The sequence below is a fragment of the Lampris incognitus genome, chromosome 5, assembly GCF_029633865.1.
Source record: "Lampris incognitus isolate fLamInc1 chromosome 5, fLamInc1.hap2, whole genome shotgun sequence".
In the NCBI taxonomy this organism is placed as follows: domain Eukaryota; kingdom Metazoa; phylum Chordata; class Actinopteri; order Lampriformes; family Lampridae; genus Lampris; species Lampris incognitus.
This window is the reverse complement of record NC_079215.1, coordinates 10927925-11051813: the sequence shown is the minus strand read 5'-3', so window position 1 is coordinate 11051813 and position 123889 is coordinate 10927925. Positions and strand designations below refer to the sequence as shown.

General features: G+C 45.5%; 5 protein-coding genes and 1 long non-coding RNA gene across 9 annotated transcripts; 3 read left to right on the top strand and 3 right to left on the bottom strand.

The window, feature by feature from the left end:
* Window positions 1-24522: 24522 nt before the first annotated feature.
* si:dkey-30k22.5 (lecithin retinol acyltransferase family protein) lies at window positions 24523-26602 on the bottom strand. 4 transcript variants are annotated; one of them, XM_056280734.1, is made up of 3 exons: window positions 26113-26602; window positions 25890-25931; window positions 24523-24714 (listed from the first exon to the last, which is right to left on the bottom strand). In XM_056280734.1, exons 1-3 carry the CDS (start codon window positions 26599-26601, stop codon window positions 24628-24630), a joined length of 618 nt encoding a protein of 205 aa, XP_056136709.1. In that variant the 5' UTR covers window position 26602; the 3' UTR covers window positions 24523-24627. The 4 variants fall into 4 exon arrangements, with proteins under 4 accessions (XP_056136709.1, XP_056136711.1, XP_056136707.1 ...); XM_056280733.1 differs by lacking the exon at window positions 24523-24714 and adding an exon at window positions 25165-25790; XM_056280736.1 differs by lacking the exon at window positions 25890-25931.
* Window positions 26603-30368: 3766 nt separating this feature from the next.
* lrata (lecithin retinol acyltransferase a) lies at window positions 30369-32357 on the bottom strand. Its single transcript, XM_056280956.1, has 2 exons — window positions 31824-32357; window positions 30369-30668 (listed from the first exon to the last, which is right to left on the bottom strand). The coding sequence occupies exons 1-2, from the start codon at window positions 32355-32357 to the stop codon at window positions 30516-30518; spliced, it is 687 nt and encodes a 228-aa protein (XP_056136931.1). The 3' UTR covers window positions 30369-30515.
* A 9405-nt stretch (window positions 32358-41762) lies between these two features.
* fgg (fibrinogen gamma chain) lies at window positions 41763-46332 on the top strand. Its single transcript, XM_056280465.1, has 9 exons — window positions 41763-41877; window positions 41969-42016; window positions 42271-42457; window positions 42632-42716; window positions 42907-43037; window positions 44278-44411; window positions 44740-44924; window positions 45504-45781; window positions 45888-46332. Exons 1-9 carry the CDS (start codon window positions 41815-41817, stop codon window positions 46064-46066), a joined length of 1290 nt encoding a protein of 429 aa, XP_056136440.1. The 5' UTR covers window positions 41763-41814; the 3' UTR covers window positions 46067-46332.
* A 1780-nt stretch (window positions 46333-48112) lies between these two features.
* On the top strand, window positions 48113-63407 carry plrg1 (pleiotropic regulator 1). The gene is made up of 15 exons (XM_056280085.1): window positions 48113-48246; window positions 48538-48644; window positions 48791-48927; window positions 50112-50165; window positions 50270-50363; window positions 51964-52054; window positions 52141-52239; window positions 52394-52486; window positions 57952-58101; window positions 58496-58597; window positions 61198-61300; window positions 61443-61551; window positions 61735-61874; window positions 62052-62245; window positions 62446-63407. Exons 1-15 carry the CDS (start codon window positions 48238-48240, stop codon window positions 62503-62505), a joined length of 1542 nt encoding a protein of 513 aa, XP_056136060.1. The 5' UTR covers window positions 48113-48237; the 3' UTR covers window positions 62506-63407.
* LOC130112635 (uncharacterized) lies at window positions 63141-65847 on the bottom strand. Its single transcript, XR_008810247.1, has 3 exons — window positions 65825-65847; window positions 63496-63704; window positions 63141-63267 (listed from the first exon to the last, which is right to left on the bottom strand). It is a non-coding gene; the product is annotated as an uncharacterized LOC130112635 (long non-coding RNA).
* Window positions 65848-67295: 1448 nt separating this feature from the next.
* On the top strand, window positions 67296-101374 carry dchs2 (dachsous cadherin-related 2). The gene is made up of 20 exons (XM_056279749.1): window positions 67296-69032; window positions 74288-74479; window positions 74708-74939; window positions 76239-76475; window positions 77540-78574; window positions 78687-78874; window positions 79983-80099; window positions 80198-80350; window positions 80587-81436; window positions 82495-82734; window positions 86957-87091; window positions 91232-91441; window positions 92706-93566; window positions 93657-93770; window positions 94439-94650; window positions 94892-95043; window positions 95669-95799; window positions 96339-96619; window positions 96830-96971; window positions 98635-101374. Exons 1-20 carry the CDS (start codon window positions 67296-67298, stop codon window positions 101226-101228), a joined length of 9813 nt encoding a protein of 3270 aa, XP_056135724.1. The 3' UTR covers window positions 101229-101374.
* Window positions 101375-123889: the final 22515 nt, after the last annotated feature.

Below are 123889 nucleotides of genomic sequence, written 5' to 3'. Positions count from 1 at the left end.
GAATCTGTATCTGCTGTCCATTTATCACTTATGCATACCTAAATATCTACCTTATGGCATGTACATTGAGTGTGTGAAGGTTGGCTGACACCAAATTTATCATTTGGAGCTGCAAGGACATTAGTGTTTCACACAACACAGACCCTTTGTGTTGACTCTAGTTAATCAATGCCATTCTTTCTTCTTCTTCTTCTTCTTCTTCTTCTTTTTGTTGTTGAATTTATCCCCGGGGCAATAGGTTTTACCACGTTTGGGAAATACTAATTTGTCTTCATCTCAAAAAAATGGAAAAAATAATTGCACTTTCCTTAATTCCCACAAATGCCCCTTATTTATTCTCGGAACAGGCGGGGACGGTAATGACACATCCTCTCGGCGAGGGGAGGAATCAGTCTGCGACGCCTTCGGAGGCGATAAGAATGATTAGAAACATCAGATGTCGGGTATTTTCTTCCCGTGCTTTGCAGGTTTAAAGGATTTGTCAGGTCTATTTACCGCGTTGTGTTATCTTCGCCCGCTGGGACTTGGGTCCCCCCCCATTAATCAAAACGAGATTTACATGGGCTGGCTGCACAACTTCGGTCCTCGGAGGAGGACCGGGATAAGTTTGCATTCAAGTGATGGCAACGATTTTTCATCGCTTTTGATTTCCGCTGGGTTTCCAGAGAGCGTGCAATCGGTTTATCCTCGTATTGTCTTGCACGCTCCTCACAGCAAATGCTAATGGTCTGAGCAATTTGGTCAGACGTTTTTTTTCTTTCTTCTGTGTCTCAAAATCCATCATAATTACAGCCATTTGCTCTCATGGTGCATTTACCCTTTCGTCTATAATGAAGCCGCGGTGGGCTGCAGCTGCTGTGTCTCTGCTCTAAACTTCTCAGGCAGCCGGCGACACACACCCGTCCCGGTTCACCAGGCCTTACTGGGAGGGTTGCAATCTGTAAAACGTGGCTTTAGTGGCTTTAGACGTTCGGCCTCCCCGTGTTTGGTGGAAAACAGGCGGCTGTTTAGCAGACAGCTCGCATCCCGGATGATGGACTTCCATCAATTGGCTGTTTTATTTAAAGATAAAAGCGTGACAGCTCCATTTAAATGGTCCATCAGGACCATTAGAATAGATAGGACCGGTCTATCTGTGAACCGCATAACGTTGAACCAGTCCATCTGGACACAGCATTTACTGGGAGGAACCTTTCATCGCTCATCTAAGTGACTCCCTCGGCCTCGACCGACTGCAGTTCCCCCCACCCTTACTGCAGTCATTTGAGACCGAAGAGCTCACTTAGATGAGGGATGAAACGTTTCTCTCTCGATCAGCGGTGTGTCCAGATGGACCGGTTCGGCTTTCCGGGATTTCCTTACCGGCGTTACTGAGCACGCCTGAAGACGTACGCGTGAGCTAATTTGGTAGGCTGCTCCGTTCCGTAGAGTTTGAGCGGCGAGGCCGCTTAAATTATGAATGGGCGTTGCGTTATTATCCGACGCTTCTATTCGCCGGTCTTTTCTGTGGGCGAGAACAATGGAAGCAACCGTTTTCAGGCCAGAAACACATCACCTCAACAGCCCACTGACAAACCCATTCAGGCGTGTCAGCGCGACAGTTTTTCCCTCTATTTCCAGTGATTCTAGTGCCCACCCAATACTGTGACGCCACCAGAACTCTGAGACTGTTTTATTTGTTCAATAAGTTCACACTTCCGAAGAATTTGACGATGACAAGTCTGCTTCAGGCGATCAGAATTAACCTCCCCATGGCGAGTTTGGTATAGGTGCAGAGAAACAATGGGCAGCCCGCTTTCTTTGGGAATTGCTGCGTCTCGCCTTATTACAGCCTGCGTAGTCTGACCGTGGATGGGGCGTGTGGTGAAAATGCTAATACTGAAGGTGCACCGCAGTCAATTACTGGGAAAATGATAACGCGGGTTGTGAGTATACCCACGGGTATTTATACGAACAAAGGGCACATTTTCTGATCCATGAATAGAGCTCGGTTGAAAGAAGACGTCCAAGGCTGGGCACGAATGTCAAAAAACTGTGGAAAACAGTTTTCAGTGACTATTCAAGCATATATGTGTGTGTGTGTGTGTGTGTGTGTGTGTGTGTGTGTGTGTGTGTGTGTATGTATATATATAATATGTATGTATGCATGCATGCATGCATGTATGTGTGTGTGTGTGTGTGTGTGTGTGTGTGTGTGTAATATGCATGCATGTATGTATGTATGTATGTATGTATGTATGTGTGTGTGTATGTGTGCATATGTATGTATATGTGTATGCATGTGTGTATGTATATGTATGTGTATGTATGTATATGTATATGTATATGTGTGTGTGTGTGTGTGTGTATGTATGTATGTATGTATGTATAGTATATATATAGTATATGTATATATAGTCTCAGTTGGTGAGAGATGGGCGGCACAGTGGTTAGCACGGTCACCTCACAGCAAGAAGGTCCTGGGTTTCAGCCCCAGGGTAGTCCAACCTTGTGGGTCGTCCCGGGTCGTCTTCTGTGTGGAGTTTATATGTTCTCCCCGTGTCTGAGTGGGTTTCCTCCGGGTGCTCCGGTTTCCTCCCACGGTCCAAAGTCATGCAGTTCAGGTGAATCGGCCATACTAAATTGTCCCCTAGTGTGTGTGTGTGTGTGAGAGAGAGAGTGTCGGCCCTGTGTGATGGCCTGGCGGCCTGTCCAGGGTGTCTCCCCGCCTACCGCCCAATGACTGCCGGGATAGGCTCCAGCATCCCCGTGACCCTGACGGCAGGATAAGCGGCTTGGATAGTGGATGGATAGATGGCGAGAGATGTCTCGTCAAAAATAGGAAACCCCTGCGATTTAACTGAACCGTGATGAACTTAACCAAGAAGGACTGAGAACTTAAAAGATGTAGGTCAAAGCAGAAGATATGAGGTACAGATGGACGACAAATGAAAGGAAAAGCCAACGTAAAGTGTCTTAGTAAGGTGTTGGTCCACTGCGAGCCTCCAGAACACCTTCGGTGCTCCTTGTCATAGAGTCTCCAAGTCTCTGAATTCTACTGGAGGGGTGGAAAATCATTCTTCTAAAAGATAGTCCCTCATTTGGTGTTTTGATGATGGGGATGGAGAGCGCTGTCTAACACGTTGCTCCAAAATCTCCCATCGTAGGTGTTCGACCGGGTTGAGATCTGGTGACTGCGAAGGCCGTAGACTACGATTTACATCATGTTCACCCTCATCAAACCATTCAGTGACCCCCCGTGTCCTGTGGATGGGGGCACTGTCATCCTGGAGGAGACCACTCCCATCAGGATAGAGGTGTTTCATCATAAAATAAAGGTGATCACTCAGTATAACTTTGTACTGATTTGCAGTGACAAGGACAAGTGGACACAAACCATGCCAGGAAAATGTCCCCCACAGTATATAGAGCCCCCCGGACCCCCTCGCTGTAGGGGTCAAGTATCAGGTTTTTCCTTTATCTTCCTGTATCTTCGCCACCAAGTTGAGCAGCTTGAAGCCGGCCCAAGATCTAATCCTAATTAGATCATGTTGATGCCCTCAGTTCCGACCTGTCTAAAGCTGCATTTACACAGAAAAAGGTAACTCAATTTGTAAAGCTCTATGCATTCCAGCTTTGTTAATTTCATTACAGGTTAGACGTAGAAGAACAATGACGCCATCTGCATATATAGATCTGAAAAATCAGATTTTGCAAAGAAAATCCAACCTGAATGCTGAAGGCGTATCCATTTCAGATGGACCAGCACACGGTTATTCTTCCGTTTCAGCAGGAACTGTACACCTGGGGTTTGCTTAATGGCACTTGTGTGTGCTTCAGTCCAGGATGTCGGTCACTTGCGAATCAATACCTTGTGCCTCCCTGCAGGATTAGTGCCTCTGCGTGTTGACAAGCTATGCCCCTTTATTAACACTGGATGGTACCTGTAGGACTCCATAAAGGTCAAGGAAGGACATCAATCTTAAAGATTTCATAAGAATCCAAATGAGATTTAACAAGGATTTTGGGGCATTTTTGGGGTAAATAATTTTCTGATTGAGAAAATGTTGACTTTAGCCCGATTTACCTGAGCCTAAGGCAAGACGTGTTCAATGGGTCTGTATCTTTATTACGCTGTGATAAGTTGTGAGCATGTGTCGTCTGGCCACCAGACCACTGCTAGTTACATATAGGTACTTACTGATTTCTGTATTTCTTTTTGCAATCAAACTGTTGGAGAATCACCTTTAATTACTATATGTGGCTATGCCTAACTTTTAGCAGATTGGGCTTGAAATGGCCAACTGAGTATATTTTTGAAATATCTTACAATCTAATGGCCATATCAGAGGTTGTGTTCTAGCTTTGTTGTTGATTCATTCAAAATCAGTCAGGTTTTTGTTCATTATTTTTCCTCACCAGGGGTTTTTTACATGTGTCCATCGCTTGAGCTACAGATGGCTTGTTAGCGTCGTTAGCCTTCTTTGTTCAGGTGAGGTGACACGGCACATCCCAGTCAGTGTTCATTCTGTATTGGCCGCGTGATTTAATTGTAAAGAGATCAAAAGAGCGAGTAAGAAAGAGTAAAAAAAGAAGAAGAGTCATTTGAATATAGAGGGCAGAACAAAGTAATCTTGACCCGAGAGTATTTATGCACTGCTATATTGGAGAGACAGTTAGGCAATATGTGAAAGACATACATCAGTCAACCAAAACATTAAAATCATCTGCTTAACATCATGTAGGTACTCCTCATGCCGCCAAAACAGCTCTGACCCGTCGAGGCATGGACTCCACAAGACCCCTGAAGGTGTCTTCTCATATCTGGCACCAAGACGCTACCAGCAGATCCTTTAAGTCCTGTAAGTTGCAAGGTGGGGCCTCCATAGGGTTGAAATCTGGGGACTTTGGAGGCCAAGACAACACTTTGAACTCTGCCATGTTCCTAAAGCCGTTCCTGAGCTATTTTTGCAGTGTGGGGCAGGGCGCATTCTCCTGCTGAAAGAGGCCACGGCCATCAGGGAATACCATTGCCATGAAGGGGTGTACCTGGTCTGCAATGGTATGGTACATGTCAAAGTAACATCCACATGAATGCCAGGACCCAGGGTTTCCCAGCAGAACATTGCTCAGAGCTTCACACTGCCTTCACCGGCTTGTCTTCTTCACATAGTGCATCCTGGTGCCATCTCTTCCCCGGGTAAACAATGCACCAGCACCTGGCCATCCACATGATGTAAAAGAAAACGTGATCGATCAGACCAGGCCATCTTCTTCCATTGCTCCGTAGTTCATTTCTGACGCTCACATGCCCATTGTAGGTGCTTTCGATGGTGGACAGGGGTCGTCATGGGCACTCTGACCGGTCTGTGGCCAGGCAGCCCCATACACAGCAAGCTGTGACGCACCGTGTGTTCTGACACCTGTCTATCATAGCCAGCATGAACCTTTTCAGCAATTTGAGCTACAGTAGCTCTCCTGTGGGATCGGACCAGACGGGCTAGCCTTCGCTCCCCACTCGCATCAATGAGCCTTGGGCGCCCATGACCCTGTCGCCGGTTCACCAGTTGTTCTTCCTTTGATCACTTTTGGTAGGTACCGACCACTGCATACCGGGAACACCCCGCAAGACCTGCCGTTTTGGGGATGTTCTGACCCAGTTGTCTAGCCATCACAATTTGGCCCTTGTTAAAGTCACTCAGATCTTTATGCTTGCCCATTTTTCCTGCTTCCAACACAACAACTGCAGGAACTGACTGTTCACTTGCTGCCTAATATATCCCACCGCTTGACATCTGCCATTGTAACGAGATAATCAATGTTATTCACTGATCTTTCAGTAGTTTTATTGTTTTGGCTGATCCGTGTATAAAACAGCTTATCGTCCAGCCTAATAGATATTTTTGGTATTTGGCAGCATAATAACCTGTTTTATAACGGTCATATCAGAATCAGAATCAGAATTAACTTTATTGGCTAAGTGTGCCCGTGCACACGAGGAATTTGACTCCGGTTCACAGCAGCTTCTAGCACTTGCATACATCACGCACACAAAAAAGAAAACAAAGCAAAAAGAAAAAAACAGTAGAAATAAATGGAACAACAAACAGGACATTGGAGGCAAGCGTGTAAGCACTATACCGTTACTACACAGAGTTTTGCAATGGTTCACTAATCAACAACCTATGCCCATATATCATTCCAAACATTTTATTTAAAAACACCTCTCATGACACTCAAGGTCACCTTACATCGCCTATAGTGGGGCAGCTTAGCATAAAAATTGTGCATTTTGTGATAAAGGCGTCAAACTTGGTACACATGTAGCTTGATATATTCAGAAGAAATCTGGATATGGAGCCACTGAAACTTAACCCCGTAGTGGCCGTGGCAGGCATGGACGTTATTAGATCGCTTTTAGCGGGGCTGTGGCCTCCCTAAATTTCATATCAGCCACTATGACAAGACATAGGAGAATATTACCTTTCCAGAGTTACCAATATTGTTGTTCTGGTCCAAACAGAACCAGAGATATGCCATTTTACATACCGGATGGCACCAATGCATGGTGAAAAGGCTAAGTTGATAAGCAGTTACTTTTGCCTGCCATGGCCACTATGGGGTTAAGTTACAGTGGCTCCATATCCAACTTTCTTCTAAATATATTAAGCTACGTGTGCACCATGTTTGACGCTTTTATCACAAAATATACAATCCTTATGGATATTGGAGCTAAGCTGCCTCACCACTACAATAAAACAAAGCAGTAAAAAACATTAGTACAGTCAACAATAAACCACACAATAAGCAATAGAGCATACATCAGCAGGAGTTTAAAAAGAGATGAAGCTGATGCTGTTAAAGTGAGTCAGCTAATTTAAAAAGTTGGGTTTTAAGAGCAGTTTTGGATTCTGCCATGGAGCCCAGTAAGCGGATGTGACGGGGGGGGGAGTGGAGTTGCAGAGTTTGGGTGCAGCGTAGGAGAAAGCCCCGGCACCCGTTGTGCTGAGCTTGATGGCTGGTAGTGCCAGTAGACCTGCTGATGAAGACTGCAGGGAGCGAGATGGGGTGTGAGTCTGAAGGAGGTCTGTGAGATAAGCAGGGGATAGATCACGAAGAGCTTTGAATGTTAATAGCGATATTTTTAAACTAATCCGCTGTGACACAGGAAGCCGGTGTAATTGAATCAGCAGGGGAGAGACATGGTCGGTGGATTTTGAACGTGTAATAATCCATGCTGCACAATTCTGGATGAGTTGAAGTCGGCCGAGTAAGTTTTGTTGGGGACGCCTGCCAGGATCTCATTGTGTGATGTGACCAAAGCGTTGACTAAGTCTTTTGCGGGGGGGTTGTGTTCAAACAGGGTGTGGCCTGGAGGTGTTTTGCAGATGGGAAAAGGTAACCGATTGTTTCTACGACTGGAAAAGGAAAGGGTACTATCTAGGATAACGCCAAGGCTCTTGGCCTGAGCGGAGACAGGCATGGTGGCTGCAGCAATGGGGAGTGAGCAACTATTGGCTTTTGAGGGTGTAGATTTAGTGCCAATGGGGAGTAGCTCAGTTTTACTACCGTTGAATTTCAGATAATTGTAAGTCATCAATATCTGTATATCATGGAGACAAGCAGTGAGGGTGCTGGAGGGGAGAGTGGACGTGGGCTTAGTGGACACATAAAGCTGTGTATCATCAGCATAGCAGTGGAAATCAATATGATAGTGCTGGAAGATATTGCCAAGAGGGAGGAGGTAGTAAATAATAAACAGGAGTGGCCGTGTGGAACTCCATGAGGAACTGTCAAACTTTCGGACCGTAATTCTGAATTTATACAACATTTTTCCCCGTCTGTAAGGTAGAACGCAAACCCCTGATACACAGTGCCCCCAACTCCAATGCTAGCCAGACGATCCATGAAGAGCTGATGGGATATACTAGTATCAAAGGCTGCGGTGAGGTCAAGGAGGCTGAGGATGGAGAGTAGACCGGAGTCATCTGCACGAAGGAGGCCATTAGTGATCTTAACCAGGGCTGCTTCTGCGCTATGTTTGGGGCAAAAGCCAGATTGTAATTGTTCAAAGAGATTATTGTTATCGAGGTAGATCTGGAGTTGAGTTGCAACTACCCTCTCAAGGATTTTGGAGATGAATGGTAAATTGGAAACAGGTCTGTAGTTGTTTTGGTCCGTAGAGTCTAAAATGATTTTTTTTTTCAGAGTTGGTCTAATTATGGCAACCTTCAGCGAGGAGGGAACTGTACCAGTGGACAGAGAGGAGTTGACGATGGAGGTTATCAGGGAGATGACAGAGGGCAGGCATGTTTTAACTAGGGTTTTGGGAATTGGGTCCAGGTGACATACTATGGAGGTGCTAGACTTAGTAATAAGTTCAGAAATGGGATTTTCAGTTGGAAGACTGAAGTCACATGGGACAGTGGATGGGGACAGTTTCATGGCACTTGCTGATGGTAAGTCCATCTATATGATGTTAGCAGAGGCTAGCTGCTCGGGAATGGTACTAATTTTGGAGTTGAAATTTTCAAAAAAGCAAAGTATTGTTCATTAGAAAGGTTACTGTACATATTGGTTTCAGGTGGATTTAGTAACCATTTCACTGTGGAGAAGAGGGTTCCAGTTGTCTCGTCAGCTGTGCTGATGATATTTGCATAATTGGATGTTTTAGCTGTTGAAAGAGCATTTTTGTAATGGAGCATATGATCTGAATTCATTTGTTTGTGGACATTGCCCATACACATGCTTATTAAGAAACTGAAACCTAAACTGGGTTTTTTCTTTTGAAATAAGGCTTGCCTCTCCACTGAAGCTAGAAATTGTTCAAGCCACATTCTTATCTGTTTTACGTTATCTACTACTACTACTTTTGGCCGTACCCGTTAGGGGTCGCCACAGCGGATCATCTCTTTCCATCTCTTCCTGTCCTCTGCATCTTCCTCTGTCACACCAGCAACCTGCATGTCCTCCCTCACCACATCCATAAACCTTCTCTTTGGCCTTCCTCTTCCCTGGCAGCTCCATATTCAGCATCCTTCTCCCAATATCCGCACATGTCCAAGCCATCTCAATTTTGCCTCTCTTGCTTTGTCTCCAAACCGTCCAACCTGAGCGGTCCCTCTAATACAATCGTTCCTAATCCTGTCCTTCTTCATCACTCCCAGTGAAAATCTTAGCATCTTCAACTCTGCCACCTCCAGCTCAGCCTCCTGTCTTTTCATCAGTGCCACTGTCTCCAAACCATACAACATAGCTGCTCTCACAGCCATCTTGTAAACCTTCCCTTTAACTCTTGCTGGTACCCTTCTGTTGCAAATCACTCCTGATACTCTTCTCCACCCACTCCAACCCTGCCTGCACTCTCTTCTTCACCTCTCTCCTGCACTCCTCATTACTTTGTACAGTTGATCCCAAGTATTTAAAGTCTTTTATCTGTTAAACTACCCCAACCCTAACCCTAACCGCTGTAGTTTTTGTGTTTTCAAATATACACTACCGTTCAAAAGTTTGGGATCACCCAAACAATTTTGTGTTTTCCATGAAAAGTCACACTTATTCACCACCATATGTTGTGAAATGAATAGAAAATAGAGTCAAGACATTGACAAGGTTAGAAATAATGATTTGTATTTGAAATAAGATTTTTTTTACATCAAACTTTGCTTTCGTCAAAGAATCCTCCATTTGCAGCAATTACAGCATTGCAGACCTTTGGCATTCTAGCTGTTAATTTGTTGAAGTAATCTGGAGAAATTGCACCCCACGCTTCCAGAAGCAGCTCCCACAAGTTGGATTGGTTGGATGGGCACTTCTTTGAGCAGATTGAGTTTCTGGAGCATCACATTTGTGGGGTCAATTAAACGCTCAAAATGGCCAGAAAAAGAGAACTTTCATCTGAAACTCGACAGTCTATTCTTGTTCTTAGAAATGAAGGCTATTCCATGCGAGAAATTGCTAAGAAATTGAAGATTTCCTACACCGGTGTGTACTACTCCCTTCAGAGGACAGCACAAACAGGCTCTAACCAGAGTAGAAAAAGAAGTGGGAGGCCGCGTTGCACAACTGAGCAAGAAGATAAGTACATTAGAGTCTCTAGTTTGAGAAACAGACGCCTCACAGGTCCCCAACTGGCATCTTCATTAAATAGTACCTGTTAGAGCCTGTTTGTGCTGTCCTCTGAAGGGAGTAGTACACACCGGTGTAGGAAATCTTCAATTTCTTAGCAATTTCTCGCATGGAATAGCCTTCATTTCTAAGAACAAGAATAGACTGTCGAGTTTCAGATGAAAGTTCTCTTTTTCTGGCCATTTTCAGCGTTTAATTGACCCCACAAATGTGATGCTCCAGAAACTCAATCTGCTCAAAGAAGTGCCCATCCAACCAATCCAACTTGTGGGAGCTGCTTCTGGAAGCGTGGGGTGCAATTTCTCCAGATTACCTCAACAAATTAACAGCTAGAATGCCAAAGGTCTGCAATGCTGTAATTGCTGCAAATGGAGGATTCTTTGACGAAAGCAAAGTTTGATGTAAAAAAAATCTTATTTCAAATACAAATCATTATTTCTAACCTTGTCAATGTCTTGACTCTATTTTCTATTCATTTCACAACATATGGTGGTGAATAAGTGTGACTTTTCATGGAAAACACGAAATTGTTTGGGTGATCCCAAACTTTTGAACGGTAGTGTATGTAAGTGACCGGCATTCTCCCGGGAGGCCAGACCAGCCAGAGTCAGCGTCTTGATAATGTGACTCGCGCAAGAAAAACTTGGTCAGTTCCCCAAATGTGTATGGTTAATAAATTAAATAAATGCCTGCACTATCAAGAGCCAAATTCAGTTTCCCCTCCTTTCCTTCAAACATAGACAAAACTGCCATAGGAATGCATTGGATACAACTTAGTGGTGTCGGACAAGAAACTTTCAGGGACATCGTGTCCCCCAGCATAATTTCATAGATTAAATTTCGTGACTATGACATGAAATCTTGTGATACCTGGTTGATACATATGGGCGGCACGGTGGTGCAGTGGTTGGCACTGTTGCCTCACAGCAAGAAGGTTGTGGGTTCGAGCCCCGGGGTATTCCAACCGTGGGGGTTGTCCCGGGTCGTCCTCTGTGTGGAGTTTGCATGGTCTCCCCGTGTCTGCGTGGGTTTCCTCCGAGGGCTCCGGTTTCCTCCCACAGTCCAAAGACATGTAGGTCAGGTGATTCGGCCATACTAAATTGCCCCTATGAATGTGTGTGTTTGTGTGTGTGTCGGCCCTGTGTGATGGACTGGCGGCCTGTCCAGGGTGTCTCCCCGCCTGTGGCCCAATGACTGCTGGGATAGGCTCCAGGGACCCTGAGAGCAGGATAAGTGGTTTGGATAATGGATGGATGGGTGGATAAAATAAACACTCAATGGTAGGGAAAGTGCTCAACAAATAAGGAGCAAAATAATGATTGCTTATGGCATGAAACAGGCTTGCACTGTCTCATGAAGAATTTACTTGACTCACTGGATTATATATATATATATATATATGTCTTTATAACTTTGTTAAAGGAAACACTCAACGGTAGAGGAAGTGCTCAACAAATAAGGAGCAAAAGGATCCTTGTACTTGACTAACTGGATTATACACACACACACACACACACACACACACACACACACACACACACATATACATAAATACACACACACACACACACACACACACATATATATATGTGTGTGTGTGTGTGTGTGTGTGTGTGTGTGTGTGTGTGTGTGTGTGTGTGTGTGTGTGGACTGGCGGCCTGTCTAGTGTGTCTCCCCGCCTGCCGCCCAATTATCCTTACTCAGGATCGTGGGACGCTGGAGCCCATCCCAGTGAGCCCATCCCAGAGGTCACTGGGATGGGCCAGTCCATCACAGGGTTTATTGAAGAATAGCCACTAAGCTTTATAATGCTATCGCTACAACAATTAAAAACCACTCATCCGAAAAAAGAAAAAAACCACACACACACACACACACATCCACCGGAATTGTGACTCACTAAAATCACACATCAGACTAGACCTTTAAGTACAGAGGGCGGAACCAATATTTCGGCTCATTCCGCCTGTGACCGTCACAGGGAGAACACCCCTCGCTCTCGTTTTTTGGTGAGTTAAGCTAACGTCATTGCTAACTGTTAGCTTTATTTTCGGATGGATAATTAATTTAATTTGGTCAAAAACCCTATTTTAATTACGTATTTCCTCAGTTCACATTATCTTTATTTACACCCGACTGGTTAACAATCATAAAACGTTTCAATTTTCCCGAACTTTAGCGGGGACCGGCCGTTCGTGAAAAGTCTAACCGGCCGCGGAGACGTTCGGCCGACCTCACTTCACCGGAAATTCCGCGGCCAACCCGGAAGTCAATAACGAAATATGGAAACCAGCTCCAGGCCCTATGACTGACACTACGGTCACTCACGAAATGTAAGACTCTCCTGTGTTTTTAGATTGCATTAATTGGATCATTGTTTGTAATTAAGCCCAAAAGTCGCGACGTTTTGGTATTTAAATACCCTCTCTAGGCGAGGGCTTAATATCAAAGTTAAGGTTGACAGTTCAGGTCCTAGGATAAAAAAAAGTGTTATATGAAAGTATTATTCTGACAAATAAATCAAATTGTAAAGTCCACTTTTTTAATTATCATAATGTTGGCTATTGGAGATGAAATTATGCCCAGCAATTTAGCTTATTGTGTCCAATCAATATAGATATGATTCTTAGCCAATTTGAGCTAATGGCTAGTTGGGCCATTGCTGTCTATTAATTTTCCATTTTCTTTGAATTGGGGTTATATAAAGTCCAATTAATTTGCTTATGGCATGAAACAGGCTTGTACTGTCTCATAAAGAATTTACTTGAATCACTGGATATATATATATATAAAACGCTTGCTTGCTGGTTGTCCAACGTATCTGATGAGGATCAGCTTCTCCTATTTGTGAGTCCTTTGGTAGCTGAATAGTCCGATCCTGGATGCAAAGTTGTGGTTGCAGACCGGGCATGTAAAAGTGGTGCTGAGGGGGGCAGGGGTAGCTTTGCGAGCATGCCTCTTCGCACGCCTTGCTACATAGTGCTGTGTGTGCTGGTTTTCCATATACCTCACTCCCTGTGAGACGTGAGAGTGCCAGATAGTGCAGCAGGAGGTAAGTTCCTCCAAAGAAGAGCAGTTGATCTGGCATCTTTTCAGCGTGGTCTTCATTTGGTCTTTGAACCGCTCCTTCAGCCCGCCAGCAGTGCGTTGACCAAGGTGTAGTTGGCCGTAGAGGACTTTACGTGGGAGTCGTTGGCTGGGCATGTGAATGACAGAATGACATGCTCAAGCCACCTGAGTTGATGGTGGTTTAGGGTAGACTCCAAGCACACACACGCACGCATCTTTTACATTGTTGACGAGACTGGACTCTGTTCACCACTCCACACTGTTTTACTACAAATGCCAAAGCACCCACTCACCATGCATTTTATATCAGATGGTGGGCTGGTCCCCTCTTCATGTGCATAAATGGTATCATTTCCCAGTGTTTGTCTGCAGACCCCTTTTTGGTAGGCTCCCCCAGTATCTTTTGTGGACCGCTTTCCTTTAAAGATCATGAGACGTGCCCTTCCAGGTGGCTCCAGCTGATAGTACGGAGAGTGCTCACTGAGTCAGGAAAGTCAGCCATCCTGTGTTGTGCGTCTCCGGCATGGAATGCCCTGCAGGGCATACTCCTCCTTGTTCCATTTGTTTCATTTGGGGAATTTGAGGGGCTCACTAAGAGCACCCTTTATGGGGAGTGTAGGTGTTTCTTGTGGATCAGATGTTGATGCTGTTCTGTTGTGTGTATTGTGTTGTGCTTTGTGCCATTTCCATTGTATGTTACATTGTTTTCACTGATTGCCACTCCCTTCTTGACCAGGTCCCCCTCGGAAAAGAGACCTTGCGTCTTGTGTCTTTCCTGGTTAAATAAAATCTAAATAAAATTGACAAATTCATACACATCCTCGTTTCCACCTCAAGTACTCATTCATTTACTCATTTACATTCACACATTCAACAAAGCTTTTGATCAAAGAGACTTACAACAGAGACGGCAGTTAGCAGGTCTATATGTATTTGTGTTACCAACAAGGCATCATAGAGCAATAAATGGTGATCCTATCAGAGCCAGGAATGCACATCATGTCAAGTGCATTTACTATAAGTGCACCATAGATCAGGGGTTCTCAAACTTTTTGGGGAGAAAGTTTTCCAAGGAGCCCCTCATAATCGTAACACTGATTAAGCATATGCTTATTTGTACTCTTAGATGCCATTGGGACTATTTGCGCTCTGAAACTTTTCAAGCCTAAATACTTCAGACCTTGGGAACGGTTCGTTGCGCCCTGAGTGAAGTAAGCGACTCGTGACGTCATGTGTCACAATTGTATCAGCGTTTCTATTGGCCCAAAGCTGACGTGGGTGGGAGTAACAGACACAATATATTTGTTCTACCGGCGCAAATGGTCCCCATCTGTTGATTTGCACTTTTTCATGATACAGCACAATTTTAGCAAATTATTTCGCGGACCCGCTGGCCATGGCTCATGGACCCCTCACTTTGAGAGTCCCTGCCATAGATCATCTTTTACTCATCTTTGCATTTATTGTTCTAAACGCCACATTTGGTCAGTGGAGTTTTTAATGGTTTTTTCCTTTTCATCTAGCCAGCAGTAGGTGTATATAGTGCCACGCACTCAGGGGCGCAAGGGGGGTGGGGTGCGCAGAGGGTGCAATGCACACAGGCGCCGCATCAGTGGGGGCGGGCCAAAAGACCGTACGGCAAAAAAATTATGTATATATATAAAATTAAAAATATAACATGTAACTATATATTCTAATCCAAAATTCTCATCTAAGTAATAATATTTATAAATATTAAACTTTAAAAAAAACAAATAGGCCTATAACCAGAAATTGTTTACTGTACACTGTACTTTTGGCTTCCCCGCTGATGTGGCGCATGTGTGCCTTGCACCCTCTGCACACATCCCCACCCACCCACCCACCCACCCACCCCCCACATTGCGCCCTTGCCACGCACTGATACTGATACGGAAGTTGATGATGTGGAGGTGGAGTAACTCAGGAAAGACAGTACATGAAGTGAATCCTGAAATAGATGCCCTATTTATTGGAACGGTGAACATTAATCAGCTAGACAAATCATGGTACACTGAGGTAAATGTAGACAATATGTCTGACAAGTTCAAGTTGGACACGGGAGCAGAGGCCAATGACCTGCCACTGAGAAAGGAAGGCTAGGTGTGAACGGAGAGCACACCTACTACTACAGCCCACAAGAACAGTGCTGGTGGCATATGGAGGGATGAGACTGAGGCCAGAAGGGAAACTCACTCTCAAGTGCTCCAACACCCAAGGCTCAAGCAACTCTGCCATCTTAAGTATCCAGGCACTCCTCCATAACCATCCTAGGGAGTGAGGTGTGTGAAGATACGCATCTAGTAAAAAGGGGTCATGAAACGTCCAACAACAAAAGAGCAGATGATCGCTCAGCACCCAACTGTCTTTGAAGGTCTGGGGTAGTTCTCTGGAGAGTATCACATCCAGACGGACCCTCAAGACTACACCAGTCATACATGGCTGCAGAAAAATATCACTGGTGGTAATGGACAGACTCAAAGCCACTCTGGATGATTTGTTACAAGCAGATGTGATTGTACAGGTAACTGAACCAACACCACAGGCCTTGTAGTCACTGAAAAGACACACAAAAAGTAGTTACCAGTTTGCTTGGACCCCAGTGATTTGAACAAAGCAATACTAAGACAGCATTACTAAATTCCTACAACTGATGAAGTTTTGAGCAAACTTGCTGGTAAGGAAAAGTTCACAGTACTCGACGAAAAGGATGGCTACTGGCAAGTAAAGCTAGACAAGGAGTCATCAGTACTGTGCACATTTAACACACCATGGGGGAGATATCGGTTCAAACGCCTACCATTTGGAATAAAGTCTTCAAGCAACGCAAATGTGAAACATTCTGAGACATCCAAGGAGTTCATATTAGGGGTCGACCGATATGGTTTTTTTTTTCAGGGCCGATACCAATTATCGGTACGTTATTATGACCGATAGCCAATATTTGGGGCCAATATTCGGTTGCAGTAAATGTAAAAATTTTGAGCCAAAATTTACAGCAACACAAACCCCAACACAAGGCTGCCTTTAAAGGAACATATGTTTGATTGAATTTTGTGTAAAACAGACAATATTTGAAAAAAAATAAAGTGCATGATGTTCAAGGCACTAGATAACAATCTGAGTGGAATTCTTCTTTAATTAAAAATAACTGACTTCCAAAACATACAAATTGAATGAATTAAACTGCATGGAGAGCAGGAAGTAAACTTTGGTCAAACTGAATAGTTATAATTAAGATAACGCCACATAAATTGGTTAAAGTGCTCCGAGCAGGCTTTGACTGAACTGAATGGAAAAATGTACACTATTGTCATTATGTTCCCATTCTCTTATCTTTAAAGTGATAGTTCGGGTTTTTTTGAAGTGGGGTTGTATGAGGTACTTATTGATAGCTAGCGTATTACCTGCAGTATGGGAGTCTGTGTGCTCCCAGTTTGGGGGTACCAGGAGTAGCCGGCACGGAAGTTGAGGAATGGGACACGGACAAAATGCATTTTAGCCTCTTAAGAAAAGGCTCACCTAAAAAAGTAAACATCCTTTTAAGTGTACGCTATGTTTTGAATATTTTCACTGCTTTATCTTGCCGTCAGGCGGCCTTTTCATTCTCTCAACCGCCGAATGTCCGTATTCCTTTGCGTAAGTGCGCCTATGCAGTGCACATTATTACGCCGCAGAACAGCAGAATCAGATGGACGTCCTGCGGTTGAGAGAATGTAGTTCCACATGAAAGGGCCGTCTGACACGTTCATGCACAACACTGACAATAACACTGTGTTATTGTCGGTGTTCTCTGTTGTCGCCTTCATGTCGGACGTTATGCTCTTTGGTGTGTGTGTGTTGGAGGGGGAGAAAGAACGTTATGGAGATTAAAATGGAACTATTTCATGTGCACGTTCATTATTTTGAATTTTACATGAAGTTCAAGTTCTTTTTTTTTTTTTTAATGAGCTGTTCTGAGCTTTGAGAGCCTCCTCCTACCCATCCATCCCCAGCCTGCAACCATTGCCACTAGTGCATAAGTAACAATGACTCCCTAATAGGATTTCGGCGTTACCACCCGACCTCATCGTCTGGGATTAACGATGTTGTATATGACATCAAAAAACCCAGCCACTGAGGATGCACAAGCCAGTGCATCCTTAGTGCCGGTCCCAAGCCCGGACAAATGGGGAGGGTTGCGTCAGGAAGGGCATCCGGCGTAAAATCTTTGCCAAATCAAATATGCGGATCATAAATAAGACTTACATACCGGATCGGTCGAGGCCCGGGTTACCAACGACCGGTACTGTTAACCAGCAGGGTGTTGGTGGAAATTATACTACTGTTGGGCGAAGGAGAAGGAGAGGGGGAAAGCATGTCCAGAGGCAGCTAGAGAGGAGGAAGGGTAGGACTGTGGAGGTGAGAGTTGGAACTTTGAATGTTGGCACTATGACTGGTAAAGGGAGAGAGCTGGCTGACATGATGGAAAGAAGAAAGGTAGGCATACTGTGTGTGCAAGAGACCAGGTGGAAGGGGAGTAAGGCCAGGAGTATCGGAGGTGGGTTCAAGCTCTTCTACCATGGTGTGAATGGGAGGAGAAATGGGGTAGGGGTAATTCTGAAGGAAGAGTATGTCAAGAGCGTGCTGGAGGTGAAGAGAGTGTCAGACAGAGTGATGAGTATGAAGCTGGAAATTGAAGGTTTATTGCTGAATGTTATCAGCGCATATGCCCCACAAGTTGGGTGTGAGATGGATGAAAAAGAAGAATTCTGGAGTGAGTTGGACGACGTGGTGGAGAGGGTACCCAAGGAGGAGAGAGTGGTGATTGGAGCGGACTTCAATGGACATGTTGGTGAAGGGAACAGAGGTGATGAGGAGGTGATGGGAAGGTATGGAGTCAAGAAGAGAAATGTGGAAGGACAGATGGTGGTCGATTTTCCGAAAAGGATGGAAATGGCTGTGGTGAATACATATTTCAAGAAGAGGGAGGAACACAGGGTGACGTACAAGAGTGGAGGAAAGTGCACACAGGTGGACTATATCTTATGTAGAAGGCGCCATCTAAAAGGGATTGGAGACTGCTAGGTGGTGACAGGGGAGAACATAGCTAGGCAGCATCGGGTGGTGGTCTGTAGGATGACTTTGGAGACCAAGAAGAGGAAGCGAGTGAAGATCAAATGGTGGAAGTTGAAGAAGGAAGATTGTTGTGTGGAGTTCAGGCAGGAGTTAAGACAGCCACTGGATGGTAGTGAAGAGTTGCCAGATGGCTGGACAACCACTGCAGAAATAGTGAGGGAGACAGCTAGGAAGGTACTTGGTGTGTCATCAGGACAGAGGAAGGAAGACAAGGAGACTTGGTGGTGGAATGAGGAAGTACAGCAAATTATACAGAGGAAAAGGTTGGCAAAGAAGAAGTGGGATAGTAAGAGAGATGAAGAAAGTAGACAGGAGTACAAGGAGATGCAGCGTAAAGCAAAGAGAGAGGTGGCAAAGGCAAAGGAAAAGGCGTATGGTGAGTTGTATGACAGGTTAGACACTAAGGAAGGAGAAAAGGACTTGTACCGATTGGCTAGACAGAGGGACCAAGCTGCAAAGGATGTGCAGCAAGTTAGGGCGATCAAGGATAGAGATGGAAATGTGCTGACAAGCGAGGAGAGTGTGCTGAGAAGGTGGAAGGAGTACTTTGAGGGGCTGATGAACGAAGAAAATGAGAGAGAGAGAAGGGTGGATGATGTAGGGATAGTGAATCAGGAAGTGCGGTGGATTAGCAAGGATGAAGTGAGGGCAGCTATGAAGAGGATGAAGAGTGGAAAGGCAGTTGGTCCTGATGACATACCTGTGGAGGCATGGAGATGTTTAGGAGAGATGGCAGTGGAGTTTTTAACTAGATTGTTTAACACAATCTTGGAAAGTGAAAGGATGCCTGAGGAGTGGAGAAGAAGCATACTGGTACCGATTTTCAAGAATAAGGGCGATGTGCAGAACTGTAACAACTACAGAGGTATAAAGTTGATCAGCCACAGCATGAAGATTTGGGAAAGAGCAATAGAAGCTAGGTTAAGAGGAGAGGTGATGATCAGCGAGCAGCAGTATGGTTTCATGCCACCAAAGAGCACCACAGATGCGATGTTTGCTTTGAGAATGTTGATTGAGAAGTATAGAGAAGGCCAGAAAGAGTTGCTTTGTGTCTTTGTAGATTTAAAGAAAGCTTATGACAGAGTGCCGAGAGAGGAGGTGTGGTATTGTATGAGGAAGTCAGGAGTTGCAGAGAAGTATGTAGGAGTGGTGCAGGATATGTATGAGGGAAGTGTGACAATGGTGAGGTGTGCGGTTGGAATGACAGATGGGTTCAAGGTGGAGGTGGGATTACATCAAGGATCGGCTCTGAGCCCTTTTTTGTTTGCAATGGTGATGGACAGGTTGACGGACAAGATCAGGCAGGAGTTTCCATGGACGATGATGTTTGCGGATGACATTGTGATCTGTAGCGAGAGTAGGGTGCAGGTTGAGGAGAGCCTGGAGAGGTGGAGGTATGCACTGGAGAGAAGAGGAATGAAGGTCCGTAGGAGCAAGACAGAATACTTATGCGTGAATGAGAGGGAGGACAGTGGAATGGTGAGGATGCAAGGAGTAGAGGTGACGAAGGCATTTGAGTTTAAATACTTGGGGTCAACTGTCCAAAGTAACGGGGAGTGTAGTAGAGAGGTGAAGAAGAGAGTCCAGGCAGGGTGGAGTGGGTGGAGAAGAGTGTCAGGAGTGATTTGCGACAGAAGGGTACCAGCAAGAGTTAAAGGGAAGGTTTATAAGATGGTTGTGAGACCAGCTATGTTATATGGTTTGGAGACAGTGGCACTGACGAAAAGACAGGAGGCGGAGCTGGAGGTGGCAGAGTTGAAGATGGTAAGATTTTCACTGGGAGTAGCGAAGAAGGACAGGATTAGGAACGATTATATTAGAGGGACCGCTCAGGTTGGACGGTTTGGAGACAAAGCAGGAGAGGCAAGATTGAGATGGCTTGGACATGTGTGGAGGAGAGATGCTGGGTATATTGGGAGAAGGATGCTGAATATAGAGTTGCCAGGGAAGAGGAGAAGAGGAAGGACAAAGAGGAGGTTTATGGATGTGGTGAGGGAGGACATGTAGGTGGCTGGTGTGACAGAGGAAGACGCAGAAGACAGGAAGAGGCGGAAACGGATGATCCGCTGTGGCGCCCCCTAACGGGAGCAGCCGAAAGTAGTAGTAGTAGTAGTAGTAGTAGTAGTAGTATATGACATCAAAACATTTCGCACATGATACCACCTTTAATGACCACCGCTCTTTTAGCAACGTGTTACCACGTGACCTTGTCATCTGGGATTAATGATGTTGTATATGACATCAAAAGGGTTTTCAAGATTCTTTATTTGTTCCGTCTCATTATACAAGTACAAGAGAGTAAAATTCTTGTGTTTCGGCTCCTCAACACTGCAGCAGCAATAGCATTAAAATAACAAACAAACAAAAATCAGAACAAAAAAAGCAGTAGTAATAATAAATAGTGTGTGGTGTATGTAAGGTGCTGTGTGTGTGTGTGTGTGTGTGTGTGTGTGTAGGCCCAGCCTTAATAAATGTGCATGTGTGTGTAGTTGTTTACATATTTGTGTATGCCAAACTACGTCGGTGTGTGTGTGTGTGTGTGTGTGTGTGTGTGTGTGTGTGTGTGTGTGTGTGTGTGTGTGTGTGTGTGTGTGTGTGTGTGTGTGTGTGTGTGTGTAAAGTGGTGATCCGCTGAAGACCATAGTTCAGTACCAGTCAGTCCGGCACCAGGCTTAGTGTCTTTAATGTTCTTTGTTCAAAAGCCTGGTTGCTTGGTGGAAGAAGCTGTTCTGGAGCCTACTGGTCCGGGCTTTGAGGCTGCGGTACCGCTTGCCTGATGGTAGCAGGTGGAACAGTCCATAGTTGGGGTAGCTGGGGTCTTGATAACCCTAGGGGCTTTGCTGACACAACGTCCGTTGTGTATGTCCTGGATGGAGGGAAACTCACATCCACTGATGTCCTGGGCCGTCCGCACAACCCTCTGCAATGTTTTGCGGTTGTGGGCAGTACAGTTCCCATGCCAGGCGGTGATGCATCCAGTCAGGATGCTTTCGGTTGTGCCTCTGTAGAAGGCCCGTAGAATCCTGTTGTATATGATACCACGTTTAACAGCCGCCGCTCTTTTAGCAAGTTCATGCGCAACACTGACAATAACACTCTGTATGTAGCTAAAATATCACACATTAGCTTTTTTCTTTTAGCCTCGTTACATTTGAGGGTTAAGCACAGCAGGGGAAATTGTGTTCTCTGTTTGAATTGACAACCTGCTGTCGAGTTCATGTCGGGCTGACATTATGCTCTTTGGTGTGTGTGGGAGAGGGAGAAAGATGGAGAAATTAATGTTACGGAGTGAGGTTTGTAGCTAACGTTATGGCGTGCTTTTCTTACCGACCAAGTGGGTTTTATGGCATCTGGCATGCTCCTCTTACCTTAGAAAAGTGGTCTGACTCCTCGATGCTTCTCTTGTTGGAGTGAGTGTTGTGCTGTGCTTCGGGAGAGTGAAGGCTGTGTCAGAAGTGCACATGTTGTGCAGCGGGCTATTTTTTTAATCAGCTGGCCGATAGAAATATGCCGATAACAATAATGTGAAAAATTACGAATATCTAAGCCAATAATCGGCCATACCGATAATCGGTTGATGCCTAGTTCACAACATAGCTGATAACATGATCATCGCTGCAACCACAGAGAAAGAACATGATGGATGGATGGATTGCATTTATATATCGCTTTTCTAGCTGCAACAGCCACTCAAAACATGATGAGATAATACAGAAGGCGATGGCCAGAGTGAAAGAGGCCAATGTGAAATTCAACAAAGAGGAAATACAGTATAAGATAAGCAGTGTAAACTACATGGGCCACATTGTCACTGCAGAGGGTGTTAAGGCAGATGAGACAAAAGTTAAGGCCATTGCTGAGATGCCGCCACCTATTTGACAAAGCAGGACTACAGTGAATGCTTGGCATGATAAAATACCTAGTGCAGTATATCCCTGGCAAGGCCACCATAACAGCGCCACTAAGACAGCTGCTACAGAAGGACAATGTGTGGTAGTGGCAACATGAACAAACTGAAACATGCCCTCACAAATGCTCCTGTGCTCAGGTTCTTCGAGCCAGAGAAACAGCTCATAATACAGGCTGGCGCGTCTAAAGACGGCCTGGGGATGTATCTCTTTCAAGAGGGCCACCCAATAGCCTATGCATCAAGGGCACTGACAGAGACCGAAAAGAACTATGCACATATTGAGAAGGAACTCTTACCTATTGTCTTCTCTGCCAAAAAATTCCACCAGTATGTGTATGGGGTGAGGGTGAATGTTTAGTCAGACCACAGACCATTGGAAAACATCATGAGTAAGCCACTTGGAACAGCTCCTTCCAGGCTGCAGAGAATGCTGCTTCAGCTGCAGCGATATGACTTAAACGTCACCTACACATCGGGTAAAGATCTGCGGATCGCAGACACACTCTCACGAGCTGTCATACAAGAACAGCACATGGCAGCAGATGACATCATGGATGAGAAAGTTGTCTATGCTTTGGAGCCCGCAGATGTCTTGAGTACAGAGACTCTAGAGCAGCTCAAGGTTGAAACAAAGAAAGATGAAACACTGCAGCTGTTGCAAGTCATACATACAGATGGTTGGCCCCGACACAGGTAGCAGGCAGACTCAAGACTGACCCTATACTGGCCTATCAGACACACCGTGGCTGTGAGAGAAGGAATAATGTTCGCTGGAGACAGGATAATCCTCCCCAAGCACAGTGAGAACAGAAATGCTACAAAAGCTACATATAGCTCATCAATGGATGCAGCGGACTAAAGCACAGGCCAGAAAGCACTGGTACTAGCCAGGAATTACAAGAGACATAGAACAAATGTTTGAGACTTGACATGCCAGCAGTTCCAGCCCAGAAACAAGAAAGAGCCACTGATCTCACACGACATCCCTGAGCTTCCTTGGCTCAAAGTTGGGGCTGACATCTTTGAAATAGAAGGCCAGTCATTTCTTTTGATAGTAGACTACCTCTCAAAATACCCAGAGGTACTGAACATTAAGGACAAGACGTCACACACTGTGATCAGCCAGATGAAATCGGTCTTCTCTAGAATAGGAATACCGAAAGAGGTTATGTGTGACCATGGTCCATTTGCAAGTCAGGAAATGAGAAACTTTGCAACGTCATGGGGCATAAAAGTCATTCACTCCAGTCCGGGTTATGCACAGTCAAAAGGACTAGCTGAGAGAACGGTGAAAGCCGTGAAACTTGTGCTGAAGAAAGCGCAAAAAACAGACCCCCATCTCTCACTTCTCACCCTGAGGAACACACCTGTAACAGGCATGGAGTACTCCCCAGCACAAATGCTCATGGGCAGAGTCCTCAGAAGCACTCTACTGAGCTCCAGCACAGTTCTCCGTCCAACAGTGCCCAAAGATGTACACTCTCCAAAATCTACAGAAAAGACAGCAGCAGTGCTACAACAGAGGAGTAAAGCGGCTTCCAGAACTGCACCCAGGTAGTACGGTTCACATGGAGACAGCACAAGGTTGACGTCCAGCCGTGGTCTCTGCACAGAGAGGTGAACCATGGTCCTATGACATAGTGACATCTTCAGGACAGCACTACAGACACCATCTGAAACTATAACAGTGGGATAAACTTTCTGGCAACAATCTTACTCATAATTTACAAGTAGTTGATAGAGCCCAAGGTTAGAATTAAGTCTAAATTCATCTGTTCAGTTTGACTTTGATCGCACACCCGGTGAGGACAAGTTCACTTTCTCTTTCAGTCAACATTACGTCTCCGCCATTTACTATGCACCGTCATTCATTTCTTTCTCATCTTTCTAATCCATCTTGTTTAAGGAGCCTTTTTGTTTGCCGTGTTTGAATTCTCTGTGGAAACAGTACATTAAGACTGAACAACATTGCCTGCTGTCCCAGTGCGAGTCTCTATTTAGTAACAATGACATTTGACTGCATTCTTTAAGGCTGAATACAAGTTAATGAGCGGAAATGAAATTTTAAATACTATTCTAATTGAGGGTTTTACTGTCCTTTCCCAGGCCTAATATATTTTCCCATGTGCTGTCGCTCTAAATATTGCAAATGTTTGTGGGGGGGGGGGGGGGTTCAACATGTAAGACCATCTGCTAAGTGTAGTAATGTGTAGTAACCATCTACTAAGTGTAGCAATGCAGCACATTGGAGGTGGTGCTCACAGTATGTACAGGTTTAAAAAAAAAAGACAAAAAGGCAGATGGAAACGCCTCTTTAATTGAGAATCGAAAATTCATTGCAAGCGACGGCCATTATTCCCAAAAAAGTTCCATCAGGAATTGCAAAAGATGACTCCCATTGCGCCTTATCCAGGACGACGTCGTGTGTGATGTGCTTCTGAGCCAATCACACTGCCGTGTTGAATTTTAATCACAGCCCATGATCCCATTGCCTGTGTATGGAGATTAATTTTGAATATTTGGCCTGCACAAGTAGAACGTAAATATTTGAGCCACAAAACCATCAAGAGTAAAACAAACTCTGTATTTGCAAACACGTGGGATTGATATAATATTGAATGCAAGGATTAACATGCAACTGTTGCGAAACATTCAGCCATATTTTAAATATAAAAAAAAACTTGTAATGTAATGTTACATCATTCATTTTCCCTAAGCCATTACAGCAATAAACCACTGAGATCCAAGTAGTCTTCTAGCTATCTTCCCAGAGGGCATCAGGAAGCCATCCAGATGGTGAAGGAGATGAGCATGGTGGGTATGGTGGTCAGTGGCGTAACAGAGTCTAGGAATAGCATGACTGTTATACCACACAAGGCGGTGAGGAATGCACTCATCCTGCTGCAGACTATCTTTCTTACTGTTGTACAGAACTGTAAGAGGGCGAAAGTTAGACAAAATAAAAGTACATTAGTAAGGTCCGAGGTAACCTTATTTTAAAAAAAAAACAAACTGCAGGGCAACTGAGAATTGGTCACCAACAAAAATGAACACTAGATGGCGCTGCATGCCACATGGGCTGAAGCATCAAAACCTCGGCCTGCTGGACCCAAGACTCTCCTGCTGACAAAACTTGCTGCATACAAACCAGACTTTCTAATCAGCAGATCCACAAATCCGCTGGTCTGCCACCAATGTGATTTAAAAAAAAAATGCATTTCTCAGTTATTCCTTATTCCAAGACGGGTTTTCAACAAAACGTTCAGCGTAAGCCACGTTCCTTCGTAAGAACATTAACCTTAAATCCACTCTGCACGTGAGGTTAATGCTACTGCCATACATTATTGTCCAATAAGCGGTTGTTGTTTTTTTCTCTCCAAGAAAATCTTTGAGGGCATTACTCATACTGCATGTGCAAGGAGCCTCTTGTCACAATGCGGTCCCTTGCATGTGACCTTTGTAACAGGGTGGTCTCCAGGATTCAGCAGCAGAAAAATGCGCCGTTTCTCTCTTTCTTCCCATACTGACGGTGGTGTTTGTCCATATTCGTTAGGTTCAGCTGGTCAGACTATGTACAAGGAATGAGGCAGCGTTCAGATCACCGAGTCTACTCTTGATTAACCCTTAATGGAAAAAAAAGTGAATTCTGTTTCAGTTTGTAACTTACCAACAATGAAAAGACAGCCCGATGCCTATTCATTGTGTAGTGCTGTGTGCAAAGGCATAACAACAAATTTTGCTTTATGACATTTTTTTCAAACTGTGACATGTCTACAATTGACAAAGCATTCCTCCCAGATTAATGTGCCCTGAAACAATTGCTTTGATTAACTAGAAAAATAACATTTTCACATATCCATAGACCCCTCTGTGGTGTCCTGTAACTTTACCTGGTACGTCTGGTAGCTGATGGCCATGCCGTATCGACAATGCATCACATAGTGTTCACAGTTGTGCCACAGTAAACTGTAGGCGATGGAGCCTAAAAGTTTCTCGGCCCTCCGGGCGACCTCATCTCCATGCAAGGCAGGCTGGCTGCACACCTGGTCCATGTGGTTGACTATGATCTCTGAGCCGTAAGCGAAATCTGCCACGGAGTCCACTCTGATGCTGCCCGCCTTGGCAATAACCCCAAGTAGGAGTCGACTGTTGGTCACCATTCTGGCAATAGCTGATTTGTTTTTGGAAACCACTGGCAGGATATCTGGGATGAAATGAGCAACTCGGTTGTCGCCCAAATAGATACCAAAGTGGGTGAATAATGTCCTGGGGACTTCTAACAGGTCACCCCGCTGGTAAAGGGCTGGGTCATATTTGGAGTCCTCCTCTTTGACTTTGGAAGCTACAACGAAAATATTTAACAGCGGGAAGGGAAACATGATGGCTATCTGGTTGAAACTGTTGGACTTGGACATTTGGGAATTTTATTTGCTCAGGTATAAGGAGGAGCTAATACGATTTGTGGGATCAAGTATTGGTCAATGCTTCAGACTGATTTTGACATGAATAAAGGCGCTTTGACCGATCACATGGACGTTTGGTTGACTCGATTTCAAAACTCAGCCCTCATTTCTACTGTATTAAGGTCGGGATTGTAATTAAGAAGCCTGGACAGGCAACTCTGTGGAATTAATCCTCATTTAAAGGGTCATTCATGTTTTGTTGTAGCCAAGTAAACAGCCACTGTGGTCTGATGATATTAGCGCCACCATAATGACAAGGAATTTTGTCATTATTACTCAGCACTTTGCCTGAGAAAATCCATCCATCCATTATCCAAGCCGCTTATCCCAAGTGGGGTCGCGGGATGCCGGGGCCAATCCCAGCAGTCACTGGGCAGCAGGCAGGGAGACAACCTGGACAGGCCGCCAGTCCATCACAGGGCTGACACATTTAGTATGGCCGAGTCACCTGACCCACATGTCTTTGGACTGTGGAAGGAAACCGGAGGAAACCCACGCAGACACGGGGAGAACATGCAAACTCCACACGGAGGACAACCCGGGATGCCTGAGTAAATTATTTTTAATTTGTTGAACTCAAGTTTCATAGTAACTAAATACACTGCTCAAAAAAATAAAGGGAACACATAAGCAATGCAATGTAGCTCCAAGTCAGTCACACTTTTGAGATATCAACCTGTCCAGTTAGGAAGCAACACTGATTTGTGAATCAATTTCACCTTTTGGTAAATTGTCTAATTTCCACCTGGTGGAAATTAGACAATTTGCAAGACAACCCCTACAACAGGAATGGATTTGCAGGTGGTAGCCACAGACCATTTGCCTGTCCTCATCTTTTCTGGCCGATCTTTGGTTAGTTTTTCATTTTGCTAGTGCCCGCACCACTAGAGGTGGCATGAGGCGGTATCTGCAACCTACAGAAGTTGCTCAGGTAGTGCAGCTCATCCAGGATGGCATATCAATGCGTGCTGTGGCAAGAAGATTTGATGTGTCTCCCAGCACAGTGTCCAGAGCATGGAGGAGGTACCAGGAGACAGGCCAGTACACCAGGAGACGTGGAGGGGGCCGCAGGAGGACAACAAACCCGCAGCAGGACCGCTATCTGGTCCTTTGTGCAAGGAGGAACAGGAGGAGCACTGCCGGAGCCCTACAAAACGACCTTCAACAGGCCACTAATGTGCAGGTTTCTGCTCAAACAGTGAGAAACAGAATGCATGAGGATGGTATGAGGGCCCGACGTCCACAATTGGGGCCTGTGCTCACAGCCCAACACCGTGCAGCCCGATTGACCTTTGCCAGAGAACATCTTGGTTGGCAGATTCGCCATTGGCGCCCTGTGCTCTTCACAGATGAGAGCAGGTTCACACTGAACACATGTGACAGACGCGAGAGAGTCTGGAGACGCTGTGGAGAACGTTCTGCTGCCTGCAACATCCTCCCGCATGACCGGTTTGGCGGTGGGTCAGTGATGGTCTGGGGAGGCATATCCTTGGAGGGCCGCACAGACCTCTACGTGCTAGCCAGAGGTACCATGACTGCCATTAGGTACCGGGATGAGATCCTCAGACCCATTGTCAGACCATATGCTGGTGCAGTGGGCCCTGGGTTCCTGCTCATGCATGACAATGCTCGTCCTCATGTGGCCAGAGTGTGTCAGCAGTTCCTGTATGTCGAGGGCATTGATGCTATGGACTGGCCTGCACGTTCCCCAGACCTGAATCCAACCGAGCACCTCTGGGACATCATGTCTCGTACCATCCGCCAACGCGATGTCGCACCACAGACTGTCCAGGAGTTGACCGATGCCCTGATCCAGGTCTGGGAGGAGATCCCTCAGGAGACCATCCGTCGTCTCATCAGGAGCATGCCCAGACGTTGTAGGGAGTGCATACAGGCACGTGGAGGCCACACACACTACTGAGCCTCATTTTGAATCGTCTTGAGGAATTTCCACAGAAGTTGGATCAGCCTATGTTCTCATTTTCCACTTTGATTTTGAGTATGATTCTGAATCCAGACCTTAATGGGCTAATGATTTTGATTTCCATTGATCATTCTTAGGTTATTTTGCTCTAAACACATTCCTCTGTCTAATAAATAAAGATTTTCAGCTGAAATATTTCATTCATCGAGGTCTATATTGTGTTTTTAGGTGTTCCCTTTATTTTTTTGAGCAGTATACATAATGTCATCATATGTTGTATCTCAGTGTGAGCTAGTTTATTAAGCAGGTTCCCAAGACATGTGGAAGGAAATATGAATTAGGTTTTGGAGTCAACACACATAAGGGACACAAATAAAAATATTTCTTTTAATAAAAATTTGCATATACTTACAACATTGCCTAGACAACACAATAGAATGACATGTTTCATGATTGTAAAGCTCATTGTATTAAGTAAAGTACTCTAATAAACAGCTCCAAACTTAAATAACACTGCAAGTTAATGGTTTCAATAATGTCAATGTACATTATAAACTTCATGGGTAACTAACTCGTAAAGGAAAATGATCAAATTCATACATTAATGAACAAAATGGTCGACTACTAGCCCTCTAAAGTTTATGAGAGGAAAATGCTCGGCCATTACACAACAGTTAGATCCGGTCGAACGATTTATTCACGTCTGATTGGACGAGGAATTCCATGAGCGAGGATATCCTGGCGCGACCTCACTCGGGACTCTTCACCGCTAGCAATCACTCCGCGTTTGCGATACTTCAACCGTCGACTTCTACCACATCGACGTTCCGAGACGGAGCAAAACGACCGGTGGCTGTTTTTGTTTTTGTTTCTTAACATGGCGTTACACAGTTTGTGAGTCTGATGATGAGGAGAGGGCGAAAACGAGGGACAGCGGTCACATTTAAACGGCTGCACCGCCCAGGCGAATGTACAAACAAAGTAGCCTCTCTCACTCACCATAGCTAAAGAGTAGCCGTTGCTTGGCAACACTGAACGCCGTCCGCTCCGGTCGGAACTTTTTTTTGGGGGGGGGGTGAATTACACAATCCAAATAAACGAGATAAAAATCACATAATGGTGTCTTCAAACTCAATTAGTTGGTAGTAGGTAGTAGAACTGTTGTAGAAAAGCAATATGACACACGAAGTGAGAGTGAGGTATGTAGAACCTGATAATGTAATAACCCTGATAATGTAACAAATCCCCCGATAATGTAATAACCATGATAATGTAATAAAAAATGCACTTGAGGCCATTGAAAATGCAATAAAACCCGATAATGTAATACATCCCCCGATAATGTAATAAGCATGATAATGTCATAAAAATGCACTTGAGGCCATTGAAAATGCAATACAACCTGATAATGTAATAACTTCCCGATAATGTAATAAACTTTTTACCGATAATGTAATAAAGTATTGCATTAACAGGAGGTTATTACATGATCAGGTTAGCCTCCATTTTGCAGGTCCTGATAATGTAATAATTCCCCAATATTGTAATAATTTCACAGCAGACCACCTATTAATGGGTTCAAGTGGTGATACTGTGTTGGCAACTCTAGCTCCAGAGCTCTAGCGCCACCAACAGGTCAAAGTTGGACATGCATGAATGTTTATTAACTTTTGACCTGTTTATCCGTTTTTCACAGCCACTGTATCACTGAAATGCACCTTATTACATTATCAGGAAGTTATTACGTTATCAGGTTTTATTGCATTTTCAATGGACTCAAGTACAGATTTTTATGACATTATCGGGGATATTAAATTATTGGGAATTTATTACATTATCCGGTTCTACAGTCTCTTTGCCCAGTGAAAGTTCAGTTCATAATGTGAGACACTCTGGCGGGCGTCCTTTAGCCAGCCATCCACAGAGTGAAGGGGATGAGGATTGTGGGTAATGTAGTCAAGGGCACCATGCCAAACCAACTGATGGAGACGACGCCGAGAAGAACGGCGGCGATGATGCTTCGCTGGTCTCGGATGAGAGATTTCAAACCGTCGCAAAACTGCCAAGAAAAAGAGACACGATCAATACTTAACTAAAAAAGATTCTGCAAACAAATAATCAACATTAAATCTCTGATGTAAAGTAAGCAAAAGGCTCCATTTGATTAAAACAGCAGCAAATGTTGGCAAGTTTCGCAGTAGTAATAACAATATAGTAATAATACAAAGTCGTTTCGATTATTCATATCCACTCATATATTTTCGGAATGTGTGTGTGTGTGTGTGTGGCGTTAGTGTGTGTGTGTGTTAGTGTAGATAGCGGGACCGAAAACTAAAGCACTTATGATCCTAATTCTTTTTGGAGGTGGTAGGTATTGTCTCAGAGAGTAAGGGGAAAAATCCCAGGAAATTAAACTTACGCATAATTATGTATAAATATGCAAAATATGCATTTTTCTAAAAATGGCTAAAAAACCACGGTTCTCGGCATTTCAGGTGATTCTGAGCATCTTTGATTTTTTTTCACCTATATAAAAAAAAATTTCTGGGACTTAGAAATGTTTTGGCATTATGCAAAATAAATGCATTTTTGCAAAAATGCACTTGTGATCCTAATTTTTTTTTGGAGGTGGTAGGTATTGTTCCAGAGAGGACCAGAAAAATAGCAGAAAATTAAAATAATTATGCATAATTATGCACAATTATGCAAAATATGCATTTTCTAAAAATGGCTAAAAACCACTTTTCTCGGCATTTCAGATGATTCTGAGCATTCGGGGGGGAGGCAGTTGGAGTGGGGGGTGGGGGGTTTAGGGGGCAGGGGGAAGGCGGTTAGCTGGCAGGATGAAGAGGAGGGAGATTTAGACGGGCGGATAACCAAACCGCTACATTGTAGCGGGGGGTTCTTCTAGTGGAATACATCATTTTAATGCGTTTAATGTGACTATTGAGATTCGGATTGCGCGTTCGGTAAGACGTGTAGGCAAACGGCGACGTGAGGTTTATTAAACCATATCAGATCTATAAATGAATCTGATAGCCAATCTGAGCATGGTATTTATGTGACGCGTTTATGCCAATGAGGTATGCAATATGCAAAGCTGACATTTGCAGAGCTCAGAGACACAGCACGAGGGTGACATTAGAGTTCATAAAGCGGTTATTAAAACTCTTCCGTACCCTATAAGAGGTGCATCCCCCCGGCTGTACACTACCTGTTCTGTTTGTTGACTCGCCGCAGACCCGTATCTGCAGTGTGTCACAAAGTGCTCACAGTTGTTCCACAGCAAGCTGTAGGGGATTGCTCCGATGAGTTTTTCAGCCCTCTTGGCCACATCCTCATTGGGCAACGCCTGCCTCTGGACCAGCTCGTCCATGCGGTTCGCCGTGATGCTGGAGCCGTACGCGAAGTCCTCCACCGTGTCGACGCGCACGGTCGCGCGCCGGTAGATGCAGCCCAGGATGAGTCTTTTATTGGTGATGGCGGCGTCGATCAGCTCTCGGTTACTGGTGAGCACGGGCAGGATGTCTGGGATGAGATGAGCAACTCGGTCGTCGCCCAGGTAAACCCCAAAGTGGGTGAAGAGGGTTCTCGGCACCTCCAGCAGGTCTCCTCTCCTGAAGGAGGAGGCGGGGAGGCGCGTCTTCGGCTCGCCGCGCTGCTCGCCGGGCGACCACCGCGGCTCGAAAAGCTGCAGGTTGGAGAGAAGGGAGAGCTTCTCCACGAGGAAGGTCAGCAGGTGAAACATCGCGAGGCAGTTGTGGAAAAGCTGCACGGGGCCTTTATATAAATATATATATATCCCCAAGGGTTCGAGGTGGAGACGCAAACACGATGGGACGTTCAGAGGACACGATTGGCCGAGCGACTCACCGTCCCCCCCCCCTTGCTCGTTACTTGGTGCATGTATTTGGCAGATTCCAACTATAACCATAGTGTCCATATATATATATATATATATATATATATATATATATATATATATATATATATATATATATATATATATATATATGAAACCACAGCAGAAACTTTTCATTATAGAGGACGTAAAAATAAGTGTCAAAGGTGCATCTATGCGGGACTCGAACTTGATCCATCCATTGCAGAGATCCAGCTGTTGTTCCCAACACAATGAAATATAAGCCAAAAAAGTTGTTTGTTTGTTTTTTTTGGTTTAGTTTTCATATCAACCTGCTTGATTGATTCACGCTATAAACGGTTGTTGTTGTTTTATTGGTGAATTTGGACTTTTTAAATATCATTTTGTAAAAGTCATGCTAATCAGGCTATTAAGCTGATTAGACTCTGGACAATTAGCTACTCATAGAGGGGATTTAGTTTGTTTGGTTGGCTCACACTAGCCAGTCTGTCCTGCCCCATGTATCCAGGATCAGTGTGGCTTTAAAGGAGAATAATGTGAGATAGGGGATCCTCAGTTACAAGCACATCTTTTAACCTGAGAATACCATGAGAAACATTTAAGCCTCTCTGGTGTGACGTCTGCTTTTCTTTTCTTTTCTTTTTTTTGCTGGCCTACATTCTGTGCATTCCCAGCAGTGGGTCCAGAAGGTTTAGTGGTCACTGGTATTTAACGTGGTCCGGCTGCTTGACCTATAAACGAACATTTGAGTAAATGCACATGCACAGCTGCAGAACAAACTCTGCCCTACATCACTTGATTGGAGCATTTGCGGTTTGATAAAGTACATAACTATGTGTTCATGAAGGAACAAACGTTAAGTATAACTGGTATAACACTTAGAAACTGCAATGTTGCCACTTTTCTGTATAGCTCATAACGGTGAATGTATACATTATACATAATCTATATAGTCATCATAATCTATATAGTCATTACTGACTGAGTGTCACGTATAACACAATAATACATGTATAATACATGTATAACATGTATTGGGCACACTGATTTTATTATCAGTTAATATCAGCTATGATACATTTACTTAACATTTGTTTTGTGCTTACAGCATTTGTTGGTGTTGCTACTGAGTGTATGAACTGGGTAGCGACCGGCAGATGAAATATTACTTGGCGGTACCTGCTTGTAAAGTGCTTGGATTGGACTACAGTACTGGTCAGCAATGCTAACACTCAAACTGCTGTAACCGGTTATTTTCTTGCCCGGTGCGGGATTCGATACGGGGTGTACTGCACCACAAGGCGACGTCACTAACCGCTCGGCTCAAGGGTCAGACCCGTTAGCTAGGGGCTAACGTGTCTTATTAGTAGTTTACACTGCAAATCTTTAACTTAATGTTTGGGCAGGTCAATACACTAATTACTCCAAAAGATATAGTCAGAGTTATCTAAAAGCGTTTGTGTGTTAGCAAAGCTCACCGAAAATCTTCCAATCCCATAATGTCGGAAGAAATATGGCAGCCTGTCAGGTGGGTGACCTGTGACCATCGAACCTGTTCTCATTGGGGCCTCACAGGAGCAACTTCAAAGCATAAATAATACCAGTGCTTTGGAAACGTCGATGTAATACCCTACTTGAGTCGATAGGGGGCTACAACAAACTGTCGCCTTCCCTTGGAAACGTTTACTTCAGTGCGCTGGCGTACTTGCAGAACGTAAACTTGAATGGAGTATACTTGAGCTTTACTTGTAGTTTTAGACTTGTTTGACATTTTATAGTTTTTGCAAAACGATAACAATAAGGCTGGCATTGTCTTACACTTGGAAAATTAGCTTACCTCCAAATACAACTTGCTTGTGATTCTGTATGCCAGTAGTTTGCCGTTCTTTTTTGTGCATTCAGATAAATAACAAGGAGAATAAGTAAAATCTTAGCAGCCGAGAAAGAATAAAAAAAAAGGATTGTAAAGCCCCTTGAGGCAAATTTGTAATTTGTGATATTGTTTCCGCTATACTTCCGCTTCCGGTGTGGGAAGATGGCTGCGCGAATTCGCGTTTGCAGCGGCCTCACCCAGTACCGTCCATAAATGGGGCAGAGTCCGAGTGACGTCACAGCATCGCTGTCGCTATGGACGCGTCACAGGAAGTCAGACATGCGGAGCACGTTAGACCGTACAGCATGGCTGTGTTTACAACAGCAACTCACGAATATGCTGCCATATATGCGGTAATATTAAAATTACTCAAAAAACGAAGAAAATTACAACAAACTGCTTACTTCTGATGTAGTCTAGTGCATCCGATGTCTGACTTCCGTTTGCTGCGAAGCTTCCGCTTCCGCTCGGGAAGGGCTAAAAATAGCTCATGGACGCTGTTGTCATGGCAAAAACTTCATTTGAAAGCAAATTTGCACAGATTTTTATACATGTCGGGAGGGACTGACACGCGTTCCTTCCACTCGTATATGCATTAATTACAAAATGGCTCTGAAACTTTATTAGATATTGTAAAACATAAAAACGATTAGTTCAATTACCCCATTGTAAAATGTTTAACTGATCAACCCTGTTGGAAAACAGTTTGGCACCATGAAATACACTTTAGCACCTTAACAGTATTGGTGAAATACACGCAACTGTACTTGGAGTTTATATCGTCAAGTTCACATGTACTGATGCACCAGCTGCAAGTACACTCAGGTTTACTTTGAAGTAAACTTTTATAAGCTGCAGAACAGCTTTAGTATTCGTATAAGTCAAATAAAAGTACACTAACAGTGCACTTTTAGTTATAGTACTAGTAGTCAAGTGAACTTACAAGTGGGCTGATTTAGTCACAAAAACTGACATAATATTATGCTAGGGTATATTTTTAGCTAATCGAAGTTGCTATACTTTTTATGCTAAGATATTGTTTGAAAAATATACTTGAAATATACTATTTGGTAGCTATTTTAGTTAATTTACACCAATTGGTTAATATTATAGGCCTCCAGTGTATCTGAAACTGTACTTATTCTGTATACTGACCAGTACCAGTACCAAGTGGTCTGAAATATCTCAAAGAAATAAAAGTCTGAGACAACCCTCTTAAGGCAGAAATGACATTTGCCCTTAATATTAAAATACAATACTTTAATTTCCTACAACCTACATTTACCTTATCGAGCTTATTTGGGGACTTACCGGGCACAGAAAGGACACAGAGACACTATAAACATCATCACCAACATCAGACCACAAGTCCACAACCCAAGCAGTAAGACAGAGCAGACATGGGAAAGGGCTCCATGAAATGAGTATGAATACAAATAGTATCGTATGAAAGGTGGGTCACATATATTTATGGCACACGGCGGTAATAGTAAATACATAAACCCTGGCCTGTAGAGAATAAAGTAAACATGAGAGTGGTGCGAGCAGAGAAATCCAGATGACGGTGTTGATTTTTATGCGGAGGATTAAGGCATAAACCGTTTTCCAGTCTCACCTCTGATTCCCCTCCTGTTATAATTGTTCTGTGCAAAACAAAAGTGGAAAACGTTTAGAAACACAGAAACCGACTCACAATCTTTGGCCATTGTGTCTTTGAGGCCGATCAGCAAGACTCGCTCAGGTAGCGAGCTATAGACTGCATAATGGCACTGCCGATCGGTGCTGTGAATGGAAGACCAACACCCAAATAAAACACGGAGATGCTAACGTAAGTCACTTGATGTTTTATACCAAAGTCTACAGTGTTGTTGTGCGAATGAGATGTCCTCGTATTGATTATTTTCCCCCGTATCACACCATGTTCAGCTGAGTGGACTTACCGTCTCTGACCACGGTTTGAACCTTTAGGTGGTATTAAAACAAACCTTTGCCCTCTGCCTCGGTGAGATTTACACCGTGGTCAAATGGCCGTACGCTTACAATCACGACCACTTGGGGACCATTAAAGGGTTTCTCTAAACCTAACTGCTGGTGGGACCACCTTTGAACTATACTTCCTTTTTTTTCTCAGCCTGTAAACTTGAAGTGATCGCTGACGGACACATTTCTGAAAGGGGTGACTGCAAAAGCAGAAGGGTTGCACTGCAAGTGCTTTAAACATTTTCAGCGCGCGACACGTTAAATCGCCTCCACATTTTCCTGTATTCTTGACAAGAACAAGATCAGTCAGCTGATATCAAACTGCTGCCGACGCCCGAGCACGTCTGTCTACACCCTGAACAACCGGGACACGGTCTTGAGAGGAAACCTGCCTCTGTGTGTTCAGAGCACTTGAAAAGAGCGAGAAGCGTTTTCCATCTGGTGTGCGTTCGCAGAAAGGGGAGTTCACCAAGAGTTCACCACTGTTTAGGTTCACGGGCCCAGGAGTTCATTCGCTGGTCAACCAGGCCTTATAGCTGTCGTGTGCGTGCTCGTTTCCCCCATACTAAAACTAGGTCAGGGTAGTCAAGGTGAGATTTATCACCCAATGTGGAAAAACGGGGGCTCGTAAATGAAGCTTTATTTATCATCGGTGTAGTCTATCATGAGCGTTGTTATGCCGTGCAAGATCCACCGGCTAACGTTTAATGTCTTGGAGGGGCGGATCAAACGCGCCGCTGCTGTGGATCGTTTGGAAGGGGAAGTACAAGGTGGTATTTTGTCTGGAATTACTTCAAGGTGTTTGTCAGTCCTTACAGAGATTGTCTCATTCCTCTCCTCTGTATCACCGTAGCCCACATGTGGCGGGTACAGTTTGTGTTCTTGACACAAGCGCCTCTTCTCCAAACCACCGGACGGAAAAGTAACGTGTGCATTAAAGCTACTGATGTTTGAAATCAACAGCAGTTTGGAACACTTCCCTCTTTAAAGAGACACTATTATGTGTCGTTGTGCAGACAACGAAATTCGTTTTCTGCATTTAACTCGTCCTGTTGTATAGGAGCGGTGGGCAGCTGTGGTGCGGCGCCCGGGGACCAACTCCAGTTCTTCTTTCCATTGCCTTGGTCAGGGACACAGGCAGGAGGATTAACCCTAACTTGCATGTCTTTTTAATGGTGGGAGGAGGCAACCCACACAGACACGGGGAGAACATGCAAACTCCACACAGAAAGGACCCGGGACAGCCTGGGGTTCAAACCCAGCAAACCCTTCTTGCTGTGAGGCAACAGTGATAACCACTAGGTCACCGTGCCGCCCTCTTTGTATGGACGGTGAACTGAGCGAGCTGTTTTCTAACCAAGCGGCCCCGGAGGTAGTTGTCTGTGATGCCAGACAAAAAGTGCGACTGTTACACAGGGTGTCTTCGACCAACACAGCCACGCAAATCTAACGTGTTCACGTGGTAACAACACGAGCTAATCGTTAATTGCATTTTTGCCCCTTGTGAAAATAAGACATGCCCCAAAAAAAGCGTGGGATGTAGAAAACAGCATTCTATTTTGGACATCCCACGCTTTTCTGTTCTTTTTCCAGCAAGTTTATATCAGGAATCGGGAATCGGCAACACTTGAATTTGTCGTTTCATTTCAAGTACTTGTGTACGTGAAATGAAACGAAATATCGTTTACCCCAGCCCATAGCGGTACAACACAAAGACAAAAACACATCTGAAAACTACAAGAACACATATATCAAACTACAAAATAAAAAAGTTTACTCCGAGAGAACGAACACCAGGATGACTGTGGGAACTGCCGGTCTGCGTGGGCTAGCAGTTAGCTTAGCCTGCCCCACTTCTGCGTCCTGTCAGACCGCCCTCCGTGTTTCCTCCTCGGGCGCAGCTCCAGGCAGAGCCGTGGTCCCTCGGCCCGCAGGACGCAGCAGACCAAGCTCTCCCAGCCGATCCAGCGCCAGCTCTCCCAGCCATCAAACGAAGACGTGGACAGACATGCACAAAGACACTGCATGGACAGGACTGGATGAGGCCACTGCAAACATAAGTTCGCGCCGCCATCTTCCCCCACCGGTACAAGGTGAGGCCCAGTACCGGTGTGGGAAGCCAGTGGTACCAAAATACTGTCCAACTACCAATGGGACCAACTACCAACTTTTCCAACGGGAAAGTACTGTCCAACTACCTGTGCGGTAGACTGTGTATATACTTAAATGGCACAGAACACAGAGCAATAAATGGAGCAGTCAAGTTTTGCAATTGTCGACCTATATTCACATGTTGAATCCTTTGAAAATACAGACTTGGGGTTACTGTCTCGAGAAAAGCTTGGATGTGAAGTTTAGGCCTTTAGCTCAATTTGATGCACCGCTAATCTTGTCACCACTGCAACCCTGCTGGAGCAAAGTTTTCATTAGTTTGCACCTTTCCAAGGGTCTAAAGATAGAGGGCGTTGTCCGCTGTTGTTTCCTGTATCCACATAAAGCCCTGTGAGACTGTAGCTGGGATTTGGGACTACATACTAATTAACTTGACTTGCATTTTGTGTATTGTTTTGGGCCAAAAGCATAGATATTGAGACTTTATGGACAATGTCAGATGGGTTATAATAGAAGGGGACCTGTTTTTGATCTTAAAAAGGAAAACATTTCTTATTTATTATAGATTGTTTTTATGATGGCTGTATTGAACGCTTGCCTTGTGCAGGAAGTGATGTTGTTTTCTTGTCATCTGCCATGTTAGGGGTTTGTAGGGGAAGAGTGCAAGCATCTTTTCCCCTACCCATTTGCTTTACAATAGCACTATTGCTACTATGCTATTTCACTGATGTCAAACAAGAGACTAGTGTATTAATTTGTTGATTAGAGGTTTTGGCCCAAGTCCAGTTATGCATTAGAGTGTCTTAAGAATTAAGCCTGTGAAAAAGCTACTTGGCTCTTTTTTCCCCCCAGAGAAGTGCATGGACATAATTCCTTCACAAGCATAACGACACAATTAATAGGGTGAAATATGAAATCTTCAGGGGTCGGCTCTGAGCCCTTTCTTGTTTGCAATGGTGATGGACAGGTTTGGCGGATGAAATCAGGCAGGAGTCTCCATGGACTATGAAGTTTGTGGATGACATTGTGATCTGTAACGAGAGTGGGGAGCAGGTTGAGGAGAGCCTGGAGAGGTGGAGGTCTATACTGGAGAGAAGAGGAATGAAAGTCAGTAGGAGCAAGACAGGATACATATCCGTGAATGAGAGGGAGGACAGTGGAATGATGAGGATGCAAGGAGTGGAGGTGACGGAAGTTGGATGAGTTTAAATAGTTGGGGTCAACCGTCCAAAGTAACGCGGAGTGCAGAAGAGAGTGCAGGCAGGGTGGAGTGGGTGGAGAAGAGTGTCAAGAGTGATTTGTGACAGAAGGGTACCAGCAAGAGTTAAAGTGAAGGTTTACAAGATGGTTGAGAGACCAGCTATGTTGTATGGTTTGGAGACAGTGGCACTGATGAAAAGACAGGAGGTGGAGCTGGAGGTGGCAGAGTTGAAGATGTTAAGATTTTCATTGAGAGTGATGAAGAAGGACAGGATTAGGAACGAGTATATTAGACGGACCGCTCAGGTTGGACTGTTTGGAGACAAAGCAAGAGAGGCAAGATTGAGATGGTTTGGACATGGGTGGAGGAGAGATGCTGGGTATATTGGGAGAAGGATGCTGAATGTGGAGCTGCCAGGGAAGAGGGAAAGAGGAAGGCCAAAGAGGAGGTTTATGGATGTGGTGAGGGAGGACATGCAGCTGGCTGGTGCGACAGAGGAAGATGCAGAAGACAGGAAGAGATGGAAACGGATGATGCGCTGTGGCGCCCCCTAATGGGAGCAGCCGAAAGTAATAGTAGTAGTAGTAATAGTAGTTGTAGAAATATGATTTCTTGCATTTTTACTATAGGCAAACATTGCATCCATTATTCAGAAAATGATTTGGCAAACAGTCTTCAGAGCCAGTCTTATGGCCTCACACAATTGCAAGCAAGTAAAGCACAGGAAGGTTATAAGGTATTGTTCAGTATTTTGCATTGGCAGGTGGTTTGAAACTTTCATCTGGTGGTTTAGCCAGTTTGTGACCGATTATTAGGAGTTGTTGATGTGATTTCATGCCCACTAGTGGGTAAGCACGCAACTGCAGCTTAAAGTGCAGATGGAAACGTCAGCGCTCAAACAACGAGACTACAAGTGATGAAGCCAAACGTAAAGAAGCAAAATCTCATTTTAATCAAGACCGGATTTTGAACTATTGTAGCCAAAAATGTTTGCTTTAGACAAAATATTTCTCCAATGAGGATAGAAAGAAAGTCATGGAAAGTCATATGACCTATTTCTTGGTTTAATTTTCAGATGACAACTTTGTGACATTATATTTAACAGTGCCATGCTGGATTGAAAGGTGTCTGTTTACCTGGATTTAAAAACAACTGATGCAGTTTGATTGCAGCGTTCTTGATTAAATGGCGGCACGGTGGCCCAGTGGTTGGTGCTGTCATCTAACAGCAAGAAGGTCCCGGGTTCGAACCCCCGGGGTTGTCCAACCTTGGCAGGGGGGAGGTCATCCCAGGTCATCCTCTGTGTGGAGTTTGCATGTTCTTCCCGTGTCTGCGGTGGGTTTTCTCCGGGTGCTCCGGTTTCCCCCACCGTCGGGGTTAATACTCCTGTCTGTGCCCCTGACCAAGGGTCCCCGGGCACGGCATGAAGGCAGCAGCCCACTGCTCCTAGCTACACAGATCACAGCTAGGGTGGGTTAATTTGCAGTGACTGAATTTCCCAAGGGGATTAATGAAGGAAACTTAATTAATTCATTAAAAAATAATGAATTAAATGCTCAGTTTTCCCATATGTGGAAAAATATCATGTCCCATAATATTATGAACAAGTAAGTCATCTAAATAGAATCAAGCAAAAGGTATTTATTAGGTCTCACTGATGCATTTCACAACTCAACATGCTCGGTTGCACAATGCTGTGCCCTACATCGCCTGCAGAACAAAATTATCACAAACGTGTGTAACCGGGAAAGAAATGCTGTCATGCAATCGGTAAAGGGCAGGGATGCAATAAAAATTAGTCATTACTTGTATAGACTCTCCTGGCTGTTTTTGACCACCACCGATGGGAGCTGCAAACAAATCTGTTTCAACACATTGCAGCCCACCCAAACTTTGACTGAAAACCTTCAGATAACTCAAGGACATGGGCCAATAGCTGTTCTAGTCCAACTTAGAGAGTGACCAATGCAGCAGGCTAGCAGAGTCATGGGTTTTTGTGGACACTGAGTCATGTTGTGAGGGGGCTGTGTACATATGAACCACCACTCATCAAACACCAAACTAAGCACACTGTTCAGATAAATATTCAGCAAAGGCTAGCCACGCTCCATTCTCCCAAACCAACAAGACCAGGAAGGATTGCTGTCCGAAGAAACATGGGGCACAAATTTCAGTCTTCATTGGCGGGACTTCTTTTACTTTTCGCCTTCTCATCGGCAGTAAGTCATTGATGTTAACAAGTCGTCTCTCCTGTGCAAAAACAATATGCAAGCAAGAGGCTAACTGAAATTCTGTTTTTCTTCCCGGTAGCAAACCAGAGGCGATTTTTCCGAGTCATGTGTGACAAATGATGGCTTTGTGAGTATGCCACCGTACTAAACTATACTATGCTGAACTCACATCTTGCCTGAGCACTTTTGCTACATAAGCACTACAATATTTTTGACCAGGTGTCATGAATTCTTCAATACTGTGCAGATGGTGTACCTACATTTGGCAGAGCTTATTGAATGTTCTGATTGCTTTCAACAAATGCCACTTAATGTATTGCAATGTCTCCATACACACAATATGGTGCAAAGAAAAAAAAATTGCATTGTTTTGGTATCCAGGGAACGTACTGTCCAACTACCTGTGGGGTGGCTGATTATTGGCTGAAATACAGGCCAGTTGTGGACCAAGAGTTGAACTATATGGAGAGAGAACTGGATAAAATTGCTAATTTAACAGATGGAGCTCAAGGCGTCGTGGAGTACATGAAAGACTCTGTTGTATCAGCCCAAAAGGCTGGCCCCTCAGGTAAAGCAGTCCGCCTCTCCGTCTCAAGATAAATACTAGAAACTGCAGTGAACAGAATTAGAAAAAGAAAGAACTGGTTAACATTTCATCCTTCTTTAACTTTGATAATAAAAAAAACCAATGTGACAAACTGTACTGACCCCACCACTGACGCTGATTGTGAATGATGTGCAGACCAGAGCTACAAAAGGTCATCCAGTATAATGGAAGATATCCTTCGTTTTGAAAAGACTATCGTCATTCAGGAGCAGCAAATATAGTAAGTTAAAGAATATGGAGAGCAGACTGTGTCACAGTGTTTCATATTGCAGATCAAGCAGTTGTCACCTGAACATTGTGTGAAGTAGATCTCACAGAACGACGGAGTGATGCATTTGGATGTGAAATGTTTTTAGTGTGGGAACTGAGCTCACTGACATATTCACATTTTTTTTGCCACCTCCTACCAGTGAAATTCAGAGTATAATTACATCCAATGAGAGGAGAATGGTGGACCTCAAAGCCCTCGCCATTAAACTGGATCAGAAGTGCAACGAGCCATGCAAAGACACCGTTGTGATTCAGCCCACAACAGGAACAGGTAAAATCAATGATGACCCCGAGGGCGTTCCTATTTCACAAGCAGTTTCTCAACCCTGTTTCATCCGAGCCATATTTGTACTTGTTTGGCGTTTAGTTAGACGAATCAATATCACTCAGCGACAAAGAATGAGTAACATTTGCATATTCTTATCGGAGAACATGAAATAGCCATCTGCACATGCAAACTGTGAGGGGGGGGTGCGGCACATAGAATCCAATGACGATAAGAAAACAATAAAATTACACACACACACACACACACACACACACACACACACACACACACACACACACACACACACACACTGTTGAAATGTTGAGCAGAAGCGCCTCTTGTTTTAACAAGCTACATGGTGGTCAGACCTGATGAAGACCCTTCTGGTTGAAACTGATAAACAAGGGAGCTTTGATCCCAGTTTGCAGATGATATCATGGTTTCTACCAGTGTTGTAGTCGCGTCACTAAACCTCGAGTCCGAGTCGAGTCTCGGGTCCCCTGTGTTCGAGTCTGAGTCCGAGTCCCCAAATAAGAGTCCGAGTCGAGTCCGAGCCAAGTCCCCATTACCTGAGTCCGAGTCATCAAGGTTGAGTCCGAATCGAGTTCCAAGATGGGCTCCAGTGCTCCTCTTTGGCACTGTAAAAAAGCCATTGATCACCACAATGTGGTGATCAATGTTACAGTATTAATATAGCTATCAATATCTTATGCCAAATTATTAGGGCCCATTACAAAAAAAAACTGTCTTTATCAATTAACAAGTCCGAGTCCTCATCTCCAACTTCAGAGTCTGGATGCAGTCAATGCTCGAGTCCAAGTCGAGTCACGAGTCCGAGTCCTGGACTCGAGTACTACAACACTGGTTTCTACTGTTCTCATCGTTATCAATTTGGCCCTGATCTCAAACTAGGGATATGTTTACTTTCTCCACTTAAAAACAAAAAAGACAGTTGTTCTATAATGATATTGGATAAAGCAATAACATTCCAATTACCAATTTTTAAACATGTTTTATTTTGTCCTCCATGTTTTCTTGCTTACCATGCTTAGCCATCCAGTAGCAAAAAATGGCTCATGGTTTCCTATAGAGCTATCATAACATGCAGTGGACTGTAGGGTCCAACAGATAGTTTCGTTGGTCTGTGTCAGGAGATAACAGATGGCAACAGCAGATGCTGACAAAGGGACAGGCATTTTTGTTTATGTATCTATTTATTTTGCTTTCATATCTTTCCTCTCAGACTGCCAGGATATCGCCAGCAAGGGCGCTACCACCAGTGGCCTTTACTACGTCAAGCCAGCCAAGGCAACGGAGCCGTTCCTGGTCTACTGTGAGATCGATGACACTGGACGTGGCTTCACGGTGCTGCAAAGGGTACGCCGTCATTTTCCCTGGTGAAGGAAAACAACCGTGTGCGGTCTTCATTTCACATACTCGTTGCCCTTGATTTCACCCTCACAGCTTACTAGTTTGTGAAGGAAGAAATCGAAAGAGTAGAAAAAGGCCGCTTTTCCTACTCGTCCGGTGATGGTCCGTCATGCATGAGCATTGCTTGACAAGACTGCTTAATTAACTAGGACACTGACTGTCATTTTAGATAGGTATTGATTACTGTAATGCTGGATGTTTAGAATGGGGAGGCAAAGTAATGACTGCGTGTTGCGACGAACAGTAGAAAACGTACTCTCTGCTGCCTCCCTAGAGACGTGATGGGAGTGTGGACTTCAGGAAGGACTGGGTGCAGTACAAGGAAGGCTTCGGTTACCTCTCTCCTGATGACACCACTGAATTTTGGCTCGGCAATGAGAAGATGCATCTGCTGACAACCCAGTCCACCATCCCAACTGTGCTGAGGATCGAGCTCGTTGACTGGGATGGCAACAGGAAGTATGTAGAAACATTATGTTAACAGATAAGGGTGGGGCGTTTGGGTTGCGCAGCGGTCTATTCCGTTGCCTACCAACACGGGGATCGCCCGTTCGAATCCCCGTGTTACTTCCGGCTTGGCCGGGTGTCCCTACAGACACCGAGGTCGTGTCTGCGGGTGGGAAGCCGGATGTGTCGTGGTCGCTGAACTGGCACCTCATCTGGTCGGTCAGGGCGCCTGTTTGGGGGGGGGGGAATAGCGTGATCTTCCCACGTGCAACGTCCCCCTGGCGAAACTCCTCACTGTCAGGTGAAAGGAAGCGGCTGGCGACTCCACATGTATCGGAGGAGGCGTGTGGTAGTCTGCAGCCCTCCCCGGATTGGCAGAAGGGGGTGCAGCAGCGACCAGGAAGGCTCAGGAGAGTGAGGCAATTGGCCGGATACAACTGGGGAAAAAAAAAAAGAGGGGGAGGGGGACAAAAGATTACATAAGAGCAGGGCAAGGGACCCACAAACAAGGTAAACATAACTTGCCAGTGCAGAAATTAAACTAGCGCAGAAGAGTCATCGCTCCGTTCTTCTTTCCAACGCTCTCACCAGGCACGCCGACTATGCCATGTTCAGAGTGGCGCCGGAGGTCGACATGTACCGTCTGACCTATGCCTACTTCTATGGCGGTGACGCAGGAGACGCGTTTGATGGCTTTGACTTTGGAAACGACCCCAGCGACAAATTCCAGACATCCCACAATGGCGCGCAGTTCAGCACATTTGACAAAGACAATGACAAGTTTCATGGCAATTGCGCTCTTCAAGAGGGCTCTGGATGGTGGATGAACAGCTGCCACGCTGCCCATTTGAATGGCAAATACTACAGGGGTAAGACCAAATTGGTACACCTATTGGTACGACCCCTCAGTCGTACCGAACGCTCATTCACATGCGATTGGTTGTGAAAAAAACATTTTGTGCTCTCTCCATCTAGGCGGAAGGTACTCGGATAAGGACACGACCTTCGACAACGGCATCATTTGGGTCACGTGGCACGACCGCTGGTACTCGTTGAAAGAGACCACCATGAAAATCATTCCTATCAGCAGAATCGGGGGAGGTGGTGGACAGCAGATTGGCATCAAACAGTTCGGAGGACTGGGAGACTCTTAAAATGTAGAGAAGAAGAAGAATAAAAGCACCACTGTATGCAGTTCATTTGAATCTTAAAACTAGCTCACCGAATACTCCACTTAAAACTCTCCAGGTTTTAAGTGTCAGTCATCAACAAATTCCTCGACAAGGAATCTCAGTTTGAATTTGACTCATAGTTCTTACATGATGCTCTGGGACACTGAAAGGATTTCACTTGTTTTGTCATTTGTCTTGTCATTTGTCTCCAGTGTAGATTTGCCTGCAAAATAAATGTCTTTTCTTTATCCCCTGTGTTCTGTTATTGTTATTCTTGCTGTTTTCTTTTTATTTAGTAGGCCAGTCTTATCAGGAACCCAATTTGCCAAGAAGCGTTCCCCGCACAACAGATATCAGCTAATTGTATTTTCAGTCCCCAGCAGTTCAGTGCTAGTCAGCATCCCCTCTTACAAGCTGTGCCATGGAGAAGATCACAGCACTTAATTTATGTGAATTGTAGTATGTGGCTTTGAAGAAGTCTATTCAAAAACGTGCAGTTTATTCATTAACTCTGCTCTATTATGATAAATCCCGACACAGCAACCTTGTTCCCCACAAACACACATGTATGCATGTACACACACACACACACACACACACAATGATAAATGATGTTCATATTCAGTATTCAACTTTAATGATAGATTGAACAATCCTCTGAGTAATGGGTTATGTAATCATACAAGAGGCCTTTTAAAGAAATTAGATTAAAGACTTGAAAGGAGCATGGCACAAATCGATTTGCTTTACTGGCAACAAGGAACAGTTGATCAATTCAGCGCATACATTTTATGATTTAAGAATTTAGGGCAGTGATACTCAAAGTCTAAGAAATCCTCAAATCGAATCAAAAGTTTAGCGACAGGGTTTTCTATTAACAGCGGTTTTCAAACTATGGGTCGCAGCAGGGGGCAGGTGGGTTGCGCATTTCCACAATATCCACAACAAACCCATTTTGTTCACAGACAAAATTTGAGTGAAAAAAAAGAAAAGACTTATCTATTTACTTTTTGAGTCATTGCAAATTAATGCATCTGATTGTCATCTGATTGTCTTCCAAAATATTACCAATATAATGTTTAAAATATGATATATATCAAATATGGTGGGGTGAAAAATCTCCTGTTGTTGGACATAAAGTATCTATCTATCTATCTATCTATCTATCTATCTATCTATCTATCTATCTATCTATCTATCTATCTATCTATCTATCTATCTATTTTTTATCTGTTGTTTTACACTGTACTGAGAAACAGATAATGATTAAGATAAACTGACCTCAAGGGGTACCTATGGTTATGTAAATTTACTACCATGTGTCACTACATTTGTCAATGTGCCTCATTCCCTTAAACGCCCACTTATTGAGTTAATATTGCCCAACAATTCCCTCTGGCTCAACATAGAGGGGTAAGCTAAAAGGACTGACGGGGGTCCTACATAGGTATGTGATGTGCCAACTCCTTTCACTGAGCTTTGATTAGGCGTGTGGCTAAATTTAGAATCAAACTGCATGGGCCAAATATTTTTAAAGGGTTCTGATACAAACACTATGTTACACCCACTTAACAGACCTTCTAATTTAATTGCACGTGTTCTTCTCGTAATTAAACATCACATTGTCTTTCCACTCTTTATATTGGTCAGAATTTCCGAGTTTGAAGGTTGAGATAACCATTAATCAATGTACTTTTGAAAGGCAAACATGGTCTGTGTGCAATCCAAATAGACACTTTGACCAGGGCTCAGGTCAGATGAATAGATAAACGTTATCCCCCCGATTGTCTCGTTGTCGTCTTAAAAAATGCTGCTGGTGAAAATTCAAGATTTGTTAAACGTGAACAGGTTGAGCAGAACACGAGTACCTTATAAAGTGTGTTTTCACAAAGCTGCTTTCTGCAGTCCTGGGTCACTGCCACAAGGCGCCCCCAACAAAAAAGGAGGGGAACAGTTTCGCTTCGCTTTACGACCCGGGAGATAAATATATGACCCGGAACAAGAAACAGCATCCTACTTCCGGTGCGTGGACTTTTCAAGCGGCGATTGTATTTGTTGGGTTTCGCGTAACCAAATAGATATAGTAGTTTCAGTATTTTTTGCCCCCCCTTCCTCCCCAGTCTTAAATCGTTCGTCGTCTGTTTAACATCACGATGACGGAGGTGAGGAAAGATTGCATATCTATTTGTGGTCAGATATTTCTGTTTCCGCTAGGAGGACAGCGTTGTCTCTTCTTTTTTTTTTAAACATACGGTGGGCCTGTCTATTTGCTGGAAGGCGACTAGCCAAACCTCTCTATATCCCGAGATGTGTGTCTTAACTACGGATTGTGTCGTCCATTTCTTAAATAATGAGTGTAATTGGTTGCTTTTACCCTAAAGAGCTTTGCTGTCACCAAGCTAGAAAAAATATAACACGTTGTAAGCCATTATTGTCGTTTGTTTTTTTTTTAGGATGTGCAAAAGCACTCAGTCCACACTTTGGTCTTCAGATCTCTCAAAAGGACACACGATATGTTTGTGTCTGATCATGCCAAACAAGTTCCTCTGGATGAGCAAAGGTAACCCCCATAGGTCTGCTGTACTGTATACGTTTATTCTTTTTGTAAAAACCTATTTATCGAACCTCAGCTGCGTGTCTGTATTTGTTAGGGCTAACGTGCAAATGGCAATCAGATGTTTCCATAACGCCTTTGCTATTTTCCAGTCACAAAGTGAAGCTGTCTGTCAAGCTAAAAGCAGACTATGGTGCTGTGTTGCACATGCCAGTCCTTAAGGAAGGGAAGGACAGATCTTCACATATGCCTGGTGGCATGCAAGGCCATCAAATCTACACACAGTCAGGTAATAATGATAATGATGACGTATTTTAATGCAATGGTTGCTTGTTGCTATGGTTTCTAGAAGAACATTATTTTCATTGATTGACTATTGACTAGTTCTTTGTATTATCAGATACGCATTTGCAATGTATCAATACCTGCGCAGATGCTACAGTTATGTAAAATGTGTGTAGGATATACATAAAACTGATATATAAAATAGTACCTTTTCTTTGTGGTTTATATATTTTTTTCAATCTGTTACATATGTGTGTGTATTCATGTTTTTTTTTTATTTTTATTTTACTTAAGACAGTATTTTTCTTGCACTTTTAACTGTACCAACAATCTACTACTAATACTACTACTACGTTTCGGCTGCTCCCGCTAGGAGTCACCACAGTGGGTCATCCATTTCCATCTCTTCCTGTCCTCTGCATCTTTCTCTGTCACACCATCCACCTGCATGTCCTCGCTCAACCACATCCATAAACCTCCTCTTTTCCTCTTCCCTGGCAGCTCCATATTCAGCATCCTTCTCCCAATATACCCAGCATCTCTCCTCCACACATGTCCAAACCATCTCAATCTTGCCTCTCTTGCTTTGTCTCCAAACCATCCAACCTGAGCTGGCCCTCTTAATATACTCGTTCCTAATCCTGTCCTTCTTCGTCACTCCCAATGAAAATCTTAGCATCTTCAACTCTGCCACCTCCAGCTTTGCCTCCTGTCTTGTATTGTACCAACAATCCCATGTTAAATTGCTAGTGCACTTAATGCACATGGCAATTAAAGAATTTCTGGTTCTGATACCATTTAGGATATTTCCCACCAATAAACATGCATATATACCTTATATTGTTGTTTTCTATGCACACCACCTTTCTCAGAAAAGGTGCGCAAAAAATGAATGTAATCATATTGATGACTTATCTAGACTGATATGAAACATACTGCAGCCATCATCTTAATTTCAGTTAGGTGTCAGACCATGTCCTAAAAGTTTGTTAATTGATGCAAGCTCCAAAAAAAAGAAGGTAAATTAAGCATCTTCAATTTTATTATGCTTTACAAAGATTGGATTTCAGTTCTGATTTGTTCTGCAAGCTGGAATGCAAAAAAATGAAACCTTATTTCTCAATAATGATATTTGCCAGTAGCTCTAAAGCCGGTCCAATAGGAATGATTCTGTGTCTTGTGTTTTAGGAGATGATGCAGACTATCTAATTACTGGGACAAACGCTTACCCGTCTGGACCTGGTAATTATTATGCTGTTGTATTAAAGAATTGCACACCTATCTTACAAACATGTGATGGTTCGCTGGCTTTCATTGGTGTTTGTACAATTTGTTTCAATTCACAGGAATAGCTTTGACTGCAGACACAAAAATTCACAGAATGCCCACAGAGGGAGGAGTCCATTCTATGGCACTGGCGTTGCCACCCTCGCAAGCCAGGTACCTACCATTTTCCACAGTGTTGTTGTTAAGGGTACCATGTTTTATATTTTGGCTCCCCTGAAGCATAACATGACTAGTAAATATCTAAAAGGGTTGGTAAATGGTACCGATGGAAACAAAGTAAAAAATGTATGGCCTCCCCCACTGCCAAGATTTCTGAATAAAGGATAATTCTGGTTTTTACAACCTTGGTCTCAATTTTTATGGGTTTTGCCATTGTGCATATCAGTTATGCAATCATTTTACTCATCAGCATCATCATGGAGATAGCAGACATTGAACCACCGCTGGACACAGTTTTACACTGGTGTCTTACGGGACAGATAGCAGATGGAAACACTTAATTAGCTTAGTACATTTTTAAACATACCCAGAATTTGACCTCTGCCTAATATTTAGGAGCAGTGTGCAGCCATTTCTTTGGCACCCAGCAACCAGCTCCAGATCTAGAGCCAGTTCTGAGGTCATTTGCAGTGGCAGAAGTTTATCCCTAACATGCATGTCTTTTTGTGTCGGGGGGAAACTGGATCACCCAGAGAGAAAAAAAACCCCCACTTCAACACAGGGAGAACACACAAACTCCAAACAGAACAGCCCATGTGGCCCCTGTTGGTTTTGAACCCAGGACCTTCTTGCTGTAAGGCAACGGTACTAACCACTGAGCACCGTGCCATGGAATACAGTTGTCAGACATGTTTTAATGAGTCCAACTTAATCCAATTACTAAACCATGTATTTGGGAGTGTAAACAAAAATGAAAGCCAAAAGCGATTGCTTGAAATCTCCAATATTGTCAAAAATGGTCAATGATGACATTGCTGAGCTACTTCCTGGTTCAACTTGCAGGAATGACCACCTCATGTACTGTAGACAGTAGAACTCATTGACTAACTGCCCGGCCAGTTCAACTGGGAAATCATAGATCATGGGAAATCATCAGCATGCTCTATGTGAGACACTAGGGATTTTTGTTGTTGAAAAGACAAGTTTAAGGATCATTTTCCATGGTGCTCAAAGACACTGTTGTAAAGCTGTGTGCATCAGGGGTCCTGTGTCAAAGATCTTCACAATGAAGCTGGTGAGTGAAATGATATCATATCTTACATGCATGATGGCAAAAATATGAAAATAAACCCCTGATTGTAAATTGTGAGCTAGGGCGGCTGAGTTGTTTTTAATATTTGTCTTGATCCATGCTCAATAATCCAGGTAAGGAAATCCCGGAAAGTTGAAGTGGGAGCAATGTTTCATCACTCATCTATTAAGTGACTTTGTCAGTCTCTTCATTTGTTGCGAGACTGACGAAGTCACTTAGATGAGTTATGAAATGTGTCTTCCACTAAACGTTGTATCCAGATTAACTGATTCAACTTCCTGGGATGTTTTCGTTGTTTGATACTCGGTCACTGAAAGACTTGGCTTGCAGTCTTTGGAAAACTGTAGTGATTGCAGAAAACATCATCTACTGTTTTCAAAACTGGTAGACATAGCAAACATGCTGTTATTTGACTACCTCTCTATCTACATTTGTAACTAAGTGACTTTCAACCCTTAGTGATGATATAATTGGAGAGGTGTAACCAATGTTTACTTTTAGGCAGGAAACTAGTCGCACTGCAGCCAGTGTTGGTGACATCCTTAGACATGCGGGAGGAGCAGAGAGATCCCAACCCCCTTCAAGCACTGTGGTAGGACCTAACATCCCATTCAGTCTTGGTGAAGCATCTGAGAAAGATGTGCAGCATTCATGAGACATTCGTTATGTTTATTCTAGTCTATCATGGAAGGAGGTGGCACCAAAAATTCAGCACTCGTAAGGAAAGCGCCAACCATGCCCAAACCCCAGTGGCACCCACCATGGAAGCTGTTTCGGGTAATTAATTACCTTAGGTTTTTACCATTATGATATGTTGTTCCTTTCCCCTGCTTTTTGAGAAATAACTAGCACAGGGACACTACACCTCTGCATCTTCAACTCATCCCATGTGCAGTTTTTGATGGTAGCTTGTTTTTTGTTTTCCTGGTAGGTCATCAGTGGCCACCTTGGCTGGGTGAGGTCCATAGCTGTTGAACCTGGGAATCAGTGGTTTGTCACAGGGTCTGCTGACAGAACTATAAAAGTGAGTAAAGTCTTCGGTGTTATGATTATACTTGGTATCTGTTCTATTGATATTGCTTAGTCTTTGTTGACACCTAACATGTTTGGTGCGGTTTAAACGGACTCTGGTGCGTTTGCCCCTTTAGTCCGGTTTGTTTGGGCAGGTGTGAACAGTGTCATTCGAGCTCTGGTGTGGACCAAAAAAGAGAGACTGCTTGAAAAGATGCATTTCAGTCGCTTCCGGGTGAATTGAGGTGCTGTTGTGAACGCTACCAGTACCAAACTCAGGAAATTGTGAAAAATTAATAGCAGGATTTTCTGGACATTTCACCTCATCGTCTGTCCACGTATGCCCTCTCGTTTGCAATGTCTGTTCATTGTAATTCACTGTCTGGTGAAGGTACAAACTAGAGCCTTGCTTAGGACTGTTGTCTCAACTCCGCTCCCGTCTGCTCCCGCTGGATTTCTGACCATTACCGCCCGCTTCCGCGATGTGTGTCCACTTCCACCCGCACCTGCAAACATTTTGACAGTTCATGCCCACACAATAGAGTTCCATTGATTTTGTGTCTCCTTCCATCCCACATTATTTTATTGTGTAGCATTAATAAAGAGATGCATACCTATCAGTAATAACGTAGTGACATTACATTCTGGTGCATAATTACATTCATAGAAGTGCAATAATTACAGTTATTCTAGTGCAATAGATACACATATTCTACGGCAAAATTACATTTTATTTATTTTACTTATTATTTTAGAACATATGTTGTTGGCTGTGGTTGTTTTGCTGATATTTTTTTGTTTCCCTGTGTCTTTTTTTAACGCTCTGATCTGGAGTAGTGCTCCTAGTTTTTCAAATACAGTGGTTGGGTGAGGCAGATCATCTTATGTATCAAATTTGCCATATTTAGGTGCCACATTAAGAACATGTTGAACTATATCAACAAAACCTTTCCCCGGCGATAAAGTCATACAGCCGAATGTCTCCACAGCAAAGTGCGACACACTTCTCGATAGTATCTTGCGTAATATGTGCAGGAAGAAGGGCTTTATCTTTGAGGGAGAGCTTCTTTTGACTGGGGAAAACAGAGCAGGTATGTCGACTCATCCCAGAGGTGCCAGATTTTTGCCCGTTGCAGATCAATACTTTTTGCACATTTGACACGTAACATCCATCCATCCATTCTCTTAACCGCTTAGCCTGCGCTCAGGGTCACGGGGATGCTGGAGCCTATTCCAGCAGTCACTGGGTAGCAGGCAGGGAGACAAATATTTCCAAATGTCAGACTTGCCTCGCTTTGCTTTTTTATTGTAATGATGACCTGCTTAGATCTTCTTTTCAACTGTCTGCATCCATCTGGTTAGCGCTAGCTAAATCCCAGGACTCGCAGTTAATTTTTTTGGCCACCTGCTCCTACCTGCAGCAAAGTTAAAACCGCCTGCTCCTGGGGCGTCTGGGTAGCATAGCGGTCTATTCCGTTGCCTACCAACATGGGGATCAACGGTTGGAATCCCCACGTTACCTCCGGCTTGGTCCGGCGTCCCTACAGACACAACATGCCGTGTCTTTGGGTGGGAAGCGGGATGTGGGTATGTGTCGTGGTCGCTGCACTAGCACCTCCTCTGGTTGTTCGGGGGGGGGGCTGGGGGGAATAGCGTGATCCTCCCACGCGCTACGTCCTCCTGGTGAAAGTCTTCACTGTCAGGTGAAAAGAAGCGGCTGGTGACACCACATGTATCGGAGGAAGCATGTGATAGTCTGCAGCCCTCCCCGGATCGGCAGAGGGGGTGGAGCAGGGACCGGGGCGGCTCAGAAGAGTGGGGTAATTAGCCGGATACTATTGGGGAGAAAAAGAGAGAGGGGTGAAAAAACAACGCCTGCTTCTGTGAGATTTGCGTCGAGTCCCACGGGATCCCAATCCCAATGTAGTCCTCTAGTCCGAACGACCCAAACGTCATATGGTTTTACTTGGATTATCAATTACAATAATTCATAGTTTTATATAGCTATACAGTGCATCTGGAAAGTATTCACACCCCTTCACTTTCCCCACATTTTGTTATGTTACAGCCTTATTCCAAAATGGATTGAATTCCTTTTTTTTCTCAATCTACACACAATACCCCATAATGACAAAGTGAAAAAGGTTTTGTAGAATTTTTGCAAATTTATTAAAGATAAAAAACGGAAATATTGCACGTACATAAGTATTCACACCCTTTACTCAGTACTTGGTTGAGGCACCCTTGGCAGCGATTACAGCCTCAAGTCTTCTTGGGTATGAAGCTACAAGCTTGGCACACCTATATTTGGCGTATTTCTCCCATTCTTCTCTGCAGATCCTCTCGAGCTCTGTAAGGTTAGATGGGGAGCGTCGCTTCACAGCTATTTTCAGGTCTTTCCAGAGATTTCAATGGGGTTCAAGTCTGGGCTCTCGCTGGGCCACTCAAGTACATTCACAGACTTGTCCCGAAGCCACTCCTTCGTTGTCTTGGCTGTGTGCTTAGGGTCGTTGTCATGTTGAAAGGTAAACCTTCGCCCCAGTCTGAGGTCCTGGGCGCTCTGGAGCAGGTTTTCATCAAGGATCTGTCTGTACTTTGCTCCATTCATCTTTCCCTCAATCCTGACTAGTCTCCCAGTTCCTGCCGCTGAAAAACATCCTCGCAGCATGATGCTGCCACCACCATGCTTCACTGTAGGGATGGTATTAGCAAGGTGATGAGAGGTGCCTGGTTTCCTCCAGACGTGACGTTTGGCATTCAGGCCAAAGAGTTCAACCTTGGTTTCATCAGACCAGAGAATCTTGTTTCTCATGGTCTGAGAGTCCTTTAGGTGCTTTCTGGCAAACTCCAAGCGGGCTGTCATGGGCCTTTTACTGAGCAGAGGCTTCCGTCTGGCCACTCTACCATAAAGGCCTGATTGGTGGAGTGCTGCAGAGATGGTTGTCCTTCTGGAAGGTTCTCCCATCTCCACAGAGGAACGCTGGAGCTCTGTCAGAGTGACCATCGAGTTCTTGGTCACCTCCCTGACCAAGGCCCTTCTCCCCCAATTGCTCAGTTTGGCTGGGCGGCCAGCTCTAGGAAGAGTCCTGGTTGATCCAAACTTCTTCCATTTATGAATGATGGAGACCAGTGTGCTCTTCGGGACCTTCAAAGCTGTAGAAATGTTTTTGTACCCTTCCCCAGATCTCTGCCTCGATAAAATCCTGTCTCGGAGGTCCACAGACAATTCCTCTGACTTCATGGCTTGGTTTCTGCTCTGACATGCACTGTCAACAGTGGGACCTTATATAGACAGGTGTGTGCCTTTCCAAATCATGTCCAATCAATTCAATTTACTATGGGTGGACTCCAATCAAGATGTAGAAACATCTCAAGGATGATCAGTAGAAACAGGATGAACCTGAGCTCAATTTTGAGTGTCATGGCAAAGGGTGTGAATACTTATGTACATGCAATATTTCAGTTTTTTATTTTAAATAAATTTGCAAAAATTTCTACAAAAACTTTTTCACTTTGTCATTATGGGGTATTGTGTGTAGATTAATGAGAAAAAAAAGGAATTTGATCCATTTTGGAATAAGGCTGTAACATAACAAAATGTGGGGAAAGTGAAGGGGTGTGAATACTTTCCGGATGTACTGTAGAGCTGCGCTTAGTCCCTCATTGACATGTTTCGAGTCATTTTTTAACAGATGCAAACAGTCGCCTGAGATTTCGCAAGACATGTGGGATGTGGGACAGATTTATAATGTCCGCTCATTGCAGGCTACCAACACAAAAAGGTATTGAACTTTGATATAATGCATGTCAGACAAAGTATGACACATTTATGACCCTACAAGATATAACATGCTTGAAAAATGACTAGAAAATAAATTGCTGTAGGCATGACCACTGGTAAATAATGAGCGACGTGTACTTTGATTGGGGGGGGGGGGGGTTTGGCAGGAGTACATTAATTTTCGACCAGTCAAACTGCGACGTGGGAGAGCAAAGACATTTAAGCAGAAAACACCAGAGATTATTACCGTTGGATAATAATCAGAATTAACTGTTAAACGTTTAAATAGAGAAATGTGTACTTTTAAGTGGAGGACATCGTCTCGGTATGTGGGACGTCCAGGGGACAAAGGGTGAAAATGTTGTGCAGCACAACGTTAAGCGGAACACCTTGTCACTCTTTGCAGAGTTAAACAAAACACAAACAAGTCTGTCCTTTAGCTCCCGAGATATGCTGCAGAGCATGCTGTTACCAAAACCAACTAATGGAATGAGTCATTGGTTTGTCTGTTGACTTTTGGGTCATTTGCAAAAAAACAAAAAAAAATACAAAAGTGAACCCTCAACTGAGCAAACACAAAATTCATTCAAGTAATACAATCGGGTCACAGGTGTGAACACAGCCGTACACTCCTGACACGCCGCTGTTTATTTTATATGAAGTCTTCGATTTGGGATTAAACAAAATTTCGCAGCTGAAATGGAAACTGAGAGAATATTCCATGCAAAAGAATTGACATAAAGGCCTCTTGCTACATGAGGGGACTTGATGATATTGTCTTATTTATTCTAGCACCAACAGCTACTTGTTTGGGAAGGGCAAATCGGTTACTCCCATCACACCTCCCATCTATTGAAGCTGCGGTATTTTAGAAATTTGTAGGGTTTGTTTTTTAGATGTGAAGCATCTCCTAGTCTTGGAAAGAAACTCTCTCTGTGGGGCGGGGGTATGTCCTTATGACACAAAAAAAAGAAAACTGATGGGACTGTAGAGTTTAAATGTGTTCAGCATGGCTTGAAGATGAAAACAAAGAAACTGCAAAAATATTGTACAATTTCAGCTACACCATAAAAGTGAACAGCTCAGCGTTCAGTGCCCTGTCTGCGAGTCCCCGTCAGATGGTTTATGTCAAGCCTTACTGGAGGAATTACAAGTGGCATTGATGAGCCGTGCCCTTCGGTAGAAGTCATCAGAGTTGTTTCAGCTTTGTGAAGGGGTGGAGCGTTCACTGCACTAGGCTCTAAAAAGAGGACGGTTTGAGTGCTCAAAGCATGACCTTTCCCTAGAAAACAGTTGGATGGACACACAGCTCAGGTCTACCGAATGCAAATTCACCAAATCCGTGCTTGCTTGGAATCGATAACAGTGGCAATTTACATCTATGAATTGAATCCTTGTACTTTTTTGATTTTATCTCTCTTGTGTTAATTTCGTAATTTCTTTTTTCTTTTTTTTCTCTTTTTTGTAAATTGACTCCTCAAGTGATTGTCAAGCAGTATCCAAGTGATTAATAGTATTTTTTGCACTTAATGAGTAAGAGTTACGTGGCAATTACATCCATAAGGTACTTATGGCAATATGGAAGCATTTTTGTCATGGTGTCATTTACTCTGTTGCCAAGCTCAGGGAGCACTATGGTTTATCGCTGAATTTCTGGAAATGGGCATTAGGTAATTTGAAGGTTATTCTCTTGACAGATCTGGGATTTGGCTAGTGGTAAGCTGAAGCTCTCTCTGACCGGACACATCAGCACAGTTCGCGGTGTGGCTGTCAGTAACCGCAGCCCCTACCTATTTTCCTGTGGAGAAGATAAGCAAGTCAAGTGTTGGGATCTGGAGTACAACAAGGTTTGACATTGGATTTTGCACTTGGAGGCAGGGTGGCCCGGCCTTTACGTGGAGGGCTTGAATTTAAATCCCATTGTCCGCAAATATTTTCTGTTGTAAATCGTTTATGAGCAGGAAACCAAATCCTTACCAGCTCCATAGACACAATTCTCCCTAGAAGGTAGTGCAGGCAAAAAGATTTTCTGTGCAGGGGTAAATTAAATGTAACATTAGTGAAGGACACATATAGGAATTATTTAGGAGTGACTATACAAATTATATTTCTATTTTGAATTATTATTATAAGATGCACTGTAAATTTATTTTGTCTGAAATGGAATGCTGAAGCCATAAAACAAATTTTTCATTCAGTTACAGCCTGGCAATCCCTTGATAGTGTGTGTGTGTGTGTTAGGTCATCAGGCATTACCATGGACACCTGAGTGCCGTGTATGACTTGGACCTTCATCCAACGATTGACGTTCTGGTAACATGCAGCAGAGACGCCACAGCAAGGGTAAGCTTTTACACTGATATGCTAAAGAAACTTGGCCTCAGATCCTGTTCAAGTCTAAATACCTGTTTTGATCATCGCAGTGAGGTTTAAAGTCAACAACATACACTGGTGAAAGTTTACAAGGACATAGTGGATTACTTGGCAGAGAGACTGCCCCTGTTTTGGTCTCCCTGCCAAAAGCGGTGGTCTCTCTGCCAGCTGGAGGGTGAGGTTTGAGCTGTGTCTGCAAATATTCGCTGTGCCAAAGTGGCCTAGGGGAAAACAAAACAGCTCTAGTATCCTTTAAAGGGAAATTGTATTTTTTAAGCTAAGCCCAATTTTCCTATCATAAGGAGTCAAACCAAGCAATGATTGCAGACTCTTTTAAATATATTCAGGAGTGAGGTTGCTCATAAAGTAAAACAAGGTCTATCAGTGCTCTGACTGGCTGTACTGGGATTGTCTTAATAATGAAAAGTGTTTTCAGACACACACTGGCCTCGAGTTGTAAGCCAGTGTGACATCCCATGGGTGACGGTGAAAAACAGAAAAGTTAAAGGTTGATCACAGTATTTTTAAACCTGGGCCCTATTTTCCAACCATTTGGTGTCTTATGCCCCTTTTCTACTACATGGTACCGGCTCGACTCGACTCGCCCTTTTTTCATTTTCCATTACTGGAAAATACCGGCATTTTGCTGTTACCACTTTTCTGGTACCACCTTTGTTGAGGTTCCAAAACAACTGGAGCGGGTACCAAAATCAATGCAGACCTGTGGTTGGTCAGAGAAATGCATCATTTTGCATCACCAATGCGAGCATGGGATATCACCTGGCATTTTTAAATATCAAAGCGGAGTTATCTTAAAAGTACATTTTGAAATTGAAAACCAGGCGTTGCTATGACGACCAGCTACACTGAGGGGGTACTGTTACGGCAATGGAAAACAACACAGGAGCGAGTCGAGTCAAGTTGAACCGCTACCATGTAGTGGAAAAGGGGCATAAATGGCTAATAGGGACAGACATTTTTGGAATTGGTCCACTACTGAGTGAGAACGCTTCAGCCAGTGGCCACGAAACAGGCCGCAATGTAATCTGCCGGGGCAAGTGCGCCCGTCAAAGTACGTCCACTAAAAGTGCTTGTTCTTGCCACTGATAGGCTCAGATTGTTATTATAAGTGTCTGACAACTTTATGGAAAGGATAACTATAGAGGTAGACTTGTCGAACCCGTAACAGAAGTCTAGCTCAAGGAGAAGTCTCACTCTGAGTTCTCGTGGGAGGTGAGTTGTTGCAGGAAGACAACGGTGGAAACGTGAGTGAGAGTTGGAAAGAGGAGTGCCAGGAAGAGTTTGTTGTGTTGACATACAGAAAGCTTTGCTTAGCATTATCTAAGAGATAAAAATAATAACAACGGTTCGTTTTTTAGCATTTCTGAGTTGTGCCAACAAAATGTCGCCGCACCCTTTCTCGCAGCTTTCATTTCAGAGAAGAGAAGAAATCCTTTACCAAAGCACTTTCCCCTAAAGGAAAATGCTGCACCGAAAGTGAAGAGACCTGCTGCAGACAGTCATGGTAATGTTACTTGCTATGAATGATGTTTGATCAAGGCTATAATACCCACGTATAGGAGCGTTTTAATTAGGCAGAGAAGTGACGTCTTAAGATGAAAGCAGAGAGAGGAAATGAGAGCTCGGGCGTCCTTGATAACAACTCAGCTTTGCCGTTGCATCTGATAGGGATGTTGCCCCCAGTATAGTTGGCTTTGCATATCGTTTACGACTAATAGGCAGTTTACGTGGCGAGGAATCGAAGATTTAACCACCGTCAGTCAATCCAAGTCCCCATGCCAACTGTGCGGTGCACTTCAGTCAGTGAATGTGGACATGTGTATAGTGGAGAGAGCACTGTTCCCCAGTGTTGGTGATAGTGATGTCATTGTGCCCAAATGAGCAACACAAGAGCATACAGCCACTCAAGGACGGCAAGTGTCGGTTTCTAAAATGCACTTGAGTGAATGGTCAGCTCTGATAAGACTCAGCACGACTTCTTTTTTAGTAAACATCCAAAACCACGCCCTCGGAAGAAGCGAAACGTAAAGAAAAAGGTCTATCTCTGTTGGGATCCTTTCCATAATGTTGTCAGACACTTGTAATAACAATCTGAGCCCATCTGGCAAAAACAAGCACTTTTAATGGACGTACTTTAATTGGCACACTTGAACTGGCAAATTACATTGCAGCCTGTTTCGCGGCTGCTGGCTGAAGTGTTCTCGCTCAGTACTGGACCAATTCCAAAAATGTCTGTCTCTATTAGACATTTAGACACCGAATGATGGGAAAATAGGGCCTGGGTTGTAAAATACCCAAATTACTCTTTAAGCTTATACCAAAAAATGAAAAGGAGGAAATCTTGGCTCGGTGGGTTGGTTCATGGGAAGAGTAGTTTTTAACTAATTTTTGATAGACTATTTTTTATTGTTGCCTAATCGCATTTTTCTACAGCAAATAATTGCAAATGTTATTCCTGCCTTGTTTTTGAATATCGCTAAATCACAAAAGAGATGAGATCCTTGTTGACATTGAGTACTGCTATTTGAATTTCCTTCCTGCTCTTAAAGGTGTGGGATATCAGGACAAAAGCCAACGTGCACACACTGTCTGGCCACACCAACACTGTGGCCACAGTAAGATGCCAGGCTGCAGAGCCACAAATCATCACAGGTAAAATGTAAACTATCTGTGAGCATTCAGTACAAACCCTTTTTGTAATACACTCGCTGTTTTTATTATTCCATTATTATTATTGTTATTATTGTTATTATTATTATTAACTATGATGTCAAATTACGTTGTGACCTTTCAGGTAGCCACGACTCAACCATCAGGCTATGGGATTTGATTGCTGGGAAGACTAGAGCCACTCTAACCAACCATAAGAAATCTGTCCGTGCTGTAGTGTTGCACCCCAGACAGTAAGCAAACTCAGACTGTTTCTGTATGCCTTTGCTGATTGTAATAACAAATATAAGCAGTATTATTGCCGTAACATTAATTTAAAGTTAACAATTTTGATATTGTTTGCCATGCCATTTAACAGTACTAAAACACATTAACGGTTTGGATTGTGCTTAGCGGTTGTTTTCCGTCTTTTATAGATACACCTTCGCCTCGGGGTCTGCTGACAATATCAAGCAGTGGATGTTCCCAGATGGAAACTTCATCCAGAACCTGTCAGGACACAATGCTATCATCAACACTCTGGCTGTTAATTCTGATGGCGTGTTGGTGTCTGGAGGTATTGATAACCACTGTTACTGTTACACCCCCCCCCCCAATAAGTCCTTGCTGTCATATGTAGCACTCATGTTTCAAAAATTATGGTGGTTTTAGTATTGACTAACAGTTTTGGGGTTTTTTTCTGCTCCAATGAGCTGAGACCTAACTCATCTTCACCTTTATTTTCTCCCTGTAGCTGACAATGGAACTATTCACATGTGGGATTGGAGAACAGGCTACAACTTCCAACGGATCCACGCCGCTGTGCAGCCTGGATCCTTGGACAGTGAATCAGGGATCTTTGCCTGCATGTTTGACCACTCGGAAAGCAGACTGATTACAGCTGAAGCTGACAAGACCATCAAAGTATACAAGGAGGACGACACAGCAGTAAGTCACACAGTCGAAATAAAAATCACTTTTTATTTCGCTCAGCCTTTATTGTATCACTGCAAATTGATCAGTATGGACAAATTTAGGTAACACATAATAATAATATTATTATTCAGTAATCTACTTACATTATTGAATTATATGAATTTTCCAGCCAACAAATGGATCATTGCTGAGCTCTGCTTTCTTACTTTCAGACAGAAGAAAGCCATCCAGTCAACTGGAAACCAGAGATCCTCAAGAGGAAACGATTTTAAAAAACTTTTTTTTTTGTTTTGTTTTTTTTTGTTTTTTTACTATTGTCATAGAAACCATTTAAAAACATTTGTTCAACCAGGCCGTCTGTTGTATTCATAATTATTGCTTTCATTTGGATTATCTTAATGAGGAGACAAACTTAGATTAGCAAAAGCTATTTTGACAATTATTGCCACTTTTGAAAAAAAGAAAAGTCCCTCCAATGCTTCCCCTCAATCTAAAAACCATTTGCAGTCTTCAGTGTATGATGTTAGCCCAATAAAGCTGCCATTTTGGACTGCCAGGAACATGCCAGAATGTTTGTTCTTGATGATGACGGCTCTCTCGGGGCTCTGGTTCATCATGTCCACCAACAGCAGCCACTCCTCAGCCCCATGAGGAAGGGTTTTAGTGTACAAATATTCCCTGGTGGGGTCAAAGCCTGCGAAGGGACAAACATTAGGCCCTCTCGGGTTTAATGACATGCCTCCTTGAAAAGAATTGTACATAGTGCGGCTCAAACATTACCCATTTTTCTGACTTATAATCAGATGTTTATCGGTTCATTGATTAAAAATAAGACTCCCCAAGGCATTCCTGTATTTGACTTTGTGAAAATGAACGGCAATACATGTACTTACCTAGAAATCCATTGGTGACGACGTTCCGGTAATATTTACAGTTGTCACCCTTTATCTCTTCCCAGAAGCCAAGCTCTTCCGGTTTGTCGTGTAGCTCTACTGTGCTGCTGGTGTCACTACCTGGGTGAAATAGCTGCTCACCTGATAAATCACATCATAGTTTTAGCTAAGTATGTATAGTAAAAGTTGAGGAACTGCATCTTGCTTAAAACACGAATGTTAATGATCCCCTGGATTGTTCTGTATTGAGCCAAGTTGCCATGTAAAGGTTTTTAATATCATTACGCTATTATGAGTCTCTAGCTGTCATTTTGCTTGTGTGTATTCTTCGTGTCTATGACAAACCAAAAGATAATAGCCCGTTTGTACCTGACTCCTGCATGTAGAGCATTGAGATCGCATGGCGAAACCTTCGACCCGGCTCCTTTTTCAGGGTATGTTTCCTTTGTGGCTCGTCTTCATCCCTTACTTGTAACGGAGCCTCTTCCACAGACAGGAGGTGACCAGCATTAAAGATCATCTCCTCTTCCAGAGACTGGAGACAACTTTCAAAGTGCTCTTCACTCTTCTCTGCGTTTCTGGAGAATAGTCACAGCAACAACTTGTGACCTGATATTTAAGAAGTTGGTAGCAGACTTAACATTTGTGCAACACTGCATGAACCTTTATTAGCCACAAAAATACCCACATATTAGGCCACGTTTAAAAGTAGCACATTCTGAGTAGTCGTTTTTTGCAAAACAGTTGTTCAATGAACATTGTGAAAATAGTTGTTTACAGTGTTGTAGGACTCGATTTTAAGGACTCGTGGCTCGACTGGGACTTGAGCACTGATGACTTGGACTCGAGCATTGACTGCATTCGGACTCGGGAAGTTGGAGATGAGGACTCGGGCTTGTTAGTTGATAAACACATGTTTTTGTTTTGTTTTTTTGTTAGTTTTTTGTAATAGTTGTAACCGGTTATTTTCTTGCCCGGTGCGGGATTCGATACGAGGTGTACTGCACCACAAGGCGACATCACTAACCGGTCGGCTAAAGGGTCAGACACGTTAGCTAGGGGCTAACGTGTCTTATCAGTAGTTTACATGGGTCCTAATAATTTGGCATAAGATGTTGATACCCATATTAATACCTTGTATATCAATACATTATTCAATTTCGTGCCAGGGCAGGCACGTGTTCCACCTACATGCGGATTCACGTGCATACCCTCGTGTTCAGTAACTGCAAAGATGCCGGAAGGGACGCCCCGAGTTGTGCGCTTTGCTTACATGGATTTTACATCCAAATCCAGCAAGAGCACTGCTAGATGTTGGATATGTAAACGAACTCTTGAGAAGAAGACCGGGGCCACCTCAAACTCCGACAGACATCTGTCGAGGATGCACCCAGAGAAGTAAGTTGAGATGCAATTAGCTGATATGTTTGGTGATCAGTTAACGTTAGCTAACTAGCTAGCTAGCCAACGTTAGCCAAGTTATGCGCCTAACCTAGCTTGCTAATTGGTGTGCCATCAGTGTCAGTAGCTAGCTAGTGTAACCGGTTATTTTCTTGCCCGGTGCGGGATTCGATACGGCGTGTACTGCACCACAAGGCGACGTCGCTAACCGCTCGGCTAAAGGGTCAGACCCGTTAGCTAGGGGCTAACGTGTCTTATTAGTAGTTTACATTAGCAACATTAGCTGGCTCACTATTAGCTCTACAGCTAGAGGCAACTGTCTCGACGAAAGACAGTCTAATAATTTTCAGACAGGATCGATTTCAAGCCCTTGGCTTCTACCGAGAGAGTAATTAGTTAAAGTTGCATATGTGTCTTTATCGATGCAGTGAATCGGTTTGTGCCCAGTGGCGCCCCCAAGGGGTGGCCACGGCCACCCTGATACTATCCCTGCCCCCCCCCCCCCAGCCACGAGTCGCATATGCAGAATATGCTTCTGATTATGCAGAATATGCTTCTATCTGATATTTTACATTAGGTGCTGTTCATTTAAATCCATAATGTATATTTTTCTTAACTCTCCTATTGACAGATTTCAGCTAGCCTATACAGTATACTACAACAGCATAATACAATTCCCGAAATTCAGTCATGGCTTTTGGTTTTGGTGTGCCACCCCAAGATTTTCAGTGGCCCCATTTGGCCCCCCCTATGAAACATTTCTGGGGGCGCCACTGTTTGTGCCGCCAAGAATCGAGTTCCCGCCTGTTAGGGTGATAACTAGAACTCATGCAATGATGGTGCCAAAAACCTTTTGGCCTGGTGAGAATGATTTTGGTTTGCCTGTTCATTTTATTTGCTACTTTTATTTGTTGATGAGACGTGACCCGTGTAGTTCAGAAGGCCATCCGACCTGAAGTCCAACCACAGGAGGCCTGCGGTGATCAGGCCGAGCCACTCGCTGGCCTCCCAGTTCTTGGCCAGCATCACAGGTACCGTCACCACCTCCCTGCTGTCAGCATAGCTCAGCTCCTTCTTGCAACTGCGGGAGGCCTGATAGGCTGGAGTCATGAAAGGACAAATGACTGCAGCCTCCTCCACACCAGCTGCCGTCCTAACAAAACACATACACGCCTAACTCCAAAGTGTCATAACAAGTTAGGCTTCAGTGTTTGATTGATTGATTGATAGATATGATCGGTATTGGTAAACTACATACTAGTTTCCATGGGTAACTTTCTGTCAAAGGACTACTCACACGCCATTGATGTTGCCTGTCACCCCTCCTTCAATATCCATCCATGCAGGTAAGCCGTCCTCTTTGAGGCGGTTGTATATTTTTTTCACAAGAGCCTGGTCATCCCACTGGTAGGACAGCATAACATGAGAGGGCGTTTTCTCTTTCCCACTAAAACACGTAATGCAACAAGCTTATGTTTAGCTGATGTTATGGTTTAAGTGTGCTTCAGACAGAGCAAATCGTGTGTACCATTTGCTTGACTGGGGCGATTTTCTCAGGTTACATCCGTTGCTTGGTTGCAGTATTTGCACCAATGAGAGTTTGAACACACACCATGCCCACAGACTAGACATGCAGCCAGGTTTCATCTCTTCATGAAGGGGGATGTTTAGGAAGACATTACCGCAACAGCTCATGGAACCAAGGGGAGTTCCCGAGTGACTCAGAGTGAAAAGTGAATTACAGGCCTACGTATTTGTTTTTTATGAAACTGCGAATCCTATATAATCAGCTGTAATATATGATGTATAATATGTGCTTTACACAGGGACCGCGTCTGCCTTGTGGACCATTGGTACTCGTTGATTGCTTGTATGGGGTGATGTTGAGTAGCTTATCCATATGCAACCAAAAGTTCCCGCTAGCTACATTACTAATACCCGATATTTATAACTTTCCATCTGCCACCTTGACTTGGCGATGACTTTTAATTAATCGCCGACATGATTCGACGCGACGCGTGCAGCACTTGTTCTCGCCAGTAGAGGGAGCCACGTCAACACAGTATGGCTTGCCGAAATGGAAAATGTGTTTTGTTTTGTCACCCCCACCCCCCCACCCCGACCCCCAGCTTGGTTAATTGCATGGTATAGCTTCCCTTTTGTTCGTTTAGTCACACGTGTGATAGGGTTTATTCCCAAAGTTTATTAGGGCACATTACCGGTTTAAGCCCAATCTGACGTCTTTCCCTTGAACGTCCCAAGATGTGATTTAGGAAGAAAGAAAAAGTAAACCACTATTATTAGTTTATACAAGAGTCAGCATGAGGTCTTGTTGCGTGCGTGCGTGCGCGCGCGCGCGCGGGCAGGGGGTGCGTGCGTTTTGTGCGCGCGCGCGCGCGTCTTACCACACGTCACGGTAAGATTAGTCTAATTTAATCTTGGACAATCACCAATGCACAGATAAGTGTCCGACGGGCCGGAGCGATAGTCCGCATCAGGAGGTGCGCTTGGTGTGCGGTTCGTAATTCCCGCGGAAAGTGCGGACGAGGTGAGAAATACCGCTCAGGAGTACCGGCACTTTACTTCAACGAAGAAAGCCCGCCGAAAGAAAACTTGCGGCGGCGCGTCCACGGTCCTTCCCCTCGGGCCGCCGGCGTGAAACGTAGCCACCTCCGCTGAGTTTAGGGGTGTCGGAGGCGGGACGGCGGAATATGTAGAGGGGGGACTCGGACTCGGCTGCCAGAACTGGCGATGCGCGACGGGGGCAGATGGCTCGGCGGAACGTGAGAGCCGCCGTTCTCCTCCGGCGGCTTGCCTTGTGGCTGCTCTGCGCGCCCTCGTTCGCACAGGTGCGCAACCTCACGCTCTCCGTTGAGGAGGGTTTGCCCGCCAAAACCATCGTCGGAGACCTCGGAGCTGGACTGTCGACGCCCAATACTGGGTTCTTCATCTCCGAGAGCAGAGACTCCTACGTTTTCCGAGATCTGGAAATAGATGCGGACACCGGCATAATATCCACGGCCCTCGTTCTGGACAGAGAGAGCAGAGATAAGTATGAATTTGTGGCGGCCACGCTCACGGGTGAGATGATAAAGGTCAAAATAGTGGTAAAGGATGTGAACGACCATTCCCCTAGATTTACCTCCGAGAGCGCTGACTTGGATATATCGGAGTTAAGCCCACCCGGATCTCGGTTTGAACTTGAAGGTGCCAAAGACCAAGATGAGGGCAGGTTCGCCACCCAGGGCTACCGAATCACTGAAAGTGAGATGGGGGAATTATTCAAAGTGGAATACCGCAATGGATCAGACAACCCCTTCAACCTGGACCTCATACTCACCAGCAAACTGGACAGAGAAGTAAGAGACGCTTACACGCTGACCATCGAAGCGTTCGATGGGGGCAGCCCAGCTAAGACGGGAAGGCTTCAGGTGAACATCCATGTCTTGGATGAGAATGACAACCCGCCCACGTTTAGCCAGACAGAATATCACGTCGCGGTGTCTGAAGATGCTCCCATGATGTTTGCCGTCTGTCAGGTTCATGCCACAGACCTTGACCTTGGCGACAATGGCCTCATCACCTATGAGATAAACAGACGATCAAGTGACCCGAATGAGATTTTTTTCATCAATGAAACCACTGGGATGATTTACATCAACAAACCACTCGATTTTGAGACTCAGTCATTTCACGAGTTGGTTATCAGCGCAAGGGACAGTGGCGCTCAACCTGAGTACAGCAGCACCTTTGTGGGTGTGAAGGTACTGGATGTCAATGACAACAGCCCAGCGATCAATATCCTCTTTCTCAGTGAGACAGGGGAGGCCGTGGTATCAGAAGCAGCGGGTATTGGGGAGTACGTTGCTCGAATATCAGTGTCAGACCCTGACCTCAGTGTCGAGGAGGGACTCACAGTCGCTCTTGAGGGTGGTGATGGCAAATTCACCTTGAAGCAGACAGATGATTTCCTATATGCCCTGTGTGTTGATGGTGAGCTAGATCGGGAGGAAAGGGACCTGTATGAGTTAAAGGTGCTAGCTGCTGATTTCGGGAGCCCACCTCTGAGCAGCAAGGTTACATTTCTTGTGGTAGTCACAGACAGCAACGACTGTCAGCCACTGTTTGAAAAGGCTGCTTACACCATTTCCATATCTGAAGACATTCCTCAAGGGAGCTCCCTCATCCAGATGCAGGCCAGAGATGCAGATGAAGGGGTCAACTCAGATGTCAGCTATTCCATCCTCAAGTCCACTCACCACAGTCTGGTTGGCATTGATCCAAGGACGGGCCTGGTCACCACAGCAGCCATGTTGGACAGGGAGAGAGAGATGGAGCTGTGGTTCCTGGTGGTTGCGGTGGATGGAGGAGAGCCAGCTCTGTCGTCCACGGCAACGGTCACTGTGTTGGTCGAGGACATAAATGACAACGAGCCTGTGTTCCAACAACATCTGTACAGTGTTTCCATCCCAGAGCACACTGACATCGGAAGCTGCTTTTTGCAAGTATGTGGAGATCTATTCAGCTAAGTGGCGTGGTGTGTCAAATCAGCAAAAATAATCGGGCCTTACTCATCAATCATTCATATGAACAATTTTTTTCTTACACACCCATGGAATTTTTTAGCCCTGAAGTTTGTCTCAGAGACCAGGGTAGAACCTGGGTAACCCCTGAATTTAGACACCAATTGGCTAACACTGATGTGTTTGCAAGCCTGGGTGATTGCTCATTGCAAGAGGTAGCTAATAGATATTAGGGGGAAGGAAATACAAATAACCATCAGGGCTTGCTTCTGACTGTCAGACAATCTTGAGAGCTAAAAAATTCCATGGGTGTGTAAGAACAAATTTGTACATGTGACTGATTCATAAATGAGGCCCATTAAATCTGTAATATCAACCAATATGATGTTATTAGACTATAAGATGATACTGGCCTATTGTGTGTAATAGTGACCACATGACAGAGCAGATTAAGGTTGAATGTTCACAGTGGCGACAGTGTGAACATTCAACCTCTGCTCCTCCAACTTTCTGTCTTGCTCCCTCTTCCACACATCGCCGGGGACAAAAGCACCTTTTATTCTCAGTGTGCACAAAGCCATCAGTGTTGTCAATGAAGGTCCAGCACTGTGACTTTGATATGACAGCTCTGACGCCTGGTACTACCCTCCTAGCCAGGCGCAGGCCGAAGCCCATTACAAGAGAAGCCTTAATCTCTAAAGCCTGACCTCTAAACACAGACGACACACATCTGACACGATAGCAAACTGGACAAATAGCCCAACTTACTGGAGTGATTCCAACAGAAGCTCAGTTGATCTTATTTGCCTTGCCAGGCTCTGCATCTTACTCTGTCAACATTTGCAGACAGCTTTTATCCAAACTTCAGTCTTTAGTTTCTTAATTTCTCCACCAAGTTAACATAGTTGGAAGAATCTGACTGCATACTATCGCTCTAGGTTGTTTCTTTGTTGTTGTTTTTTTATACGTGGCGCTGAAACAGTCAAACTGTGTGTGGATTCTGAAACTGCTAGCACCTTTTATATTGCATGTGCATTTCAATATGTTATAAAGGTTTGCTACAGTGCTTCACTACTTATTGTTTCAAATGATTGTCCTGAATGATAATACATTTTATATATTTATATATATATATATAAATAATCAATCATTGCTTATGGCATGAAACAGGCTTGTACTGTCTCATAAAGAATTTACTTGACTCACTGGATTATTTTGCTCCTTATCTGTTGAGCGCTTCCCCTACCATTGAGTGTTTCTTTTAACAAAGTTATATATACATCATCATCGGCAGTCACTCAGGGTCGAGTATGACTGTCCTCCTTCTTGGTCCTTGTGGGTCTCAGGTGGGCGAAGAGGCCGATCCTGGAGCGGCATATTTTGGTGTAGTGTGGGAAGGGGTGGGCAGTGGTAATCGTGGGATTGGTTTAGGCCTTTTTGGTGGAAACTTCCTCCTTTCTGAGTCTGCGCTTGTCTTCTGCAGCACGTCGGAGATCATTATTACTATGTATACACACACACAGCTGTGGGCCTGATAAATGAGGTTCACTTTGCATGAATTGTTAGATAATTTGCTGCTGAGTCACTGGGATGAGTATTTGGACTCAATGTCTAACTAATATTTCCCATCTGACGTAAAGAGCTCTGAGATTTCCCCGTCAGGACGGATTTGGATGTACGGTGATAAACCGAGGATGCAAGAAAGGCCTCCTGACTGATGATGAAGCAAATTAGATTTCACAGAAACTAGAGTCCTGAAAGGCAGATTTGTGTTTCACTGAATAAAAGCAATGAAGGCGACAACTATCTAAGAAACTAAGAAAACATGTTATTTTTGAGATCAAACCGCTGTTGCGTTCTGGATGATAAGTATTTGTAGTCTGTCATTGCTCCACACACTTCGTGCCAAATGATGTGAACATGGGCGTCAGTAGATGCATGTGCGTGTCTGCCGTGAAGGATTTCCTTTTTTTTAAAGATGTAATGTAGGCTCCAGGGCATGTTCGGTGCTTATTGTCATTTATTATCCAGACCTTGAACCGTGTCTTTAGACGTCCCCCGGCCGGCCCTCATAAAGCCCAAGATGAGATCACTTTTACCGCTGGCGCTTCGTTACTCCATTAATTGTGTCAGACGCAGTCCATCTATGTGGTGGGTGGTCAAAGACACACCTACAGTAGAAACCTGTGCAGATTGGCCTCCCTTGAATCGGCTACCAGCTGGCCATGAACTGACATGAAAGGCGTTCTGCCTGACCTCAGGCATTTCTTCATCTCAGCAGGCTCCGTTCATGTTTTCCCCTGAAGGGAACTTCTCAGCCGTGCTCCTGTTATCATGGTTAAATTCATGTTCAGCTTCTTGCAGAGCAGGAGCTCTCTAAAGGAATGATAGTTAAGAATGTTGTGCTCAACGGTTAAGCCCAAATATTTACACACCAATGTGTCGCTAATAGTTAGAACAAATATTGAAACGATAACAGTATCACAAACGACAGATTGAAATATGTGTATGGAATCACATTGTTTACATTAGACACAGTCAAGTCAATTTTATTTGTATAGCCCAACATCATAGTCAGTGTTTCAGGGTGCATGAATGAGAAGTGCCTGGTAGATGGCCTGGCGGCCTGTCCAGGGTGTCTCCCCGCCTGCCGCCCAGTGGCTGCTAGGATAGGCGTCAGCATCCCCGCATCCCGAATTCGGATAAGCAGCTTTGATAATGGATGGATGGATGAAAATTAGGAACTTGGTTCATGAAATACATGTTGAAACCCATTTTGAGATATTCATACCTTCTGCCAGCTGGGCCACTGGGAGTAGTCCTGCAATGTAGTTTTTGCAGCTAAACCAAATTGGGAAAATTACCAAACAATAATAGTTTTATATGTGGTGTTATTGTAGTACTTAGCTGACATTAGCTGGCGTTTGAATCTGTTAACAGCATTATAGTGCACTGGTCCAAGATCAAGCTGTGTCACTGAACTCTGTCAGGATTCATACCTACAACTTTTTTAAAAAATGTTTCCTAATACCACCAATGTGCATAGCCTCGCATATTGAAATACATACATACAAATCCCCCAAATCTCCCCCAAAAGTTAGACGTCTCCCCGTTTCACAGAAAGTTGAATCGGTTCATTTCGGTTTCTGTGATTTTCTTACCTGGATTATTGAGCATGCATAAAGATGTCTCCCTGATTTGTTTTGCAAACTTGGAAAAAAACGCGATACCACTTGCTTATCCTATTCCTAGATAATAAAATGCATTACCCTTTGGAACAAAACAAAAATAAAAAAAACAAAGCAACCTCTGTTAAAATGGGGGTCTTCAAAGGACAGCTCAGTTTTTTGATGATGTCACACTGACTTTTCCACATACAATAACATTTGCTATGATCTGGCGCCAAGGTGTACAAACCACCCTCACCGTAATACTGGTTTATTATTAACACGCTATGCCTAGATTACAACTTTCCTACAGGAAACAGCACCTAGAGAGAGCAAATTACACTTGTTGTTTTTTTAACGGTGTTTTCCTGGATGAACAAGAGCATGGTTGTATTCATTATATGATTACAACATTCGAACTTAGTCACAAACGCACCAAAAGGGATTTTCAAGCCCCGTGTCTGAAAAAGGTGTCTACTTCCTCCTCCAGAGACACATGAACATCTTTTTGAAGAGTAGTAAACCGTACTATGCACAGCTTTCACATAAACTAGCATCTTAATTCCTGCGCTTAGCAAGCCCAGTGAACACACAGTTGTGGTTGACAAGAACTGAGTCAGATTTCTTGTGAGCCAATCAATGTGAAAGTGCACAATCTGTGGCAGTGATTCTCAATGAATGTCATCTTTTGGGTCACTCCTCTCTAGCTAGCTAGCTGCAGGGCATCACATCCTAAAGTGGCTGGCTATCATTTTATTAGTGCCCTATTGATGCTGTCAGTCACTGTTAATAACTGGCGGTGGCTAACCCCGTGCCATGGAGAGCCATGTGTATGCAGGTTTTCCTTCCAAGGTTTTCATTCCAACCCGACTCCAGTGAAATCACCTGGTGTGGAGTCCGGCTGGAATGAAAACCTGCATACACAAGGCTCTCCATGGCACGTGGTTAGCCACCCCTGTTAATAACAATGATGGTGTTTAAACCTTCAGTCCTGAAGATAAACATATTAGCATATTTTTTGTTAATAACTTTTGCTCACTCTTGAAAATCACCGCCACCTGCCTTACTGTTCTGCATTTGGCTACTGTGGTGAAATATAAAAGACGATGCCCTGTATGATTTTTTTAGTCCTACCCAGTAACCGTTCAAGACCGGGATTTCACTCCTACCTAAAACGACCATGGACGGTCAAAATGACCGCCGGTTTTTAAACTCTATATTCTGTCGAGATAAATACCCAGTTGAGATATTAATGCATTGCATATGTCAGTGTGTCTGTTGGGAAACGACTGACACCAAAATTAAAATTTTAACGACTGTAATACTATTTTTAAAGAATTTAAGCGTCCGAGAGACATGGTCGAACTTGAATAGCAAAATTGAAAAACTGAAAATATATACAGAGCCTTACGGGCAATGCGTTCTGGTAGGTGTAGGAGCAGTGGGGAAAGACTCTCTCAGCAGGAGACACCGATTTGTCCGTGGTGAGGGAAGACATGCAGGTGGCTGGTGTGACAGAGGAAGATGCAGAAGACAGGAAGAGATGGAAACGGATGATCCGCTGTGGCAGCCGAAAGTAGTAGTAGTAGTAGTAATGCTACACAGTGAGGATTTTATTGCTTCGATCGACTACAATACACATCAGTACCGATTGCACATACACAAAATTATCGGTGAAAATTCCCTTTAAGTGTCCAGTCCATCCATCCATCATCCAAGCCGCTTATCCGAAGTCGAGTCGCGCGCGGGATGCTGGAGCCTATCCCAGCAGTCATTGGGTGGCAGGCGGGGAGACACCCTGGACAGGCCGCCAGTCCATGACATGGCCCACACATTCACACCTAGGGACAATGTAGTATGGCCGATTCACCTGACCTACATGTCTTTGGGCTATGGGAGGAAACCGTCTAAGTCCAAAAGTTTTAAAAAAAAAGTAAAAGTAAGTATCCAGGCTTTTATCAAATTACATAAACAATTCCTATCACATTTTCTTAATATTTGTGTCTATTTAATTAGTTTCTAATCCTATTCATAGATATAGATCATTTGACAAGTCTTTCTCTTACTCAGGTAGTTGCCACAGATGCTGATAGCCCTGACTTTGGAACACTGCGCTATTCCTTGTCTGATGGCTTTGACGAGCAGGAGAGACACCCCCTCTTCCAAATCAACTCAGAGTCTGGAGAGTTGTGTGTCTCCCAGGATATTGACCGAGACGCAGGACAGACAACCCATGATATTCTCGTAAAAGCTGAAGATCCAGTGAGTATGATTTATTCAGGAGTGTTTTATATTGACATTCATTATTAACGACTCTCTCAAAAAGTTCTCTCAAAAAACAGAAATTACAGTCGAGTCAGATTGCATTTGACTCACTGCAGTGTCCAGTGTCCCTTGAACCATTTTTAATTATTCTGAAGCCTATCATTGAACAAGAGCACGACTAGATTGTGAATTGTTTCTCTCCTTTTCTGACTTGGCTATCATCAGGGAGGGCTGAGCGCTCAAACCTATGTGCACATTGAGATAGAAGACCTGAACGATAACTCCCCAGTGTTCAACCCAGAGCAGTATGTCACCAGCATCAGCAGCCATTCGCAGCCTGGCACAGAAATCCTCAACGTCATAGCCACCGACCGAGACTCTGGCCAGTACGGTCAGGTCACCTATGGGCTCCTTCCTGGTGACCTATCCACTATGTTTGCTTTGGATAAAAAAACAGGTGGGCAAACTTCAGTTTGATGTTAGGCATGTGGGGTTTTTTTTGTTTTATATTTGCCTAGCAAATATTGAAAAGATTTATGCACAGTATTCAATGTTTTCCATCAATTTTACCACTGATAGAGTCCTCCAAGCCTAAATAGAAGAATGCTCTAATGCAATTGAAAAGTGAAAATAAAATATGCAAGCCAAGTTTGCCTTTGTTGCAGAACCCTTTTGCAAACACATTTAAAACTGGGAACTAGAGTTTTTCATGAGCACAGTACAAATCTATGTCCTGGCCAATAGGATCAGTCTGTAGTCTCATAGAGCTGGGGTATGGGCTCTCCCAACTAGTTGTCCTTATATCATGCAGACCTCTTAGTGTTTGGACATTGTTAATTATGCTGAAGAGTGGACAGGGCCCCCGTAATCAAATGAGCTTTAAGTACCCCACGTGGTATTAACAGGTGATTGTAGTAAGTGTATCTTGAAAATGGGATATCAGTGAATACGTAGCATTTTGTTAGTAGTTGTGTGGAAAATAAATAATTTATTAAGATTACGAACTATATCTACGTTTTCTCAGTCTTTGGTTCAGCTTAAAGAATGTAAGAGGTCACCTAAATCTACTCACGAGCCTCAGATAGTTACCCTATATCCTGGGCCACATGCAACCCTGCTCACTCTGGGATAAACAGCGACTTACTCTGAGTAAGCCCCATGTGATAGGTGATAGACATGATTGGCACTGTCACTTAACAGTAGGTGTGATGCAGAAAGCCCGTTTCATGTCCCCATGAGAGTGCCTTGTAGATGTGACAGTACAATGTCATAGTAATTAAAACACATTTTATTGAAGTACAAAAAAAATATCTTTATTAGTCAAAGCAATTGTCTTCTAAGGTCTGCAACCAACACATGGGTTCTTAGCTAGGGGAGATGTCAGCATTAGTATTGACTCACCATCTGTACTTTGCTCTGAGGAGTCTCTGGTTGGTGCCTCTAGGACAATAGTCCACGCCACCTATTGGATTGCAAGGTAAAGTAAGGTGACTGAAATTAGCCTGAACCATCTGTTGTCACACACTCAGCATTTTTTCCACTACAATGTGGAACAATATGTTGACTGACGTTGAGAAAGAGCCCCTTCTAATTCTACATTCAGCATCAGCTTCCAGTTATCTTCAGGTTTGAACGCATAGACTTTCAGTCAAAAAGACTGTAGAAAAGAACTTTGGATTGACTATAGGATGTTGCTAACAATGCCAAAGAAATAATAATTAAAAAAAGGGGTGCTAACTATCATGCCACATTTCAGGAGTGCTCTACCTAACCTCCACTCTGACCCACCTGGGCACTGCCAGCGTGAAGCTCTCAGTAACAGCTCTGGATAGCGAAGGTCTGACCTCAGCCAAGCCAGCAGAGATCACCATCAATGTTGTTCGTAGTGCTCAGGCACCAGCTGTTTTCCAGAAATCTCGCTACACCTTCATTGTGCAGGAGGATGCACCTCCTGGCATCTCTGTGGGCAAAGTGGAAGCTGTCAGTCCAGCCAGTGAGTATAAAGTTGCAGTTTGATAAGAGGGAGACTTTCTGATAGATGACTCTGACTGACTACATAAAATGTACCAGTTTTGTTGCTTCTCCAGAAGGCAATAGTTGAATCTGCTTTATACAGATGAACGGATGACAAGTTAATTAATGGACAGACAGTAGTAAGATGTGTTTTATCCACGTCTTTTGGGAAGAGTGATTAGATGAGTCCTTCTATATGAACATGTACAAATTTCTTGCTGCTGTGATGTTTTGTTGTGATTGTATTTAATGTCTAACTTTGTTTCAGTAGAATGAGCTGGCAGTCATCTGTCATCCCTACAATCTTTCAGCTTGTTAAAAAAAACAACAGTAAACAACAGGAAAAAGTCAAACACCTCTTGAATATTATGCACACTAATCTCCTGGAGCGTCACTAGCTTATACTTTGTGTGATGTTTGCATTCCCCTGTAGTAGAATATCCTTTCTGTGGGGGGATCCCCTGCTTCAAATTTTCCTAGATTATCTCCTCACACGGCCATTGGTGCAATGTCAGCGACTCCACTGAGTCCCTCTAACACTTAAGCCTCTGTGTGGCACAGACAGTCGTTTAAGGTTGTCTAATCAATTAGTAGATTAACTCTTCAACTTAACCAAGTGTTCAACTTAACCATCAGTATTTGGACCTCCTGAAAGGGGTCAAGCCCTTTTAAGTCCCTTTAAGCTTTACTGCTTTCTGCCTACTACAGTAGAGTGTAGTTACTGTTGAAATGCAGCACATTTGAAGGGGATTAAGGGGTTCCCTGATCTGTAATTACTTTAGCAGGGTGTTTGTGCAGGCAAGGGCGGGGGTTTTCTTGTTTGTGTTTAAGGTGTGTGTGGGCGCTGGTGTGAATAATTGAAATGTTTTTGCACATAAATCATACATGTGTGCTTGACCAAAGAACATGTTACTTTGTACCCGCCAGCTCAGTGAAGAAAATGTGTTAGAGATACATTTTCATTTACCACTTAATATAATGGTATACTGATTGATTATTTTAAATATCTCTGACTGAGATTTCTGTCCCCCTTTATCTTCCCAGACTCTGTGGAGAACATATCCTACCGCATCTCTTCCGGAGACCCTCAGGGCTTGTTCACGGTCCATCCTGAGTCTGGCCTGATCACCAGCAGCAAACCCCTGGACCATGAATCCCAGCCATATGCCCTGCTGGTTCTTCAGTCCTATAGTGGCACTTCTCCTGTTTATAGCAGCACTCAAGTCAACATTACAATTGCTGATGTTAATGATAACGCCCCCGTCTTCCCCAAAGTCAATGACACATTCACGGTTTCCAAGAGCACACCCCCAGGAACCGTGTTGTTCATAGCTCATGCACATGACTCTGACAGTGGTGCCAATGGGAGAGTTCAGTATTACCTAACCCCAAAGGGAAGCAGTGGAGATGCCATTTTTGTTGTTGATCCTAACCTGGGAACATTGACATTGAATCAAAGTTTACACCCATATGCTCAGCAGAAGTACAGCTTTGAAATTGTGGCCAGAGATGCAGGGGAGCCATCCCTTAATTCATCTTTGACTGTCACAGTCAACATAGACCACACCACTGCTGAAGACACCCTGGCATTTGAGACACTGGTCTACCAAGTGGAGATTGGAGAGGGTTACCGCAAAGATACAAGGGTCATCCAGGTCAGGGCACACCAAAGCAGGGGGACTCATGGATCCAGCTTAGGCCTTGCTTACTCTTTGGAGCCAGAATCAGGATTTCCTCCTCCACCTTTTCGGATTCATCCCAAGAGTGGGTGGTTGTATCTCTCCCATAGTCTGGATTATGAGACAGAGCCCATGTACCGTTTCAGAGTTCTGGCCACAGCCAGAACTATGCTAACCAACACCACAGCTACAGCCACTGTAATAGTATTGGTGCTGGATGCCAATGACAACGCCCCAGTGTTTAGTAGTGAGATCTTCTACTTCACAGTGTCAGAGGGTCCATCGCCTCAGGGCCTAGTGGGAACAGTCAAGGCTGTTGATAAGGACTCCAAGAAAAATGCTCAGCTATCTTACATCCTGCTGTCAGATGGGAAGTACTTTCGCATCAATGCAAAAACAGGTAAAACCTCCGATGGTTATCCTACACTGTTGAAAAATGTGCAATCTACTTTGCAACACCCATCTCTCTCTGTCTCTGTCTCTCTCTCTCTTTCTCTCTCTCTCTCGCTCAGGTGAGATAATCAATTGGGTGGCGCTGGACAGGGAGCAGCACAGCCAGCACAGTCTGAAAGTGATGGTGACAGACCAGGGTCACCCTCGTCTCAATGCCACCACCACTGTCCACATCCTCGTCACTGACATCAACGACAACCCTCCTCAGTTCACCCATTTGCCTGCGACCAAAGAGCTTAATGTTCAGGTATTCGTGTTTTGTTTTGTTTTGTTTTTTTTTGTTTTTACAATTACAGTCTACCACATCACTTTACTGAACCTTTTGCCTGTTCTGAAGCTCTGGATAAAACAAGATAAAACAAATGTAGACACAACAATAAAATCGGAGAGGCCAATAATAGAAATCAAACATCCAAATCAATACATTGTCTTAGCTTATTTGACTCTGCTGTATGATATGGAGCCACCACGTATACCCACCTCCAACTTTACCAAAGGTCTTATTTGAAAACATTATTTTAAGACCTTTTACTGCCATCTTTTCCACTACCCCTTAGGCCCCATAAAAAATACAAGAAAATCATGTTGGATGAAAACATCCTATCACTTCTCATATTGTCCACAAAAAAAAAATGTCAGTAACCCAGTGTTTAAATAGAAGCCTCTGAATAAGAGGCTCCTTTTCCCCCTCATCAGATGGTATAAGTACAGAAACTATGAGGAGAACTGCATTGTCCCAGAGGTTAGAAAGATTCTCTGAGACATCTGATGCCCATCTGGTATCTCACTCGAGGTCTGCATAATAATTTGTATAAATATTACAGGGATAAAATCTAGAAAGAGGGACCATCGTTAAAAAAAACAGGGACATGGGGTGTCCGGGTAGCGTAGCGGTCTATTCCGTTGCCTACCAGCATGGGGATCGCCAGTTCCAATCCCTGTGTTACCTCCGGCTTGGTCGGGTGTCCCTACAGGCACAATTGGCCGTGTCTGCGGGTTATGTGTCCTGGTCACTGCACTACTGCCTCCTCTGGTCAGTCGGGGCACCTGCTTGGAGGGGGTGGGATAGCATGATCCTCCCATGCGCTACATCCCTCTGGCGAAACTCCTCACTGTCAAGTGAAAAGAAGTGGCTGGCGACTCCACATGTATCAGAGGAGGCATGTGGTAGTCTGCAGTGGTAGTCTGCAGCCCTCCCAAGCTCAGCAGCAATGACCAGGATGGCTTGGAAGAGTGGGGTAATTGGCTGGGTACAATTGGGGGGGAAAAAAGTGCCATGTGGTTGGTGTGCTATCTCATTGAGATAAATTGCATTTGCATTTTGTACCCTGTACTCCGTAATTTCTTAACTGCAGATGTGGGCCGGCCTACCAGCAGGATCCTTGGTGGCCAGCATGTTTGCTAAAGACCTCGATGCTGGAGAAAATGGAACTGTTACCTTCTCTTTGATCACAGGTGAGTCTGACCGGTACATTTCAGTATCTACTATCCTGTACCATTTACTGTTTAGAATTGGAGTTTGCACTGCATTAGCGCCCTGTTTTTCTCTTATTCCGATGATCAAGATGACGGCCTGAGACACTTTGAGATTGATAGTCAAAATGGAGACATCAGAACAACGCTGCATTTCTCCCAGAACATCAGAACATACTACACTTTGAATGTAGTTGCTAAGGACAGTGGACTCACACCTCTGGAGGAGACTGCAGTCATTCATGTACAGGTACATGCTCACTGCATCTTGAGGTGCCTTTTGGGGGGTGAGCTGGGCATTAAAGCTTTGATAATCTTGACTGATGATTTTTAATCAGCAATTTTTTTATGTAATTATTATCACTGATCTTTGGTATGTTCTCCCTGTATGTGAAAATATATTCCGCAAATAAACCTGATTCCTATCCAGATGCAATTTAGGGTGTTTTACATAGTGGAATGATATTACATGCATGTGACCTGCAGGTTCTTGGAGCTGAAGTTCAGTTCGGCAGCTCTGAAAACCAAATTGTGAGACGCTTCTCGGTGAGGGAGGACACCAAGCCCGCAACTGTCATTGGCTCTGCTGGCATCTCAGGAAGTGAGGGTTTCCAGTATTCCATCACTGAGGGGGATGGCAATATTCACTTTGGCATCGACATCTCATCTGGTAACATATATGTCAACCAGCCACTGGACTACGAGTCAGCCACACAGTACTTCTTAGTGGTACGTGCTGAAGATGTAGGACTCTCATCTGGAATGAATGTGTCTGTGTTTGTCAGCGTGATTGTGGAGGACGTAAATGACCACACACCCTGGTTCCCTGATAAACTGGTTACATTTGGTTTGCGGGAGGACTTTCCAGTTGGAGCACTGGCGTTTGCATTTCATGCCAAGGATGCTGATGGGAGCTTGGCCAACAGTGCCCTCAGCTATGCCCTAAGTTTTGATTCTGAACAGGGGTCGTCTGGGTCACCCTCACCATTCCCCTTTCAAATCAACTCTCGCACAGGAAGCCTTACTGTAGCAGCGCCCTTGGACCGTGAGTCCTCCCCGAGTTTTGCCTTCATCGTAACCGCCACTGACCAAGCAAAGAGAACAGTGGACCGTAAACAAACGTCTGTGACAGCTCAGGTCTTCCTGCTGGACGTGAACGATAACTGCCCGGTGTTCACATCATCTGCCGCAGTGCATGTGGCAGAGGATGCAGAGGTGGGAAGTCTGCTGCACCACGTGGTGACTTCAGACACAGATCTGGGTGAAAATGGCCTGGTCTCCTACATCATTGTGCAAGGAAGCCAAGAAGGACTCTTCATACTGGAGGAGAAAACAGGTACGCTTCCTTCATCATCATCATCATCATCATCATTAGGTCAAGTATCCTCGGATGAAATGGGTGCTTCCTTACATAACATAAAGGATGAACTAGTGATGGGTATTTCAGACTGACAACTAATGTACTTTACATAAAGTTCAGATTTATCAAGAGGAGAAACATATTAAAGGGCAATCCCTTGTTGGATGTTAACTTGGTTAACCCCATCCTCCTTTGTTTTTAAAGACCAAAATTGGGGTTAAAGCTTTAGTTTTTATAATAAAAAAATATGACAGTTAAAGATCTAGTAGTTTTTAGGTGATTAATGATCTAGCCATCTCTGAGGAGGTTGGAATATGCTGGTCACATTAAAAACTATTTACTCCCAGACCAAAAGAGGCTTAAGGGGATGTTTTAGGCAGATTCTGTCATTTTTTATCTGATCAGCAGGTTGCAGGTTACATAGGAGAAGAGAAAGTTACTCAGGAAAGTTTATTTTTGGAACTTTGGGACTTACTCATACCGGGATGAATTGAAAAATAAATAAATGACTGGCTGCGGTTATTTTCAACTGAGTGACATGTTTGGGTAGGCTTACAAGGCACCCACCTGGATGCAGCTTATTTTAATCCATCCAAAAACAGGCCACTCACATTACTTATTACTTTAACTCAGGTTACTCAGAGCTACGGACTAAATCTTCAAAAGTAAAAACATGAATAGTCACCTGTAGTTAGCCAGAGTTTGGTATACTCATTGTACTTGAATCGGATAGGGAAACGGCTGCGTCACAATACTGATATTAAGGATTTCCCAGACCATCACTGAGAAATATGATTTAATCTGTCATCCAAAGGAGTTGAATCAAGTGCAACTGGACTTGGTATATAGTCCATTTGCACTTGATTCAACTCCTTTGGATAACCATGACCTTGATGAATGAGAACATTCACAGACATGATTTAATCTGCTTCTACAGACTTCAACTGTTTATATTTCCATCATCTCTACTCACAAAGGTGTCATTTTATTCCCTCTTCTGGCCATTTTTCCTCACTCTCTTCATCCTCTCACAGGACTCCTGTATCTCTCAGCTCCTCTGGACTATGAGACCCAAACGACCCACCTCCTCACCATCCAGGCTGTGGACCATGGCCTGCCCTGCCTCTCCTCCACCCAGACTCTGACGGTTGTGGTGGGCGACGTGAATGATCAGCCGCCGGTCTTCCAGCAGGCCATCTACAGTGCCAGTGTGGTAGAAAACAGAGAGCCCGGGGAACCAGTGGTGAGGGTCTCTGCCACAGATGGGGACTCAGGTAATAATCATAAGCCGTTAATATTATCTTTGGGGTATGATGATCACTATCACTCATGTTAGGTGACCTCCTTCACATGAGCATCTTTCACTATATGTTGCCTCCGTTTAATTTCACATGTCAATCTATTATTCATCATTACCTATTGACCTAACTATCATTTCTTATCTATGTAGACAGTACAGTGGCCCAGTGGTTAGCACTGTTGCCTCACAGCAAGAAAGTGCTGGGTTCGAACCCCAGGCCACCCCAGGTCCTTTCTGTGTGGAGTTTGCATGTTCTCCCGTGTCTGCGTGGGTTTCCTCTGGGTGGTCCGGTTTCCTCCCACCATCAAAAAGACATGTGTGTTAGGGTTAATACTCCTTTCTGTGCCCCTGAGCAAGGCAGTGGAAAAAAGAACTGGAGTTGGTCGCGGGCGCTGCAGCTGCCCACTGCTCCTATACAATAGGATGGGTTAAATGCAGAGAACAAACGTCATTGTATGTATGCACAATGACAAATCTATCTCTGTGTCTATTTATCATTACCAGAATGTATAGAAATCTGCGTTTTGTGATCATGTTTATCGTGTTTTAACATGCACGGTGGCGCAGTGGTTAGTGCAGTCGCCTCACAGCAAGAAGGTCCTGGGTTTGAGCCCCAGGGTAGTCCAACTTTGGGGGTGGGTCGTCCTCTGCGTGGAGTTTGCATGTTCTCCCCGTGTCCGCATTGGTTTCCTCCAGGGGCTCCGGTTTCCTCCCACAGTCCAAAGACATGTAGGTCAGGTGAATCGGCCATACTAAATTGCCCCTAGGTATGAGTGTGTGTGTGTGTGTGTGTGTGTGTGTGTGTGTGTGTGTGGGTCCTGTGTGATGGCCTGGCGGCCTGTCCAGGGTGTCTCCCCACCTGCCGCCCAGTGACTGCTAGGATAGGCTCCAGCATCCTTGCGACCCTGAAAGCGGGATAAGCGGTTCGGATAATGGATGGATCATGTTTATCTCTGAATAGACAACCAAGGGGTTGCAGTACAATCTGAACAAACGTTCCGTCAGAAATTATAGCAGTCTGTGATCATTTGCATGTAAAATCCCTAGATGGCAGCACTAGCATTGTTGCCATTTAGTAAACGACATACTCCGCCTCCCAAATAAAATCCCCAAGCCCCCTTTTTTAGTTTAATCTTTGGCCATGTAATATTTTTTTCATGATCATTATTATCGATGCATCGTGTCAGCTGACAGAGTGCATCGAAGCAATAGCTCGCAGCACGCCTCACCCTGTTGGCTTCGGTTGAGCTGAAGAAACAGAAGGAATCAAGGTTAAATTATAGTTTGTTGCACTCCGTCAGCAGTTTGACTGAAGGTCACCACTGCCCTTTCTTTTTTCTCCCCACCTAAAAAAAACACTGCCCTTTTTTGATCAGTCCGCTACCATTTGTTTTCTTTTTTCATATGCTTGTCAAATTGAACATCACCCCAAATTACACTCGCCCGGACCTTAATCAGGTTTGCAAATCCACACGTCCACTCTGTTTATTTTAACACATTGTTCACTGGGCCTCCCTAAATCCCCGTTTCTTCTTTTCATGTTGACACGCCGAGTGCTTTTAAAATAGCGTTGGCACCTGAAGGCGGAGGGGAGTGCATGTGGTACGGGTGGGGGTCAGTACAGGAGGGGGTCTCTATGTGAAACTGACATTCTTGGGGGTGAGAACTGTCCAAGAACAGCAAGCACACGGCTCCTCCGGGAGATCTGAAAGGTCCTGTCTTGTGATGATTTCTATAATCCGAACCATCTGTGCTAATAGGCTTGTGTTTTCATCTGTCTCCTCAAATTGCCCTGTCTGGACCCCGTGGCATGCCCAAACTGCCCTCCCGCCAGCCTTATTCGATTATCATTTGCGCTTGTTTTTCACCTTTTGCAGGTCTTCGTGTCCAGTTTCTGTGCATCGGATGCAGTCAGCTGAGTGGCGCTTAATGTTACGTTACTCGGTTAATTTTAAATGGGTTTTTGATTTAGAGCACCTTCTTTCTTTTTTTTACACTTGAAATTAAAATTAAATGCCTCGTAAAAAATTTTGAGGAAAGCAAGAATGTTGGCACGTTCATGGGTGAAATATTGCTAAAGAAGAAGTTTGTATTTTTTGGTGAAACTGAGCTTTCTTAAATCTCTCATCCTCTCACGGCTGCCCTAATTTAAAACTCATTCTCATATAGCCTCTGCTGCGTCTGTTCTCCTCGCTGGTCGCTGGTTTTACTTTAAACCAGAACAGAAAACGCTGGATGACTAACCCGTAAATGTATGCACTGGGCAAAGCTGGAGTCATTTCTGCAAAAAGTACGACAGTAAATTGCCGTGCGAGCTTTACGGTATCAAGCGCACGATATATGGCGCGGATATTTCACTGTTGCCTTATTGAGGCCCTTCAGCGTTACCCCTCATCCTCGGTATCCTCCCATCTGAACATATTGACCCCTAAAAGCTCTCACACCAACTTTTATTCCATCCCAGTAAGCCCCCGGTTCATTGTCCCCCTATAGTTGTTGGCCCCTCTGGACGAGTTTGAGCAGGGCGCAGGCGCACGTTTTACTTGCACCCCTGGCAGTTTGCGTTGCGGTCCTGAGAAAGTGAGCTGATACAAACCTCATGCATAGTTTTGCAGCAGCTGCCATTAATGGCTGGCTTCGTTCAGGCCGCCTTCAATCAAGTAACCCTATATGCAATATATCCTGAAATGCATTCCGTGGTTGCCTTCATTGTGTTTGCACAACCCTGATGAGGGCGCCGCGGGCCGCCAAAACGTCAGTTGTTGTATGATAAATATGTGCATCAAGAGCTTCGAGTGTGTGGCGACTTCTCATTGTTCCAATTTAATGGTTCGTTTCAAGACTCTGCAGTTTAAGCCAGCGCATGTCTCTGTGTATGAGGGGATTTAGTGCCTCCAGCTCGGCCTCGCCACTCATCACCACCGCTCTTAAATACAATACGTCTTTAATCCAACCTAATGGTACTTACCGTGTTTCTGCAAGTGGAATGACGATAGAAAACCATCCAAATATTTGCGAAGCTAGATGGCCAAGAAAAATGAATATTCATCTTCGGGGTAGCCTGGGGATATTGCCATGTGAGAGGGCATATTGGTCTACAGGAGAACCGTTATCCTGGCCTTGGATAATAAGTGCGGTACACGGGTCAGTTGAAGGCTAGCCAAGGCCTTTTTCCATGTCATTTGTGAAGGTGACAGATCGTATCTGCGGTGATTTATACACATGGTCCTGCTTTCGGTCTAGCAATCAGATAAGGCCTTTCTGAAAAGGACGGGTATATAAACGTGCGGTGACCTAATGATGTGCTTAACTGAGATTTAGGAGTGGAATTTTTATTAATGTATTCAGAGTTCAGATTAAACGGAGTGATGTAGAGGTTTTTTTTTAGGCAACATTAATTTATATATTGCACAAAAATAGAGCTTCGCTGTCTTTGATGGAAATCATAAGTGTCTGGGAAAGCAGTGCAGTGCAGAGGTGCTCTAATCTCACAGAGAGAGGAGGATTGTTCATATGAACTGGATCATTTTATGTGTTTACTTTCTTTTGAATATATAGTGTCTAGAGTCTGTCAGTCACAGGCTTAATTAATCGTGATTGTAATCGCCATGATCAAGGGGCGTCTGAGTAGCATAGTGGTGTATTCTGTTGCCTACCAACATGGGGATTGCTGGTTCGAATCGCCATGTTGCCTCCGGCTCGATCGGGCGTCCCTACAAACACAGTTGGCCGTGTCTGCGGGTGGGAAGCCGGATGTAGGTATGTGTCCTGGTCGCTGCACTAGCGCCTCCTCTGGTCGGTCAGAAGCGCCTGTTTGGGGGGGGGGTAGTGTGATCCTCCCACACGCTACGTCCCCCTGGCAAAACTCCTCGCTGTCAGGTGAAAAGAAGCGGCTGGCGACCCCACCACATGTACCGGAGGAGGCATGTGGTAGTCTGCAGCCCTCCCCGGATCGGCAGATGGGGTGGAGCAGAGACCGGGACGGCTCGGAAGAGGGGGGTAATTGGCCTGATACAGCTGGGGCGAAGAAGAAAAAGGGGGGAATTCAAATAAATAAATAATCACCATGGTCATTTTTTCCCATTTAATTCCTTTTTTTTCTATATTTTTTTCTGTAACAATGCTGTAAGTAAAGATTCGCATTCCTTGCTGCAACACTTATCAGCCGTCCTTTTAATCCTCTGTACCAAACACAGACGAGAACGCTGTGGTGTGGTACAGCCTGCTGCCCGGCCCCGGCTACGAGTTCTTCAGCATCCACCCTCACACTGGAGTGATCGCTACTACCGCCCACCTGGACAGAGAGCAGCATCAACATTTCACCCTCAGAGGTAGCGCATATGAACACTTACACACTGCTATAAACCAGTCTCCCTCACGGACACACACACACACACACACACACAACATGCATGCGCACAAAGCCGCTCATCCAAACATAGTTAAGACCAGTCCCTCCCATGAGACAGTAGGGGCAGTGCACACGTGAGGAGAGTGGTAATTGGCCGCAGAAAGGAGTAAAAATAATTTTTGGAGTATGTGAATTTATCAACGGACTGGTTTGAGAAATGAAGCTACGAAGCCGCAAGGCGACCCGTACCAGCAGAAACGGAACACATTTAAGACAGGAACTGAAATCACTGCGTTTTTCGCATCATCGTCATGACGGACGCGGTAAAAACCCCTTTTGAGGGCTATGGAGGTTGAGATCTCTGAGATATAAGTGCAGCTGTGGCCGTAAACCACTTTAAAAGTCTGTTATGCTGGATTTTGTAAAACGATCTCGCTTGGCGACACGTTTTAAGTCACTGGCTGGCCTGTTACATCTTTCCACTGCAGGGATCTATAAAATACCCTAGAAGAAAAAAAAAATAGTCCAAACTCTCTGAGCTTCACAGCCAAAGTCGTAAAGAACTCGGGGTCGTACCTCTGTATGAATGCAACATTACTTGCCAGATTGATTTATGTCAAGGAAACAGTGGACCTTTTTAAGGAGCTGATGTATAACCAACCTCTTCTGCCTGCACTACCGCATTTTACCCTACCCATTTTACCCCGGGACCCTTTTGAAGTATTTTTTTCTCCCCCCTCACAGGCATGTAATTACATTCAAAATATTTTTGCAATGTTTAGTAATAAACTACTTTCAGATGTTGGTATCATGATATTTGTACAGTCGGGGGGTTGGACGAACAATTATATCTAATAAAGAAATATAATAACAGGAAAGCCAAAATGTCTTGATGCTGTGCCAGGAACACAGACATTATTGTGAAATACCAGCAAATGTCTGGCCAAGTTTCCATTGCTGCAGATTAATTTTGGGAAAGGTCTAGGTAAAAAAAAAAAAATCATATTTATATCAGAGGGCACTAAATGTTGCTGCAGTATGCATAATGTCAACAGGCTTATTCGTGTATCCAAAGCTTCCTTACAGTACTGGCTTGAAAAATGTTGCTTGATACACAATATGATGAACGCTTGGGTCGGCATACATTAAGCTAGAACCCGAGAAAACACACAAAAAACAGTTTATTGCGCTATTTTAAGACTGTAAATGCCGACCCCACCAGTGTTCATGCGGCCCTGGCTGAAGAGGAGCAAAACACGATCAGCTTTTATTAGTGTGAATTTCCAAGACCTTTTAAGTGTAGCCCTTATAGGATTTTGTCTATAGATGTCATTATCAAATAGACTGCCGTACTAGCAAATTACACCAATGAGCCAAAACATTATGACCACCTGCCTGATATGCTGTTGGTCCTCCGTGTGCGGCCAAAACAGCGCCGACCTGCCAAGGCATGGACTCTACGAGACCCCTGAAGGTGTCCTGTGGTATCCGGCACCAAAACAATAGGCAGATCTTGGGGGGGGGGGGGGTTCTCCATTTTTCTCCTAATTGTGTCCGGCCAATTATCCCACTCTTCTGAGCTGTCCCAGTCGCTGCTCCACCCCCTCTGCTGATCCGGGGAGGGTTGCAGACTGCCACATGCCTCCTCCGATACATGTGGAGTTGCCAGCCGCTTCTTTTCACCTGACAGTGAGGAGTTTCGCCAGGGGGACGTAGCGCGTAGGAGGATCACGCTATTCTCCCCAGTCCCCGCCCCCCCCCCCCCCCGACAGGCGCTCCAACCGACCAAAGAAGGAGCTAGTGCAGCGACTAGGACGCATACCCAACATCCTGCTTCCCACCCGCAGACACAGCCAATTGTGTCTGTAGGGACGCCCTACCAAGCCGGAGGTAACACGGGGATTCGAACTGGCAATCCCTGTGTTGGTAGGCAACGGAATAGACTGCTATGCTACCCGGACACCCACAGCAGCAGATCTTCCAAGTCCTCTAAGTTGCGAGGTGAAGCGGACTTGTCAGTCCAGCACATCCCACAGATGCTCAATCAGATTGAGGTCTGGAGAATTTGGAGGACAGGGCAACACTTTGACTACATCATCATGTTCCTCAAACCATTCCTGAACAATGTGTGCAGTGTGGCAGGACTGCTGAAAAAGGCCACTCCCATCAGGGAATACCATTGACATGAAGGGGTGAACCTGGACTGTAAAACTATGTTTAGGTAGTTGGCACGTGTCAAATTGACATCCACATGAATGGCCGGACCCAGGGTTTCCTAGCACAACATTGTCCAGAGCATCACACTCCATCCATCAGCTTGTTGTCTTCCCACAGTGCATCCTGGTGCCATCACTTCCCCAGGTAAATGATGCACATGTACACCGCCATCCACATGATCTAAAAGAAAACTGGACTCATCGGACCAGGAGACCTTCTTTCACTGCTCCAAGGTCCAGTTCTGACGCTCGCGTGCCCATTGTAAGCACTTGTCCCTCCTCAGACCACTGTCGGTAGGTACTCACCACTGTGACCGGGAGCACCCCACAAGCCTTGCTGTTTTAGAGGTGCTCTGACCCAGTCATCTGGCCATAACAATTTGGCCCTTTTCAAGAAGGCACTCAGGTCTTTACTCCTGCCCATTTCTCTTGCGTCCAACACGTTGACTGCGAGAACTGATTGTTCACTTACCGTCTAATCTACCCAGACCATGACATCTCCCTACACTGGCTGCCTTTTAGCTGCAGTTTTTAAAATCCTGATGTTTGTCTACAAAGTGTTAAATAGTCCCGCCCCGTCTTACATTACAGAACTCCTGCCCCCATATCACACTGTCTGTAAGAGAACTGAGATCATCTGACCAAAGCCTTCTGTCTGTCCCTAGATCCATTACTAAGGGTTATGGGGACAGGGCCTTGTCTATCGCTACCCCAAAACTATGGAATTCTCTTCCTCTCACCATCCAATTCTCCCCCACTATTGAGAGTTTCAAGCGTCATCTTAAAACACACGTTTACTCATTAGCTTTTAACTGTGCCTAACTCAACCAGCTCAGGTATCTCTCCTGAAGTCTCTGTAGGCCTGTGTTGTCATTATGGGCTCTGTGTGCCCACGTGCCTTTACTATTATTATTATTGTTATTATTATTATCATTATCATTATTACTACCGTCCTGCCGACAATGCCAGGCGACATGGTGGCGCAGTGGTTAGTGCAGTCGCCTCACAGCAAGAAAGTTCTGGGTTTGAGCCCTGGGGTAGTCCAACCTTGGGGGTGGGTCATCCCGGGTCGTCCTCTGTGTGGAGTTTGCATGTTCTCCCCGTGTCTGCGTGGGTTTCCTCAGGTGCTCCGGTTTCCTCCCACAGTCCAAAGACATGTAGGTCAGGTGAATCGGCCGTACTAAATTGCCCCTAGGTGAGAATGTGTGTGTGTGTGTGTGTGTGGGCTCTGTGTGGTGGCCCAGCGGCCTGTCCAGGGTGTCTCCCCGTCTGCTGACTGCTGGGATAGGCTCCAGCATCCCCATGACCCTGAGAGCAGGATAAGCAGGATATTACTATAATCACTCTGTTTTTTTCTTCTCTCCTGTTTTTTTGTTTCTTTTGTTTCCTCTGTGTGCACTGTAAAGCACTTTGGATCACCTGTGTTGTGTGTAAAGTGCTGTTTAAGTAAAGTTGAGTTGAGAATCGTTTGGAGATGATCAGCATCATTCGGTTGACCTGGTCACAATGTTTTGGCTCATCAGTGTGTGCTTTGTTTCATAGGTCAGGGTGTATATCGAGTTGTTTATTTCTCTCCAAGTGGTTTTAAACATATACAGTAGGTGTGCTATCCAAAGGAAGTGGTGCTTTTGTTGGGTATTTAGTCCCAGAGCCTGAATGAAAACCATAGGCCATCATGATCTACTTATCGCGAAAGAGGAAGTAATTCTTTTCTCTAGCATATCATCATCATGACTACAAATGAAAACTAGCCTTCTGGCTAACTCTGGCACATTTACAGTAATGTTTATTTATGTGTAACGCCCCTATCAGCTACACTAAATAAATGAAACTTGCATTATATCAATGAGAAAATCCTACACATAGCCACTTTAATCTCTGATATTGCTTTATTCCCGTCCCAGTCCAGGGTCGTGACAGCGGCACGCTGCCTCTCTCAGGAACGGCCACGGTGTTGTGCTCAGTGATGGACGACAATGACAACCCACCAGAGTTTATGCAGGCATACTTTCATATCAGCTTGCCAGAAAACCTGCACCCTGGCGTCATCCATACGGTCCAGGCTTCTGACCCAGACTATGGAGACAACGGCACCATACACTACTCCATACCAGGTGACATGTCCAGATAGTATCATACCACACACTAACGTTTTAGTTGTAACTTCTATCAGTTGTCCCAACATAAAGTGATGGTTTGCATTCCATTTCATATTAGTTTATGTGTGATTACACAAGTTATAGGGGAACACCATATACTACATATATACATACACACATACATACACACACACACACACACACACACACACGTATGTATGTGTGTGTGTGTGTGTGTGTGTGTGTGTGTGTGTGTGTGTGTGTGTGTGTGTGTGTGTGTGTATATATATATATAAAACTGTTAAAAGAAACATTCAATGATAGGAAAAGAGCTCAATAAATAAGGAGCACATAATCCAGTGATTCAAGAAAATTTTTATGAGACAGTACAGCTTATACTGTCTCATAAAGAATTTACTTGAATCACTGGATTTTATATATATATGGAGAAACAGTTCAAATTTATATATATATATATATATATATATATATATATATATATATATATATATATATATATATATATATATATATATAACATTTTGACTGTTTTTCCATAACTATAACTCATATATTTAGTGTATATCTACTACTGCTACTTTCGGCTGCTCCCGTTAGGGGTCGTCACAGTGGATCATCCGTTTCCATCTCTTCCTGTCCTCTTCATCTTCCTCTGTCACACCAGCCACCTGCATGTCCTCCCTCACCACATCCATAAACCTCCTCTTTGGCCTTCCTCTTTTCCTCTTCCCTGGCAGCTCCATATTCAGCATCCTTCTCCTAATATACCCAACATCTCTCCTCCAAACATGTCCAAGCCATCTCAATCTTACCTCTCTTGCTTTGTCTCCAAACCGTCCAACCTGAGCTGTCCCTCTAATATAATTGTTCCTAATCCTGTCCTTCTTCGTCACTCCCAATGAAAATGTCCCTCCCAATGAAAATATGTATTTAGTGTATATATTCTGTATTATTTTGCTATAATGTGAGTAATCATTTAGAGCCTTACTGAGTGGTTAGTGTAAATCTGGTACTGTTTGTCTACTATGGCCACTCATCACCAATTACATTTCTATCTGTCCTGGATCAGGGATCCCTCCTCTATTGCTCTTTCAGAGGTTTCTCCTTTTTTTTTTTTTCCTGACCAAGTTTTTTCCATTGAATTTTTTCTCATCCTAATTGAGAGTCTAAGGATAGCGGCTGTCATACGTTGCACACTGGGACTAAATTGTGATTTAAGGCTTTACAAACAGATTTGACTTGACATTGTTTTCTCCAGGCGAAAACTATGGTGGTCGTTTCATCATCAACGCTCACACAGGCGCTATCAGCACCACAGAAGCTCTTGATCGGGAGGACAGGCAGAACTACACGCTCACCATACAGGCCCGTGACTGTGGCCCTGACCCCCTCAGCGCCTCCACCCAGCTCCAGCTGGTGCTTCTGGACCAGAATGATAACAGACCCTCGTTCACTCATAACGACTATTGTGCATCCATCAGTGAGGGGCTACCTGCAGGAACTGTGGTCCTTCATGTTAGTGCGTTGGACCCCGATGATGGGCTCAATGGAGAAGTAACCTACTCCCTCACAGAGGACAGTAGCCAGGGGGCCTTCTCAGTGGATGCTTCTACAGGTGTTATCCACACCACCCGCCCTCTGGACAGGGAGAGCAGGGCTCAGTACACCTTTAAAGCTGTAGCTACTGATGGCTGCACAAGGGGACCACAAAGCTCCGTGGCCTTGGTGACCATAGAGGTAGAGGACGTGAATGACAACATGCCAGCTTGCAGCCAGAACGTCATCAACACATGGATAACCATGAGGACTCTGCCCAACCAAGTAGTTGCAACCGTGACCGCAACAGATGGTGACCGCGGTGAAAATGGGACGGTGCAGTTTAGTCTGTCCGAGGACGACGGTGTTTTTGATCTCAATGGTACGTCAGGGGAGATTTTACTGAGAAGGCGGCTGAGAGCAGATTTCTCTGGGAGGAAGTTGCAGGTTCTGGTGGAAGACCGAGGAGTGCCAGCTCTAACCTCCACCTGCCTGGTCTTCATCCACCTGAAGGGAGAACTGGAACGCCTGCGATTCACAAGCGGAGACTACAATGCTTCCGTCAGTGAGAACAGCAGAGCTGGTACGTTTTCCCACCTCAGTTCATCTTAACTCGCTTGTGTCCATAAACAGCCTAAGGAAATGTAACTCATGTCATTTACTCTCTGTCAAGGCACATGGATTACAAAAGTTGACGCCCACGACCAAACCACAAGTGGACGGAGGGTTGCGTATAGCATTTTCAGTGGCAACGAGAGAGGAATTTTCACTATAAACCGACACACGGGTAAGAATCTTATGAGAGTGTATTTCAATTCAATTTACTAACAAAATATTCTCACCGTTTCTTATGTGTCAATCTGATGTCTTCGGACCTCGATTTGCTCAGTACCACGGGCAGACAGAATTCCTTTTTTTTTTGTAATTTCAGTGAAACTATAAGCTCAAAACACTCCTTCACTTCTCCGTTCTACTTTTCCAAGTCCTTCCATACCGATAATCCTAGCTTTCCAGTTCTTGAGGTCCGTCTCTAGGATTATCTCTTTCTTCATATCCGTCTCAACCGCCTCACTTCTTTTGGGCCTTTCTCCTGTTTTCCGTGTCTCCTTAAATTCTTTAAATTCATCCCGGTGTTTATACTGTAAAGGTATTTCCCGGAAAACATTCTGTTTTGGCTGCTATCTTCGGACCTTTTCCGCCCGTCTCATAGGATTGTCTTGTGTTTTCAATTACGACGTTATATTTCATAGGTTTCAAATGCACATCAAATGTAATGCAAATTATGATAATGTTGACACAGAATGTCAAAACAGCGTCATTTAATATTGCTGCAGGATTAAATTTCACGAGCCACTGTAAAATCCTGCGCTATCGTTTTCTTTTCATGTCCATGTATAATACGCTGGCTGTTACGGGTATCAGGAGCTAACTTTGGCCTTCCCCTCCCTCGCTCAGGTGAAATCGCTGTGCAGAAACATGACTCTCTGGACTTCGAGGAGAGCCGTCAGGTCGAGTTGGTCGTGCTGGCTGATGATGGCCTGCAGACGGCCCACTGCAGGGTCTCCATCAGCCTGCAGGACGTCAATGACAATGCTCCAGTGTTTGAACGCGGCTATTACACAACAGCTGTTTGGGAAGGGCACGTGCACAACACCGACATAATGCAGGTATACACTATGTTTGTTTTTGTCCTGTGCAAAACCAATATTATATTTTATAGTCGGATAATGAGTGTGCACCTCCCCACTACTACTACTTTCAGCTGCTCCTGTTAGGGGTCGCCACAGCAGATCATCCGTTTCCATCTCTTCCTGCCTCCCCACTGCTGCACTGAATGTTAATCACTGTACTGTCAGGTCACATGGGTCAAATTGTGATTTAAATTTCTCGGTCCATCGTTTGCTGCAGGTGTTCGCATCGGATGCTGACAGTGGGCTGAACGGGCAGATTGACTACTCCATTGTGTCTGGTGACCATAACGATGCATTCACCTTGGACTCTGTGCATGGGATCCTCACTACCAACGTGGTGCTGGACCGTGAGATCACCTCCTCGTACAAGTGCGCCGGCTTCAAAACTTAATGGCCGTTTGACAGTTTTATGTATTATGATATTTGAACTATGGTGAAATTAGATTAAAGGGGGAATGGTAAACTGACTGTATTTTATATAGCACTTTTCTAGTTTACCGACCACTCAAAGTGCTTTTTTTTTTTTACGACGTATGACTCACATTCACCCACTCACACACACATTCATACACTGATAAAGCCGTTGAAAGCTACTGAAAATCACCCACAGGTGGATCAGTATAAAGTTCTGTCGTATTGAGATACTTGTGGCCTCTCCTGCTGGCGCACAACAGACTGAATGTCAGTGTCAGTGTTTGTGCATCCTGTCTGCATGAGCCGGAACAGAGTTTCATCTGTCAGAAGGCAACTTCGACCAATAGTTTTTGAAGTTAATTCACATGAAATGACTGTATACACATTATACTAATACACAATTTATTTTATTTTATCTAAATTCTTTTAAATTTGCTCAATTTACTCATGAGACTTCCGGAAACAAATATTACCTTATCTTTCCAAACTGTCGCTCTAGCATGACTTAGGGTTTGTGCTGCTCTTTTATGTACATGGAGAATCTAACGCAGTGATTATCTTTCTCCCACTCACATTGCAGGCTGGTGCTGCGGGCCACGGACAGGGGGAGCCCTCCCCTCAGCAGCACTGCCACCGTGAGGGTCCAAGTGGTGGACGTAAATGATAACAGCCCTTCCATTCCGCCGATGGAGCCTGTGGTTGTGGCAGAGAGTAAGACCCAACAGTGTGCCACGTTCTCTGACTGCTTTCACAAATGGGTTGTCGTCAGGAAGTAAACAATTTGGGGCGGCTATCTAATATAAAATATCTACTGGCATAGTAAAGTGGTGTAATTGCTTTATTATCTACAGTGTGTATAAAATAGCCCACTTAATTTTTATATCTAATGGGCAGCATGGTGGCCCAGTGGTTAGCACTGTTGCCTCACAGCGAGAGGGTCCTGGGTTCGAACCCCAGGCCATCCTAGGTCCTTTCTGTGTGGAGTTTGCGTGTTCTCCCTGTGTCTTCATGGGTTTCCTCAGGGTACTCATCAAAAAAGGCATGCATGTTAGGGTTAATACCCCTGTCTGTGCCCCTGACCAAGGCAATTGAGAGAAGAACTGGAGTTGGTCGCTGGGTACTGCACAGCGGCCGCCCACTGCTGCTAGCTACACAACTAGGATGGGTTAAATGCAGAGAGTGAATTTCATTTGTATGTATGTACAAAATGACTAATAAAGAATTTTCTGTTCTGTTATGTTTCACTGCAGATCTGCCTGCGGGACACATGGTGACCCAGGTGATCGCCAATGATGTGGATCTCAGCTCGGCCATTACCTACAGCTTTGCAGAGAACACTGACAATTGCTTCGCGATTGACTGCTACACTGGTGTGGTAACGCTGACATGTTCGTTGGACCATGAGTGGCAGACGGAGCACACTCTGAGGATTTTGGCATCTGACTCCCTCCATCAGACCACAGGGGAGGTTAAAGTTAAAGTGCTGGATGTCAATGACAACGCTCCCGTCTTCACTCGGGTCTCTTATCAGGTAACACACTCCTCTTACTCCTCTTACTTAAGTTGAGCATCGATTGAATAATGGGAAGGGATCCCCAGACAAGCATGTCCAGGGCATCAAATCATAAACAATATTTGAAACAAGTATTTGTTAATGTACAATTTTGGATTCATTGGACTCATTCTTTGAAGCGTGCTGATCTTGATGCAGTTGCGGCTAAATTTTTGATCTCTGTTCCAGGTGGAACTGTCGGAGCTGGCCCCAGCTGACACACAAGTCATGTCTGTGTCAGCTACTGACAGAGATTCTGGCCTCAACGGCAAAGTGACCTACAGACTGCTGTCACCTCCTTTTCAGGGCTTTTACATCATTCCGGATAATGGTAAGACCAACAACTGCCAGAAGAACCATGCGTGAATAACCCAAATGTCACACCAGATTTTACACTCGCCAAATACCCTATTAAAGTACAGACCCCCATATAACCTCATTATTCACTTGATTTATCTTCTAACACTTTTGAGTAGTGTGAGTGTAAAGTAATGGTTCAGTCTTGGTGCAAGATATAAAGTTTCTAATTTTTAAAACCCGAGGCAGTTCTTCTTAATCGACACCAATCCAAGGATGACGTCTCTCCTCTGCTTCATGTCCCGTCAAACATTTTAAAAGTTTTAAGGCTATTACTACGTTCTTTTATACGGTGCACGTCTTATGAATGTCTGGCATTCACAGGACCCCTTTTTTTTTTCCTGCACAAGTGAATTTATTTTACGGTTTGTGCCTATGAAAAGAGGGTATGCCAACAAAAAGAGTTGTATGTGGTTGTCCATACTGCAGCAAAGGTCATTGAGAGTATTTACCCTGCCAGTAGAACTCTCCTCTAGTGTTTATATTTTTACAGGCTTGGCCATGCAGACGTCTCCAGAGAATCTAGATACAGAGAGAGAGAGAGAGAGGGAGAGGGAGAGAGCGCAGAGTGAGATTTAGTGGAAGAAACAGGTGATTAGAAGTCATCAAAACAAATCCAAGCAAAGGAGCAATCTCTCCTATTAACTCCCATTTTAAATTCAGCGGATTCCAAAAAAAACCCCACAAATGAGGACAAATCCGATCCTTTTCCACTTAAGTTCAATTTGTTTCCCCCGTTCATTTCACTCTCAAACGGGCTGACAGCGGCTCGGAGGTAGAGCAGGCCGCCGGGTAACTAAAGGGTCGCCGGTTCGATCCTTGGCTCCTCCTTGCAAACCGCCCCCCTGATGAGCTGGTTTTTACCTTGCAATGGTGGACACTACCGTTTGTGTATGAGTGTGTGTGTGTGTGTGTGTGTGTGTGTGTGTGTGTGTGTGTGCGTATGTGAATGTGAGGCATTCATTGATTGTGAAGCACTTTGAGTGGCTGTTGAAGCTAGAAAAGTGCTATATAAATGCAGTCCATTTACCATTTATTTACATTTAAAATGTAATATCTGAGAAATGCGTGTGCCGTGTTTTGCGGTATTAAGAGAGGCTCGCATCAGTGTTGAGTGAAGCTCTCGGGAGCCTGTCCTATGGATATCTAGAAATTCAATGAGGTGCTTAGTGTGGTGGATTCATTCCCTGTTGTCTATGTGTTTCTAAAAAGAGAATTCTCCTTTCATTCAGCCCTCAATATAACGAAAGCCCAGCAGGGGCATCAGAATGATACACTGAAACAGTGATGCAGCATCATGGTGTCAAACATTAAATGATTTTAGACTCAAAATTCTATATCTAGACTAATATATCACTGTATATAAATATTGCAGTAAGAACATTGGGTTTCTGTATATTTTCAAGTAAATGTCTTGAACATTTAAACAAGCATAAGTGTGAATATATGTTTAGACTGTACGTTGTTTTGACAAATACATCTGTGGTAATTTTATATTTGAAATTATTTTTTAGCTTTCATATGGAATTCCTGAAGCTTCTGTAGTTTAAATCAATTTGGAAAAAAAAAGCTTTTTTTTCCTAAATAGTGCATTTAAAAACTATTTGAAGAAACTTACTCATTTGTCTGCCTTTCAGGATCCGTGTTCATCAACAAGCCCCTAAACATCATCACCGGCAGCAACCTGATCCAGCTTTTGGTTGAGGCCAGAGATGGGGGAGATCCCATACGTTCTACTGTCACGTCCATAGATGTGGAGATTCTGGACACCAATGACCATGCACCTCTCTTTCAGCAAGACAGCTACACGCTCACTGTCCCGGAGGACACCTCCATAGGCACAAACCTATTGACCTTCTCTGTAGAGGACCAAGACTGGGCCCCTGAAAATACCCACTTAGACTATGCTATCATCAGGGGAAATGAGGAGAGGCGGTTTTGTCTGGAAGTGAATATGGTTCAAATTAAGAGCCAGCAAAGGCATATAGGAAAACTTGTTCTGTGTAACCCTTTGGATCGTGAAACCAGAGAGAACTACACACTAACAGTGAGGGTTTCTGATCGAGGAGTACCCCCACTTAACAGCTCCACACTGGTTATGGTGACTGTAACAGATGTCAATGACAATGCTCCTGTTTTTTCAAGTGCAGAGTACTATGCCCAGGTGAGCGAGAACAGTTTAGCAGGCACCTGGTTAGTCCAGGTCAGTGCTCATGACCCAGATCTAGGCATCAATAGCCTACTGCGATACGACATAATCTCAGAGAGCAGTGGAAGTCACCTCAAGTTGAACCGCCAGTCTGGCCTATTGATGGTCAACCACTCTCTTGACTATGAGGAATGCTCGAAGTATACCCTGACCATCAAGGCATCTGATGGTGGAGACTCATCTGAAGACCGAAAAGTGGCTTTTACTGTGGTCTACATCACAGTGTTGGATGAGAATGATAATACTCCCTATTTTATGTTCCCCATAGTTAACTGTTCTGTGTCGGAGAACCTTCCAGCCTTTACCCCGGCCTGTTCAGTCCATGCAGTTGACAATGACTTGGGGCCCTACGGCCAGCTCACCTACTCCATTATCTCCTCTTGTTTCATGGACTACGGCAGTGGAAACCCTGACAAGAAGGAGGCCTTTGCCATTGACCCCCTCACAGGCGACATCTATACCAGGCAGACTTTTGATTATGAGCGCGAGAGTGAATACTGCTTTATGGTGGAGGCCAGGGATAAAGGTAACAAAGCAGCTACACTGCGAGTTCAAGTGGCCATCAAGGGAGTGGATGAGTTCAGCCCTGTCTTCACCCAGAGAGAGTACCACTTCGTCCTGCCTGAGAATGCCAAATCAGGGCAGACAGTTGGCTATGTGATGGCCATGGACCATGATGGAGGAGTGGATGGATTGGTTGAGTATTCCCTGATAAAACGCTCACCATTTTTCGCCATTAACAAAACAATTGGTGCCATCTTTGTATCAGGCCCTGTGTATCGCAGAAGGGGTAGCCATGCCACAGAAAACATTGTGGAGCTGGCAGTATCTGCAGGCAGTCCCAGATTAGACTCCAGGACCACTACCTGTGTGGTGTCCATCAACATCTCCAGCTCAGCAGAGGCGCTTGTCAGTGTGCCCCTCAACGTTCACATGCTCAGTCTGGGTGTGTCACTGATAATGTTTCTTCTCCTTCTCCTCATTTTTGTGGCCCTGGTTCTTAGATACAAGATTAAAGACGCTGCCATCAAAAAGGCTGCTGCCATTGCTGTGAATTTGAACCATGGAACAGGCTCATTCGGCAGGTCTAGTAGTCAATCGCAAAATGCCTTCTGTCTGCAGGATTTAAAATGGCCCAATAGCGCTTTGATAAAAAAGGATATATCCAACCCATACAGGCAATCAGACTCAAGTGGCCGTGGTTCCGCAGAAGGTGAGACAGCAGAAGACCAGGAGATCAAATGGATTAATGAGTACCCTTGCCGTAGAAGAGCTGGATCCATGCAAAGCAAACAGATTTCACAGATCCCAGACATTCCTAGCGACAATATCTCCCACCACTCAGTTGATGTAGGGCCAGAGCACATCGCATCCATCAACACAGGCCTAGCCATAGGAATGACCAGTACAGAGAGCCTCCACCACTTCAAAGATGAGGGAGGGGGTGAGGGGCTACTCCCTGCAGTGATTAGGGTGAGTGATTTGGAGGAGTGCCTGAGGATGAGAGGATACATCCCTCTCTCAAAAAGCCATGCCTGTGCTGGGTCTCTTTCCTCACTGGTGTGTCCAGAGGAACAGCTCGGTGGTAGTTATAGCTGGGACTATCTCCTGGACTGGGAACCAAGCTTCCAGCCGCTGGCCTCCGTCTTTACTGATATTGGAATGCTCCCTGATGAGGAGCTCCAGGGCGGCCATGAGGACTTAGCAGCTGAGGCAAGCTGTCTCATGTACCCGCCGCCTCTTATAACAGGAGTGGCCCAGCCTGGTATCAGGACTGTCCCACCACGTATGCCTACCCTAGACAGGAGGCCTTCTTACCCTAAATATGCCTATTCTCCCTTGGCCAGGAACACAGGACTCACTCCCACAGCAATGACCCCCAATTTCTCCCCATCACTGTCTTTACTCACCATCCGAACCCCCAGTGCCTCACCAGTTATCTCCGAGACTGGCGTTGGGGGTATCAGACTAGATTCAGGACCTCTAACTGCAAGCCTCTTGGAGTCGGAAATACAGCTATAGATTGTGGCGGGAAGCACTGTATTGTTTCATCATTCAGTACTCCATTACATTCGTCGTCTGTATATTTGAAAATGTATTGGTTGTAGTCTTAACAATTTATCCTGGTGATCATCTCGGCGTTTAGCAAAGTTCAACGTTTTCAAGGAAAGCACATCTGTATTCAAGGAAAATTACATAATATACAGTGGATTTATATGGGCGAAATTGGGTCGTCATATGAATAAAGTATGTGTAATGACTTGAATTGAAATTCATGTCATCACTTTAAAATTTTAATAAAGCTAATATTTGGAAAAGTCGGAACTCCGCCGCATTATTATCTTATTATTATCTTATAATGCGGCGGTTTGAACAAGAGCAGATGTTTGAATCAGCAATTAAAAGGACGGCTGTTCCACAGTAAACATGTTTGTATGTGCAGAAAATGAAACACTTCGTAATGGCAGTTTTTTTTTTTTTTTGATGGAAACTATTTCAGAGCTGGTTCAAGTTTAAAAGTGAAAGAAAAAAAAATAATAGTCCTTTTCTGTGGTTAACATCATTTTGTAATGATACAAAAACTGCCCGGGGTTGAAATAAAGCCCTGTCCTTTCTGCTCCCTCGTATGCAATTCTTGGCCCATATTCTGCCGTTAAAACGATATTTAATCATCAAGCAGAACTCACATCATGTGATTCCTACAGTCCCGGACAGTTACAGTCTTAATGTGTTTGTGTATCTCTGAACTAGTGACAAGCGGTGAGATTCTTGACGCCGTCCCATCGACGCCTGTTTGGTGGAAACGGTGACATTACGCCAAGGTAATTTAACAGTTTGGATTTTTTTTTTTTGTCCTCTGGGTTATATAAGTTAGTACTGTAACTGATTTTCATTGAACAGCTCCATCTTCTGCCCCGTGTGTCCCAAATGAAAGTCTGGATTTTCTGCTTTCTAGCTTTGGCTTATTTGCTCACATTTTTTCCTGATTAGAAACGGGAGGATCGCTTGATGATTTCTTTTTTGTTTTTGTTTTTTTACTGATTTTTTTTTTTGGGGGGGGGGGTACGCTGATTGTGGCTATGTACAACTTGTTATTAAACAGCACTTTACTGTATAGTATACGCAGTTACAAAGGCACTGAATTGTGAGTTTAATATCAATAAACTAATTTAATTGAAGCTGCAATGAAGAAGGTTTGTGCTGTACCCAGTCTGAACTTTGCACAAGGTGTAGTGAAGTACCGCGGGATTTACCTCAGGCTGATTCACTGATGTGTGTACTGTTAATATGTTGTTCTTTTCTCGATATAAACAAAACTGAATTATGTTTTGAGGGGGAGCTGGGGGCCCAGATAGCAAAATTGCCGTGGCTCAGACCCGCCCCGCACCAACACTTTCATCCGGCCCGCATACCGTGTGGAATGGCGGCACTTGGGCGGTCCGCTCCTGTTTGCCAGATCTGGGCCAGAACCAAGCCATAGCAATGCCGCATGTGCCACATATTTGCCAAAGGTGGCCCATATTCACCATTTACCACACGGGCCACTTCAGGGTCACATGTTGATGAGAGCACTGCATCTTTGCCAAAAAAGGCCCACATTTGCTTTGGTATATTTGGGCCATATTTGCTGTTATACATGTGGGCCACTTCAGGCTCTCACATCCATTTTGTCAGGGCCATCAGTGCCGCATCATTGCCTGAACTGGCCCACACCCGGATGCCATCTGGGGGATGAACTGAAATTTTACAATCTTGTGATCAGAGGACCGTAAAATGCATACGGGAGATGGGCATGTAGCATTTTGCAACTGATTTTCTGCAAAACAGGGAAGAGCCCTCTAAAGGTCTGCTCCACCTTCCAGAACCTGGAGGTCCCACGCTTTAAAATGTCATGACAGCACTGAGTTGGGTTTGGTCAGGTAATCCTGCCACATGGCAACCCTGAGTGTTTCCTTTGACGGGGTATTCAAGAGAACTTGATGTGAGACGCTGTCTTGAATCCATCACTTTCACATTTTGAATTAGTTGAGGGATTCAATTATCCTCTGGGTAATAGCGCTGCCATAAAATGGAAACTAAAAAATAAAAGGTTGCGGTTTTAAAAGGCTTAATGTTAAAATGCTTGTGGCAGCCCTAAGTCGTTTTACTAACCGTAGAGTACAATAGCCAGTGTCTGTTCTTAAAACTGGTTTGGATCGTACACTATCCACATATTGTCTGAGAGCCTTTGAACATAAACCTGTCAGAGGACTACGCCGTGTGTGCTCTGCTCTTCAGAGGTTTTAACGGCAGTGGTGCTTGAACTATATTGGCTTGAACGGCCAAACTCTCTTCTTCAAATTTACATTGCTTAGCTTGGCCTGAGAACAGTCCCAGCACGGATGTGTGGTTCCCTCACATTTGGGCCTGGTAATGGAGATAATGCATCAGTTGTAATATGTTGGAAAGAAACGGCAAATCCAAAAGTCTTGGCTCTCTCTGCTGTTATCAGCACCGGGGATCTCAGAGCTCTTTAATGGACCTACTGGTCACCTAGAAATCCAGCTAATCTCCCAACATGGTCAGGTTTTGACCCTCGGTGATAAATTATTAGGGGTAACAGATTAGCACAGTCACAGCATCAACCAGAGAGCCTGAGCTCGAGCCACAGGTCCCCCCCACACACACACTTTTTCTTCCCAATTGTATCCAACCAATTACCCCACTCTTCCGAGCCGTCCCGGTCGCTACTCCACCCTCTCTGCTGATCCGGGGAGGGCTGCAGACTACCACATGCCTCCTCCCATACATGTGGAGTCGCCAGCCACTTCTTTTCACCTGACAGTGAGGAGTTTCACCAGGGGGACGTAGCGCGTGGGAGGCTCACGCTATTCCCCCCGACCGACCAGAGGAGGCGCTAGTGCAGTGACCAGGACACCCGGATGCCTTGAGCCACGGTTTTTGCAAACACCTGTCCATACCCAAGATGGTGGATCTGTTCTAGCCTCAAAGACGGGTTTCTTGAGCGTAACCTGCACTCTGACTTACATGTTAGTATTTGAAAGATGTCGCTGCCTTCTATCTTCTCTAGAAAGGTAAAATGTTGGGGAGAACGTTGACGCTGAACTTCCCCGGCCCTCCAGCTCCACAGTGTGGGGGGGGGGTCTCTCAATTACCTCTTTCAAAGGGGTGCTCCTCGTTGTAGCTGTTTTCAAACTTTAGCATGCCCTAAACTCACGCACGACGCATTTACCCTTCATAATCCTTTACGTAACACCTTAAACCCCTTTCCCTTTATTGCCCACGGCAACGATCTGAACCTCCGAACGTCTGGCCGAGCCGAGCCGAGCCGAGCCGAGCCGAGAGCAGCAAAGAAACACAAGAGCGTTTCACTCTAGGTCTCCGCTTGGTCTGCTGCGGAACCATAAAACCGCGTCTCTAGGGCAGCGTTTCTCAACCCAGTCCTCGAGGACCCCCTATCCTGCAGGTTTTCTTTGCAACCCTGAATAGGTACCTGTTTGTAGTTATTCAACCAATCAGCAATGAATGTCAGATTTTGCACACCTTGCATAATTAAGTGCTATGAGATGATTGGTCGAGTAAGTACAAGCAGGGCCACCTATGCAGGGTTACAATGAAAATCTGCAGGATAGGGGGTCCCTTGAGGACTGGGTTGAGAAACCCTCCTCTAGGGAACGTCCCGGGCAGGCGGGGGCTGGGACGTCCCATTCCTTTATCAGATGGTTTTATAAAAACACCAACACCCGGTCCCGGGCCAGCCTAGCCGTGCCAGCCGGGCGACGCTTGCCTGTCGTCGCCGGTGGGCGCGCTAGTCATCGACTCGGTTCAGAATTGCCTCCGCGCCTCATCAGCGGGTCTTGCGTTTGGGATCCCAGCGGGCTGCTGGGCTTGGACGCGTATCGAGGGTCAGAGACCGCCGCCTTCTTTCTGCGGGTCAAGCGCCGCGGCCCGGCGAGCGTCACAAAGCTCCTGTGTGAGCCGCTCCGACTCTCCCCCAGCACGCCACCGTGTGGCCGGAGTCGCTCCCGGGGTTTCACACGGCGGCTAATTAGTAATGTCGCGTGGTTAAGTGACTGATATGGCTGAACAGTCATTAAGAAAAAAGACCGGAAGCGCCTCCAGAGGCACTGCTCTTCAGGCGCGAGAAGGACAGATGGACGTCTTGCATCTGGACCCGCGCTCATACTGATGCGAGTCAGATACTCGCTTGGATGAGGATGCGTCGTGACAAATCCAACACAGCTGCGTTCTCATCCCGGCTTGGATTTCGTACTGGTCTCTGTCTCTCCGCTTTCCTTCTGAGTTATGCACTGGCTTGTCATACAAGTTCCGCCTTGTGGTCGCTGGCCTGTATCTCGGCAGACCCGCGGCCGAGTCGCGCGCTGTACGAGTCGAGTCTGCATCCGCTTGGCGGGGCAGCGCAGACACACACGTGGAGGGAGGTGGAGGGGGGGGGTGCCTCGTCTGGGTGACGATTTATTTTCAAATTTCATGTGGTTCTAAATTGCTGTCGTAAGAGTTTGGGTGGACGCTAAATTTAACGGCAACGCAAAACCAACAAGTATTCTCTCGCTTTGTGGAGCCGACAGTTACAACGTGACTCACGCGCGTGCTAAACAGGGAGGCCGAAACCATCCGGTGCCCTAAATCAGTGGTTCTCAACCTTTTTGGGTTCCTGGACCCCCTGCGTATTTTTGATCTACCCTGAGGACCCCCTCCACCTGATCTTGGGGGAGGGGGGTTGCAATTTGATAGAAACAGTAGAAACTGCATTTTAAATTGCATTAGAGCATTTATTCACTCTTTGGGGCAAAAATAAGAGCTTTCAGTTGTAACTTAGATATAGTTAACAAAACAGAATTCTTATGCAGTAACTTTCAGATATATGTAACAAAACAGAATATGTATTCAGTAACTTTCAGATATATGTAACAAAACAGAATATGTATTCAGTAACTTTCAGATATACGTAACAAAACAGAATTCTTATGCAGTAACTTTCAGATATATGTAACAACGGAATTTTTATGCAGTAACTTTTAACAATGCAAACGGGAGCGAGATGTCTTATTAAAATACAATAAATGACACTTGTGAAACAGATGTAATTAGAGAAAAAAGTCCTGTTACCCTTTATAGTTTAGGTAGATAAAGGTCTCAGTCACATTTGAGTAAAATAATCCCATTTCTATAAATGTCAAAGGATCTTTTTTTTAAGATATTTTATTTTCACGGACCCCTTGCAGTTACACCACGGACCACTAGGGGTCCGCGGACCCCCGGTTGAGAAACACTGCCCTAAATGGTAGGAAACCCGTTCAACAGTTGGGCCAAATCCCAGGGGTGAAACGCTGCGCTGCGCTGCGCGCTTCCAAGTAAATACTGGGGACGCGTGCAGGCGCGTTTGTTGCGTCTACGTGTCTGTTACCTCATACGTCTCTCGGTCCGCGCTCGTGTTGAGCTGAAACGGCCGTTTGCACGCGGAGGAATGTTAATCGGATTAAGCGTAATTGCATCAGCCTTGCCCCGGTTTGTTATGGCTCGGTGTCGGGAGAACAGTGGCTCGTTAGACCGGTACCGAGATGCCAGCAGTAAAACGTTTACCTTTGCATATGGGTTACAGGCCTGGACGGGCCGCGCGTTGGACCCCGCTCAGAAACGCCGTCCTCTGACACGACAGCAGCTTTCCACCCGATAGGGAAACGCCCCGCTTACACTTGGTTATAACATGCGGGGGGGGGACATGCGGGGGGGGGCTGCGATCGGATCACAAGTGGACGGCGCTAAATACGAGTGTAGACCACCACCGAAACGTTTCGTGAACCGGTTACTCAAACCACTTGCCGAGGTGGTCTGGGACCCCGACAAGGACATAACAGAAAATATTCTTCTTCTTCTTCTTCTTCTACTACTACTTCTTCCTCCGCTTCTTTTTCTTCTTCGTTTTCTTTTCGTCTTCTTTTTCTTCTTCTTCGTCTTCGTTTGCTTTTCTTCGTCTTTTTCTTCTTCGTCTTCTTTTGCTTTTCTTCGTCTTTTGCTTTTTGTCTTCTTTTTCTTCTTCGTCTTCTTTTGCTTTTCGTCTTTTCTTCTTTTTCTTCTCTTCTTCGTCTTTTTTTTCTTCATCTTCTTTTGCTTTTCATCTTCTTTTTCCTCTTCGTCTTCTTCTTCGTCTTCTTTTTCTTTTCTTCGTCTTCTTTTGCTTTTCAGCTTTTTCTTCTTCTTTTTCTTTTCTTCTTCGTCTTCTTCGGAGTAACGATATCTGATGACAAGCGGTCAGCAGGGCGCATTTGGATATGCGCGGCGACCGCAGGCGTAAACGGCGACGCGTGTCGCCGTCCACTTGTGATCCGATCGCCCAAAACGCATTTTAAAACCAAGTGCAAACAGGGTCTAAGAGAGTCTACGTGCTAAACAGAAACACGGGCTTGCTTTTGGGATGAGACTGGATCGACAATGAAAACCACAAGCGCTGGCCCTCCACCTTTTTGTTCTCCCAAAGAATTCCTCCTATTCGGGCTCGTGAGTTCTCCTCGAGTTTGATCAGAAACCAGAAATGGTGGTTCTCTTTCCCCGCACAAACCACACTTTGTTTGAATTGTGCCTCCCTGCCATCTATCCCATACATTTTATATACCGAACATCAAGTGGAGAAAACAACTGATCGCCTGCCAACAAAACCTCGACCTTTTTTTTCTTCTTCATACTAATCCCCCCCTTTGTATCGTTAAACTCACAACTTTGTCAGCAACTACACAGCGACTGGTCTTCAAGCGGATATCATCAGAGAATTGTGTACATCTCTGGTGCTGTACTGAAAAATAATACCCTCTGTGTGTGTGTGTGTGTGTGTGTGTGTGTGTGTGTGTGTGTGTGTGTGTGTGTGTGTGTGTGTGTGTGTGTGTGTGTGTGTTTCGTCCTTCAGCACAAAACGGCAAAGACTTGTTAGACAGGAACACATTCATATTTAATCTCAATATGTGGGATTTCAGGATTTTTAAGAACTAATTAGGATATAATATACCAAATGGAGGTGGCACGGTGGCGCAATGGTTAGCGTGGTCGCCTCACAGTAAGAAGGTCCTGGGTTCGAGCCCCGGGGTAGTCCAGCCTTTGGGGATTTGTCCCAGGTCGTCCTCTGTGTGGAGTTTGCATGTTCTCCCCATGTCTTTGTGGGTTTCCTCCGGGGCTCCGGTTTCCTCACAAAGACATGTAGGTCAGGTGAATCGGCCGTACTAAATTGCCCCTAGGTAAGAATGTGTGTGTGTGTGTGTGTGTGTGTGTGTGTGTGTGTGTGTGTGTGTGTGTGTGTGTGTGTGTGTGTGTGTGTGTGTGTGTGTGTGTGTGTCGGCCCTTTGTGATGGCCTGGTGGCCTGTCCAGGGTGTCTCCCCGCCTGCCGCCCAATGACTGCTGGGATAGGCTCCAGCATCCCTGAGAGCAGGATAAGCGGTTCGGATAATGGATGGATGGATGGATACTAAATGGATAATTCAATTCTTTCAATTTCTTGTACAATCTATAGCTTTGGGGAAAATGATATTTTACTTCAAAAAAAGTGATCATGATCTCAGCCATCTGATGAGCTGCATCATTTCTTAGTTTAGGTTCTAAACTAAGTGTGCATTGCTGCAAGACACAGATTTGCACTGGCCATACTATACCATATGAAGTCACCGAAGGCCAAACAATCTGTTTAATTTCTATCACCACCATGTAGTGGAGAAAATATGTTCCATCATAAATCATCATCAGGGCCTTTGACTCCAGACATTGAACATATGTGCGGGGTCTCAATACCTTTTCCTGTGATTTGTAAATGAAGCTGTGTTGCTAAAATGTTATATAAATATTAACACACTGGCTGTATGATCTTTACTTCATTTGCAAGCAGGGAACAATGCAGCTAAAAGCTTTCCTTTTCCCCCGCTTTTTATTTTCCATTTCTATTTTTTTTTCTTTTAAACAAAGCGGTGTTGTTGATGACCAGCTAAAGAAGAAAATCTCAGCAATTATGAATATAGTTGGAACATGCAATTTATGTAGTCGGATCTAGCCTTATCTTGTTGGACCGATAATGGATGAAAGTTAAGCTTTCGTTTACAGTAGAATCGTGTCACATTATAAACAGTTACACATTTGTCCCCGAGCTGTGTTTATTTGTACCAGTAAACTGCACTGCAATTTATAGTGCTTATTCATTACATAATCAGAATGTGAATGAGTAAGCTGTACACGGTGGCCAGAGTCTGCCTTGGTCCTATCAAACCAATGTGGAACCTCATCTCTGTGCTTTTCAGATGTTTGACAAGTGTGTGAGATGATATATGCCAGACTGTGCAGCAGTGACTGTTCCTGATGGAAATTAATATAGACATGATGTGAGACTGCTGAATAGAGTCCATAGTTCTGCTAGGAACAGGGTCTTGAAGCGGTGATGGTTACACGTAGGATTTAGAAATTGGTTGAATGTTTATTTTATTATTTCTGACCCTTTACATATGCTCTGATTTTTCTCTTTTCTCAATGTGGCTCTTTCTTTGTTAAAATCCTGGCTAAGACTGAGAGAAGAAAATGGGTCAATGCAAATAGTCTGCGGTGAACTTTGGTGTCCCCCAGGGTTCAGTTCTTGGCCCTTTGTGATTTTCTTTATATATGCTACATTTTGGCAAAATCACTCACAGTTATGGAATAATTTTCACTGAAACGCAGATGACTGACAGTTAGTTTTATGTAGAGTCCAATGTGCACATTTAGAAAATTCGAGGAATGCTTATCTACAGTTAAAACCTGAATGTCTTCTTTTCTTTCTTAACTAAACCAAAACAAAGATTCTGGTCATTGGCGCAGCAAGAGAGGGGGCTCAGTTTGAGAAAGTGACGCTCAACTTTGATAATTGTACTATTCCCCAGAGTTCCTCAGTTAAAAGTCTGGGTGTTCTCACTCTTTCTATTGGGTTACACACTGCAATAATATAAATTTAAATTTCTGTACACGATCTATACTGCTGTTGGCTGCAAAAAAAACCCCTCTTTACCGAAGAAGTAACGTATAAGTAACAAAACCTTCATCAGGTGCAACAGAGTTATACACTGCAGAAATTATCAGGACTGCTTTTTCACCCTTCAAAACACGAGGATAAAATCCAATCTATCCTCATGCCTGATGCTGATGCTAAGACCCTTATCTAAGCATTTGTATTATCTAGTCTATATTCATTTAATAGCCTTTTTTTCATTCTGTTCTGGGCTAGCATCAAGAACATCCAGATGTTCCACGGTGTCGCTACAGAATCTTGAAGAAAACTGCTGCTTGACTGTATTACACATATTCTAGCCTTTCTTCACAGGCTCCTTATCCATAAAAGCGACACTGCTGATATTTAATATGCTACATAGAGCTTGCTCCTTCATATCTAGCAGATCTCCCCTGACATCCAAATGTGGTTTCTGTAGTTTACTTTATATTTAAACAACCCCCACCACCTTTTCTCATTGTCGTTTGCCCAGCAGTTATCTTGAGGTTAAGCATCAACAAAGACTAACCAAAACTAAAAAGACTAACTCAGAGGAGCAGCTAAGTTATAAAGATTTAATATTAATTAGTCTTAACTCTTTGCTTGAAATGGGTCGGTCTCGGCGCCAGGTCAAGGTAATCCTTCTAGTAGGCACTAAACTCTGAGGAGGAAACTTAACATCCTTCTGAGGACAGTAACAAGCACTTTTCTTCTCTGCATTGTTTCATTATTGCTAAGTGTAGTCATGGAGGGTGCTGTTCATTGTCATTTTCTGTCTCCTGTTCTTCAACGTGTGAATGTGAAGCCCTCTGAGACGGTAACTGTGATTGGGGGATATACATTAAAGTTGACTTCACTTCCAAGAAAGTTGAATCCGTACATCTGGACACAAATGTTGTGTCCAGATGTACGGATTCAACTTTCTGGGCTTTCCTTACCTGGATTATTGAGCATGCACCAAGATATGTTGACTTGACTTCACAGTACGTGATATACAGAAATTATGCAGTACATCAAATTCGAATGAAAGAAACCCTAACCTGCCATTCATTATTCAATGTCTTTGAAGCAAACACAGACCAGCTACTGACCTACCTTCCAAACGTAGCACGCTTTCTAAGCTATCAATCATCGTGTAGGAGTAGGTGTCTCTCCAAAAAGTGTTCGTTTTGGAGCGAGGCCCGTTACTTTTTCCCAGCAAGGGGAAGATCCAGATCCCAGATTTTTGTCTGACCAATTCATACCCGGGGCCCGCTGATGCCTCCGAGGCCAGCCTCCGCGTTACGGCGTAGCCGGCAGAGTCTCGAGCCCGACTCGCAGACATCGTTTGTCTTGCGAACCCTTCCCCAGCACCGCTGGAGAAAAGGGGAAACAGCCTTCTCGATTAGGGGCAGGAGAAAAAAAGGTCAAATCAGGGCTTTTGGATGTACGAAGGAGCCTCGAGCATCACATTTGGGTCCAATCAGCCCAGCGATGTTTTTTTAGCCACAATATAAAAAACAGATGGACCAACAATTGGAGGGATACAATTCTTTGGTATAGAAAGAGCGTTGGGAGGGATAGCAGACGAAGCGCTGTCCTTTTTTTTCTGCTGGAGCGAATGATCTCGCTACGCCGCTGCCCCGTTCTTCTCGGATTGTTTTTGTCCATTCACAGTGCGAGATGTTTGCAGGCAGTCGTCATTCAACTCAGTTGTGAAGTTCTCGCGAGCCAAAGTGCCAATGTGTCGCTCTAATATCGTTGCTTTTATCGTATAATCACTTTTGAGTATCGTTGTAATCATGACTACGCCATATGCACCCGTGCTCTCGAGCCAAACGTCTGCCGGCAGCATGTGTGGCCTCGAGTAAACATGAATAATATCCCGACCTTTGGCCTCTGGATGTAACACGAAGCCTAATGGATTAACCACGGACTTGTCAGTTTAAAATCTGATTCTCGTCACGCAGAGTTGCCGGCCACCCCGAAACGACCTCTAACCCTTCTGACAACCTGGGTGTGGGGGGGGGGGGTGTGGAGCGAGGTGTGGGGGTCGCCACTAGATGAGATCACCAGGGCAGGTGCTCCCTCCTGGGCATCCACTTTCACTGCAAGGGGCCTGGTTCTCCCGTGATGGATGGGTCTGGCTGAGATTCTGGGCCCCCATGGGGCAGATTACGCAGCAGGGGAGGCACCATCTGGGAACAGAATGTCAAGGTCGGCCCTGGGTTGGCGATTTACGCCCCCCCCCCCCCCCCAAACCTCAGGTTCAAATGGCTGCCGGTGACGTGACATAGACAAGGTGACAATGACAGCCCCTCCCCCCCTCCCCCCCCCCGGTCCTAAAAAAAAGAGGCCATTCATTACTGAAGGGTGAGGGGGATCAAACAGCTTTTAGGGTGGAGGTTTTCCAACCCCTCTCCCTCGCTGTCTTTGACCCCTCTGCGTCCGCACTGGACAAAGGCAAACCTTTAACATGACCGGCAGCAGGAGACGAGCGGTAAATCTGTCCAAGCGCTGCCACATTTACACGTCTGCCTTCCCTTTCGCTCGGGCAACTTGCTTGTAAATAGTCAGCGACAGGCGGCCGATGTTGTGCGCGCTGCGCGGTTGTTGTTATTATTTTTTTAACCAAACACAACGGATCGCCGACACGCATTCCACCGGGTTTTACAAAAACCCCCCAAGACCATAAACACGGGACGCGCATGCCAAGATTTTTTTGTGCGCTTATTTCGCTCGTCTTCCACGGTCCACACAGCCCCGGCCCGAGGTTTTCCCAAACCGCTGCCCTCCCCTCACCACGGAGACACTTGGGAGATAAACAGACACACACACGCACACGGTGTAACCACAACACCGACGAGCGGGGCAAAACCGAGGTGGCCGGCGGTCTAGCGTTTGTCTACTGACCAATGAAATCTCCCGTCGGTGAACCCGCGGTAACACGAATCGGAGGCCCCGGCAGTCTGGGACGGGCCTATTAGTGCCTGGCCTGCACTGGGAGGTTGGAAGGAGAGAAGTATTAAACAATTAGGGCCATAAATCCAGATGTGGGGTGTAGAGATTGTGTGTGTGTGTGTGTGGGGGGGGGGGGTTCCCAGGCCCAGACGAGTGGCCTCTTAGGACTATGTGCTCCATGTGGAGCTCATTTTACCCCCTTTACTGTGCGGGGGTATCTGCAGGCTCTGGATGCAGTATGGCGCAGACGCGCGATGCAAACGTGGCGTATCCCCCTGCTCGTGTCGCCGGGGGCGCCGTCAAATTCTGCAGGGGAGACGCCTTCGGTACGTTCGCTTGAGAAATGTCAGAGTACGCTTTTTTTTTAGGGAGGGGAGGGGGATTTTTCCCCCCTTTTTTCTCCCCAGTTATACTTAGCCAATTACCCCACTCTTGGGGGTGCGGGTAGCGTAGCGTGGCGGTCTGTTCCGTTGCCTACCAACACGGAGCTCGCCGGTTCGAATCCCCGTGTGGCCTCCGGCTCGGTCGGGCGTCCCTACGGACACAATTGGTCGCTGCACTAGCGCCTCCTCTGGTCGGTCGAGGCGCCTCTTTGGGGGGGGGGGGAATAGCATGATCTTCCCACGTGCTACATCCCCCCTGGTGAAACTCCTCACTGTCAGGTGAAAAGAAGCGGCTGGCGACTCCACGTGTATGGGAGGAGGCATGTGGTAGTCTGCAGCCCTCCCCGGGTGGGCAGAGGGGGTGGAGCAGAGAGTGGGGTGATTGGCCAAGTACAACTGGGGAGAACCACCCCCCCCCACCCCCCAAAAAAATTACCCCACTCTTCCGAGCCGTCCCGGTCGCTGCTCCACCCTCTCTGCCGATTTGGGGAGGGCTGCAGACTACCACATGCCTCCTCTGGTACACGTGGAGTCGCCAGCCGCTTCTTTTCACCTGACAGTGAGGAGTTTCACCAGGGGGGATGTAGCACGTGGGAAGATCACGCTATTCCCCCCTGGACAGGCGCCCTGACCGACCAGAGGAGGCGCTAGTGCAGTGACCAGGACACATACCCAAATCCCGCAAGCACGGCCAGTTGTGTCAGTAGGGACGCCCGACCGAGCCGGAGGCCACACGGGGGTTCGAACCCCTCGTCCCGTGTTAGGAGGCAACGGAAGGGACCGCTACTGCACCCGGACGCCTGGTCAGTGTAGGCTCTGAGAGGTAATGGGGTTATTACACAGACTTTTACCCCTGCTAAAGCGACCACTTAAAATGTCCCATCACGCTTCTTAAGTGCGGAGGCAAACTAGGTTTACACCACCTTTCAGAGAGAAGAGTGTCCCGCCTTCTAAGCGTTACGAGTTCCTGGTTGTGTTGTACTTCACCATGTGTTTCCGTGTTATTTAGGATTTCTCCTCTGTGACAGGATACCTACCACGCGCGACTCTACCCAGCGAGGGAAGCCAAGCCCTTACACCGCCCTGTTACTCCGCCTTGACGCTGAGCGAGTTTGTCACTCGTTGTTTACTACGTCGGCTGTAATGGCGGCCCTGGAACCCGGGGCAGCGAGTTCGGAACAAACCCGTGTCTCCGGGCTTTGTGTAAACTCCCACGTGTCACCCGAGAGGCCGTGCGTCAGGCCTGGCAGCGCGAGGCGGTGTTTCGGTCGGAGGGCGGACTCCGCACGGTGCCGTCGCCGTAATCGAACCAGCGTTGTCTTGGACGTATTCGGGGAACATCTAATTTAGCGGCACACTGCAGAATAAGCTGGCCGGCCGCAGTGAGCGTGGTGATGTGTACTTGCTGCTAGCTCCCATCTCACACTCGCGGGACTTGTGTCTCGATGTGGACGCGAGAAAACAAGAAACGCCATTTACGGGGCTGGGCGTCTGCCCTGCGCCTTCGTAACGAGACCAGATTGTCAAACAGTTTTAGCGTTAGAGGCCTCGGAGGAGGTCATCCCAGTGGATGTCTGAGGGCGGAGCGGCCCGGAGGGCGGAGCGGCACGGAGGGTGGAGCGGCACGGAGGGTGGAGCGGCCCGGAGGGCGGAGCGGCCCGGAGGGTGGAGCGTCCCGGAGGGTGGAGCTGCACGGAGGGTGGAGCGGCCCGGAGGGCGGAGCGGCCCGGAGGGTGGAGCTGCACGGAGGGCGGAGCGGCCCGGAGGGCGGAGCGGCATGGAGGGTGGAGCGGCCCGGAGGGCGGAGCGGCACGGAGGGCGGAGCGGCATGGAGGGTGGAGCGGCCCGGAGGGCGGAGCGTCCCGGAGGGTGGAGCGGCACGGAGGGTGGAGCGGCCCGGAGGGCGGAGCTGCCCGGAGGGCGGAGCGGCCCGGAGGGCGGAGCGGCCCGGAGGGTGGAGCGGCCCGCCGTGCTAACGGGCAGCCGTGTCTACTGAACGTGTGGCCGGTCCATACGCGAGGGTGTGTGTGCCGCGAGGTTTAGGCTCATCTGCAGCCTTCCCCTCTCGCTCCCAGCAGGACTCTGCGGGTGTCACGTGCACCACCTTGGGGGTCACGTGCACCACCTTGGGGGTTGTTCCACCCACCTCCGCTATGAACCAAACACACACACACACACACACACACACACACACTGGCAGACCAGACAATCCAGGGAAGTGGGGAAGAGAGCCAATCAAAAGAGCGCTACATGGGCGTCCAGGTAGCGTAGCGGTCTATTCCGCTGCCGACCAACACGGGGATCGCCGGTTCGAATCCCCGTGTTACCTCCGGCTTGGTGGGGCGTCCCTACATACACAATTAGCCGCGTCTGCGGGTGGGAAGCCGGATGTGTCCTGGTCACTGCACTAGCGCCTCCTCTGGTCGGTCGGAGGACCTGTTCGAGGGGTGGGGGGAACTGGGGGGAATAGCGTGATCCTCCCACGCGCTACGCCCCCCTGGTGAAACTCCTCACTGTCAGGTGAAAAGAAGCGGCTGGCGACTCCACGTGTATCGGGGGGGGGGGCATGTGGTAGTCTGCAGCCCTCCCCGGATCGGCAGAGGGGGGTGGAGGAGCGACCCTCCAAACAAACGGAGCAGTACGTTACCCTCATCATAGTGGGACGAGAGGAGAGCCACCGGGGAGAGGTTGGAGGAGATTCATGCATTTTTGGGCGTTGAGCAAAAATGCTCCCAGCAGAAGGGCAGCCCACACTGTCCTTCAGTGAGGATGAACGGTTTCGCCCGTTTGAGCCCGGCCGGCTGACTCCGGGTCAGCCAGAGGTCATTTCCTCTGAGGACGCTCCGCAGTAGGCCTTCATCGCTGCTAACCGTGGTTCATCGTGCAGCGAGTGAACTGGATCCATCGCTCATTCAAGCTGTGGAAGCGCCGGAGCGCCGGCCTTTCTGTCCCCCCCCCACCCCCACCCCCCCACCCCGACGACATCACGAGTCGGTGTCTCGAGTTTCCCTCCGCTAGTTTGGGGAATGTTTACATGTGAGAAATGTGGGTCAAAACCGTCCAAGGGCACGGGGCTGACATCTCGCATCGGAGCACTAAATCTTCGCGGTATTTCCCCACAGCGCTCGATTCAGATTGCAACTGTTGGAAATGAGGAACGTCCACTGCGGGGAAAAAGAGAAGAGAAGAAAAGAAAGAGGGGGGGGGAGGGGGGGAGGGAGGGGGGGAAGCATTTCCAGATGGCACGCTTTCTATAATACCGCCTGGTGCAGCGTGATTTAAGTCGGCGTAATGGCAGATCACAGAGGCCTTCCTGACCGACCCCCGTGCTTTTAAACAATATTTTTAGATCAAAGCCTTCAAAAGCGAGATCAGCAGCAGGGAATGTATATATACACTATATATATATACATTATATATGCATTATATATACATTATATACACGCTAAAACATGGCACAACTTATTTCCCTTGGCTGGGCTCTGGTCCAGCAGGACTTTTAAAAGACGGTAGCCACGATGGGCCTGCTGGTCAGATGTGAGCGACGGCCTTCGCTCGACAGCAACACCAGGTTTCAGACGCGTGTTTCCCCGTAACCCCTCGCAGCTCGTGTGGGGAAACAAGTCCGGGGTTCGAGTCAAGCAAGACCGGCGCACCTTGTGTGTCACAAAGTGTGGTTTTCATTCCCTCTCTTCTCGTGGTTTTTTTCCGCACATCCATCTCGGTCGGTCCGGTTCGAAGCGGAGCGGTTGGCCGGCGAGTTGTTTACCACAGGCCGCCGAGCAGTGGGCCTGACGTCAGCGCGGGGCGTCTGGTTCTGTTCAGAAACCGAACGCGCCTCCCGACCGGCGTGTCCCCCCCTGCAGGTGAGGTCCGTTCTCGCCGCGGCCACGCCACCGAACCCCTTTACTTACATGTGAACCCGCACCCGCTACTCCGGGGAGGGGCTGGTGGTGGTGGTGAGGTCACGCGGGGTCAGCAGCAAATCCGCAGCTTAAAATGAAGAGGGTGAGGGGTTTTCTTTGTAACTCCGAGTCCCCCCCACCCCACCCCACCCCCCCCACGCCACCCCGCTGAAGGGTTTGCGGGATTCTGTTTCACAACACGAGCTGTGAAGTGTCAAATGATGTGTGACTTCTGCCACGGGCCTCGTTTGTCCTCGTCATGTCTGACTTGTCTCTTCTGGCCGTGTTCAAGACCAGAGCCTGTCCAAGACTCCTTCACCCTTTCTACTACTGCACTTACCTCCCATAACATCGTGTTTTTTGTTTTCCCGCGACGGCTTACTGTGCACTTTAAAGACGACGAGGAGGACAAGTTACAACAGAGGTCACAAGGCGCTATGAGTACACGGGGAGGAGAAGGTCTGGGACTTGAGCTGCAGATAGAAACCGGATGGTTGGATCCATGTGCACCCAAATGATCCTCGTGAAAGACCATCAGCACAGCACGGAGACCATCGTCCCAACTGGGACCTTCATGAAGACGAGGGACGAAAGCTGGTGTGACAACAATGACCATCCAACACATCTGGGGCGTCACGTATCAGTCGTTACTACACACCCATGGAGTTTTGTAGCCCCCAAGATTGTCTGACACTCAGCAGCAAAGCATGATGGTTATTTGTAATCCCCTCCTCCTATGTCTACCTCTTGCAACGAGCAGTCACCCGGGCCTGCAAAGACATCAGTGTCCGCCAGTCGGTGTCTAAATTCAGGGGTTACCCAGGTCCTACACTGGTCTCTCAGACAAACTTCAGGGCTAAACAAATCCCATGGGTGTGTACGCACAAATTTGCCCATAGTAACGATGATACATGAAGCCCCAGGAAACTACCAACCCTAGAGACGATTTACGGTTTTCTATGATCAGACGAGCATTAGCGACAAGTGTTCGTTGTGGAGGGTTTCTGACATGCTGAACTTTTTCTGTCACCCCCCCCCCCACCGCCGCCGCCATTTCTTTTCAATAAGCCGTTCGGTGAAAGCCTCTTTTTTCCCCTACGAGGACTCGGCAGCGACCAAACCTCTGGCCTGGAATGCGTCTCGGCCGGGGAGGGCAGCAAGGGTTGGAAACGGGCTGCCCCTTCTCCGTATGGGGTGGAGATCAGGTCTGGGTCATTCAGAGACACTGCCCTCACGGCCGAGACGCTTGTAATTTGCTCTCAGTCATAAAAAGTCCAAGAACCCCCCCCCCTCACAGTATGAGCCTTCCAGCTCCGGTATCGGTCAGAGGTCAAAGAGCAGGGCCATACAGAAGCATTCGCTGCCTGTTGGGCCCGCGGACGTCCTGCTAGTACCAGCCAGCTCAGGCCCGCGGCGTTTGCTTTGTGCGCAGTGACACAGTTCTGGAGCGGGATTTCTCAACGGGCCGTCGTGCAGACGGCGTGCGGTGGTCGTTCCCAGATAATGACGTGGCTATACGCTTGCCCCCGAGGGCCATGTGGTTCAAATTTGAAGCCACGAAACGTTTTCGTTCAATTTACACTTAGAATTATTTCAGTTTCACAACAAACGGCGTCTACGCTGACGTTTGTGTGACCAAAGGACCCACAACATAACGGGGTCATAACAGTAAGAGCGGATATGGACTTGCAGAAGATCCCCTTTGCTTTTTCAAATGATCTGTTTCAGTATTTCTGTTTATTTTTGTTTTGTCTTCCCTACCCCCCTACCCACCCCCCCACCTTTTTTTTCTCCCCGATTGTATCCGTCCACAATTACCCCGCTCTTGCGAGCCACCCCGGTCGCTGCTCCACCCCCCTCTGCCGGTCCGGGGAGGGCTGCAGACTACCACATGCCTCCCCCGATACATGTGGAGTCGCCAGATGCTTCTTTTCACCTGACAGTGAAGAGTTTCACCAGGGGGATGTAGTGCATGGGAGGATCATGCTATTCCCCCCTGAACAGGCGCCCCAACCGACCAGAGGAGGCGCCAGTGCAGCGACCAGGACACATACCCACATCCGGTTTCCCACCCGCAGGGACGGCCAATTGTGTCTGTAGGGATGCCCGACCAAGCCGGAGGTAACACGGGGATTCGAACCAGTGATCCCCGTGTTGGTAGGCAACGGGATAGACCGCCCTTTGTTTTGCCTTTGCCTGTAGCACAGTGCAGCACATGCATCTCTGTGGGGCTGCTGTAGGCATAAGCCCGTATCTGACAGCTGACCCAGAGTCCCCAGCCAGCGGGATACTTCACGCCAATGTGCCGAGGAGGTACAACACGACTCCGGAGCTCTGACGACATGACCTGCTCTGGGAAAGGATGAGTTCCTTCCCAGTTGTCCGCGTACTCGGAGTGAATGTGGTTCAACCCTGTGTATCCGATTCACCGTTGGGGAATGCGGGGGGTGTGCGCAAGTACACAGCATTGGTGGTAATGATGAAACCTTTCGGTCACCTTCTTTACAGATGCTGGAGAAAGAATGTGAAGACTTGTCTACCTACCACAGCGATGGAAAACAGCATTGACGTGTCTCTGTGAAATCTTGCACCCCCCTCTTTCTCAAGACCCATTCCAGAGGCTTAATCATTCAAAGATTGCACAGAAAGCACCTTGATGTGCAATAAATCAGCAAGGCCCGCTGTTTCCAACGTTTCCCCTGAATAAATGGGTTTCATACGCCGGTGAATTCACCACATCTCGCAGGGCTTCTCAAAGGCCCGAGTGTGTCTTGTTTTTCTTCTCTCCACAACAGGCTTTTGAGTGACGAGTCGACGACAAGTCAAACGCTGCAAGAGGAAGTGTGTAACAGAGTGCATCCTCCTACACATAGCAAACAGTAATACGTTTACTGCGATACGGATCTCGGTGCGCAGCCTTATCTTCTCATCCTCCGCCACCCCCGGTAGTGCACGGCGTCGTGTTGGCACAGAGGAAGCAATGGCAGATCTGCAGCTCGCAGGCCGGTGGGCCACGTCAGGTAACTAGAGATCAGTTTAGAGGACAGTGGCTCTGTGCTAACGCTTGTCGAGATTCAAAGCTAATTCACTGATTTTTTTTTTTTGCATCTCATCATCGTCATCATCGCCTGTGCCCCGCTTCATGCAGGACAAACCCGAAGCGGCAGCGAGAAAAAGAAATTCCGAATAATCCGGTTCCTCTGGAAATGGGCACTGCCGAGGGATGCAGTAAATTGCACAAATTAGAGCAATGATTTGCATCAAAACTCGTGGTGTAAACGGGTCATCTCCCCCCCCCCCCATTTCAACGACGACATCATATTGCTCCTTTTTTGATGACGTCATGACCGTTCAACTTTTTAAAGAATTAGCTGAAACCTTGCAGTTTGATTGGTAATCATACTATTATACCCCTCGGCCGCCCTGAAATGACCCAGAAGCCGGGAAATGGTGCTTTTCACTTTAATGAGTGCTTAGGCTTCTTACAAATGAGTTTGTCCAATAGTGGGGTGTGCCCATGCAGGATCTGACATGCAAACAAAACCAGCTTGATCACTGAAGTGTGTAGCAACACACAGGTAATACGCTCTACGGTATATTAGTTTACCGTGTGCTGCCGGTGTGATTTGTTTGCCGATAAACAGGAAATCAAAGCGATTTGTCAGAACCGTAATTTAATTTTTTTCTCGTGCATTTCGGGTACATCAGTGCACGCGCCCAGAGGGATCCCAACATTTCAGTCTCCCAGCGACTGTTGCTGAAGGTCCTCAGAAGACTTGCTGGGTTCACTGTGAAGACTGGTCCTCGTCACGTTCCGTACCGGTTGTAGTTTTCTAAGAACTACGGCTCCTAAGGTTCAGCAGTAAAGTGTGATCCAAATCCCATTTTCTAGATCTGGTGGGTGTGGGTAATCCATGTCTACAACTGTTAGAGGGGGGGAAACAGGGCAGCAGAGCAGCGTCACACTTTAAAGTCAAGTTTATGTGTATAGTCGTGAATAAGAGCTACAGCCTCAAAAGGCCTTTTCACATTTACACGGTGCAAAACAGGTGGACACGGTGAACGACCTTCTGTCCCCGGATCCTCGAGTAAAAAAAAAAGGCCCGGATGTCTCCTCACAAACGAGCGAGGACATTATCAACATTCGATGAGTTCCTTGAAAATTTTCCACTGGGGGCGTCGTCTTGTTCTCGAACCCAGAGGAAACATGCTCTCGGTTATTGCTTTTGATAGGTTGCCTGGTCCTTGATTCTCTATAATAAAAAAAAAGAGGGGGGGGGGCGGAAAGTGAGGGATGGAGTCGAAGGAAAGTAAATAACTAAGGGTTACTGGGCTACAGATGGGCCGGTAAGGCCAACAAGCTGTGTCTCATTTTCACACAGAGATGTAATGAGAACCTGCTGGGGTGTCTGTGAGCCCCGGCCTGCAGGATCGGCTTACTTCTCTCTTAGGCAGCAAACATTCACCGCCTGTAAAACGGCCCTCTTAACAGGGGCTGTGGGGTATCTGTGTTGGGAGAGGTAGGCATCGCAGCAGAGAAAATAAAGCCTCGCGCTCCGTGTGGGTTTGTAGGCAAAACTGGGGGGGGGGCGGGGTCCAAGCCCCTTTCGGATCCTTCTCCTCATTTGTGGCCTTTTTTTACTTTTGAGGGGGGGGGGGAGAGCAAGTTTGAAGTTCTCTCTAATGTAATCCTGAGTCCTCAAGAGTTCAGCCCATCACATTTAGCCGCGTCTGGCCTAACACGTCACAAGCACGGCTCTTAGCCAGCCGACCCGTTGTTTCTCTTGCAAGGCCGCTGGACCGAGCAGCTTCCAGTTGCAGGTTAACAGGGGGCTCAAGCGCTTAAACAGTCTCACGGGTGTTCCTGCAAAGACCCGGATGGACTTAACACACTTCGAGGGACGGGCATGAGGAGGGGACAGTTGCCCTATGAAACGTGTGAAGCCTTTGGCACAGATGGAAGAGCAAAGTAGCCATCAGGTCTGTGGTCCCAAGACCCTTAACCGTGCTGTTAATGCCGATATGTTTGAGGGATACCTTGCCTATGTGAGGAGAGAACGACCACCCCTGAACCGGGGGGACTTAAGGGGGCACATCTGTCACCGTCTTACAATGCTGCGGTTGCAAACATTCCCAAATCCTCTGTGAACAGTACACATGGCCATTGTAACTCTAGTTAACGGTCACAGCAGTTTACATATCAAACCGATCACTGGTTTCGGTCGTTATGCCCCTTGTGCGGGCGGGGAGACCTGCGGTCAGCTGAGACCGGAGGTCGCTTCTTTGACGAGTGATGAATAAAACGATGAAACTCAGCCCTGCATCCAGATGAACCGATTCAACTTTCTCAGATAGCTTGCTTATGTTAACAAATGGTGGTATGTTAAGATATCATTAAAGATGTACAGTGTACAAAAACTACCCCCCCCCACTGCCCGCCCACACACACACACACACACACACACACACACACACACACACACACACTTTCTTTAGGCCATCCAAGCATCCTGCAGGTGCAGGCCGAAAGGGAACTATATCCAAATGAACTCGACAGCTGTCTCCACTATTCACCCTTAATCTTCTCAAAACATCGCTTCATGCACTCTCAAAATCTATTCTCGCAGAATAAACAGAGCATCGCGGAAATTAGCTCATACCCTGAGGTCACGTCAAGTGAGGAGGAGCTGGAGCAGATGGGGACCGCCGGAGCTACTCGCTAAACCAGCGGCAGCCGGTGTAAAAATGGACAGCTCCGAGAATGTGAAGTAAACGGTAAGTGGACTGCGTTTTATATGGCGCTCTGCTAGTCTACCCACCACTCAAAGCTCTTTACAGTGCACGCCTCACATTCACCCATTCACACGCCGACGGAGGAGGCTGCTGTGCAAGGCGCCAACTGCTCATCAGGAGCAGTTAGGGGTTCGGTGTCTCGCTCAAGGACACTTCGACACGGAGTGGAGGAGCCGGGGAATCAAACCGGCGGAGCTTCTGATTACTGGATGACCCCGCTCTAACCTCCTGAGCCATGCCGCCCTGGTCCACTGTCCTGCCACAGCCCCTAACAGGCAGCGGTGTGCATCGTACCAGTATATGCACACTTTCTCTCACACAAATAATAGTATGAACAGAGACTTTCTTGACTTGCTCCTCACCTGATGCTGAGGGATCGCCCCATGCGTTTGCTACCAGCAGGTTTGCAATGTATTGCACTCAGGATTAGCCAAGGAAAACCACAAGGCAGCTACAAGTGGACCAGGACACCTCAGCTAGAGAACCAATAGGGACGTTTCCATCGCTCCTATTCTGAACTTCCAGAATAGATTTTAAAATGACTTGCTTATGAATCTTCAAGTGGACTTTGCTCCAAGTGTTCCCAATACAGCCCTCACCTCTACAGACAGTCTTCCCCCAACTAATACACAAACACAAACTAGGACTTG

Coding starts and splice junctions, on each gene's coding strand:
- si:dkey-30k22.5 (XM_056280732.1), bottom strand. CDS start 26,601: ATGTTTCCCTTCCCGCTGTTAAATATTTTCGTTGTAGCTTCCAAAGTC. Junction 25,156..26,112: donor TCAGCTACCAGACGTACCAG/GTAAAGTTACAG, acceptor GCCCTCTTACAG/TTCTGTACAACAGTAAGAAA.
- lrata (XM_056280956.1), bottom strand. CDS start 32,357: ATGTTTCACCTGCTGACCTTCCTCGTGGAGAAGCTCTCCCTTCTCTCC. Junction 30,669..31,823: donor CGAGTCAACAAACAGAACAG/GTAGTGTACAGC, acceptor TTTTCTTGGCAG/TTTTGCGACGGTTTGAAATC.
- fgg (XM_056280465.1), top strand. CDS start 41,815: ATGGGGCACAAATTTCAGTCTTCATTGGCGGGACTTCTTTTACTTTTC. Junction 41,878..41,968: donor TTTTCGCCTTCTCATCGGCA/GTAAGTCATTGA, acceptor TCTTCCCGGTAG/CAAACCAGAGGCGATTTTTC. Junction 42,017..42,270: donor GTGTGACAAATGATGGCTTT/GTGAGTATGCCA, acceptor TTTGGTATCCAG/GGAACGTACTGTCCAACTAC.
- plrg1 (XM_056280085.1), top strand. Junction 61,552..61,734: donor GTAGTGTTGCACCCCAGACA/GTAAGCAAACTC, acceptor CGTCTTTTATAG/ATACACCTTCGCCTCGGGGT. Junction 61,875..62,051: donor TGGCGTGTTGGTGTCTGGAG/GTATTGATAACC, acceptor TTCTCCCTGTAG/CTGACAATGGAACTATTCAC.
- dchs2 (XM_056279749.1), top strand. CDS start 67,296: ATGGCTCGGCGGAACGTGAGAGCCGCCGTTCTCCTCCGGCGGCTTGCC. Junction 76,476..77,539: donor GGAAGCTGTCAGTCCAGCCA/GTGAGTATAAAG, acceptor TTATCTTCCCAG/ACTCTGTGGAGAACATATCC. Junction 87,092..91,231: donor TCAACATTTCACCCTCAGAG/GTAGCGCATATG, acceptor TTCCCGTCCCAG/TCCAGGGTCGTGACAGCGGC.